Below are 102,546 nucleotides of genomic sequence, written 5' to 3'. Positions count from 1 at the left end.
AAGGTTATAACCAACAAGAGGGTATTGATTACGATGAAACCTATGCACCGGTAGCTAGACTTGAGGCCATACGATTGCTCATAGCTTTTGCGGCTCACAAAGGTATTAAACTCTTCCAAATGGATGTTAAAACCGCTTTCTTAAATGGATACTTGGAAGAAGATGTCTTTGTAGAGCAACCACCGGGTTTTGAGAACAATGACTTGCCTAACCATGTTTTCAAATTAGACAAAGCTCTTTATGGTTTAAAACAAGCACCTAGGTGTTGGTATGATAGATTGTCTAAGTTTCTTATTGAAAATGGTTTTAAAAGAGGCTTCGTTGACAAAACATTGTTCTTGAAGTCACAATGATCATTTAATCGTTGGTTGTACAAGTATATGTTGATGACATTATATTTGGTGCAACAAATGAACTCCTTTACTTATATTTTTCGGAACTAATGAAATCGGGGTTTGAAATGAGCATGATGGGTGAGCAAGGATTTTTCCTTGGGCTCCAAATTAAGCAATAAAAGGATGGAATCATGATCCATCAACAAAAGTATATTAAGGAAATGCTTAAGAAATTTGGGATGACTAATGGTAAGTCTCATGATACACCTATGGTAGCCGGGTCCAAATTGGACAAAGATGAACTCGGTAAGAATGTTAGCGATAAGGTGTATAGAGGTATGATAGGGTCATTTCTCTACTTGACCGCAAGTCGTCCCGACATTCTTTTTAGCGTTTGTTTATGTGCTAGGTTCCAAGCAAATCCGAAAGAATCACACTTTAAAGCCGTTAAACGAATTCTTCGGTATTTGATTGGAACACAAAATCTTTACTTATGGTATCCCTTACATTGTCCTTTTGATCTCATAGGCTTTTCGAATGCGGACTATGCGGGATGTACGGTTGATAGAAAGAGCACCTCCGGAATTGCAACATTCTTGGGTCCTTGTTTGATCTCTTGGGGCTCAAAGAAACAAAACACGGTAGCTCTTTCAACGGCCGAAAGTGAGTACGTTAGTGCCGCACATTGTTGTTCTCAATTACTTTGGGTAAGACAACAACTCTTGGATTTTGGCATTATTTTTGACTCTGTTCCCATAATGTGTGATAATACGAGTGCAATAAATATTTCCAAAAATCCTATTCAACACTCTAAAACCAAACATATTGATATTCGTCACCATTTTATTCGTGATCATGTGGAAAAAGGACATGTTAAACTTATCTTTTGCAAAACCGAAAATCAAATTGCCGATATTTTCACTAAGCCACTTGCAAGAGAACATTTTGAGAAATTTAGACTAGAAATTGGGTTAATTAATTGCTTGTGATTTTTAGTGTAAGTTTTACAAATTTCCTTAATTGATTAAATTAAAATTGGATATATGTTATTAAGTATTCTAAGTGCATTGACATCATTTTTAGACCAAAAATTGACACCGTATTCGTGAGTCGATAATCACTCAACCTCATATCTAAATTTACGTTTAAATTATATCACCCTGCGTTTTATTTCGAGTGATTGAAATTAATTGGTTGGGCCAACTACCTCACTTACCACATTTAATATTTGGGCCACCCTTCATCCATAATCAATCGTCCAAACTCCCTCAACCCACCGAAATCCCACAACCCACTTATCCCTTCATCTCCCAAATCCCTCCTTTTTCACCTACCCTTTAACCCACCATGGTGAAAACGTCATTCAATACACCTATACCCATCAAACCCGTGAAAATGACTTCTCCACCTGTCACATCTGACCCACTGACGACAACACAAACCATGCCCTCCCAAAAAGCTTCCCATGCCTTTCCTCCACAAAACACAACCACAACTCCAACCCCATCACCGAACCCAGAACCACCAAACCCTCATCCAACACCTCTCTCCACAGTCCCACCATCATCGGTCCCATCTGACGACATCCCCATCTCCACCATGGTCGGGCGTCGTACTCGAGGAGGTCGGAAGAAGAGTACTACTGTCCCAAGCTCCTCCTCTGAAACTATTACTGTGAATGTTGATGATATTGAAGAAACTCCAATTGATTTGAATGAGAAACCGACTAAGTCTGCCGAGTCAGATCCAATTCCGGCAAAGAAAAACAACAAAAGGAAAGATAAAGCCTATTCATCCCAATTACCCCCTATCTCTGAAAGTGTCGAGCAAAGTAACATTGAAAACCCCACTATCAATCCCCCTGTTGAAACACCCAGTGAACCACCCTTGAAAAAATCGAAACCATCAAAGAAGAAATTAGTGTACCTTTCACCCTCTGATTCGGTATCTCTAGTCTCTAAATGGGATGTGGCTCATGTTTGGGATCAACTAGAAAGTTTGGATCTTCCCACCTCCATCTACAAAAATTGTGAGAGGTTGATGAACCCCAAAGCCATCCATTCTCCTCGGGTATACAAACAAACTTGGTTCGAGTCTCCTGCCTTTCACACTGTCCGTGACATGATTTTGGCTCAAGGTTGGAAAAAGTTATTGGAATTGCGTGAACCGGTATTTGTTAGTGAAGTGATTCAATTCTTTGCATCCGTCCGAGTGGATAAATCGGGTGATTTCCTCACGGCTAAGGTGAATGGTAAGCCTCTTAAACTGACTCAATCTGATTTTGCTACCGCCCTTAATATCTCAACCGGAGGTTATGATAATCTCCCCTCTGAAACTTGGGTTGCCTTACCTTACGCCTCACCCCTCGGCGTTGCCCAAATTGTTTGTCCTAAAACAGTCACTTGTGGTCCAGTTAGCAACACCCAAATACCCCCACCTCTCCGGATTGTCTTTAACATGCTTTGCCGCTCCATTTACCCTTCGGGTGACCGGGGCAAATTATCCATAGCCCAACAATACCTAATTTATCACATTGCAACTCACAAAAAGGTGAATTTGATTGGGTTAATGTTTAAGCGATTTCATCTTATTTCGACCAAACTCCGTAAACCCTCTTCTAGCATGCTACACTTACCCTATGGAATGTGGTTGTCAATCGTGCTCAAGGCACATGGGGTGTTAGTGACTTCTAGTTTGGGTTCATTAGACATGTGTGACATCATGAGTGATGGTCAAATGGGGAAAATGCTTATCAAAGTGGATAATGATGAATTGATTTCTGTGAAGATTAAGTCTGACCCCGAGGCTGGGTCATCTAGTCAAGTGAATACGGGTAGTATGCGGGAAGTTCTTCAAGCTGTGGCTGAGTTGAGTGCTTGGATTAAGCACGATGCTAGTCAAAAGGATTTGGCCATCTCGGCTCTTGCCTCCACCGTGGACCTCATTCGTGGTGAAGTGGACATTATATCCACTCTTGTCTCAACAAAGGAACATGGTGATGATGCTCCATTGGATGATGATCCCTTGGGTAGTGACTCGGATGGTGACCAAGCTTCCTCTCCTTAGCCTATCCCATCTATTTCGGCCCCTTGACCTTATCCTTGACTTTTCATTTTGTCCCGCCTTGTTGTGCCCTTCTAAGACATTTCTTTTTACTCGTTGTTTTTCTGTTTGGTGGTGTATGATAAACTTTATTTAGCCATGGTGAACTATGGTTAGACTATGTTTAATCCGTATGTTTGTGTTGACTTTGTTATCTTGTCACGGTTATATGTGTCTTTTTGTGTTTTCTTGTGGTTATTTGCACTCTAATGCCGTTGACATCCCTATCCTTTTTGATGATGTCAAGAGGGGGAAAAGGTAAACTCATGCTCTTAATCTCTTTGCATATTGATTAACTAATGTCTAGGCCTAACCTTCTTAGCTTTGAATCTTGTTTTGGGGCAATGTAAAATTGTCATGGTTAGTTTGATTCTAGTTCTTGCTTTATATAAGGAAATATAGTCCCTTCTCTCATTTGATCTTGCTTGATTAAAATCTTGAATTAAGGTGTTTACATTGCTTATACATTCGTTTGGGGCTTGTCATCATCAAAGGGGGAATTTGTTGGGTTCCTTATGATTGATGATAACATGCCCATTTGATGTGTGCTATCTTAGTTTATCTTTTCAGGATTTATGATTAAATCAAGCTTGGATTAAGAAGTGTTGAAGTTGTTAATCATCCCATTGTATCGAGTCTTAAGTGTCATCTAATGTACAAGTGAGAAAGTAGAGTATCTTAGAGTAATAGAAACAGTCAAGACGACTGTTACTTTCACAAGTAACAGCTGCCTGGACTGTTGCCTCAATTCGTAACTTGAATTCTTTTTATCCTTTTATCTTTCAAAAGCCTTTTCGTGTCTCTTATTTTTGAAAGATAATCTTCAGATTTTATAAGGATTTGGCCTTCAATAAAGAGTGGTTTGAATAATTATCATTTTCAAAATGTTTCCTCTTTGTGCAAATTTGACCCTTTGGTCTTTTAGAAAACAAGAAATGCTTTTTGCCATATTTGTGTAAACTTGTCATCATGTGACTTGTTTTTCCCTCTTTGTTTTCTGAATTTGCATGAGCTTTTATGGTTAATTTTCAAACACTCTTTCTCTCTTTTTGCCCTTGCATAAGAACCTTCTTTGGTGCAAGTATTGGGTGGTTGTTGAAGCTCTTCACATGTGAGGTCTTTGACCCTTCAAAACCCTAACAACTCCCTTACTCATCCTCTCTATAAAAGGCGTGCCATCCCTTCATAAAAATCCCAAGACTTTTTCTGAAATTTATTTCAAAGTTTGCAAATTGTTTTCAAAGCTTAAAACCGTGTTTATTTTGCAAAACTTCTAAGAGTCTTCAAGTTGTTACAATCTTGGCTACTGTTACTTTAACATACTAAACTCTCTTGCTTATGAATTGTTGATCTTGTAAAAGTTGTCCACCTCAATTCTTTGTTAAGAATAAGATAGTGGAAACTTGATCCTTATAACATTCTAAGTGTGTTAGTAGAGTTTAGGACGGAGTAGTCTTCAACTCTTTGGCAACCGGAGTAGGTTGCGGGTTGGCGTGTCATAAGAACGGAGTAGTTCTTGGACTCGCTTTACAACCGGAGTAGGTTGGTGTTTTTATTGTACGGGTCTTTTAGTAGTCGGAGTAGATCACTAAAAGAAATCAATAAAAAGTAGATTGGACGTAGGCACTTGAGTATTTGCCGAACCAATTCAAAATCTCGTGTTTGAACTTTCTTTTATTTCCGCTGCAATTTTATTGTGTTTGTTTTGCTTTGCTTAACCTTAGAAGTAACAGTTCATCATACTGTCACATTTGGTCTGCAGTTCGTATTCCATAAACTGAGACAAATAGCTACAGTCCGAACAGTTGTTACTTTCATACTTCAGCAAACATTCATCTTAATACTCGTTTAGTCTTTCAATACTATTCGAAGTATTTACTTATTTCTTTTGTTCTTATAACTCACTTTAAATCAATAAAGTTGAAGTTAAATTTTTAATAGTACCTAATTCACCCCCTCCCCCTCTTAGGTACTTGAATCCATAAACTCAACAGTCTGCCTATGTGATCGACTAGTCATCCCATATGACTCTATGGCACTTGAACTTGCCATCAATCGCACCACACTCTAGTCACTTCGAGACGTCACCTCATACAAGTAACTAGGGGCAAATACCATGTTAATCCAGTTCACTTTAATGGGGTTCAATTTGTCTCCACAACCCATTTGGATAGAACAAGGTTATAAACAAACGAGTTTGTATAAATAAACTCAAATGACAAATGCGATTATCATATATGAACCAAAAACTCAGATTTTTCATTTGATATCTTATAATCTAATACAAATTTGGCATACGCCTTAGACCCATGGATACAACATGATGGTCATGCCTTGTTTGCGATAAAGGTTTGGTTAATGGATCCGCTATGTTGTCATCCGTTCCAACCTTACAAATCGCTACTTCCTTTCTTTCAACGTAATCCCTAATTACATGGAATTTTCTAAGTACGTGTCTAGACTTATTGCTAGACTTGGGTTCTTTAGCTTGAAAGATCGCCCCACTATTGTCACAGAAGATCGTGATAGGATCTTTGGCGGTGGGAACTACCTTTAGCCCTTCCATGAATTGCCTAATCCACACGGCTTCCTTGGCAGCTTCTGATGCTGCAACGTACTCAGCCTCCGTAGTAGAATCCGCAATCACATCTTCTTTGAAGCTTCTCCAGCTTATGGCACCACCATTGAGCATGTATATAAATCCAGCCTGGGATTTCATATCATCTCTATCTGTTTGAAAACTCGAGTCTGTGTAACCCTTAACACATAACTTGGAGTCACCTCCAAACACTAAGACAGAATCCTTAGTCTTTCGCAAGTACTTAAGGATATTCTTCACAGCTATCCAGTGACTCTCACCTGGATTCTCTTGATATCTTTTAGTCATGCTTAAAGCATACGAGACATCCGGACGAGTGCATATCATGGCATACATGATTGATCCAACAGCGGAAGCATAAGGAATCAACTTCATGCGTTCAACATCTTCGGGTTTGGAAGGAGATTGAGACTTGCTCAAAATGATTCCACTACCCATAGGAATTAAGCCTCTCTTGGACTTTTCCATGCTGAATCGTCGAAGAATCTTTTCAATGTAAGATTCTTGACTCAATGCCAATATCCTTTTGGGTCTATCTCTATAGATCCGGATACCTAGTATGCGTTGTGCTTCTCCTAAATCCTTCATTTGGAAACAATTTCCCAAATACTCCTTGACGGAGGATAACATTGGAATATTATTTCCAATAAGTAGTATGTCATCCACATACAATATTAGGAACACAACATCGCTCCCACTGAACTTCATGTATAAACATGGTTCCTCAACACTTCGAGTAAAACCATTTTCTCTTATAACATGATTGAATCGATGATTCCAGCTTCTAGATGCCTGCTTAAGACCATAAATGGATCTCTTAAGCTTGCATACTTGGTTAGGATTTTTCGGATCTACAAAACCTTCAGGTTGTAACATGTACACCTCCTCTTCTAAATGCCCATTTAGAAAAGCGGTCTTTACATCCATTTGCCATATTTCATAGTCATGAAATGCAGCAATCGCTAACAATATCCGAATGGATCTTAGCATGGCTACAGGAGCAAAGCTTTCATCATAGTGAAGACCCTGAACTTGGGTAAAACCGTTTGCAACAAGCCTGGCCTTGTAGACATCATCATGTCCTTCTATGCCATTCTTTATTTTCATGCATAGAACTAATTTCGGATTCCATGGCTTGAAGCCATAAAGCTGAATTAGGACTAGAGATTGCAGCTTTGTAGGTGGCGGGTTCGTCGCATTCTAGAAGCAACACATCAAGACTCCCATCCTCTTCAATACGTCCCGAGTATCAATCAGGATGGCGAATTTCTCGACCTGACCTCCTCAATTGAGGAACAACTTCCGAATTAGATGACGAAGGAACGTCTTCACGTGCTTCTCCATTTGTCACTACTTCGCTTTGTGTCTCTTGAACTTCATTAAGTTCAAAATTTTCCCACTCTGTCTCTTAGAAATAAACTCACTTTCTAAGAAGACAGCCTCATTAGACACAAACACTTTATTTTCTTGAGGTTTGTAGAAGTAGTAGCCTCGTGAGTTGGTAGGATAACCTACAAAGGTGCATTTTTCGGACCGGGGGGCTAGCTTGTTGTCGATCTTTACTTTGACATAAGCATCACATCCCCAAATCTTCATGTAGGAAATATTAGGAACCCTTCCTTTCCACATCTCATATGGAGTCTTTTCGGTTTCTTTTGATGGACTATAATTCAATGAGATAATTGTTGTTTGAATTGCAAAACCCCAAAACGAGTCAGGTAACTCAGTTTGACTCATCATAGATCAAACCATATCTAGTAGGGTTCGATTTCTCCTCTCGGCCACACCATTTAGTTGTGGTGTACCAGGTGGAGTAAGTTGTGACACAATGCCACAATCTTTCAAGTGTGAATCAAATTCATTACTGAGATATTCTCCACCACGATCAGATCGTAGTGTCTTTATCCTTTTGTTCAATTGGTTCTCTACTTCATTCTGAAATTGTTTAAATTTCTCAAAAGCTTCACTCTTATATTTCATTAAGTAGACATACCCATATCTACTTAAATCATCGGTGAAGGTAATGAAGTAATCATAATTACCCCTAGCGGTGACACTCATTGGTCCACACACATCGGTATGTATAAGGCCCAAAAGTTCACTAGCTCGTGTCCCTTTACCACTAAAAGGACTACGAGTCATTTTGCCTGGGAGGCATGATTCGCATATACCATAAGATTGGAAATCAAATGGTTTGATCACGTTAGTAGAAACTAATCTCTTAATGTGATTCTCATTGATATGACCCAATCGACAATGCCAAATGTACGACCCATTTGGATCACTTGATTTGAGTTTCTTGGTTTGTATATTATAGATGTCATTCCTTGGATTTGATGTTTCTAGAACATAAATGCCATTAATAGATGAACCTCGGCCTATGACCAAGTCATTTCTAGTAATAGTACAACAATTGTTCTTGATGGCAAAATTAAATCCTTCTATGTCTAACATAGCAACTGAAATAATGTTTTTAGATAGAGTAGGTACATAAAAACAATTATGCAAATACAATTCAAATCCATTCGCTAGAACAAGTACATAAGTACCCTTGGACGTGGCCGCTACCCTAGCTCCATTCCCAAGTCGGAGATCAACATCGCCCTTGCTCAGCTTTTCCACGTTTCTTAGCCCCTATAAATGATTACAAAGGTGAGAACCACAACCAATATCTAGTACCCATGTTGTGGTGGAAGTGAAATTTACATCAATAACATAAATCTCAGTAGGAATTTTATCAAGTGGAATGACAAGTCCATCCCTTATATTTCCCAAATATATGGGGCAATTTCTCATCCAATGTCCCATGCCATGACAATAATGGCATTCATCATCAACTTTGGCTCCTCTACTAGTCCCACTAGTCCTTTTGTTACCATTGTTGAATTTTCTCCCTTTTCTTCCCTTCCTCTTGAACCATTTCCCTTTTGTAGCAAGAACTTGCTTGCTAGAACTCCCACTTACTTCGGCATCCCTTTCTACCAAGGATAGGGATCTCATAGACTTAGTGACATGGTCTACCCGAGACGCATTCACATAAGGCCTAGTTATAGTAGGAGGTATTGAGGAAGTGATGAAATTGAGGTTTCCATCGGAACCGATCCCAAAATGAAGCTCTCTAGTAGTATCGAGTTGGTGGTTGGAGCAAATTTCGTCGAATAGGTTGTGACATGACTCAATGGTAATTGGTGTTGTTGCTTGTGATGGATCCATTGTGATATATATCAACTACAAATTTGGAGGTAAAGAAAATATTAACATTTGTCATTTTAATTAAACTTGTAAACATTTTTAAACAAGTTTTAACATTTATATAGTGACCTCCACCCAACTAATATAAATGATTTCGAGATCCAAATTCATATTAATACGGGTACGGTAGTTTTAGTCATCCCTTATTAATATAACTTGGTGGATTAACCTTTTAATCGATTCTACTTTTAGAACTCTCGGTCGATAAAAATTACTCTAACTTTCATCTTTAGCCCGGAACACATGCGACTACGGTCTCGAATACTTCCGTTGAGCTCAATCCAAATTTCAATGTAATAACATTTTACTACCCCACTTCGCCAATGTAACAAGTTTGTATTACGGTAAAGCCGGCTCAACTCCCTTGTGAAATTGGTACTTCATGGGTTTCTACTATTTGGCAAGGCTAATTCACAATTATTATATGTGAGAGGTCTTGTCAATTTATTATCTATCACGTTTTAAGTGAACTAAAGCGGTGAACTACGCTAATTATAATTGACACGGTCGATGGCTCGATATGATATGCATGTGTTGTTATGGCGATTTGGCAATGCATGCAACATATTAAAAGAAATGCAAAGCAATAAATAAAATTCCTAGTATGGCCTTCCTAAAATAGAAAATCAAATAAACTATTACATATTCGGAAACCAACTCCTTTGGTCCCTCGAATCTTCAATTGGCACGCCTCCCAAGACACCGTCTTCGTCGGATCACCTTTCCGAATGGCACCGTCTTTGAAGATGCTCCATAATTACAAGTAATAATAAAAATACAAAGCTATTCCTATTATACATTTGTAAAATGGAAAAACTAATAAAAATAAAAGTGATACGAGATCACATTAAATTACAACCGAATCAATATTCCCTTTCATTACGGGTAATATTGATTAAAACTAAGGCCATACTAAGATAAAATTACATAATTCGAAATTATATAAATAAAAGACATTCAACAATTGAAATATGCAGCATTATAATATGTACCTATCATGCCAAATCATGTGCCAAATCGCCCTGTTTAACTTATGTCGTATATATATAACCCGGTTTTATGGAAATGCGTGATAATAACCTTTTAAAATCACTAATTAACACTTAAATCACATCTAAGCTCAAGTTAATTATCCTAACACCTTTTAGGACTCAAAAATTAGTCATCACTAAATTTTTGACAATAATTAAACTTGATTTAATTTTATGCTTATTTTTGACCTTAAAATCATAATATTTATGAAATAAATCCAAATTAAATTATAAAAATTTCGAAATTTGAATTTTAAATTTTTGAACATTCTGGAATAATTCCATGACACTCATAATATCAAAAAAACATGATTAAAATTTTCGAATTAATTTTGAGAAAATATAGTTGCATTTATTCGGTTTTATCACATAAAATATTTAAAATATCCGAACATTAATCCAATAATTTTTACAACTTTAGATCTGATTAGTGGGATATTTATTCAAACTAAAATAATTTTCTCATGCCATGCGATATGTTTTAGCTATTTATGCCAAAATAGTCACTATTTATGCCATTTTTACTCTAAAAATTCATAAATCATGCTAATTGAGATCTTTTAATCTCGAAATTTACATACACTTTTTAAAATTTGCATGTGACAACATATTAAAATCTCATGGCTTAATTCGAAATATAACTATTTTTTTAACCATTTTATCTCTTTTAATCCATTTTTATCTCATAAAAATCATAAATCATGCAATATTAATCTAAATAATACGGGATTTTACACACAACTTGTAAAATATACATGTGAGTCCATATAAAATTTTCAAGGTCAGAAACTTAGTTTAACTATTTTTAGCATTTTGATTCCCATTTTAGTCATAAAAATGTAATAAAATGACCAAAAATCCTTAAAATGAGCAATAAATTTCCATAAATCATTAAAATGACCTAAAATCATTTTAGGACCAGAATATATAACATGCATGGTGATTTTGTGGCTTATACTTATAAATCACAAATTTTTAGTTTTATATGTTAACCTTTTAACTCGGAAAAACAATAACCGATTATGCATGCAACATCCTTATGCTCTGATACCACTTATTAGGTTCATATACCTATTATTAGACTCCTCTAATAATTAACTAATTAACTTGTTAATTATTTGTTCTTTAGATCTAGTGCATGCATAACAAAATAAGAGATTTATAAGGAAAAACAATGTCCCTTACATTGGTAGTTGGTTCGAAAATATGGGCACAAGTAAGGTCACCTCCCTTCACTTGTTCTTGAGCTTAATATGATGGATGATCCTCCTAAGTCTCCAAGTATAGAAGACACTCCAATAAGTTGCACCCAAGATTAATCCCAAAAATTCCTACTAATATTAACTAGATATGTAGTAGAAACTAGAAATGTAACCTTAATAATACTAATATTTTTAGTATTACTACTTCTAGTAATAGATTGAGTGTATTAGTATTTGTGAGAGTTTTTAGCAATTTGCATGTGAGGGAAAGTAAGTGGAAAAACAAGTAAAAACCAAGAGGGAAAAAATAAGCAACAAATGCTCATATTTAAGGGCCAAAAACCGGTGGCCTTAGAGCATTAGGGGGGAAAATTTTCCTTTTGTTTTTACTCATTTGTTTAGTCTAGGTAGAGTAGTGTAAGAATAGGTATATGATTAAAGCTTGTGTGTTGTGTCACAATCACACTTTAATCAAAACAAACAAAAGACAAAAGATCATCTTTTGCTCTTCCATATGACCGAAATAATGGAGCCATTTTGTTCCATTTTTACCTTTTTTCATTTGTCCCACAAATGCTTATAAGTCATATGTTTAACTATCTTACATAATTAATTATTAATGTAATCATTTAACACTTAAATATTACAACTAATAATATAATATACACTCCACTATATGAGTAGTATACTACCATTATATCAACATATAATGGGTCTTATAATTACTAGTTAGTTAAAATTACAACTTCTTGTAACCTTAAATAACTAATTACCTCTACCTCAAAACTTATAAAATACCTCAACTAATTTAGTAATTTAACACTTAATTACTAAATTAAATCTTATTTAATCACATTATAATAAGACGTAAAATTGCACTCCCATAATTAAGGAATTAATTAATCTGTATCGCATACAATTAATTAAATATCTATTTGGGCCTCATCCTATAGGTGTGACCTAAAGGGATCAACTGACCACCACCGTCACACGACAGTAATGTCAAACTCTAGTTAGCCAATCATTACCGATTAATGACGATCAGTCGACTATATAAAGAATCATCCCTCACGTATTCTTAGTATGAGATTTAATTATGATATTAAATCATGTGATCGCACTATTGTTGAGGACACATTTCCCAACAGCACCATCATCGGACTACCATCGAGCATGAATCCAGGTTTAACAATTAGAACTCCTCCATTGTTTGCAATGCAATCACAAAGCAGGTTGAAGAAATTTTTGTCATTGAACAAGTTTCTTCTCAGTCCACACTTCTTCCTTGGATTAAAAATCGTCAAATGCAATTCATTTTTGGGATCAAGATTACAAGATACACCTCTCTCACCCAACTTACGGAGGAACAACTCGGTATTACTCCCATCTCTTGGACGCAACTCATTCAACTCATGTGAAATATCAATCAGGCAGCGGAGCGAAATAAAAATCGGAGCTATACCTTGATATTTGGCAATAATATTGGCTTGGGTACTAAGCAGGTGATAAACTGCATGAGCAATGCAAGTGGGCTGATTTCCTTGGGAGCGAAGAAGAGGTAGTGGGTGGGTTCCTTTACGAGGCGGGTCCCCAAGTCGGTTACGTGGAATCAAAGAACGAGAACGACGGGGAGGGGCACAAGTGGAAGCCAGTTGGTTAGGTCGAGTCAAAGAACGAGAACGAGAACGAGAACCCGAACGAGAGTACGGATGAATCCAAGGGCGAGGGGCAGAGGTCGAAGGGTCTGACTCATCGTGTGGAGCCGAAGTACCTGAACCGTATTGGGAGGACTTCCAAAGATAAATCCCATGGTAATGAGGAAAACCCCAAGAGAACGTTTTTTTTTTTCAGGAAAGCCCGGGGGAATTATGTCTCTTATTATACCCGCCAAAAGACTCAGACTACATGCGTGACGGAACAAACCTAGAGTACCGACATTATGTTCCTCCGCCGCCCAATTCACCATTGTTTCGCAATCCATTGGCTTGTGTTTCTCTTCAAGTTGCTTGTCTTCCTCTTCAATCCTCCTCCTCCTCTCTTCTTCTTCTTCGAGTTGCTCTTGTGACATATGCGATTTACCTTTATCCCTCATTATCAATAACTACACACAACAATTAATTAATTAATTACATGTTACAAGTGATAATTAAACAAAAATTAACAAATATTAACATAATGTAAGAATTAACCTGAATTTTAGAATGAAGTGGTGGAGACGATGATAAATAATTAATTACATGTTACAAGTGACAATTAAACAAAAACTAGTTTTATTACCCGTGAAATTCATGGGACTAGATATGTTGTCGATAGTGTCATGTAAACCCGAATTTGCGATCACACTGGACCTTAAGGACAAAATAGACTCGTAAGAAAAAATATATTAATCAATACGCATATATTTATTGTTATGTATATGACCACAATTTACTAAACTTTTGCCCACGATTATTATTATTTTGCCACGGATATTGCTACATTTGCTAGTGTTTTTGCAACGATTATTGTTATTATTGTTTTCTATTTTTTTTTTTATCATAATTCATCCGGGTCGGTCATTTTTCTACCTTTTATTATCTGTAAAATACTATTAAAAGGCATCCTAAAAAATGTCAAGTAGACAAAGTCATGTAGGATGTGGAAAAGCCACATAGACATTCACATTGCCACCTTGAATAAGATTGACATACGCCTACCCAACCATTCTCCACGCAGACATTTATAATATATAGTTAAAAGACTACTTATACAATTTAAGTTTTATTCCACATGTCATTTTTAGATTGGTTAATATTAATTAATTTTAATTTATATTGTTTACTTGATTAATGACAATTGACAACATAACATTAACTTATAAAATTAACATTTTAATTGAATGTTTTGTAATACAAACACAAAAAAAAAATAACTAATAAAATTCTAATTAATTCAAAACATAATAAAAATAAAAAGTGAAACAATTAATTTAGTTCTCATTGTATAGTTCACCTACCAATTTTTTGAATAAAGTTGAAAATTCATTCTCCTGCAATATTAATATAAACACAAAAAAGAAACTAATAAGATTTTAATTAATTCAAAAAATAATAAAAATAAAAGGCAAAATAATTAATTTAGTTCTTTAGCTATACCTTACCTACCAAATTTTTGAATAAAGTTGGAAATTTATTTTCCTGCAATATTAATACAAACACAAAAAATAATAACAAACTAATACAAAACATAAGAAAAATAAAAAAAATGAAACAATTAGTTTACTTTTCTATGTATACTTTAGATGCTATTTTTTTGAATAAAATTGAAAATTAGGGTGAATATAATAGTTATATATATGAAAAATTCTATTACAATTCTCTCAAAATTTTATGAATGAAAGAAAAATAAAAAATATGGTACATAAATACGGAGTATATAGTAATGATGAAAGGAAAGTTCTGCTTATCTTGTAATTCTTCCCTCGTTATGATATATATACTACTCACATTTCACCAAAAAAAGAAAAGAAAAAAAAGGAAAGTTAAACGGTCATTTCATTAAATAAAGGAATAAATAAGGTAAATAAATAAAAAACAATTATGAGAAGAGATCAATGGTTTACAATTTTTTTTTTTTTTTCTTTTTTTGTGTGTCTTTATCCCTTATATTTTTTAAATTTTTTTACCGTATATTTTTTAATTTTCTTAAATTGGTAATCCATATCACTCTTTTTTTTTTACCATGTCATACTAAAAGTTGTCATGTCACAATTAAATTTGCAATGTCACATTTTTTAAGTTAGCCTTTTAATAAGATTTTATAGATAGAAACAATTATAGGTTTATAGCCATTATAAAACCATAAATTCCAATATTTTAATTTTATTTTGTCGTATTATTTAATTACATAATTGATTGTCGAGAAATTCAAGAGGTGAATTAAATAGGAAAAAATGTTAATGAAAATTATGGGTGTTAACTGTTAAGTAATATAAAGAGTTTTAATCAATTTATTAACATATTATATTATAAAAATTAATTAAATAAGGAAAAGTTTTAATTAATTTGATGGGTGTTAAGTATTATGAAGGGTTTTAATCAATTTATTTCCATGTTTAATTAAAAAAATGAATTAAATAGGAAAAAATGTTAATAAAAATGGTGGGTGGTAAGTAATATGAAGAATTTTAATTAATAAGTTTTACTTAATTTATTAACATATTTTATTATAAAAATTCAATTTTAATTATAAATTATAAATTTTATTAATATGTTTTATCACAAAAAGTTCAATTAAAATGTCAATATTAACTATAAATTATGAAATTTTGATGTAAATTTCTAGGGTTTACATAAATTTGAGAAAAAAAAAAATATTTAATATACAAAAATCATTTAAAAATATGATAATATCGTTTAATATTATAGATAAGTGAACTAAATTAATTTATAGATAAATGAATTAAATTAATGCCATGTAATAATAAATTAATGTCGGTTAACGAAATGAGCGGAAAAAGGGAGATTGTCGTTGTTGGTAGGAATAGTGATGATAAGAGACGGGGTTATTGGGTATGAATGTGTGTGTGGCATTTGGGGTATGCGGCTGACGTGAGCTTCAAATGTATGCGTGCCTTTTTTTATCCTACGTGGCATTATCTACGTGAACTTAATTGGACATTTTAAGTTAGCCTTTTAATAGTATTTATAAATTAACAAATATAAACATAATGTAAGAATTAAACCTTAATTTTACAATGAAGCAGGTGGAGACGATGAGAAATAATTAATTACATGTTACAAGTGATAATTAAACAAAAATTAACAAATATAAACATAATGTAAGAATTAACCTGAATTTTAGAATGAAGCAAGTGAAGACGACGAGAAGACGGCGTAGAGGGAATAAGGAGACAATGGTGGGAAGAGAGAGAGTGAGAGAGGGTTCTTGCCGTGTTTTTTCTCTTGAGGTTGTTCGCCTTGCTAGGTCATGCGTATTTAAATATCATTTTTCAAAAACACAAATTATCATTTTAGACGGGCATATATCCGTATAAGGTTATAAATGGGTCAAATATTCACTTACTTTAAGCATAAAACAAACAACAAGTCGTATGGTATGGTTAAAAAATGTCACCATTTTAAGCATATTTGACCGTCTACAGTGAGACTAATTGTTTCTAAAATTACTCCATTTGAAAAAAAAAAAAAAAATTTACTTCAATAAAATGTACTCAGGTAACAAATTGCACTCAATTGGACTTTAAGGTGAAAAGTCGTGTTTTAGGACCGTTATGCCCCTATGTTAATATTAAGCAACATTTACCCTTGTGACTCTTCACTTTCACTATTTACATCTCTCAGTCATCTTTCTTCTCCATTTTCATCGACATTAAAATTCAAATCTTTACTCTAAAAATTTCCCCCAAATTTGCGCCATGCTGAATCCTACCCTGATTTGTGACGATTCCATATTGATAGCTCTAAGTTTCCTCCTCCAACACATGTTTATAGTATTAATTTGTTTGTTTTAAACCCCAAATTTCTGGGTTTAATTGCGATTCTATTTATTTGTTCATAGCCATATTTTGTGTGTTGTAAACCATAGCTTATGGGTTAATTTTGACAAATTTATTTGTTCATTGCCCTAATTGATGTCGTTTTAATTCAAAATTTTGAGTTTCTAACCCTAATATATGTGTTCTTACGTATAATTTCTGGGTTTGAAACCCAAATTTGTGGGTTTAAAAACCTAATTTGTGGGTTCAAAACCCTAATTTGTGGGTTTAAAACAATAATTTCTGACTTTGAAACTCCTGAATCTGGATTCAAAACCCTAATTTATGTCTTTTAAACACTAAACTGTACTCTAATTTGTTTGCCTTAAACACTAGTTTATTGATTGACAACCCTAATTGGAGTGGTACTATTGTAGGAAGAAAATGAACATGTCTTAATTGGGGGAAAAATGGGAAAATTATAAGGAGAGGGTGAATGAATGAAGTGAGGTGAAGAGTATAAAGGGAAAAAAGGGAGTAGATGAAAGAATTTGGGAAAGATTATATTATTGAAGTATATCAAAATACAATACAATACATTGTTTATATAGCATCTAATTACTTGCACAATAAGACATACCCTACCTAGTCTAGGAAAAACCCGAGATAAGGAAACTAAAACCTACATACAATATATCATAATACAATATGGAATATCAACATATACGGAATATCTTCATACTCCCCCTCAAGTTGGCGGTGTTGCACTCAAACTGCCCAACTTGCCAAGGATATGTTCAAAATGTAGTCTTCCTAATGCTTTTGTAAAAATGTCTGCCAATTGCTCGTCTGTGCGAATAAAACTCGTTTTGATAGTTCCATCCAATAAACGTTGTCGTACAAAATGACAATCTATCTCAAGATGCTTCGTCTTTTCGTGAAAAATCGGATTCTTAGCAATATGCATTGCCGCATCGCAATACACAAGGATATGCCGATTATACTTAATGCCCAACGACCCCAGGAACGTTTTCAACCATATTAACTCGCTCGTCAAATGTGTCATCGCCCTATACTCTGCCTCTGCCGATGATTTAGACACCTTCACTTGCTTTTTCATTTTCCACGAAACAGGGGAACCTCATAAACTCACAAAATACCCGGTTAATGATCTTCTCGTCAAAGGACAACCTGCATAGTCTGAGTCTGCATAGCCTATTACCTCCAATTCCCTTCATTTCTCAAGAACAATTCCTCTACTAACCGACCCCTTCACGTACCTCACAACTCGCAAGGCTGCCTCCCAATGCTCTTTTCGTGGCTCTTGTTGAAATTGTGACAGTACATGAACGAAATAAGCAAGCTCGGGGCGCGTGATTGTTAAATATACTAATTTCCCGACAAACCTCCGATACTTCGTTTTATCACGTAGTACATACCCCTTTGCCAATCTTAACCCATGTTGTTGCTCCATAGGAAATAAGACGGGTTTTGCTCCTTCTAATCCCGTTTCCATTACTATTTCAAGGGCGTATTTTCGCTGACTCAAAAACAATCTTCTTCTACCATGCGCTACTTCAATTCCTAGGAAATACTTCAATTTTCCTAAGTCTTTGATTCCAAATTTGTCATTCAAAAATACCTTGAATGCTTTACATACTTCCACTGAATTGCCTACTAAAATCATGTCATCCACATACACTAAAACAACAAGAAAAAATGATCCCTCATTATATGTGAACAACGTATAGTCTGCAAGGGATTGCTTAAAACCATATCGCTTCAGCGACTCCGCTAATTTCGTGAACCACATACGTGAGGCTTGTTTCAACCCGTAGATTGACTTCAATAATCGACAAACTTTGCTCTTATCTCTTACCTCTACACCCGGCGGCATTCTCATGTACACTTCCTCAAAGACATTGTTAACATCGGGCTGCGATATTAACCAACTCTTATTAATAGTGATTGTCAACAAGCATCGTACACTTACCATCTTAGCCACGGGTACAAAAGTCTTGTGAAAGTCAATTCCCTCCACTTGTGTAAACCCTTGTGCGACTAGTCTCGCTTTATATCTTTCCACGCTACCACCGACCTTATATTTTACCTTGAAGACCCATTTGCATCCTATCTGTTTCTTCCCGACTGGTAGGTCCACAATTCTCCAAGTATCATTCTTTTCTAACGCGGTAATCTCATGTCGCATTGTGTGACGATCCGCACACTTGAGCCCTTAGATTTATTTTATGCTTATGTAATTTCATTTTCCTTGTACATTTGTAGTAAGTATTTTCTTAGTAGTTTTAGAATAGGTTTCCATAAATAGGTATATCGCTATTCTGAACTAAACTTGTAAAATCAATGTTTCTCACCAGGGATGTAAATATCAAATTTCCCTCTTTAGGGAGTACTAGTGAATGAAAATCTACTTCCTACCTTGTGCCTTCGTATTGCTTGTTGTTGCTTTGTTGTGAACGACTCTTAGCCTTCACTTTACTAACAAGCCGTGTTTGTGGGATCGACACTAGGATCCCGACTCACACCCAGAGACCCGAGTATCGTGCTAGTGGGCGATCCCTCACTAGTACGAAGAGCCTTGTCGCTTGCATCTTGCCTAGAGAAGGGGCAAAGGTGCGCACCACGGTCCGGCAAAAGTAGCGGACCGTGACATTTGGTATCAGAGCCCGGTCTTCGGACGGGCGTCTGCGATCCGCATTTGTTTATCGAGATCGAGAAAATGGGCGAAACAATCGAGGACCGAGTGGATGCCTTAGAGGACGCAATCGACGTCAAGCTTCCCAAACTCGAGGACATCGTTATGCGGATGGCTGCGAGCCTCGAGGAGTTGCAAAAGACGGTTTGTGACCTTGAGATGAAGGTAGACGGGATGGATACCCGCATCCAAGTGATCAGTGGTGCGATCCCCGACGATCGGGAGGAAGAGATCAATCATCTGCATCGGAAGGTTGAGATGTTAGAGAACACGTGTGCCACGCTCGTGAAAGCGGTGGCCAATGACGGGAAATCTGTGGGGAGCCATAAGGTGAAGGCCCCTCCACCTCGTGCCTACGATGGGGCGAGGGATTCGAAAGCGGTGGATAACTTTATCTTCGATATGGAGCAATACTTCCGAGTAAGTGGGCTCGATGAAGACGCGGAAGTTGTCACGGCAAGCATGTATCTAGTCGACGATGCCAAGATGTGGTGGAGGGCTAGGTACAAGGAAATCGATGCGGGCACGATTACGGTGACATCGTGGGCCGACTTTAAGAGGATCTTGAAGGATCACTTCTACCCCGAGAACACGGAGTTTGTTGCTCGGAAGAAGTTGAAGGAAATCAAGCACACCAAATCAATCCGAGAATATGTGAGGGAATTCTCAGCGTGCATGCTCGAGATTAGCGAAATGTCCGAGACGGATAGGACATTCGAGTTCATTGACGGGTTGAAGAGGTGGGCACAACAAGAGGTCATGAGGCAGAATCCCAAAACTCTGTCTTCGGCCATATCGGCTGCGGAGCGCCTACTCGACTTTCACGGAGAGCGAGAGGCACCAAGAGTTGTGGCACCAACGGGGAATATGGGTGCATCACAAAGTGGGTACAATGGACAAAGGCCACAAAACAGCGCCATTTCAGTTGGGAACAGTCGGTTCCGCACACAAGGAAGTCAAGCCCAATCGGCGAGCACTACAAACTCGCCCTCAAGCTCGTCTTCTAAGGTGGGAAACTCTACTACTTCCACAACGAAGAGACCGTTCGCGTGTTTTGTGTGCAAGGGTCCTCACAAGATGGCCGATTGTCCGAGCAAAGCGGAGTTCAATGCCATGTTCAAGGAGATGCCGAAAGGGGCTCAAGAACGTCTTGATGGGGCGTTGGCCGACTATCACCAAGAGTGTAACGAAGACTCGAGTGATGGTGAAGACCAACCACGGATGGGCTCACTTCAGAGGATCAGCGCGATGGGGAAGTACGAAGCTTCCTCCGCCAAGAAATCCGACGGGCTCATGTACGTGGACATGATGGTGAAGGGGAAGCACGCACGAGCTTTGATCGACTCGGGTGCCTCCCACAACTTTGTTACGAAAGAAGAAGCTGATCGGTTGGGGCTTGTTTTGCGGGATGCTAACAGTTTGCTGAAGCCGGTCAATGGGAAAATGAGACGCGCGTCCAAGGAGTGGCTAAGAAGGTCGCGGTCCAAGTGGGTGAGTGGGCGGGGGAGCTCGACTTCACCACCGTTCATTTGGATGACTTCAAGTTAGTACTCGGGATGCGGTTCTTTCGTAAAGCATTGGTGGTATTGAAACCGAGTGACGGATCGATGCTACTAATGGGGTCTATCGTAGTGAAGACGGTAGACAGCGACGAAGACAAGGGGCAGCATCGAATTTCGGCTATGAGGGTGATACCGACGCCGAAACAAGGGATGCGACCTTGGAGAATGCCTAAAGGTTCGGTGGAGCCGAGGGCGAACAAGACCCAGGCTAACTACGATGCTAAGTGGCCTGGGGACGAAAGAAGAGTCTACCCCCTCACCGAGGAGTAGACAATGAGGGCCGAGATGCCCAAAGAAGTAGGCCTCGTACCATCAGGGGGGCGCGTCGATGTCTTTGAGTCGACGTCCTGGTTTGCGGGCCGGTCGACCCAAGAGATAAGGCCTCGTACCATCAGGGGCGCGTCGATGTGTTGAATCGACGTCCTGGTTTGCGGGTCGATCGACCCGAGAGAGAAGGCCTCGTACCATCGGGGGCCGCGCCGAAATGCTGATTCGGCGTCCTGGAGATCTCACATTCCCTTGAATGCAGGTGCTGAAGTGACGAGAGACAAGACGAAGGTCCGTTGGGGCCAGTACTTGGAGAAAGCCCGAGAGAGCACTTTTCAAGCAGCGGCAAAGTGGGCGTTCCCGAGAGACAAGGAGCACGTGGTGAACTTGGAGAACATGACGTTCGGCAGCTTCTATGTCAAGGAACTCCAGCCTATCCTTGAAGGGACGAAGAGGCCAGTCATTGTTTGGGACGAAGCGCACATTCAAGCCGAGTTGTACAAGCCAATCCCCAACACTGCATGGACAGTCAGAGCTCACCGAGGATGTCTCACTGAAGCACCGTTCAAGATTTTTTGTGTTGCCGAGGGCGGCAACAGATTAGGTGGGGGAGAGTGTGACGATCCGCACACTTGAGCCCTTAGATTTATTTTATGCTTATGTAATTTCATTTTCCTTGTACATTTGTAGTAAGTATTTTCTTAGTAGTTTTAGAATAGGTTTCCATAAATAGGTATATCGCTATTCTGAACTAAACTTGTAAAATCAATGTTTCCTGCTACCAGGATGTAAATATCAAATTTCCCTCTTTAGGGAGTACTAGTGAATGAAAATCTACTTCCTACCTTGTGCCTTCGTATTGCTTGTTGTTGCTTTGTTGTGAACGACTCTTAGCCTTCACTTTACTAACAAGCCGTGTTTGTGGGATCGACACTAGGATCCCGACTCACACCCAGAGACCCGAGTATCGTGCTAGTGGGCGATCCCTCACTAGTACGAAGAGCCTTGTCGCTTGCATCTTGCCTAGAGAAGGGGCAAAGGTGCGCGCCACGGTCCGGCAAAAGTAGCGGACCGTGACACATTGCCTCTCGCCATCTAGGATCCTTTGAAGCATCATTATAATGCTTAGGCTCCTTGTGTTCTACAATTTTCTTTAGAAATTCCCTGTGCAAAACAGAATAAGCATTATATGTGACACTATCGAATAATGGGTAACGCGTACCTTTTTTCGATCAGGTAGATGGAGGCGAGTGTGCAGCGTCGACGGTGTTTATTACAGCAGAGGTACAATAATAGTCTTTCTGAAGCAAAAATGGCAACAACACCAAGCACCAACTTACCTGGTTTTGGTCCTTCACCAAAATCGAGGTCCAACTCCAATTCCGTCTAAGAACACATGCTGTTTTCCGGCTTAGGACTCTTATATGATGAGTTTAGGACGTTTTTGTCTAAGAACTTTTATCTCAGAGGGTTACCAATCAGAAATTAATTGAAGAATCTTGCAAAGGTGCCATGGGAACCCGGTTTTAGAGTATGTGCTAAACATCGCTTTCAACCTTTCCTATTCTGATCCAACAAAGCTCAAAGGACTTTTGGAAGCTATTTATAAGAGCCCCACACGGTTTTTAAGGTAGCCAAACCAGTGCACATTGCATAAATAAGGAGTTGAGCAAGCAAACAAAGGAGGGTTGGACTATTAGTTTACTTTATCATTTCTTTGCTTTACGTCCTTTTCATTTTCAGTTTTTATAAGGCCTTGTAAGGTCTTAGGCTGCCATAATGTTATCTTCGTTATCCGTCATCTGCATTAACGAGAACGAAACCTTAGATAAATAAAAAAAACAAGTTTTAGTACTAAAAAAATATAAATAAACGGATTAAATAAATATATATTTAACGGCAAAAAGAAGTTCTGTTGTCCGACCATGGGTGAGACGTTGAATTTCAACATTTGTGGCCAAACGAGACGCTGTAACCCAACGTCTTAACCAACACCAGACGCCTACATTTAAGGTCTTCCCCAAGCCCAGACGCGAACATTCAACGTCCTCCCCAAGCCCAGACGACTACATTCCGCGTCTCCCTCCCATCTAACGTTAATATTATTCAACGTCTTTCTCCTCGCCAAACGCGAACAATCAACATTTTCCTCCCTTCTTGACGTTGAGATTCAACGTCTCTCACCCTCCATGATTTTTAATTTCAACTTCCCTCACCCCCCCATCACCTTTTTCACATTCCACATAACCAAGTTAACCAACCAACAACAAACCCAACTACAACAACAACAACAAACACGACAACAACAATAACAACAAGATGAAACCGTACAACAACAACATCAAACCCGACAACAAGAAACACGACAACAATAGCAACAAGAAGAAACACGACAACAACAACAACACGAAATGCATCGACAAACCGAATACAACAATAATTTACAAATACAAAAGAAATAGCTTGTAATTTACAAATCTAATTAAACAAGAATAAAGAACGAAATTGTGAATGAAGGGAATTATAAACCAGATTAAATCAATTAAGATAAACAAAGAATTGTGTTACATACTTGAGAATGAAATTGAGAAAGAGAAAAGTGAAATGGTAGGTAGGGCTGTAGTGGTCGGTGGTGGGGTTGCGGTGGTGGTGCTATAGGGTGGTGGAGGAGAGAAAGTAAAGTGAAAGAGAGAGTAGAGTTTGAGAGAGGGTAATGGTAGGATGATTTTTTTTTTTTTTTTTTAAAACGTCGATGATTCGTTATAAAACGTCCATGACATCTCAAAAGTAGGTAAAATGATACTCGTAGTTTGAAGTAAACCTCACAAAGACGAGTTTGAACTCACTTGTTTTGATGATGGGCCTGCCCGCCCGGATGCCCAAGTCCTCCTAGACCCAAACTTTCAAACCTCGCAGGCGCGCACATCAGCAAATCCCCAAATTTTCACGGTGCATCAATTGTTCCCGCTAAAATGAATACAAGTCAGCAATCCAAACCCCATTACCTCTTTTCAATCACATCCATTGATTATCAATTCCCCTTTATCTTATCCAACGTCTTTTGTTAACTCCACCTCACCTATCCGTGTATCACCTTACCTACCAATCACATTCCCCTTTCCTTCTGTATATAAACACAACTCCCCACCCTCCATTTCCCAACCACACACTCATCAGTCATCCCCTCTCCTCCTCAAACACACATTTCTCTCAAACACCCAAAGAAAAAAATGGCACCCAAAGCCGATAAGAAACCAGCAGAGAAGAAGCCCGCCGAGAAAGCCGCCGCAGCAGAGAAAGCCCCAGCCGAGAAGAAGCCGAAAGCCGGAAAGAAACTCCCAAAGGAAGCCGGAGCAGCAGCAGGAGACAAGAAGAAGAAGAGAAACAAGAAGAGCGTCGAAACCTACAAGATCTACATCTTCAAGGTTCTCAAGCAAGTTCATCCCGATATCGGAATCTCCAGCAAGGCGATGAGTATCATGAACAGCTTCATCAATGATATCTTCGAGAAGCTTGCTCAGGAATCTTCCAAGCTTGCGAGGTACAACAAAAAGCCGACGATTACTTCAAGGGAGATCCAGACTGCTGTGAGACTTGTGCTTCCTGGTGAATTGGCTAAGCATGCTGTTTCTGAGGGTACTAAGGCCGTTACTAAGTTTACTAGCTCTTAGATTGTCTGATTTCTAGGGTTTCGGTTTAATTGAGTTGTTTTGAGGTCGATTGTTAGTGTTTGATGGTGTAAAGGTCGATTCAAAGGCTTTTGAATTAGGAATTAAGTATGTAATCGTAGGGTGTTATGTTAATTGTTAAGTAATCGGTTTGAAATGAAAAGTAATCTATTTCCAAATATCGTTTCTCAGTACTGATCATCTTTTAATTTGAATGGATATCGTAATTTGTTGATGTTAGCTGTTTGTGTGTGTTCTGCCCTCTTTTAAATTCTCTTGCAGAGAAGACCGTGAATTGTTAGAAGTTAATCTCTGTAAATTGAATGAAATTGTTAGTGGAACTGTCTTTTACTCGATTTATTGGTTATGTTTCAAATTGAATCAGTATTTTCATTTTTCATGGATAAATTGTACCATTGCTGAAGATGCCAGATCTAATTTGCTGTGAGCCTGTGACATCAATGAAAGTAATCAATTTCCAAATATCGTTTCTGTGGAGTGTGGACTGATAATTGTTATTCTGTTAAATTTAGCTTGCGACTTCCCTGAAATATTTACTGTTTAAAGCACAAACTGAGTTTGTGATGTTTTACGTGATGGTAAGAAGAAATGGACATGGAATAGATTTGCTAAACAGTAAATTTCGGTCATTCATTAGGTAATGAGGAGGATCGTGACTTGTTTTATGTAAATCAGTTACTGTATCTGGGTGAAATGTTGGAAGTTAATCTGTATAAATTAAATGAAGTTGTGAGTTGAGCAATCTCTTAGTACTTGACTCGGATTGATTATTTAAGTTTCGAATTGAAAATCTAATTTGTACAGTATTAATCATGCTTGTCAGTTGCGAATTTGAACTCCTGATGTTACCTCATGTATAATGAAAAGTGCTATAAAAAGGATGGACGGAGCACCATCCATAACTGAATCACTCTTAATAATTCTGTTAGCAACAATATTAGCTGCTTGTGATCGTCCTGACACGCTCCTGTCCTGCAGTATAAGTTGAGACAGAGATATCAATGTTGTTATAGTGAGTTTACGGAAGAAACCCAATTATTGCTTTGACATAAAGGATGCATTGTTCAACCCTGTAGTCTGTAGACGCGTAGACAGTATAAAGTTTCTTGATCTTCCCTGAAATTTGTCTTATATGGATGACCTCATACTCTCATAGTAATCAAAGTAGACACTAGCATTTACCTACGACTCTCAAGTAGGTGCTTCGCGCAATCCCACCAGCACTGTATTTAGGCCTAACAGCAACATACATATACCTCCTTCAGATTAAACACGGCGATGAGAAGCAGCTCCTTCACGTCTCTTTTGACCCTAGCCAGTGGATCTTCTTGTGCAGCAGGACACTAGCACTCTGCTATGAGTACCTGAAATAGCTGGGGTTCGAATCTTGGTTGGATTGTCACTTGTGGAGGCGAGTTAGAAATGAATCTGTTCAATCCTTTAACCAAGTCTCGTCTTCACCTTCCCCCGAGCAACACCATGATTCCCGAGCAAGCATACGTAGATTCCAAATACAATAATCGAAATTTGATGAGGGCCAGGCAAATATTGGGAGCACAGAAAACCAAGGGTGGTACTGAGGATGCTAGCGGGTTTCTAGTCGCAGTCATCCATATCCAAAAGTGTAGATGTCGTATGGACACTTATATGGATTCTACATACTTGTCCATTGCTAGGCCTGGAGACACAACATGGACTCTAATTACGACTCCTGAAGAAATGATCATCAAAGATGTCTTGTGTTGGAAAAACATGTTATGGTTTGTAACCAAAGATTATTATCTGTGGTATGCAGACCTCAGTGAAACAGGACCGTCTCTCAAAGCTGTGAAACTAATAGTCGAGTCTCGTCACATGCTTTTTAGTAATCTAGTAGTATCAACTTACCTAGTCGAGTCATTTACTCACGAACTTCTTCTAGGCCAGTGGAATTGCAGAGAGACTACAACGAAGAGAAGTCGAAAGGACACATTATGATATCAAAAGGCTATTTTTGTCCTGTTTATGATGAGCAAAATACTGAAAAGAAATCAGCCCCGGCATTGACCCCAATTTGTTTGATCTCCAAGTTTGATTTGAGCAGTAAAAAATGGGAACTTGTTGACAACGCCTCCACTTTGGGTGAAAGTAGCATGTTTTTGAGTAAAAATAATGCAGCCCTGATGGTTGGCCCTTTTAAGCGTAAATGTAAATCTAAATGCATTTACTTTGCTGGTGATGACGTTGTTGCGAAAAGTCGACAATCTCGACATCATATGAGCATATACTCTTTGGGTACTCTTAAGGGTCTAACCGTTTACAAAATTATAGTTTATTTTTTTATTAGTGTTGACCAAAGTATAGAGTTACGAATCGAACGGACAATTGTTTAAGAAATGGGAGCCCTTATCACTCAAATTAGCTAACTATGGTACAAGATTACAGTTTATTAATATTCCTTTATTCATACTCAACTGTGGCTCACATATTATGTTTGTTTGTATGTGTGTATTACTGTAATTCTTTTATAATTGTTGACTTGTTGTTATGCAATGGTCTATGCGATTTTTTCGTGCAAGGATCCTCTTCATTTTTTTTCTTTATTTTCTCTCACAAACTCATTTATCAATATTATCTCCTCTATACTATATTTTCTCTTTATTTTTATGCATAAATCGTAAATCGTTCGATATTGATCAGATATAATTTGGACCGTTGATAGTTAATGGTCTCTTTATTTCTTTTTACGAAATTGAGAGGATTTTTACTATTTCATGGTTATATTGAGAATAAGTGTTCCATATAGTGATATATGGACATGAGATAATTGCTTTTGGCTGGGGATTTCCTGTTTGGTCGAGGATGAGCGTGAGGCTGGATTATATTAGCGTTGTCACCCTTATTATCTGTGATTTGCCCATGGTAAATGGTGAGTAAAGATCATTTTCATTTCTTTCTCTTTATTTTTTATCCATTACCTCTAATAGATATATACTAGTGTTAAATCCGTGCATTTTTCATTACCTCTAATAGATGTATACTAGTGTTAAACCCGTGCAAAAAATGCACGAATCTTCATAACAATTGCTATAATTAGATACGGAAGCATATAAATGACATGTGGTGGTGGAAGTGAGTTGCGTGGTAGGTTGTACAATGCGGATGATCTATTTGCAACAGATACAGTGGATGTCACTCGTCTTGCTTGTCGTCTCGTAGAAGCTAGTATATACGAAATGGCTATTCGATTAGTATTTTTGTTTGAACGATTAAATAAATTTATTGCATATGACTGACAAATAAAAATAATGAAATGTTTTAGTATTTTAATAAAATTAAAGAAAATTAACATAAAAATAATGAAAAATTATTGGATGGAATTACATAAAGATTACAATAGGATTATTGAAGAAGCTTGGAAGATCCCTGTCTATGAAACTGACATGTTTAAATTGTTTTTAAGATTGAAAAAGGTTAGATATGCTCATATGCTTTGACTCAATTGCATAAGTCAAGTTTTGCTGGTTTAAGCAACATAGTTAAAATGATCAAATAAGAGTTGGATGATTGTCAAAAGGCTCTGCAAGTTGATCTTCTTTCTCAAAATCTCATTGATAAGGAAAAATGATTGATTATGGATTATGGGTTTTATAAGAAATTAGAGTTAAGTAATAGGAATATTTATAATAGTTGGGCCCCAACCATCACCTTAAAATTTTGGTTGAGATGTCATGGTATCAGAGCCAGTGTGACCGAAGGTCACGGGTTCAAATCCTGGCAACCTCAAAACTCCTCAAAAACTCGAAGTACCTCAAAACTCCTCAAAAACTCGAAGTGGAAACCCAACACACGGGCATTTGAGTGAGGGAGCGTAATAGGAATATTTATAATAGTTGGGCCTCAACCATCACCTTAAAGTTCATAATATTAAAATGGGAGATTGCTCTACTTCTTATTTCTTTTTTAAGATTGCAGCGCGAAAGCATCGCAGCACTTATAGAGCAATTATAAATAAAGATGGGAACATGAGGCATGATATTGAGGATGTCAATTTGGTTTTTGTTGAGTACTGTTCTGGATTGTTGGGCAAGCATATTAATGTTCTCGATATTGATCCTAGTATTATTCAAGATGGTCCTAGAATTTCTTCTGATGTAGCTAATGAGTTAATATTTCCTATAACAAGGCAAGAGATTAAGGGAGCTTTATTTAGCATTGGATCTACGAAGAGCCCTGGTCAAGATGGTTTCTCCTCTGCATTATTTTATAAAGGTGTTTCGAATTTAATAGAAGATGATTACTGTTTGGCTATTGAGGAACATTTCAGAAAAGGCCATGGAGAATGATGAGGAAAGTAAACACAACATTACTTGCTCTCATCCCTAAAAGGGAGATACCTGCTAAAACTGTTCTAAACTTCAGATCTTTAGCTTCTTGTACTATTGTGTACAAGACAATAAACAAAATTTTGGCATATACACTACTACAAATCCAGGCAACTACAACGCTCCTTTAACAACGAATATTCACGAAAATCACAATAAACGTTGTAGAATGCATGGCGCGAATTTTACTAAAATCAATTACAACGGGTATGGTTATAAAAACCGTTGTTATTAGTTTTAACAACGGGTCACACATGAACAACCGTTGTTAATAATTTGGCGCAAAATTGGCGCAAAGTTAGTGAAAAGTAATAACAACGGTTATTTTTGAAACCCGTTGTTAAACCTTATTTAACAACGGGTGTTTTCTACAACCGTTGTTAAAACATATTTCACAACGGTTGTTGTTTAATAACCGTTGTCAATACCTTCCATACTATAAACCACACAAACACAAGTCTGCTGCAGCCACAAAACACAAACCTTAATACACAAACACAAACCCAAAGAAGAAGACCAAACACAAACACAAAACACACACTTTCTCATCGTCTCTTTCTCTCTTTCTCATCGTCGCTTTATCTTCTCGCCGTCACCGTTGATTTCATCGTCTCTTTACGTACGTTCGTAATTATCGGGTTTGTTTCATCGTCATTATTTTATTGTTCTAATTATTTCATTTCAATGTATGTGTTTTTATCGACCATTAGGTTCCGTTCAAAGATCTGCTAATTATTTCATTTCCATGTATGTGTTTCTAATTATTTCATTTCCATCTTCTTTGGCGTCCTTGAGACGGATCGAGCATGTTTTAGCGGTTAGGGTTTGGAGAATATATTGAGATAATGGAAATGCATGTTAGTTGAGATAATGCAATGTATTTATACTAATGTGTGGGTTGAGTTGTTTTTTAATTAATATATATGTTAGGAAGTTGTGCCATATATGTTAGGAAGTTGTGCCATAATCAGATCTTGATGATGACTGATAGATCTATGGAGTTGAAAAAATGGAAGCAAATCAAACAAGCATAACTCAACACTTTCAAAATGATCATTTCATTTAATTTTAAACCAAATACATTACAAAGAATTATCGAAATCAAAAGATGTATAATAAGCGGAACAACCCGGTTAAGCGTAAAAACGCTTCTCAACCCGCCACCAATCACGCCACTGGTATACCGCTAACTTCTAGGGTCATTGGCTTCATATTTTGCAATAACAGATTGAATATATGCAAGGACACGACTTGCATGTGGAGATAAGGTTGGAAGAGTACAACTCAACATATCTCTGGTCATAAGACCAAGTTGCGAGTATCGGTCGACGAGGGTATGAAGATGATGATGATGATGAGGCTTTGTTGACAAGCCGGATTGCTTCACGCCTCTTAATCCAATAATTCCGTTGATGTTCAAGGGATGCTTTGATTAATGGGTGTTGATCGGAAGCTTGGCGAGAACCTTCCCATCATCTTCAATCGTTTGTGTAAGCCATTCTTCGTTGTTGATAAAATTAGGGTTCATTGCCATGTTGTTTCAATTAATAAATGTTAGTAAAGGATGCTTTAATATGTTAGTAAAGGATGCTTTAATATTTATAGCTAGTAATATTTAATTTTTTTTTTTTTTTTTTTTTAAGAACAAACAACAACGGTTATTTATAAATAACCCGTTGTTATAACTTTCCCCCCAAAATTGAGTCACACTTTCCACAACGGGTTTTTATACTTAAAACCGTTGTTAATATTTTTAACAACGGTTTCCTTAAAAAAACCAACCGTTGTTAAAACCTTTTACAACGGACGCTTTAACAACGTCCGCTTTTTTATATAACAACGGTTTTTGACCGTTGTTATAGGTTGTATCTGTAGTAGTGATAGGCTTCAAAAAGTTCTCCCTTAGTTAGTGGGTAATGAGCAAGGAGCGTTTATTAAAGAAAGAAACATCTTTGAAAACATAATGATGTCTCAAACTTTGATCAAATGGTATAGTCAGGGTTCAATTTCTCCAAGATGCCCCATAAAAGGTGATATTAGAAAGGCATTTGATTCTTTACAATGAGAATTCATTTCCAGTATGTTAAAGAAAATGAATTTTCCAAAAAATTCATGGGTTGGATCATGGACTGCATCTCTTTCACTTGGCTTTCACTTAAAATAATAAATGGTACTATTACTGGATTATTTCATAGGGATCGAGAGTAAGGCAGGGAGATCCTATCTCACCATACTTATTTGTACTAAGCATGGAAGTCTTATCAATATTTCTAAGGAGGATTCACCTGGCGAATCAGGTTACTCACCATCCAAAGTGTGGCAAACTGAACCTGAATCACCTTATTTTTGCTGACGATTTGATGGTTTTTGTGAGAGAAGATGTTCCCATAGTGAACGCTGTGGTAACAACACATACTTTTGATGCAATCTCTGGTCTGCTTGCTAATCCAGACAAAACCAACATTTATTCTGGTGGAGTTAAGAATGATATAAAGAATCATATAGTCATTGCTACAAGTTATGTAAAAGACCATTCCCCTTTTAGATATTTGGGAATCACTCTCAATCCGGGAAGGCTAAGTGGTATAATGTATAATCTTATGCTGGATAAGATTCAGAATGCTATTAATCATTGGACGACTAAGCTTCTCACTTATGTTGGGAAGTTACAATTGATCAATGCTGTAATTTTTGGATTAGAGAGTTATTGGTGTTCATCTCTTTTGTTGCCTAAGGGAGTTATTAAAATGATTAACAAACTTTGTAAAGACCTCTTTTGGGGAATAAGTGAAGGTAAGAGGAAAATGGTATATAAAAGTTGGAGGTCAATTTGTACTCCTTGGGTTAAAGGGGGGTTCAATGTTAAAGAAGTGCTAAGTTAGAACAAAGCTTTGTTTAGCAAGTGGATAAAGAAGCTTCAAATTGATCACGATGGGATATGGACTAGATGGAATATTCTATAAAACCTTCAGAATAAATCCATTTGGAAAGCCGATAGTAAGCCCTGTCATGCAGAAAGTTGGAGGAACATAATAGCTATTAAGGATGAATGGATCAATGTTGGAGGTTATGAGGCTAATGCTAAGGTCCAGTTTCACACTTGTGTTCAAAGGGACAAATTTATAACTGCCCAGCCGTACGATATTTTCAAACAGAAGTACCCACATGTGAGTTGGGCAGAAGCGTTAGAAAATGATGTAATAATACCAAAACATCGTATCATTGGCGCATTGGTTGCTCAAAAAAGATTGCCGACAGTGGATAATATAAATGCTAGAGGTATGTGCCGTGTGAATAGATGTTGTCTTTGTGAGAAGGCTATGGAAACCCATCGACATTTATTCCTTAGATGTCAGTTTTCACATGAGTTAAGGAGAGGGATTGTGAATTGGTTTGGATTCTTTGGAACCTATGGTTGTTGTTATATTGGGATTAATCTACAACACAACCTTTGCAAAATAAAAGGAAAGAGAAGTTGGCGTAGCAGGTGGGTTATTTGTTGCATTCTGACCAAGGTTTATATGATTTGGAAAGAAAAAAACTCGTGTTTTTTTAAAGGGAGTACAAAAAAAGTTGTTGAGTTGATAAAAACACATAGTTCATTGTCAGTGTCCGCATGTTTAGAAGTGCTAATGAAGGGAATTATGAACAGATATTGACAACGTTAAACAGTTGTTAGGTAATTTAATAGTGACTATGTCTTTTGTAAGATATTTTCTCATTGTAGTTCTCGGAATGGAGGAATAAAATGAATATACTTTCTTGCAAAAAAAAACAATTAGTTAAAACACCTAAGAACGGAAATAGATAACAGTCGATCGGAACGGAGGGACTAACTAGACTGGACCTCCGAAATCGGACTCAAAATTCAAACCGTGCACATTGACATGATCAAACTCCAAATTTCGGCGGTGCATCAATTATTCCCGCTAACCTGTACCCAAAATTCAAAACCGCACAGGCGCGCACATCACCAAAATTTCACGGTGCATCAATTGTTCATTCCCGCTAACATTCAATCCAGCTCAGCAATCCAAACCCCCATTACCTCTTTTCAATCACATCCATTCATCGTCATTTCCACTTTATCCTATCCAACGTCTCTCACATCTCCACCTCACCTATCCGCGTATCACCAAACCAACCAATCACATTCCCCTTCCCTCCTATATATAAACACAATTCCCCTCCCTCCATTTCCCAACCACCCACTCATCTCTCTTCTCAAACACACAAACACCCACATTTCTTTCAAAGCACCCAAAGAAAAAAAATGGCACCCAAAGCTGACAAGAAACCAGCAGAGAAGAAGCCCGCCGAGAAAGCCGCCGCAGCAGAGAAAGCACCAGCGGAGAAGAAGCCGAAAGCCGGAAAGAAACTGCCTAAGGAAGCCGGAGCAGCAGCAGGAGACAAGAAGAAGAAGAGAAACAAGAAGAGCGTCGAAACCTACAAGATCTACATCTTCAAGGTTCTCAAGCAAGTTCATCCCGATATCGGAATTTCCAGCAAGGCGATGAGCATCATGAACAGTTTCATCAATGATATCTTCGAGAAGCTTGCTCAGGAATCTTCAAAGCTTGCAAGGTACAACAAGAAGCCAACGATTACTTCAAGGGAAATTCAGACTGCTGTGAGACTTGTTCTTCCTGGTGAATTGGCTAAGCATGCTGTTTCTGAGGGTACCAAGGCTGTTACCAAGTTTACTAGCTCTTAGATTGTTTGATTTCTAGGGTTTCGGTTTAATTGTGATGGATTGTTACTTTGTTAGGGTTTGGTTATGTAAAGGGAGGTTTAATTGCTTATCTGTTGGTTTGAATTAGGAAGTAGTAAGTAATTGTAACCCTTTAGGTTGTTATATCAACTACTTTTATCATTTGAAATGAAAGTAATCAGTTTCTCAATATCGTTTCTGGTGACTGATAATTGATATTCTTTTTAATTTTGCTTGCGATTTTCCTGAAGTTCTATTATTTTATGAGGTATTTACTGTTTTAAGCACAAAAATGAGCGTATACCAGCTATTTTATTTGAGTGATATGGTTATTTTTGGTTAAATTGTCTCAGAAAGTATGGTGAAATGTTTGAAGTTAATCTGTATAAGTATGGTTATTGATTATTACTTGATTCGGATTGATTATTCTGTTTCAAATTGAATCACTATTTTGGTTTTTGAGGGATAATTGAAATGGTGCTGCAGATGAATTTCTTATTAATCATGTTGTGAACTTGAACTCTTGATTTTGCCGAAAGTGTAGTGATGCAACATCTAATTCTTCCTTGAATCTTCTCTGTGGCATGTTTTTCGATTTGTTTTGATTGTCCGTCAACTAACTGGATAAATCGTGATGTGTTTTCACTGTATTACGTGCTGTAGAATTCGAGTGTTATCCCTATTTGTGAAGAACTGCAGGTAATGTGAAGTACCTTCATTCTTTGCTTAATGAATACTACTCCGTAACATTTCTGTCTTGGCAGCTGTTATGCCAGAAGAGCGACATGATTACTTGTTTTATGACTGGTGAATTTTGATGAGCTAGCTAAAGCATTGTTCTGAACCGTTAGAGCTTGATAATGTGACGGTGGACATCACAGGTTTTATGCTACTGCAGTATAGCAATATACCTTCTATAGACAGACAGAAACATGTTGGCCTGCAGGGTAATATTTATTCGCGGGAGTAGCATCACGATCTGTGTTTCCAAAGTCGTCTCTGTTGTTAGCAATGTTACATTTGTTTCTGACCTTTGCGTTGCCATTGATGCTAGCATAATGATCTTTAAGCCACTGTTTTACATTTGTTTCTGACCGGAAGTTTGTTGCTAGGGTTTTAATGTCGTCGTTTTGAGATGGATTGTTAGGGTTTTGTTATGTAAGGTGAGGGGGTTAGTTTCTCGTGTTGGTCTGAATACGAAGTAAGTAATTGTAGGATGTTATATCAAGTAATCAGTTGAAATGAAATAATCAATTTCTGTGAACGTGTCATCTTCTAATTTTAATTCCATGGAATTTTTTCCCTGTTTATGAAGTATTTACTGTTGGAAGCGCAGACTGAGCTATGATGTTTATGTAATGGAAAAAGAGTAAAGTTTGGTCATTGATTAGGTAATGGAGAGGATCATGGCTCGTCTATGTATATCAGTTATTGTATTTGAGTGAAACGAGTGTTTTTGGTTAAAATGTCTCAGAAAGGATCGTGAAATGTTGGAAATTAATCTGTATATATTGAATGAAGTTGCGAGTTGAACAGTCTTTTAGTATTTAACTTGGATTGATTAGTTATGTTTCAGATGGAATCAGTATTTTAGTTTTTGGTGGATAAATTGTACCAGTGTTGAAGATGAATATCTAATTTTTGTTGATGATGCTTGTGTGTTGTGAATTTAAACTCCTGTTTTTGCCTCAAGTATAACGATGCAACAGCTGATACCCTTTGAATATGCTGTACGCGAATGTTTTTGGACTTGTTTTAAGATAATGGAACTTGATTGACTGTCAAGTTAATATTTTATGTGCTGCAGAAGAACAGTATCTTATCCGAGTCTTTTAAAGTCTGTTGAGCTAGCTAAGCATGCTATTTAGAGGCGAATGGAGGCTGCAATCAAGTTCACCATCCCTGAAATGGTCAGGTTACGCACGCAGGTATGTATGCTGTATGTGTCATTGTCGTGAACCTTTAGAGCTTGATAATGTGACTGTGTGTGAGGGTGACTCTGAATTAACGGAGGTGTAACTCTGAATTAAACATGTAGGCCTGCAGGGTAGTAATTACTAGCATGAGTAGAATCACGGTCTGTGTTCAGAAGGTGTCACCCTATTGTTAGCCAAGTTACATTTGTTTTTGACTGGAAGTTTGTTTGCATAACAAATTTTTAAGCCACTGTTTCACATTGTTGAAACACTCCATGTCTGTCATACCTTAAGCAACCTAACATGTAAAATAAAAAACTTCAGTTAAAGCAAGTACATCAGTTAATGCTTAGACCAAGATATCAATGTTCTTATAGCGAGTCTAAGGGAGGAAAATTGATTATTGCTTTTGACATAAAGTATGCATTGTTAGACCCGATAGAGTATAGACTGTATGAAGTTGGATCATCCCTGAAATTTGACTCGTATGGATGGCATCTTTGAGTAAGCATTAAAAGTTTTCCTTGCTTATAAAACAACCCCTTTCTGCTCCGTGAATAACAGGCTGGCATCTCTAATATGTCGTGACCTCTGAAAAAACCCGTCTTACCCCAGTTTCAGATAATCCACAGCTCATACTAATCAGAGTAGCTCACTGAAAGACACTAGCATTCATCTATGTATTGTCCCCCTGCATCCCACTAACACTGTATTTAGGCCAGACAGCAATATATACGCAAGTGTATTGTCCTTCAGATTAAACTTGATGATGGAAAGGAGCACTCTTTTTCTATTTTCACCCAGCCATTGAATCTTCTCATGGAGTAGGACGCTTGGGCTTTGCTATGGGTACCTGAAATAGTGTGGAACATTAGGACCCTTGTCCAACAACTACTTTACATGCTTTAACCCTTAATCATACCCCCAAACCAAACCGTTTCAGGATCACATCTTGAAGCATGATAGTCCCTGGAGGAGTTATGATCCTACTTCATCCTCAAAGTTGAAGTCTGTGAGTAATTGCACGTATATATAAGCGATCACATCCAAACAAATATATTTAAAATTGTTATTTTGAAATATTTAAAATTGTTAGGAAAAATATAAAATCAAAACCGTGTGCAAAATTTACAGCTGTATTAATTAAGTATTACAGTCGGCTTTCCTTATTTCTGTGGTCTTTTTTTTTTTTTTTTTTCTTTTATTTGATGAGTATAACATTATATTTTTATTAAGATCCAAGAATTTGGAAAGTAAACAAAATATAATTTGGTAAGTCGGTTATGTAGGATTTTAGGAAAGTTAAAATATGGCAGTATAAGTGTTACAGGTTGGCCTAGTTTGAGTTTAACTACTAAACAGAATCAAATTCGAAAAACTACAAAATTTGATATAAATATATGCAACACAATCATAAGAAACACATCAACATATTTTTTTTACTTTTCTACTTGGTAAGATAGAAACCCCTCAGTAATAATCTTTGTCTTCTTGGTGATCGAAATGGATAGTGGTCATCGTTTTCGTGACTGGTCGGGGATGCCTAATGAGTTATTACAAGACATATTCCTGAAAATTGACTGCCTAGACGATGCTATTCATTTCTCCTTTGTTTGTAAGGAATGGTTATCGGTTTTTAGGCAGGTTGGACCAAATTTGAGCTCCGCGAACCCATGGCTTTTGTTCCCGGAGAATACTGAAGATAACCCCGAGGGTATGAGGAAGGTATACAATCCTGGTAACAAGTATTACAACTTGAGGGTTCCTGAAATATTCGGAAAGAAATGCTGGGGTTCGAGTCTTGGTTGGATTGTCACTTATGATGGTGAGCTAGAAATTAGTCTGTTTAACCCTTTAACTAAATCTCGTCTTCAACTTCCCCCGAGCAACACCATGATGCCCGAGCAAGCATACGTAGATCCCAGTTGCGATTCCAAATACAATAATCGAAATTTGACGAGGGCCAGGCACATATTGAAAGCATGTGTATTGAAAACCAAGGGTGGTACTGAGGATGCTGGCGGGTTTCTAGTCGCAGTCATCCATGCCCAAAAGTGTAGACGCCGTAAGCACACTACTGTCGATTCTACATACTTGTCCATTGCTAGGCCTGGAGACAAGACATGGACTCTAATTCCGACTCCTGAAGAAATGATCGTCAGAGATGTATTGATTTGGAAAGAGATGTTATGGTTTGTAACTAAAGATTGTTCTATGTGGTATGCAGACCTCAGTGAAACAGGACCGTCTCTCAAAGCTGTGAAACTAATACTTGACCCTCATCGGAGGTTTCATATTTGTCCAAAAACTTACCTAGTCGAATCATCCAATCACGAACTTCTTCTGGTCGAGCGCTTTTCCAGTCGAAACAACCTTATGATATCAAAAAGCGCGTTTTATCCAGTTTCTGATGAACAAAGTAGTGACAAGAAATCACCTCGGGAATACACCCACACTTTTAGGATCTTCAAGCTTGATTTGAGCAGTAAAAAATGGGAACATGTTGACAACGCCTCGGTTTTGGGTGAAAGTAGCATGTATATGGATAAGAATACATCTCTGCTGGTTGGACCTTCTAAGCATGGTATATGTAAATCTAAATGCATTTACTTTTTGGACGATCACACCGCCAAAAGTGGAGGTGCTACAGGGGACACGCTCTTGTTTACACCTCTCCTTTGCTAGAATCTTGTTGTTACTACTGCTGAACAGAATGACCGAGTGTTTGAAAATCCGACTGTGGCGATGTACATCACGAAGACCAAGACGAAGATTGGGAGCTAAAGATGCTGGTGTGCAGTACAGCTAAAATCCGACAGTGAGGATTTACATCACGAAGACCAAAACTATTGTACTGTCACTCTGATGGCCTGAAGCCAAGAACAGGATATATGCAACACTTGATCTTACTGTAGAATCATCATGCGATACAATATACTGTAATTATCAGCCTATTATCAATTTTATCATTGTCATTAAATTAGATATTTTAGTTTGTTGACCGATAAGTATAGTTGTGTTCAATAGATAGAGAATCCCACTAGAATATTATAGCACAAAAATAATATAGATCCTTTATTTATGCACAATCATCTTCTCAAGCAAAGGTATTTTATTTGATTATTCTGCTTCATTTTTTTTGGGTAAATCGATTTTCTCTAAATCTACCCTTAATTGTGAATATAATCCGAGTTTGTAGAGTCATCTATTGTGATTCTTCTTTTTTTTCTTAGTAGACACTCGGTTGCTCTCTATTATAGTCAAGGAGAGCTATATCCACTATTGTGCCTACTCTAAAGAAGGTTTTTTTTTTTTTTTTTGACTTATCATTCAATGATTGGCTCCTCCGAAATGCCAGTAATGACGTTGAGGTTAGTATTCCTGATTGGCCCGTCTATTTTACAGTCACTTGTTGGTGGATTTGGCGGTGGCGCAATAATATCGTCTTTGGTCGTGAGAATGAAAATCCTCTTCATCCCCATATTTTCTTATATCAACAATTCGAAGTAACTAAAAAAGCTTTTGACAAATTCGACTTCCTAATTCCTACGCCCCGATCTCGCCATGTGGAGTTATTGATTCGGTGGTCTCCGCCGCCATACGTATGGGTATTGCTTAACACGGATGGTGCTGCTAAGGGGAATCCGGTGTAAAGTATGAATAAAGTTTGTATATTGAGTGAATGATAACAACGTACAAGTACATCAGTATATATAGCAAAGGAGACCTAATTAACCTAAATAACAAGATGCTAGATAAGAGGAACTACAAGCTAAAGACTAGGAACTAATATTGACTACTAACAATATTAACAATATGAGAAATAATAGGAGAGAATATATGCAGGAGGTTATGTATTCTTAACACACTCCCTCAAGACGGACGGACGGAGTGTAAGACCGATCTTGGATGCAAGCGAATCAAACCGTGGTCTAGACAAGGGTTTAGTTAAGGTGTCCGCGAGTTGATCATCTCCATTAATATGTTGTACTCGTAAATGCCCGAGATGCACTTGCTCACGAACGAAATGGAAGGCCAAGGCTAAGTGCTTCATGCGAGAGTGAAAAATAGGATTGGCAGAATAGTTCGTAGCACTTAGGTTATCACAAAATATAACAGGTAATTTTGGTAAAGAAATATGCAGCTCACTAAAGAGTGACTTTAGCCATAGAACTTCAGAAGTTGTATCGGCTATAGCACGGAATTCCGCCTCTGTTGACGAGCGAGATAGGGCACGCTGCTTCTTTGACGACCATGAGATAGGGTGTTTACCAATGAAAACAATAAAACCAGTAGTCGATAAGTAGTCATTGTGATCACCGGCCAAGTCCGCATCGCAATAGGCATGAAAATTGAATTGATTGCATTTGTCAAACGAGATGCCCTTATGAATTGTACCCTTTAAGAAACGGAGAAGACGCTTAAGCGCCCCCCAATGCGTGGCTGTCGGATGAGTGAGGAACTGAGCCAACTTATTTACCGGAAAAGCAATGTCAGGCCTCGTTAAAGAAAGATATTGCAAGCTACCAACGGCTGCTCGGTAGTTCGTAGCATCGAGAATTGGCAGATGGTCTTCTCGAATCAATTGAGGATGCGATAGCATGGGAGTTGTCGAGGGACTGCAGTCAAGCATATTAAACCGAACAAGAATGTCAGAAATATACTTGGACTGATTAATATGAATACCATTCTGTGTGGGAGTTACTTCCATGCCCAAAAAGTATGACAAAGGCCCTAAATCCTTCAAAGAAAAACGGGCTGAAATGGCTTGAATAAACCGATCAACTTCAGTAGAGTTAGGACCTGTAATAACAATATCATCAACATAGACAAGAGCGATTAATCGAACATTGTCGCGATCAAAAATAAACAGAGAGGTGTCCGAAATTGAATTTCGAAAACCGTATGAAAGTAAATAATTTTTCAGTTCCGTGTACCAAGCACGCGGTGCTTGTTTCAAACCGTAAATAGCTTTGCTTAGCTTGCAAACGTGATTCGGAGTATCAGTATTTGCGAACCCCGGAGGTTGGATCATATACACGGACTCAGTCAAAGTTCCTTGAAGAAAGGCATTATTAATGTCAATTTGACGCAAAGACCAACCACTGGAGACGGCAAGGGAGAGAATAAGACGGATTGTGACGGGTTTTATAACGGGGCTGAAGGTCTCGGTATAGTCAAGGCCAGGTCTCTGATGGAATCCTTTGGCAACAAGACGGGCTTTGTGTTGCTTAAGGGAACCATCGGGATTATATTTAATTCGGAAAACCCATTTACAGCCAATAATGTTTTGGGCTTGATCGGGAGGGACAAGAGTCCATGTGCTATTGCGGAGGAGGGCATCGTACTCAGTTTGCATAGCTGCTCGCCATCGAGGGTCAACGAGAGCCTGTTTCACGGTGGTTGGAGTAGCATATGCAGTGGGAGCAGACGACAATTTCGCGTATTTAGGGTTTGGTTTAATGATATTGTTGGAGAGACGAGTGTTGTGATGGGAGGTAGAGGATGAAGGTATTGACGAGGAGGAGTGAGGCGGATTGGTGTCGGGGTTAGGGGCAGGGATGGCAGGGGAGGTGGTAGCGTTTTGGGTGGGTTCAGTGGAGGTGGAAGAGGAGGTGGTAGGGTTTGGGGTGAGTTCGTTGGTAGTGGCAGTGGAGGGCGTGGCTGGTGAGGGTGCGGGTTGAAGGACGGGAACAGAGAAAGAGCACCAGTCAGTGGGATTGATCGAGGAGGGGTTTTCAGAAAGGTGGAGAAGGGTAGAGTAAGGGAATTCAGTATCGACAAAACGAACATGTCGAGATGTGTAGACCCGTGAGGTAATCGGGTCAAGACACAAATAGGCACTTTGGGTTTGGGAATACCCAAGAAAAATGCATTGAAGAGAGCGGGGTTCGAGTTTGTGTCGGGTATAGGGGCGAAGCCACGGAAAACAAAGACAACCGAAACTATGGAGCTTATTGATGTTTGGTTCGGATTTAAATAGGATAGAGTATGGGGAATTATTTTGAAGAGTCGGTGTAGGCAATCGATTGATTAAATAAACTGCCGTGGAAAACGCATAAGGCCAGAAGGAGGTGGGAAGTTGGGCGTGAGAGAGCAGTGAGAGACCCGTCTCAACAATGTGACGGTGCCGTCGTTCTGCAAAGCCATTGTGTTCGGGAGTGTGCGGAGGAGAAGTGAGAAAATTTATACCGTTAGTGAGAAGATGTTGTGTAAGTTTGATGAATTCTCCTCCGTTGTCGGAGTAAAATTGTCGGATGGATTTGTTGAAATATTTTTCGACAATGGCTCGAAATTTAATAAAAGTGGATGCGGTGTCGGATTTTTGTTTTAACGGATAAATCCAAATATAATGTGTAAAGTGATCAACGAAAATGACATAATATTTAAATGACTCGGGAGAAGTGACGGGAGATGTCCATAGGTCTGAGAATATTAAGTCAAGAGGGGCAGAAGATTGTAATGTAGAAACAGAGAAAGGCAACTTATGACTTTTATTAAGCTGACAGGAAATACAATGATCAAAGCTAGAAAGACGTAAATTAAACCTAGAATTAAAAAGCTGCATAATTTTATTGGAGGGATGTCCTAAGCGATGATGCCACGAGGAGGAGTCGGAAGCTTTAGCCGTGTGTGCGTGAGGCGAAGACGGAGTCCAATAGTACATGCCGTCAATGAGATTGCCGTGAAGTAGGATTGAGCCCGTCTGAATATCATGGAAAGAAAATGAGTCAGATAAGAATTTAGCATAGGCGTTGTTATCACGGCAGAATTGAGAGACGGAAAATAATTTATGAGATATTTGTGGGACAACTAAAACATTAGAAAAGGAAAGGGAGCGAGATGAGCAAGGAAGAGAAAAAGAACCAGTATGAGTTATGGAGAGAGGCGAGCCATCACCAATAAGAAGATCATCGGGTCCTTCATACGGATTATGAAGGGACAGAGTATTCAAGTCATCCGTGATATGGTGAGAGGCGCCACTGTCAACAACCCAAGAGCGAGGAGGCGCAGTGTTGGATTGGGTGGCTGTATTGGCTTGAGGACGCGGTCCTTTGTTTTGGCGGGTGGGAAAGACCACATTAGGGTACAGTTTCTGAAGGAGCGGGCACGCAGAGGCGACGTGACCAACCTCATCACAGAAGTGGCATCTGCCGCGGTAGGGTTTCGGGGTGTAGGAGGTGTTCGAATTGGGAGAGAAGGTACGGTTCGAATTTTGGTAGGTATTGTTGTTGTAGGCAGGTTTCGATGAGGAAGAATAGGAGCGATTTTGATTGTTGTTGGAGTATTGGTAGCGAGATTGAGTGGCAGCATGGGCGGATGGTTGAAACGGTGTGGGAACGGATGGGGTCGTGGTGTGTTTGACACGGAGTTCATGTTGGATGAGCTTCTCGTGTAGAGCTTCAAAGGAAATCGGGGTATCTCTAGCACGAACCGCTTCAATAACGGATCGATACTTCTCTTGATCAAGGCCATTGAGGATTTTGTTGGTAATATCATCAATGTCCATAGGATGTTCGAGCTGAGCAAGATCATCGGTACATGCTTTGACGGATGTCATGTACTCAGTAATGGACATAGTTTCGGTGTGAGATATGTTATCAAGGCGATCTTTAATTTGTAGTCGGTGACCACGGGATGAATTGGCGAAGGTCCGAGTAAGAGTAGACCAAGCTTCATGGGACGTATTGTCATTAACAATAAGTCCAGCGATAGGAGAAGACAAGGTGCCCGTGAGGGCACCAAGAATTAGTTGGTCCTGACGGTACCAAGTGGAATGAGCGGGATTAGGTTCGATGGTGGGTTCGGTGGCAGGAGGGGTTGCAGCTACCGTGATGGTTTTGGGTGGTTCAGGGTTCGTGCCATCAAGATAGGAAAAGAGTTGAAGGCCGTTCATAATGGCGCGGACTTGAAATCGCCATTGTCGAAAGGTCATAGTATCCTTAAGTTGAATACAGTTGGAGAGGGTGACAAGGGTGAGGGGCGAGTTTGGTTGTGCGGCATTGGCGAGTTGGAGATGATGATTGGCCATTGCAGGAGGAAGGGAACTTGGACTGAGTGACGAATATACGAGACAAGGAAAGTCGGGGATTCGGGTTTTATGATCGTGAGGATCGAAGGCTTCGTGATACCATGTAAAGTATGAATAAAGTTTGTATATTGAGTGAATGATAACAACGTACAAGTACATCAGTATATATAGCAAAGGAGACCTAATTAACCTAAATAACAAGATGCTAGATAAGAGGAACTACAAGCTAAAGACTAGGAACTAATATTGACTACTAACAATATTAACAATATGAGAAATAATAGGAGAGAATATATGCAGGAGGTTATGTATTCTTAACATCCGGGTCCAGCTGGTGGAGGTGGTATCTTCAGAGACCCGACTGGTAACTTTATTTCGGCTTATTTCTTGTCTTGTGGGAACTGCTCATCTATGAAGACGGAACTGCTAGCTCTTCTAACTGGATTGGAACGGGCTAGGGAGTTACGCATCCCAAAGCTCTTAGTACATATGGACAATTCACCATGTATGGAGATTATTAATGGAGATCAATTGGTTAGCAATAGCCTAAAGTTTATAATACAGCGATGCAAGAACCTTATCAATGATCCCACATGGTCCGTCAAGCTGGAGCATATATACAGAGAAGGAAATAAAGCCGCCGATATGCTTGCCAATCGAGGGATAGAGTCTAGTATTAATCCTACTCATCTAGATACCCCTTTCGACAATCTTCGTTCTATTCTTAGGGATGATGCATGTATTCGGTGTTACCACTCCTCGTATTGTAACAAATAATTAATCTTCGGCCCCTCATGAGCACCGAAAAAAAAATGAACGATTTATCTCAGTCAATAAGTTTTATCTTGTAAGAGTATATTTGCTGTATACTTTTTCAAGTCTAATTGCTCCATTTTCAGCCGTAATTTTTTCTACTTGTCTTGTTTAATGTCTTCTTCGGATGAGTATTTTGTCCCCATAAAAGAAATTTTGGCAAGCTCACTCCAAGTCATTAATTCCGATGCCATTACTTCGTCTATTAAGAGTGTTTTTTATAGTCTTGACATTGCGATGTCATTTTTCTATGCTATGAAATTCACTTTGCCACAAGGTATTGGCAAGATTTTTTATCTGCTTATATGCTATAGGTTGTAAGGAGAAAATCCCCTTTATTGTTGAGGTTAATTATTTTTATCTCATTGACAATCTGGTATTTTTCTATTGGCCAAATTTAGTGTGCTTGTTCAGTTTTGGTGAAATCTTAATTTGATCATCAATCATATCTTGCTTGGTGGTTTAGCTTTTATCTTCATAATTTGAGCAGTGAAGACTTTTAAATCCTTGCATTTTTCAAGTTTAATTGAAACCTGTTGTCTCAGTTAGAACCAATTTTGGTTTCCAAACTTGAATTTTTGCTACTACAATCAATATTTTTTTTTTTTTAGAAGGGTAAATAACTTACATTATCGTAATCAATACAAAGTAAGCTACTCGACTAGGTAGCACCAGACATTTGACGACTAAATCTAGCACTACAAAGCCATACAACGAAATTACATAACTTTTATTTAAATGAAAAGCTGCGATAGTAAAATAAGTAACATTAACGATGATAAAATGACAAAAGATGGCAGCTTGTGCACGAACGTTGATGTTATCTTCATTAACACGGAAGATCTCCAACTACTGTCGATACATACGAGCGCCGGAGTGACAATAGCAAGGTATACTTACGCTCTTACGAAAAAAACGTTTGCTACTACAATCAATAGTACATCTGTACATGTAACTGAATAGAAAAAAAACAATTCAGATTACTATGGACTAGCCATGTCATCGATCCGTGTGATGAAAAAAAAACGCAACGTGGAGTCGTTGAGCAAATAATCGTCGTCATTCCGCTAACAAATTTCAACCGTAGATTATCTCATTAAATCAACAGTCACAAACACACTCCCTTCCTCCACCTCATCAATCCGTGCCCCCCTCCATCAACCAATCAAATTAAAACCCCTCTTAACTATAAATAAACATCTCACACAATCCCCAATTCCTCACCGCTAACCCTCATTCCTCTATCTCTCTCCTAAAATCTAAAATCACAGATATTTCCCCTCTCTAAAAATCTCACCAAAAATGGCACCAAAAGGCGAGAAGAAACCAGCGGAGAAGAAGCCCGCCGAGAAAGCCGCCGCAGCAGAGAAAGCACCAGCGGAGAAGAAGCCGAAAGCCGGAAAGAAGCTCCCAAAGGAAGCCGGAGCAGCAGCAGGAGACAAGAAGAAGAAGAGAAACAAGAAGAGCGTTGAGACTTACAAGATCTACATCTTCAAGGTTCTTAAGCAAGTTCATCCCGATATTGGAATTTCCAGCAAGGCGATGAGTATCATGAACAGCTTCATCAATGATATCTTCGAGAAGCTTGCTCAGGAATCTTCAAAGCTTGCGAGGTACAACAAGAAGCCGACGATTACATCTCGCGAGATCCAGACTGCTGTGAGACTTGTTCTTCCTGGTGAATTGGCTAAGCATGCTGTTTCTGAGGGTACCAAGGCTGTTACTAAGTTCACTAGCTCTTAGATTGTCTGATTTCTAGGGTTTCGGTTTAATTGAGTTGTTTTGAGGTTGATTGTTAGGGTTCGATGATGTAAAGGTCGATTCAAAGGCTTTTTACTTAGGAAGTAAGTAGTAAGTAATGGTAGGGTGTTATATCTAGTATTCGGTTGAATGAAAGTAATCAACTTCCGAATATCGTTTCTATGTAATGATCATCTTTTAATTTTAATTGATATCGTATTTTGTTGATGTTATCTGTTGTTGGCCCGTTTCATACTTCGTATTTGCTTGCAATTATCCTGGAAATTGTGAGTTGGAACAGTCTAATTGATTTGGATTGATTGGTCATGTGATGTTTCAAATTGAACAAGTATATTATTGAATTTTTATTAATCATGCTTGTGAGTTGTGAATTCGAACTCCTAATTTTGCCTCCAGTACAGACGATGCATGTCGAATTTCTATTAATCATGCTTGTTAGTTGTGAATTCAGGCTCCTAATTCCGCCTCAAGTATTCGAGTGAAACGGGTGTTTTTGGTTAAAATGCGTTGGAAAGGATTGTGAAATGTTGGAAGTTAACCTGCATAAATTGAACAAAGTTGTGAGTTGAACAGTCTTTTACTACTTATTTCGTACTGATTGGTTACGTTTCAAATTGAACCAGTATTTTCATTTTTGGTGGATGAATAATTTGGAAAGGATCATGCTTGTGACTTGTGAGATGTTAGCCACAAGAATAATGATGCAGCAACATGTTTTTGGATTTGTTTTTATTGTCCGTCAACTAACAAGATGGATTGTGACGCTTTCACTGTTTTATGTGCTGTAGAATTCGAGTGTTAAGAAATACTCCCTCCATTCAACTCCACACTAACACTTTCTATTTTACACACTATTCATAATTAAGCATCCAGTTTCAATTTTCTCTCAATACATAAGTAGAAATATATTCATGTGGGATCTTGTTTGATTCGTCTTTACGAGTACATTAAAAATATGTAACTTTTATATTTTTTGCAAATACGTAGCTAACGATATTTAGCGCTTAAAAGACGCGTTGGCAAACGTGAAAAAAGAAAGTGGTAGTGTGGAGTTGAATGGAGGGAGTATAGGTAATGTGCAAGTATCTTCCTTCTTTGCTAAATGAATACTACTCTGTAACATTTTTGTCTTGGCAGTTGTTACGCCAGAGGAGCGACATGATAACTTCTTTTATGACTAGTGAAGTCGGATGAGTGGTCTAAAGCATGCTATTTCGATGTAAATCAAGGCTAACTAAGTTCACCATCCCTCGAAATCTTGAAATGGTCAGGTTACTGTTAGAATATAAAACGAATCAAGGAACTTCAACCATCAGCTTGAGCTTTTGGTTGAGATGGTTTCTTGACATGGTATCAGAGCCAGGTGACCAAAAGGTCACGGGTTCGAATCTCACCCCTCTATTCTAAAGTGGATAATCAGAACAGGCCAGGGAATCCCGCCTGCACCCACACTTCAAGCCCAAAAAGAAAAAAGGGCCTTCGTGTGAGGGGGAGTGTTAGAATATAAAACGAATCAAGGAACTTCAACCATCAGCTTGAGCTTTTGGTTGAGATGGTTTCTTGACAGTTACGCTGGTATGTCTGTTGTATGTGTCATTGTTGTGAATTGAGAGTGAACATCAAGGGGTTTTATGCTAGTTTAGTGTAGTAATTTACCTTCTATAAGCGGAGAGAATTATGGTCTGCGTAACCCTGAATAAAACATGAAGGCCTGCAGGGTACTATTTACTAGCATGAGTCACATTTGTTTCTGACCGGAAGTTTGTTGCTAGCATACATTCACAGCTGAAACACTCATAAGAAGTCTGTGTGCGCCGATGCTAGCTGCTTGTGATCGGTATGTATGACACGCTCCTGTCCAGTGTCCAGCAGTGTCCCATTGAAGCTCAGTTAAAGGAAGTACATCAGTTAATGCTTATAGACAGAGAAATCATTGTTCCTATGTGAGTCTAGGGAGGAAAACTGATTGTTGCTTTGACATAAAGGATGCATTGTTTAACCCTGTAGGACAGTAGTGGGTTTCTCGATCCTCCCTGAAATTTTTCTTATATGTGACATCTTTATAGTCCTGAGAGGAGTCATCATACCCGAACCCAAAGTTGGAACTTTATATTATCATAGTTGAAAGGGTCATTTATCGGCAAAGAACGGAGTGATTTATGGGTTTGTGTGGTCGGATTATGCAAGGGTTGAGAATGCAATCCATAATCCTAATGAAACGCAACCTGTGGAATGATTCAGCATCCCTATGCATATCATCCTTGACAGGTTAATCAAGCGAAATCCGCTATAAATGAACCCTTGCAGATCAAAGTATTTCAAAGTTATGGTCCGTGATTAGATGATATGAGGTCTCGCACTGTCGCACACATTGTATAAGCATAGCAAAGGCTTCCCCGGTAATTGCAACTGAATATAGCGATCACATCCAAGCAAGGATGGGTCATTCTTATTATTTTTAAAAAGTTCAAATTACGAGGAAAATGATAAATATTTGAGCTACGGAATCTCAAGAATTAAAACAGTGTACAAATTTTACAGTTGTTTTAAGCTCTATTACAGTTGGCTTTCAGTTCTACAGTAATTACCGTTTGCCTTTTACTTTTATTTCAAAGTAAACAAAATAAAATTTGGTAAGTCGGTTATGTAGGATTTTAGGAAAGTTAAAATATGGAAGTATACCTGGTTGGACTAGTAGTTTGACTACTAAACATAATCAAATTCCAAAACCTACATAATCTGATATACTCTATAAATATAAGCAACACACCATCATCAGAAACACATCAACATCTTTTTTAACTTCTCTACTCAGTAATAATAAAAACTCGTTGGTTAGCTAGCTAGTGATGGATATGGATCGTGGTCATCGCTTTCGTGACTGGTCGGCGATGCCTAATGAGTTATTACAAGACATATTCCTGAAAATCTACTGTCTGGAGGATGGTATACGTTTCTCCTGTGTTTGTAAGGAATGGTTATCGGTTTTTAGGCAAGTTGGACCAGAGTTGAGCTCCACGAACCCATGGCTTTTGTTGCCGGAGAATACACAAGATAACCCCGAGGGTATGAGGAAGGTATACAATCCTCGTAACAACAAGTATTACAACTTGAGGATTCCTGAAACATTTGGAAAGAATTGTTGGGGTTCGAGTCTTGGTTGGATTGTCACTTATGATGGCGACCAAGAAATTAGTCTGTTTAACCCTTTAACCAAATCTCGTCTTCAACTTCCCCCGAGCAACACCATGATGCCTGAGCAGTTAGTATTCGCAGATCCTAGTCGCGAACTTAATTGCAATAAAATTTTGATGAGAGGCAGTCATATATCAAAAGCATGTGTATTGAAAACCAAGGGTACTACTGAGGATGCTTGTGGGTTTCTTGTGGCAGTCATCCATGCCCATAAGCGTAGAAGTTGCCCGTCAAAAAGTTTTGTGGATTCTACCTACTTGTCCATTGCTAGGCCTGGAGACAAGACATGGACACTAATTCAGACTCCTGAAGAAATAATCATCAAAGATGTCGTGTTTTGGAACGAGATGTTATGGTTTGTCACTGAAAATTGTTCTCTGTGGTATGCAGACCTCAGTGAAACAGGACCGTCTCTGAAAGCTGTAAAACTAGTACTCGAGCCTCATGTTCTGTTTCATATACATTCAAAAACTTACCTAGTCGAGTCATCTAATCACGAACTTCTTCTAGTCCAGCACTGGTCAACACCAACAACGATGACTTTTACAATGAAAAGAAGTCGAAACGACCTAATGATATCAAAAGCCGCGTTTCGTCCAGTTTCTGATGAACAAAACTCTGACAAGAAATCACCTAGGGAATACACCCACAGTTTTTGGATCTTCAAGCTTGATTTGAGCAGTAAAAAATGGGAACTTGTTGACAACGCTTCAGCTTTGGGTGAAAGTAGCATGTTTTTGGGTAAGAATACGTCGCTGCTGGTTGATCCTACTAAGCATGGTACATGTAAATCTAAATGCATTTACTTTGTGGACGATCACACTGCCGAAAGTGGACGTGCTATGGGCATATACTCTTTGGATGGTAGTAAACTCCCCAAACCAGAAGTATTCTATGATCGTGGTGAGACTACAGCTGATTATTCTACCCCGTTCTGGTTTACACCTCTCCTTTGCTAGAACAGAATGACCGAATGTTTGAAAATCCGATTGTGACAATGTACATATATAACTAAGAGCAAGACGGAGAACTTGTGTGCTAAAGGTGCTTGTGTTTAGTAACTCTATGTCTCTATTACTTCATTATTTACTCTTGTACTGTCATTCTGATGGCCTGAAGCCAAGAACATAATATATGTAACACTTGATTTTTTTTTTGTAGAATCATCATGTGATGCAATATAATTATATTCCTAGTTATTATCAATCGGGCTTTTCTAGAATGTGTCCAATAGCCACATTTAATTTAATTTAATTCTCTTTTATTAGTTTTCCATTTCAATTTTTTGTTTCATATCAAAATACAAATGGGGTGAAATATTAAATTGGTGTAACGGAGGCGTCCTTTACCCAATAGTTAGTTGATTAGGGTGATAAGAACAAAATAATAGCGAATAACAAAAAAGATGACACACAGATATACATGGTTCACCAGTCAAATAACTAGCTACGTGACTACGTCCACCCTGAAGGAAAGCAAGATTCAAACAGACTCTTTAAATCTCCAAATTCAGACGAACGCCAATCTACTTGAGCCCGGAACAAACTGAAACTTCCTCCCCGGAGGGAACCTCACAAATCGACTCTCATAAGATGATGATCCTTGGTTTGAGGGAGGATATCATAAGTGTCTACAAAATATAATAGTACGAGACATTTTGGGAAGGAGTCCAAGAGTAAATCCGTGAGGTCTTGGCCCAAAGCGGACAATATCGTACTATAATAGACAGTGTACACCGGTGCAGCAGAGGCCCAACACGAGATATTTCACGCTATTGAAATTTAAAAAAACATCTTCACAACGGAGAAATAGAGAAAAGAGATATAGGTTATAACCCAAGAGCTACTCCTCCCATTGTCAATTGATTTTGGATAGAAACTACATGGACTTATAAAGTAAATACTCCCTCCTCTTTAACGGGCTCGGCCTATACCCATGTGCGATCTAACATTTTATCGTGAGTAATGGGTAATTGTACTCGAACGAATCAGCCCATAAACCAATCCAACAAAAAGCGATATTTCTTGACAACCCTTCCACGTCAACGATCCGTGTGAAACCGCAATAGCCAATCAGATTCATCCTAACCCCCCTATATAAACAAACCACTCCCACCATCTATTCTCATCACATTTCTCTCACCTTCGTTTCATAATTCACAGAAATCATCTTCCATCAATCTCAAAAAAAAATGGCACCCAAAGCCGATAAAAAACCCGCCGAGAAAGCCGCCGCAGCAGAGAAATCCCCGGCCGAAAAGAAGCCGAAAGCCGGAAAGAAGCTCCCGAAGGAAGCCGGAGCAGCAGCCGGAGACAAGAAGAAGAAGAGAAACAAGAAGAGCGTCGAGACCTACAAGATCTACATCTTCAAGGTTCTCAAGCAAGTTCATCCTGATATCGGAATCTCAAGCAAGGCGATGAGTATCATGAACAGTTTCATCAATGATATCTTCGAGAAGCTTGCTCAGGAATCTTCTAAGCTTGCGAGGTACAACAAGAAGCCGACGATTACTTCAAGGGAGATTCAGACTGCTGTGAGACTTGTTCTTCCTGGTGAATTGGCTAAGCATGCTGTTTCTGAGGGTACTAAGGCTGTTACTAAGTTTACCAGCTCTTAGATTAGATTAATTTTGGTTGAGATGTGAATTTGCAGTTTGTTAATTAGGGTTAGGGTTTGTGATTTTGTTCGTGTTGGTTTTAATCAAGGTTGTAATCTGTATTACCTCAATGCAGTCTTCAATATTATTAATCAAATGATGATTTTAATGTTCTACATTACTTTATAATGTTTTGAATTGGTTTATTTTCGCAGTTGTTGTTTACTCCTTCCGTCTCATTCATTTGTTTACTTTAAAACAAATGGATGGGTCGGAAGGAGTTTATGCACAAACAAATAAGAGACGGAATTTAATTTTGCAGTTCAGAATGACGAAGATGAATTATCTACAATTTGAACTCGGGTCACGACTCTAGCCGATATCTGCTGTGCCTGTTGTGCTAGGTACTCTGGTGAATTGTACTTCAACTGCTGCTAGTTGTAACCGTGCGTTACTGCATTAGTGCTTGGACAATGGTTCTCTGGTGTCGTCTGATTATCGCAGTTGGCATAGAAAAATTGAATGAACAATTTAACTGACCAGCATAACTCATTGCTTGTTTGCGTATTGGACTCTGATGTTTCTCTCATCCAGCAACTGTACAACAAAAGGTTATCAACTTAATGACAGGTTTTCGCTGCTGAACTAGATAATGTCTCCTGTTGATTGAACTGTAAAAATGAATTGATTGATTGATACAGGAAACTGACCTGATTATCCATGTCTTTCAAAGCTGATGCAGCAGCATCTTCGGAAGTGAACTTTACAAACCCGTAGCCTCTTGATTTTCCAGTTATATGGTCGCAAATAACTCTAACTAGACATCATAAAAAGTTTAATCAGCGAACATAATAAAAGAGAGAGGCAGCAGTTCAACAACCATGCGTGTCTAAGATTAACTCAATGGTACAGGTACTCCGAGGATACCTTCAATAATGTCACCATGCTGAGTAAAAGCATCTCTTAATGCAGTTTCATTTGTATCATAAGAAAGCCCTACATCACGACATAAAGCCATCATTATAACCTGACAGAGACAGAAATGATCCATCAATTGAAGAAGAAATGAGGATCAATTATAAGAGCTTTAGAGTTAATTGTACGAGTAAAATGGACAACTTCAAATAACAGATGATCAACTCATAAGAAGAAGCGCAAGGGAAAAGACTACCTCCAACAAACAAATTGGTGCTCACATTACGAAGTAGATTCAGCATCGCAGGCGGGCCGTTTACGCGCTTGTAGTGTTTCAGTCCCCTCAACATCCAATCAGCTAATGTTAAATGCAGAAACTAAGCTGCAGGCTTCAGTAGTTCAGTCAGCTGCAAAATTATAAGAAGACATACCTTAGTGGTGCACAGACGCAAAACTGGTCCAGTAGATAATAATTGTACCAAACTATAGTACAGAAAGACTTGATTCTTATGCTGCAAGCAATACTCATTGCTCTTATATTGATCAAGTTAGTTAACACACTTTCCATATTTCCAATGGAGCCAAAGACTCATTACTCTTTGGTTATGGATTATAATGGAATAAATCAAAATGGCTCACTAAAGTAACTGCGCTTCTTTCTTTTGTGAAGTAGCGGTCCTTCAATGCAGTTCTCGACGCAATTTTCATCTTGGGTCATTCAGAAACTGCCTCTTTGTGTTGCTAACACAAGGGTAAGGCTGCTTACATCCGACCCCCTTACCCCGCAATTTGTGGGAGGCATTGAGGCATTGGGGTATTGTTGTTGTTGAGTTAACAGACACAATAAGTCTCCCTTAAACGGAATGACGGATACACCCGAGAGAGAGAGAGAGAGAGAGAGAGAGAGAGAGAACACAGGAAGGTAACATTCAATCAAGCATCATGTCAACAAGATAAAACCCAAGTAGAGTACTAGTCTCAAATGAATGCCACGGGCCACGGCCGTAGGTTAATCAACAGGAGAATACAATCTGTATATCCAAGAGCTGAGTGCTGAGCCCAGTCAAGCAAGCTTAGTTACACAATTAGAGAAAAGGCGCTCACAAGAACATTTGGTTTTCAGGCAAACAGCAACCAATAGCATGTCTCAATCATTTGTTTATCTTTGATTTAAATACTTCTAACATAGAATAAAAGTGGGTAAACAAATGACTTGGGACGGAGGGAGTATTAGACTAAACAACTACGGGAGTATTCAAAAAACTAATATCATAAGGTCTGGTTTCTTTCATCAAACAGAATTAATGATAAAAATACATAAAACGCAGAAAAATTGAGGAAGGCTGTAGAAGAGTACCTGGATTGGAAATACGAGATATGCTTTGACAAAACGCAGAGCTGAATTATGAAATTACTAATTAGCGTGAAAAATGAAAAAGTGTAGCACCGTTGCTCATTTGCACCAAGTTTTCAAACGCAAGGTGGGCTTAGACCGGATATGGGCCGGGTTCAAGTTGGATTTTTGGCATAAGGATTGCTGGTTTGTCAAGTGTTACTGGATCGGGCCTTTGTAAATCTGTAAACTGATTTATCCACGCAGACTTATTTTACGACTGATGGGGTTCTTCAATAGGCGGAACTGCGGAACGAGGGAACGACCCCCTGAACAACTTAAAATGGTGGATTCAGGATTGATAAAGATTAGAAAGGACTGTTTATTGCTCAATGCATTATAACTAACTACATCTAAAGAATTTCAGTTGCTGCAAAACTCGCTCCCCCCAAAGTTGCTCAAGTAATCTCAATCAGTGGCATTCCAGGAAGCCATAAAGGCGAATTATATGCTTGAACAAAAGAGAAAAAATTATATTGCAGCTCAGCTGGAAAGATACAAACCTCCTTATTACAACAATACAGTTTTTTACAGTTAGTTCCTTGAAACCAGTAAATTTATTGTTACAGTTTGTCATCCAAACTGATTCACAATACTTCTCATCAAAAAACACACGCTCGACATTAGCATGTCAGTATATCAGTATAGCCTACTAAGAAATCGTTAGAATACTTATAACATAACACGATGATCCTTGTTCTGTAAACAAGGAAAATGGAAACTCGGGAGCTTGGAGTATAATTATAAAAACAACCTATACTTTGGAACAAATAGCATAGCTCCAAGCTTCCTATTAGGTCATGTACAACGGCGGAAATTGTGCACAAAAGGTATCCCCCGTCGACTGTTATCAATGCTTAGAACTCGAAACATCCTTGGTCCTGATCTTTGAGTGGCAGTCTGTTTTCAGCAATCAAATGCAAAAAAAAAAAAAAAAAAAAAAAAAACAGGATCAACTAGTGAAATATATCTGGACCAAGATCGGATGTTGCAAAATAACATTATCGATAATGTGAAAAGGAGTCACGAGAGAAAAGAATTGCAAATGAATGAGACAGAATTTACAGCTTAGAAGTGTATAATTAATGAACATTCAGAAATAAAGCTCTATTCCAATCGAACAGTCTCTTCATCATCTGTGTCTAATTCTTGCTCCACGCCCTTTACCTATAAAATATCAGGAATCCATCATTAGCTAAGCGATACTTCCAACAGGAGAACAGATATGCAAGAATTGGTAGCCGAATGGGAGAACAGATATGCAGCCGACACCTTGTAGCCCGAATGGGAGTACGTGGATTTCATTATTTATATACTACGCATATGCCACAAGTTTTTATTTTACTTTTATATAATTATATAGGTAGTTTGCCTATTAAGGAGATTGAGGATAACAACCTCACCTCAGGCACATAGTGCATCAGCATATTCTCAATACCAGATTTCAAAGTGACAGATGAACTAGGACAGCCACTGCATGCTCCTTGCAACTGTAATTTGACAATTCCATTTTCCCTGACACACAACATCCAAAAAGTATCACTCCCTCCATTATGTTGGAATCACTAAACTTCCATATGGGACTCTATATTTAAGATAGTGAAAAGTAGGAAGGGTAAAAATGGCAAGTTAACTTGTTCCGAGGCAACTGGATGAGTAAATAAAGGAAATGTAGTGAATTGGTTTGAATGAACCAAGATGCAAATTATGATTCAAATGAAAAAAATCACAGATAATTTTAAGGTGGGAAATAGAAAATTACGGATCAAATCCTTTATAAACAATATCACCACCATCATCCTGCACCGCTGGTCGTATCCGTGTTTCCAGAAGCTCTTTTATCATAGCAACAGTTTCTGAATCCTCCTGTAAAGATAACATTTGTCATATGGTTACTAAAAAAATTGAATTGAAAAGACGTATAAACATTTGTCAACGGTTAAGTCCAGAATATAGGAATTGAGGTGTTCAATCACATACTTCATGAATTGTTGTGTCCTTTGAAGCAGCAGTACTTTCGTCTAGAAACAACGGTTGGCTAGATGTATAGAAGTCCGTAATTGCAGCAAAAATCTCAGGCTTCAGAATATCCCAAGAAATGTCGTCAGACTTGGTAACCGTTACAAAATCAGATCCAAAGAAAACTCGTGTAACTCCTGCGGCAGACAAAGACGTGTTATCAACTATATGCTTCAATCAATGTGTAAACCATTAACTACTTACTAATTTGCAGAAATGAAGGATACAACAACAAAGCTTCATGAATAAACCAACTTGAACCCTCTGTCCAGCTGAAAGCATCATAGTTTATACAACATCGTGTAGGACTAAAAAATGACAGACCAGCTACTGAAATGTGCACACTGACCAGAAAATTCAAATGAAACCATTCTTTACTACGAAAGATCAGGATTGATATTATCGGAACTTATGATTGTACTTTGGGTAAAAAGAAGTGACTTACATATACATAAAAGAGGAGTTGACTTGTAAGGAATCTTATAGTTACCATTGTGGGATCTAGAACAGGTTATCTCCTACCAAACAGTGATGTATGCATACTGCATAGCTATCTCTTTATCCGCAATTTGGTACTCAAAAGAGTCTACAAAGCTTCTTTATCCAACAAGAAGTCTTACTAAGGTCATAGCCTAGTCCTTCAAAAGAACATGATATGCAAATTGACTCATGAGCATAGAATAGGCGTACCATCAATGGCAAAAAGTGATCTCGCTAAAGGTGAATTCATCGCAGTACGAGCATTCGGAAAGTCAAAGCTCCCAACTTCCATCACCGACTTACCAGGATGAAACATTAGTGACGCGGGATTAGGTGTAGGCTGTGTTTGAATAAACATTGTTCTCCTTTGCCCTGTTCACTTATTAGTGTCAATATAACAAGACAACCCCAGAAAAAATCTCAGTGTCACACTAAGTAACAAAATCTAAATAACAGTCAAACCCAAACAAACTTAATCGAATTCAAACGCCATACACATAACTTTGTCATAATCCCATATGAAAATAAAGGAGGGCAGTAAACTGTATAACAGAGATCAATGGTTTTACGTCTTCTTATTTACTACATTATTTTTGAGAAATTAAACCCTTAGCTGAATAATTTAAACCCAACAAATATTGATTTTATAAATTACAGTCTAGGAGGAAGGCTTGCAGGAAGTCAAATTTCAAGCATTACGTATGAATCAGAAGTCCTTTTTCTTTCTTCCGGTCATATGTATAAACTATATGGAAAAGAAAAAGAAAAAAAAAAAGAGAGAGAGAAACATACCTTTGAAAGATTTCCATGGATGTGAAGCAAAGTTAGTAGGACGACTGAAATCAAAAGCATAAGAGCGGAAAGTGCGAGATGACAAAGAAGAAGAAAGGAAGAAAGAAGAGCGTAGGTTGGTCGAATGATGTGATTTGAGAGAATTGAAAGCTTGACGGACAACCTTGAGCCTGCTTAAACCCTTCATCATGTCTTTAAATTTGTCGCTTTAGCTGCTGGTTTTGGCTTCCCTGTTACAAGGTAGAGAGTGGTCAGCGATACAAAACAGAAGAACGCAGAGGCAAATCTGTCAGCAGCTCTTTCTGAGACCTAGGGATGACAATTTGGCTTCCTGCCACTGAAGAACAGTACTAATCTGAAACAGTGCTACATCCCACAGCCGTAGGCCCATTAACAAGCATATAGTATCTCTAAAAATCATAGCATACAGTCATACACAGAGAACTAAGAGCAATATTATTAAGAGACAACATTGATGACCTGGATCAAACTAGCTTGGTTACCCGAGTAACTCATGAGACCATTTGGTTTTCTGGCAACCACCATAATCGCGTCATCTAAAAAATTACTCCCTCCGTCCCGGTCATTTGTTGTCCTTTGGTTTTGGCACAAAGACCAAGGAAAGAGGAGAGGGCCAATAACTAAATGACAAGTGGAACAAATTGAATGAGAATGATCAAATTACTCATCAAGTTCATTCTTAAAATAGAAAGGACAACAAATGACTGAGACACCCCAAAATGGAAAAGGACAACAAATGACCGGGACAGAGGGAGTACTACTGAAGAAACAACTAATCAAGCCAAAATCATTGCAGCTAAGTTTAAGTTCGACTCCACTCTAGCAAGGGAAATATCACTGGCTCACTGCAGTCCACCATTAATCCCTTTCCTAAAGCGGAGGAACAAATTTCATTGCAAGATTCTATGTTTGCAAAATTAATTTTATTGAAATCTTACTCAAATTTCTTTAATTTAAACTCCATGAAAATTGCTGGGTCAATTGTCAATACCTAACTAAAACCACAAGCCATATTTAACCAAAACCTGTGAAAATTGTAAAAACTTTAGAAAAACACATTAAAGTATGCAATTTCTCATTCAGGAAATACACACTTGTGTCATCAATCAAAGCATCCACTGACCACTATCATGTACTGCAATTTTGGAATCACATTTGATTATGCAGAAAATTCAGAGCTTTCCTAAATTTCTTTAAATTCCATTTAGAATATAATTCGGATGCAAATAAAGGCACTTCTTAAATTTGTAATTAATCGCAAACAGTAGTAAAATATGTGGAAAATATATGAAAAGGTACCTGGATTGAAGATGCGGGATGATGAGCTGAAATGAATGTGGAAGATGAACTCCTCCAATTGAACCTACTTCTCAAATTGGGCCTAACCCCTCTTTTGAATCAGCAACTGGGTTTTAGACAAGTAGGGAAAACTCCATCTAATCCAATCTTAATTCCTAATTCCAAACTAATCTAAATTAGGGGCTAACCAAAATCAAACTCAATGTTCAAAATAGATGGAGTAGAATCTTATTCATTTGATGGACGAACTCGAAAGAGGAAAATTGAGGAAGCAATGAAAGAAAATAGAGCAGCAACTCTGCAAATAATCGTTTGGTTACTAGTCTCGGAAGCATCTACTGATCCCGTCTGTTCTGTCCAAAACAATGATAGCTTTGCGTTTCATGGCCAAAACTTCAATAAACACAGCATGGTTTGATTCAAACCCACATTTAATCACATCTAATTGTCTTTAACATACGTCTTCTACAATTTGAGATACTATGACCATATGTTTGATCCTAACACGCATTTGATTACGTCTCTGCTTGGTTTGGGAAACGAGTCATCTACCCCCTTCATTTCATAATCCACAATTCCACATACCAAACTTTGACTCAAATTTAATTCATGGATCTAACTACAACAATTCAACATCCATCAAAATATCCAGAAATTCAACCAGAAACCAACCCAACACCAGATTGCATGCTAAACATTTGCTGATAAACAACTTTTCATTTCAATTCTCTGCTACAACTACAACATCCGATCACTACGAAACGCAAATTCACAAATCTAAACAAAGAAGAACAAATTAAGTACAAATGACATTACTCAAACAAACAACAGTTCATCTATCTCTTAATTAGATTAGCTTAGGCTTCAAGCTGCTGCTTTCTTAGGAGATTTGGTAGCCTTGGAAGGCGACTTAGGTTCCTTTGGTGACTTCTCAGCAGCCTTCTTTGGCAACAACACCGGGTTAATATTCGGCAACACACCTCCATGCGCAATTGTCACTCCGGCTAACAGCTTTCCAAGCTCATCATCGTTCCTCACAGCCAACAGCACGTGTCGCGGTATTATCCTGTTCTTCTTGTTGTCACGTGCCGCATTTCCGGCCAACTCCAACACCTGACAAACATCAACACCACATCATTCAACCGCGCAATACAAACTTCTTAGATACAGCAGATGTAGAGCTCAATCGATTAATCAATTAGAAGCGTTCATTAGCAATCGATCATATCAAACAAAAAACATGATCATAAATCCATGCAAATGTAAATAGATCATAAATCTTCAATTTATCCTCCCTTCATCTCAATCAAAGGTAAACAAATGATTGAAACGGAAGAAGTACTAGCATAAAATGACCTTACAGCATCTTAAACAAGCTGATTAAGGTAAATTAATCATGATCTCCAGCCGATTATATTCGGAAATGTCGGAATTAAAGTAAAACAGTCTTACAAGAGACTAATTACTTCAGCAGAGAGATATAAAAGGTAAAATTAGTTAAATCAGTAGTAAGAGTAATGGAAGCTTCGATCTACTCGTTTTATTCTTTGCGAAACGTATTTTAATGAAAATAAATGATTGAAACGCGGAATTAAAGTAAAACCGTCTAAGAAAAGACTAAAATAAGTACCTCAGCGGCGAGATATTCAAGAACAGCGGAGAGATAAACCGGAGCACCACTACCAACACGCTGAGCATACCTCCCTTTCTTCAAATACCTACCAATACGACCGACCGGAAACTGTAAACCGGCCTTGACCGATCGTGAAACCGGCTTCTTTTTAGGACCGGTACCCTTACGACCGGCTGCGCCTTTCTTGCCTTTACCACCGGTGGAGTCCATCTGTCGGTTATGTGACCGGGAAATGAAGGTAAAAAGAGAGAGAGAGAGAGAAAAGTAGATGAATTATTGATGGGGTGAAGTGTGGGAGAGAAGTAGGGAAAGAGTTATCTGTGTGAAATGATTTTATATTGGAGGTCGTTGTTCTTGGAGTGGGTGTGATAGAGAGTTTTAGCCGTTGGATTTGATATTTTATTGATTGGTTTGGACGGTGGAGATGATGGGTTTGGAGTGATCCGTGTGCTTGGGTGTGCACCAATAGGAAGAGAGTTTTGGTTTTTTGTGTTTTTTGGGTAGGTATGTGATGTGTGTGTTTAAAAGAACCAATTTTGTAGTCAAAACAAATAAAAAAATGAGTATTCTATATATTTAATCGAACTAATTGAAATTCACTTCGATATAAAAAATTGTATAAGACAGGTGTTTAATAATTTACGGAATTTATTTTCGCAGTACAATTTTTACTTATTGTAGTACTTTTTGCACCACATTTTCCATTTGTTTGCCCCTAGCTAAAAAACATGAAACCTAATTTTCTCTCTTTCTCTCTATTGTTGAATCCTTAACTTCCTTCAAAAACCCGCAAGTTCTTCAATGATGAATGATTATTTAAATATGGAGAAATTACGTAATTCGTTAATCAATTATTACTAATTTAATTTCTCAATTATCTCTATTATTATCACTCAAATGAAGGTCCAGACTCCAAATCCCCTAATTTCCACTTCTATTAAAATTAATTAAACATTTCACAGTCATTGAAATTTGATCTGTTTGTTCTGGATGTGAAACAAGGAGATAAGTATAATGCAAACTTTGCCCACTACTAATTGGAGATTGCCGCCATTTGTCAAGCTTCTTAGAATTACTACAACAATTAATAGTAAAACGGACGACTTTATCAATGACTGATTAGAACCAAGATCACCTAGCCGGCTAAATCTGAGCCACAGGTTAGATCAGTACCAGAGGGCTTGGCCTTCTTGGTCGGATGCCCTTTATCCTGCTTAGGCCTCGGCGGTAGCTAGCGAGCAGAGGCGGCGTCGATGGGGGTAGGCTCTTTCCTCTTACGAACATGAGGAGATCCTCCGCACGGAGTCCTCCCAAAGCAATAACATCAACGACTTCCACTGTCCCTTTTTTGATCGAAGGAATGGGAGGCGGGGATCGATGCGACGCCGTCACCGCCGATTTCTTTGTTTTCGCGTTCGGCGCGCAAGATATTACCAATAACCGTCGCTTGTGCCGCCTCAAAGCATTTAAGCCTTTCACCGCCGATCCATGAGATCATTCGGCGGCGTTCGCGGTCACGAGCCGAGCCTTAGGGTGCTTATCAACAATCGACTTGTCGCAGCAAGCCCCATTCTCCTAAGGATATCCTCCGACAGTCCGGCCAAAATGGTCTCGCAAAAGAAGCAAAGCAAATGATTAAGAGGAAGGAATGAAATCAAAGTTCAAGAAACATGAACATTTAAAAATGACAGAAAGGGGCCTCACACCCACCCCACTCACCCCGTGCTAGGGGTATGAGGCCGACGTGGCAGAGCGGCGCATCCCGGAGAATGATCTCGCGTCGGAGGAATCCATCCTTCGGCAACCCATCATCTCCCACCTCAAATGACTTCATCGCCCGCTCCTCATCGGCGTTAAGAGGGACCTTGCTGGCATCCATCTTAAGCTTATTTGGGGTGACCCATCTGTCACGCTCCGCCTTAGTCTCACACCGCAAATTGACTTGGTGCCGGGAAGGACCGGGGCAAGGGATATTCCTCCGAACCTCAACAAACACCCACCGATCCTTCCGGCCCTTGCAGAAGAAAGCTTTTCAACGGAGACGTAACCCGGCTCCGTCGCACGCCGTACCATCCGACGCGACCAGAAACGACGGTCGAAGGTGGTGAAGCCGACGAAATAAATTAACCGTCGGAACCTCCCCCCTAAAGAGACAGAGCCAGACAAAGCCGACTATGGTCCTAACAAAGCCAACGGGTGCGGTTGGGCCACGCAACGTTCATGGCTCTAATAATGGCCATAACGTATTCATTCAGAGGAAACCGGAGCCCATACTCCAGGTGTCTAATGTACACGCCGATGTAGCCCTTGGGAGGGCAACAGACCGCCTGGTCGACCCCGGGAATGACGATACTATACCCCCTGCCAAAGTAGAAGTGACGCACGAAAGCGTCGGGACGAGGTAATGGTGGCAAATTTATGGGTCCAAGCGCGGTTAGGGCAGCCTTACAGGCATCGCCGTGATCCTCGATATACGGCCTCCCCTCATTAGGATGAGCCCCTTCGGCATCATCATCTTCCTCATCCTCCAAATCCTCCAGAACTTCTGGATTAACTTCAGGAGAAAGAGGCCTAGGACCCCTAGACCTTATCGGGATAGCCTCTAGTATCTCCTCTTCATTAAGACGCGACGGAGAACCCCCCGGCGCACGATTACTAGGCCCTAAGCGTCGCAGAAGACATGGCAAAGCAACAATTATTTAACAAAGAAAAGATCGAGAATTTGATTGTTTACCTTGGAAAAAGGGTTACGCCGAGTAGAAGTTTGAAGGCTAGAGAGAAGTTCCGTCAATGAGAGTTTAAGCAAGAAGGAAATTTTAGAGAAAATGAAATTGAGGGCCAATTTCAGGGGCTAACTACCCTATTTATAGGAAAAAGCCCATGAAGAAAGACCAATCAGGGCACAGCCCATGAAACGTCAGCCAATCAGCGAACAGACACGTGTCAGACATGCGACCACGGAATGTCAATCGTTGCAACGATTGAACGTCAATCAATGCAAAGATGACCAAGCTTCTTCAACATGCCCCTTCATATCTCTCGCCTATTCATCTCCTCAAAGCAAATTCCTAAGTATCCGTTCTCCGCCGCCACATGATCAACCGAGCTTGGCAAAGACGGGGGCAATCAAAGCACACCAAGCACTCTCAACCTCGGGTCCACCGGCCACCGCCATCTTCTCTTCCACATTTGATGTCCATTACACATCCATGTGGAGGGGGATATGGTACTACCGCACGAAAGTAAGCCGAGGGAGAAGAAGCCGGGGATTTAAATTCGTTTCTTTACGCGAATATACGCTCAACATACATCGGAGTCCATACCACGGCATAGACTACGCTGGGGGCAAATTGATGGGGCATATTCTCGCACCCGCCGACCGAGTCAACACATTGAGCAAGGTCAAGGACATCCACAACAAGTCAACGACCTGACTACCCTAACCGACGCATCTGTCAGGTCCCTACGAGACAACTAGCCAGTCGGGGCACACATCAGCGTACTCACATCCGAGACCCCTCGGCAGTGAGTCAACAGGGCCCGCCGGCCTGCCATAGGTCCCTCGGCCGAGGGGTAGATCAGTCTTTCCACCTGCTAGCCACTTGGCCACTACGTGACAAAAGGTGAAAGTCTATAAATACTCCTCTACTCTCATTGAGTAGAGGATCCACAATTTAGCCTAAAAATCACTATTCATCTGGTAACATCTTCCTTATCTCTCTACAACACATACTTAGCCAAGTAACATACAACTTAGTCCCTTCGAGTTTACTGACTTGAGCGTCGGAGTGAGTACGCTTGGCACGAAGCCAAGCCCTCAGTTCGCTCATTGTTGCAGGAGAGGCCGAGGAAAACAATCAAGGCGAGGAAGATTCAACCAAAGACGTCATCTTACAAGCGCGGGTGGTAAACAAACTTGCTCTGGAATTACACCCGGAACACTATTAAACTAGTTGTATTATTTGTATTGTGAAATTCTTATATTGATTATACAGTTAACTAACCACGGTATTGTTTTCAAAACTGTGGTGATCCATTTGGGGATAGTGAGCAGTTGATTGAGCAGGTATAGCTGTGGATAGCACGCGTGTTGCATGGGGTATAATCGTCACCAGTTTTATCTAGCTTCTGTTGACAGTTTACGTTATAGTTCTTTTAACAGTTTTGGTTACAAACGTTTTGAGCTTAATTTCAGTTGTATTTACACTTTAAACAGTTTTGGCATTTTATAATTGTTCTTTGATGTTCAATTTGATATACTCTACCTCAGGCAACCGAGATGGTAGCACCTTGATATGCTAAGGTGGTCCTTGGTAAGACACCTTAATGTATGGAGGTGTTATAGTTTTTTGGCGAATTTTTTTGGGTATTATAAGATCATGTTTGGTAATCAACATACAACTTTTAGCGAAAACAACTTACATGTGCCATATTTTATTAGAAGTTTGACAAACATATTTTAATTAGCAAAATTAGATAAATTGTTTGATAATTAACTGATGAAAATTAATACTCCTTAATATTCTAAATAACCTTCTTTATTTTCTTTTTTCGTCTATTCATAACACCTTTCATATTTCCTTTTTTGATAAAGTTTTATACTTATTTTAATCACTTTATCCCACAACACCCATACTTTATACTTATTTTAATCACCGCCTCACCCACAACACTGCCCACAAGGCTACAATACCTTCTCTCTCTCTCCAATTACCCCATCCCATAACAATACTTTATGCTTGTTTTAATCAAACCCTTAAATTTTGTGTCAATGCCGAATAGGGAATATTATCCGGAATAGGATGAAGTATATTGTTATATATCCTTTATAAAACGATGAGTACTTTTTTTTAATAGCGTGCCAATTAATATCTGAGGTAAACAACTTGTTGTTAAACAACATATTGACCATGATAGTTATTTACCAAACACCAAAATTAACATATTAATTGGTCAAACACACAAAAAGTCTTGAATAAGATAAAAAATATTCGAGCATGTCATATGCCAAATCAACTCATAAACCACCACAACCTCGACCCCGCTACATTCCTTTATCGATGATTACCTTTTCTACCAACCCGACATTCAGCCCCACCGTCCAATAATGCAACCCTAAAAAAAAAAAAATTTGGGGAAAACATTTTAAATCATGACTGTTGTGTTTGGGCTATGTTTTTTTTTTTTTTTTGAATAGGTTGATGTTCTATATTTGTGTTTAAGCGAGTTTTTATTTGCATGGATGATTTTAGGGTCATTTGTCGACGGTAGCGGTAGACAGCAATGTAGTTTGTGTCAGCAATGGTAGTAGGAGTTTTATATATGTAATTTCCCGTGTTTTCTAGTAGTGCACTCGGTCAAGTACAACAGAGTACTCGACTGAGTGACACTATACTCGACCGAGTACAATGACCGAATGCCCTATGGGCAGTTGACGAGCTCTTGATTATAAGTCACTCGATCGAGTGGTTGGTGCACTCGACCGAGTATCACCAAGCACTCGACCGAGTGTACTGGCTCTGACGCAATTTTGGCGAATTGGGCTTCATGTGTTAGGCCTAGGTATAAATAGTTTCTTTTTCGGATTTCTTTCATTTCCACAACCATAAATATCTCTCATCTTATCCTAATCACCCTAAAAATCCCTCAAAATTCTCCAGAACCTTATCCTTGAAGACACCTCTTTAAAGATTTTGTGTTCAAGCCCTCACCTTTTTATTTCTTTACATTTGTAAGTCATTAACGATCCTTTTTTTCTTTATTTATTTTGTTACTAAACCCTAGATTTTGGGAGAGTTGTCCTATGGGAATTTAATTAATGTCCTAGTTAATTAAGTGGATTAATTCAAGGTTAATTAGTATTGTTAATATTGTAGGATGTATTTGTGATAGTTGTTACATTAATTTTTATAGGAGGAGACTTCGTAGAGGAGCCCTCTTAGTGTGCTTGCTTTGTTGATTGAAGATTTGTAAGAGATAGGATTTCCCTACTCAGTCTTAGTAATATCGTTGTTTACATTTGTGTTAATTGCCATAAATTCCATAATACATGTCACAATTGCATTATGTTATGATTAGTTGGGAATTTAATGTTGGTTGCATACTAGTATTGGAGATTTATCATGTTATGTTTGTGAGTAAGTGGTATTAACTTCATATTGTCATTTGAGGTTGCATTATAACATGTAAAGGGGAAATTGTTGATAGTAAGTTGGTTTAATGATGAACATGTGCATTCATGTCGTATTATGATTCATGATTGTGTGAAAAGGTATAATTAATATTTATTGTATGCATTGGTGACTTGTGGTGGTTGGAGGATATTGGTGGTGGAGTATTGTTATGTTGTGCTGGGTTGTTGAGGAGACGTAAGACGGATCGGGAGACCGTCTTACGCTAGGGTCGCCTTTTGGAGTATCCCACTCCAAGATGGACGTGCACGTTCATGACTCGAGTATGGAGGGGCTCGTGCAGTGTTACGACGTCTGGCTGGGGCCCGATTAGCACCCGGGATCGGCACTGTGGGCGTGCCCCTAGTGTGTTTTACGGACTGCGGTCCGGCTGTTGGTGGCGGCGTACGATATCGTCATCGGGTTTGTTTGGAGGTGTGGTGATTGGAGGACACTTATGTTATCATATTTCATTTGTGAATATCATATTTACCTTTCATATTGCATTCACTTGTTATGTCGTAAGCACTCATATTATTGAGACTGGCCGTAAATGTTTTCAAATATCTGTGGTGAAACGTATGATATTTCCGATCATATGAGGACCAATGGCTTGCAGGTAGTTTGAGCATGCTGATAAGTCGTGGCTTGGAGCGGTCTCCTTTTAGCGTGTCACTACTTTTCTTATCTTGGCTTTTATAACATTATATTAGACTCCACTTTATTTGATTTGGTTTTGTATAATTGAGATTGTTATTTAATCCCCGAATATATTATAACTTCTCAACTATATACTTATCTATTTAAATGCTTAAAATGGTTTGTTCGCACTATTACATTGGGAAACTAAGTTGTGTAGCACCCTCGTTGACTATGAATACTATGATGGGCTTGAGGAAGGTTTCCCAATTAATGAGGGTGTTACAATATATGTGATTTACATTCATTTACATAGAAGCCTTTATACTTTGTATGTAGCACTCATATATACCAAGGAGTCTTAACAAAACCTTCCCTAGCATATAAAGGCATTACCATCTCGGTTATCCGAGGAGTAGCAAATATCATAATGTCAACAAGAAAACAATTTAAAGTTTATTACAGGTTTAACTTAACAAAATAAAAGGTACAGCTGATCACAACAACTATCAACTACGGTGATACTATCCATGCCATGACTCAGTGATAGACTCGTCGTTCCAAAGCACCCAACTAAGCTCCACATATCAACACTTCCTAAGACTAACTGCTCACCATAATGGATCACGGCAGACACATAACAAGAAGAAAGACAAACAGCACCACACAAGGTCAGGAACCGAAGAACAACAGATAACACAAGATACAAGATACACAAAACATCTCCAACTCCAATCAACCATCAATATCTGACTAACCCGAAGGTAAAGTCATGCCAGAATATCTATCACAACAGATATTCCACACCGGCATTGGGGGACTGCAACCGTTCCCACCTAAGCTCCGCTCATCTCCATCGAGCGAATAACCAATGTCCATTAATGTGCACACCCCCCTTGTGGCGGGAACCACAAAGGGCGAATCAAGGGCGTGAAGCCATTCCCAGGATGACTCCACTCAGCAGAGACGCGCCCCGTATACAAACACAACATCACTATCACAAACAACAATACTATACATCACACAAGACAACAATCAACAATACTGAGTAGGAAAACTTACCTTTAGCAATCAGCATCAACACCGCATACAAGAGTACTAAGACAACGTAACCACCATAGACACCTATCAAAACAGTAGGGAAAACCCTATTATTAACAACCATAACCACAAACAAATCTAAGTATGATGATGATGACTTACCTATATTCGGCATTCCGGCGACAAGACCGCTCCCCCGACTCAAGTACCCATCCCCATAGTGTCTCCATGTGAAAAAGGAATCTCAAGGTTGAAGGTGCGTAAAGGAGCGAAGTGTCGTCGATTAGGTTTAGGAAGAAAGGAAATGAAAAACTAATTTGGGGTTCACGACTTCACGATATATATGTTACCGCTGAAGAGTATGTGACTTATTCTATCGAGTGGCCTCTACTCAATCGAGTCCCTAGACTACTCGATCGAGTAGCTTATGCTATATCGAGTTCTCCACGTCTAAAGGTCACCAAGTGCTAAGTCCGTCTGTATGAAAGGTTCTCAAGGGTCTACCATATGTTTAAGGTCAGTCAACTACTAGTCAACGGGTCTCTAAGGGGGCGGGTATTAGACTGTATCTTATAAAACCTAACTAAGGCAGTCACACACAACAAATAAGCCATAAGAGAAAGATTGAAAGACGATGACATAACACGTGCTCACCTAGATATGCATGAACATGCTATCCTACATCAAATTCCATATGGTTTGATAACGATCATATACGGGCATAATATAAACGTTGAGCAAACTCTCGGGTACTGACCATAACATACACCACAACTAATAAGGCAAACTCAATCTTCATAATCCTAAGACACAATCACTTATTGCCCTTATCATCGGTAACACCCTTTTTCACTATTACACTCGAAAATAACCTCATGCCCATCAGAATAATACCAACCCTACCCCGTACCCAGGATTGTCATTTTCGGTGGGTGATAACCGAGATTTAAGGGGTTGGTTGCCATTAAGGTCATGAGATAGTGAAGCATGCATTATCCATCTCGACGATGATCCGGCGATAAAGGTAACAGTGATAGGGTTGGTAAAGAGTAAAAGTTGGCAAGAGAAATGGTCATAGGTTAAGATTACCGATTAGCATATATTTTTCTCATTATCTTACAAAATCTTAGAAAGATTAACCTCTTCGTACTCCTTCTAAATTCATTTTATATACTATCCTTTTACGAACAAACCACCCATAAATCCTTCTAAATTCATTTTATGTAGTTACTATCCTTTTAGAAGGATTAATCTGTATTTGGTTTCTAATTATGAACCTTACAACACACGTGGTAGAGAATGAGTAGTAGATCCGTCTTTTCTCTATCTCACCGTTGTCAAGCATATGCAAACCATCATTCATTGATCGACATAAGTCTCTCTTTCAAGTTAAAGGGTAGCTTTAGTAAGGGCAAAACCGTAAATCCCTATTCACTGAGCCTCTCAAATTCTCAACCTTTGCTTTTAAAATGCCTTTCATATTCTTCCTTTCTCTTTACACTTTCCATTTTCCCAACCATTCTCTATTTACACTCTCTTATTAATAATCTTCTCATCTCTATTTTCTATTCATATTCTCATCTCTGTTCACTTCACCATGGTAAATTTAATCATCTCTTTTTCCATTTCTTGCTTGTCTTTTTATTGTTATGATTACTATGTTTTGACTGTGGATTTAATTTAGTTTTATGGTTTTTTTTGACGTTAATCTGGTGTAATTTAGCTGTAGATTTGTTCAGATCTAGCTAAGTTTGCTTGATTTTTTTTTTTTTTCATGATATTATGTTGTTAGTATCACTAGCTGGATCATGCAATTAGTACTCCCTCCGTCTCAATCATTTGTCTGTCTTTGATTAAAATACACTCGGAAATAATTAAAAAGGTAAACAAATAATTGGGACATAGGGTGTATATTTATAAGTATTTAACTAATGATTAAATCGATTGAAACTTGATCTGCTAGTATAAGCTAAGAAGCGTATAGTTTAAGATCTTAATTGTATATGAAGCCTAAGTAGAAAGGCTGGTGATCGTTTAGGACATTGTATGGTTTAAAAAATGAACGATTTGCGTATAATATTGCGAGTTTTGGAATGTAATCATGGTAAGCTGGATCATTACTCAGAAATTGTTAGAGGATTTGATGTAGCTAAGAGCGTTTACGATTGTATGTACCTTTATTGTTTCCAGATGATTAGTTACAATTTAGTCGCGTTATACTATGGGTAAGTGGTTAATCTATGGTGGGGAATTGCGGATTTTGAGTGTCAAATATGCTAAAGTGTGTTTGCCAATGCTTTGTGAGTCCTTGATGATGCATAATTCACTTTCAAACCCTCTACTGATACTGAATTAACTGAAACCTTTGGGCGCTAAAGTGAAATCAGGCCAAATCTCAGAGCACCAAAATTAAAATACTCGTGTTTTTTCCACTATTTTGTTTGTTTAAGGTTGATGGAGATGAGAAAATTTTACTTGCTTTCAAACAATTATCAGTGTCCAAATTTGCCATAATCAAGGTTTGAGTTAATGTCACATTGATGACTCGAGTTTAACATATTTTCCATTTCGGTGACCATCTAGTGAAACTAAACAATCACTAAAATTGTGACGTCTTACTACCTCTTACATTTAATCTTTATTCTCGATTTAAATTCTAAGTTTTTATAAAAGAAATCCGGACTTCGATTTTAAAACCTATAAGTTTACTTGGCTTTTGTATTATGTTTCACTCCCCTTTTGTTTTTCACTTTTTCTTTTTTTTTTTTTTTTTTTTTTTTTTTTTTGCATTTTTGAGGTGTGCGTTCAGCCATGGACGGTTCTAAAGGATGATTCATGTCAGTCGACCTCAAATCATTTTGGGATTAAGGCTCTGATGTTGTTGTTGTTGTTGTGTACTACCTCTTACATGACACAGCCCATGGGTGTATTAGTTAGTTACAGTATTCACTAGAATCACTGCCACTATACAGCGTTGCTGGTAGCATACTAGCATGTGTAGACAATTTTGCTATCCCTGTTTTGATCTTGGTTGTCTTTGTTTTGTGGAATCTACAGGCCAATGCGGCGTCTGGAATTGCTGTGCACGATGACTGCAAGCTGAACTTTTTGGATCTGAAAGCCAAGCGCACATACCGTTTCATTGTTTTTAAGGTTGAGATGGATAAGAAGCAGGTAGTTGTTGAGAAGTTGGGGAAGCCAAATGAAACCTATGGAGACTTCACTGCATCCCTTCCAGCTGATGAATGTCGCTATGCTGTTTTTGATTTTGATTTCGTGACAGAGGAGAACTGCCAGAAGAGCAAGATCTTTTTCGTTGCATGGTATACCTTGCCTTATTTACTTAAACTACCTGATTTGTCATACTTATCTTGGAGTTATCTTAATCATCAACACTGCTCTCTTGGGTGGTCCATCAATATATTAATGTCCCACTCGTCAACCCACGACGTTTAATTCACAACTCGTAATTTTTTACCTTGACTTTATCAGCAACCTAAATCACTGTACTCGATTACATTCTACCATACTTGAATCCAAGGACTAAAACTTAAAAGCAAATAGTGACAATTTTTTGCATGGCCAATAAGAGCCCGCCATTTGACAGGTTACTTTGCTACTTTTGACTCTGTCCGACTCTCAAGTCTCAACCATGGTTGGTTGAATGACGCTTGCATGAGTTGCCACACCCAGTTCTATTATTTTTTTTTCTCGCGCCTTGATTTCTGTCGCAATTGATAAATGTAGCCTAACTGTAGTTTGTGTGACCTATGAAGGTCTCCCGACACAGCAAAGGTGAAAAGCAAAATGATTTATGCAAGTTCAAAGGATCGATTCAAGAGGGAATTGGACGGGATTCAGGTGGAGCTGCAAGCAACCGATCCTTCTGAAATGGATCTCGATGTGTTCAATAGCCGAGTCCGTTGATTCAACAGGCTAGTTATGGACATACTTTTTTCTGTCTCGTGCCATCTTTATAACGGGAAAAGGAAGTGACGTCTATAGCTTGTCGATGGCAGATGCCGGATGTTATGTTGCTTAAGTTGTGTGAGTTTGACCTTGAAATCTTGTGCCTATATTTAGATTAATATTCAGTCCTATTGTTGTCGACGTATTCAGTTTTCCAAATGACTTGCTAGTATGTATCACTTGTGGGGTGGACAGCACATTTTCACTGCCATTTTACAGGCCTGTGAATTCTTGCTGGTTTCCTTTAACTTCATGGTTAGTGTCTCTAGCAGTCTAGCACTATGGTAGATATGGTAAATCTGAATGAGTGGGTTTTGTATTTGTGAAACATATGTTTATTGGGATGTATTATTCTTCGGAAATTTGTCGAATATGGTGTTATTAAAGTTTGAATGTGGAGTAAAACTCAAACCTTGTTATTGGATCTTGTCGGGTTAGATTCTCGATTTTCATGTTCTATTCTGTATGTTACTCGTACATTTGATCGGTAGAGATTCTATGATGGATTACATCCCGATTTCTTGCCCACACGCCCGAGGGAAAATTCTGATAGATTTATCCCAAATAGAGGTGGTGTTATGGCGCTTGCTGCTGATACGGCTATGCTACTTTGAGACGTTTTTTTGATGGCCAAATCATGCAGGCTTACGTTTTTTGTCAATAAGACGATTTCCCAGTAATTTTTTCTTGGCCTTCAACTTAGTACACTTTGTTCGATAGTGTTGATCAAACTCACTATCCCCTAACCAATTGACTAAATTGAGATTATGTTTGAATTGCGCTCATTTGTGCATAATGTATCAAATACACTTGCTCATCATTCTCAATGTAGCAATATTATGTTGATGCAAGACAAGTATAAACACAATCGTGCTCTTGTAACAAGGATTGGACAAATTTCACCAATTAGGTTCAATTTGCTTGAAGATGAGGTGATTTTTAGCCTTAGAATTATGATGGCTATACTAAATAACTAATTGAAAGGAAAAAAAGCAAGTAATGAAACGAAAATGACTAAACGAGAATAATGATACGAGATATTCGTGTCGCGGAAAACCCTTGTAACACGGAGAAACCAAGAGGGTAATAGTGTCCCACCGAGTTGTGCTACAGGACGGCGACACGTTGAGTGCGAGATATAACAATGAAGAAAGTCGCGAAAGTGGTAAATGACTCCCTTAAGTTTGCTTTGATGTGAGTTTAACCCCCTTAAGTTTACTTTGGAGTAAACAACCCCCTTAACTTTGATCTAATGTGAAATCAAGCCCTTTTTATTTTTCCGATCAAAATATCATTGGATTATCAATTTCTTACCAATTTCTCATCAATATTTCTCACCGATCAAATTTCTCACCGATCACACAAGCTTTATAGTTTCGAAAAAGTTCTTAGTCAATTGAACTGAACATCAGAACATGAAAGTCACGGAAAGATCAGCATAGAGCACAGTGTATTGAAGAACAACATATCCAAAAATGATTGTAGTTTAAGGCTAATAATATGAATCATGTTTTGTTAATATTCATCATGAATAATAGCTCCCTACATAACTATATACCTTGCTGAACAACCTACTCCATAAGGACTGAATTCTCGTGAATAACACCCTTGAATATAGCTAACCGGGACCTCATACATCTCCGTTAACCTTCATCCTTTAATGACAATAAATTATCCATGACTTCTTCAAAGTAGGTAACATCTCGCGAGCGATCAAGCTAAGGGAGATAAAACAGGCACCATTATTGGAGGTCATCGGAATTGGTGAAAATTTAACAATCCGGTGAGATTTTGATCGGAAAAATAAAAGGGGTTTGATTTCACATTAGAGAAAAGTTAAGGGGTTATTTACTCCAAAGTAAACTTAAGGGGGTTAAACTCACATCAAAGCAAACTTAAGGGGGTCATTTACCACTTACGCGAAAGTGATGGAATGTAGATAACTATAGGTTGGTCTATGTGCTCAAGTGAGCTCACCACAGTAGTGTCCTTGTGTCTAGGGTCGTAACCAAACCGACCTAAACCCGAGCTCGGCTCTAAAGTTTGAGTTCGAGTTCGTGCTCGGCTCAAGTTTGAAAAGAGCTCGCCCACATCCTCATTCTCGTCCCTAGAAACAGCTCTGATACCCATTCCTTCTCCTTCCTTCAGTCACGCATCCACACTAATAATCACCCCGTTGGCCTGCGGTTTGTAACCTCGGCCATCAGCCACCCTATTCCTTCCCTTCTCGTGAGCACCTGAACTCATATTCTCATTTCACTTTTTTAATCTAACTTAATATGGATATATATTTTTTTTAAACATATAAAATTATAAAATACTAAGGTGTTGTTTGGCCTTGCTTATGGAAAATGACTTTTCCTTTTTAAAATGAGTTTATTCACAAGTTACTTTTCGGAAAAGTTTTAGTTGTTTGGCCATACTTTTGTAAAAGCGGTTTCTCACAAAATTTATATGTTTGGCCTAACTACTTTAATACAACTTTTGTTTGCTTATTTGGTTATTTATGTAAAAAGTAGATGTAGAAGTAGTAAATATCCAATGGGGATCCTCTGTCTCATTTGGTGTCCCATTATGTGTCCCACTCCATTTACCTTCTAACACATCAACAAATTAACACATTTATTGCAATATTTTATTTTACAACAAGTGATGTGTCAAAAGTTAAGTGGAGTGGCACATATAATGGGACACAAAAGTGGGACAGAGGATCCCTACTGGTAAATATCTACTTCTCCTTTTGGGGTGAATAATCAGTTTTTAACTTTTCAAAATCACTTTTAAAATTCTCTAATTTACCATGTTTGACCAAGCTACTACTTTTTCAATTACAAAAGCACTTTTAAAACTCTCTAATTTACCATGTTTGACCAAGCTACTACTTTTTCAATTACAAAAACACTTTTTAAGTTTGGCCAAACAACACCTAAAAGATCTCCATATTATATTATATATATTTATAAATGCCAAAATAACATATAATTCGAAAAATAATATTTATAATATATAAAAAAGTATACAATTTTTTTATAAACGAGCCCAAATAAGTTTCCGAGTCGAGCCTTGTTGAGTTAGAGTCGACTCAGATTTTAGCGAAGCTCGAGCTCAATTTGACCAATTAAATTTTAAGGGCTCGACGATCCGACTCAGACATTTAGAGCCCTAATCGCATCTACATGAGAACATATCTCTATTCAACTATTTGAGCTCGAGCTCCGTTTAACTGAGCCAATTCCAAGAACTCGACGAACCGGCTCAATTAATTACTGCTCCAATCGTATCTACAAATGTCAAAATGAATAAATGATATATAATTTGAAAGTTAATATTACAATATATAATAAGTAGGAAAAAAATTCCTATAAACAAGACCAAATAAATTTTCGAGTCGAGGCTTGTTAAGGTAGGGATCGGCTTAGATTTAACCAAGTTCGAGCTTGGTTTGACCGAGCCAGCTCAGTCATTACAAGTTTACAACCCTAATCGCATCCACATGATAGAACATATCTCTATTCAACTATTTGAGCTCAAATTCGGTTTAACTGAGCCAATTCGAAAGACTTGACGAACCGGCTCAATCAATTACAGCCTCAATCGTATCTACGTGATAGATCACATCTCTACTCAACTATTTTTATCCGTAATTTCGGTCACAATGAAAAACGGTTCTACCTAATAGGAAAAAAGCAAAAAACAATTCAGATTACTATGGACTAAGCCATGTCATCGATCCGTGTGAAAGAAAAAACGCAACGTGGAGCATTTGAAGAAAATAATCGTCGTCATTCCGCTAACAAATTCCAACCGTAGATCATCTCATTAAATCAACAGTCAGAAACACACTTCCTCCCACCACCTCATCAATCCGTGCCTCCCTCCATCAACCAATCAAATTAAAACCCTCTCACCTATAAATAAACATCTCAAACAATCCCCAATTCCTCACCGCTAACCCTCATTCCTCTATCTCTCTCCTAAAATCTAAAATCTAAAAATCTCACCAAAAATGGCACCCAAAGCTGACAAGAAACCAGCAGAGAAGAAGCCCGCCGAGAAAGCCGCCGCAGCAGAAAAAGCCCCAGCGGAGAAGAAGCCGAAAGCCGGAAAGAAACTGCCTAAGGAAGCCGGAGCAGCAGCAGGAGACAAGAAGAAGAAGAGAAGCAAGAAGAGCGTTGAAACCTACAAGATCTACATCTTCAAGGTTCTCAAGCAAGTTCATCCCGATATCGGAATCTCCAGCAAGGCCATGAGTATCATGAACAGCTTCATCAATGATATTTTCGAGAAGCTTGCTCAGGAATCTTCTAAGCTTGCAAGGTACAACAAGAAGCCGACGATTACTTCAAGGGAGATTCAGACTGCTGTGAGACTTGTTCTTCCTGGTGAATTGGCTAAGCATGCTGTTTCTGAGGGTACTAAGGCTGTTACTAAGTTTACTAGCTCTTAGATTGTAGAGGTTTTAGGTTAATCTATGGTTGTTTTCGGAATTAGGTATGTGTAGGTGGTGTCGTAGGTTAAGCTTTTGTTTGAATGAAATGTTTAGTAGTATGGAACTTTGGTTGGTTATGGTGATGATGTTGTAACTATGTCTCCGTTTCTATGTTTAGGAATTAATGAATGAATGAGTTTACTCTGAAATCTCTCTGTTTTTAATTAATCCTTTCTGCGGTACTGCCTCGGTTTCTTTAGAATTGTCGATTTATTTTCAACAAAGAGAGGACCTGATTTGTTTAGGACCTGGTGACTGTTAGTTCAGTGTTCATCCTGCAAACTTTCTGAGAAAGTACAGTAACTAATAGTGAAACAAGAGTAAATTCCGAATCGTTCTCAAATCATGGTAACCAGTGCCTGCTAGTTAGTATATGCATCATTTCGTAATCGTCCTGATAGGTAATTCTACTGTTTCATGTATGCAACTTAAAACTTGCTGTCTACTAGATAATGGTATTATGTGAGCTACCAGTAATATCAGTTAGGAGTTTGCAGAAGATACTCAGGAATTACAGTATCAGAAACTCTCAGAATGTCATTTATATATTTATCCCATGGTTTTTCCTGCAAAGTCTTGGTATCATCTGTAAGGTTATTCTGTGGTGTATCTTTGTCTCAGATGTTCCATCAAATTATGTTACTGCTCAACAGCTGTTTCCGAAGGTCATTTCTATATTTATCCCGTTATTCTTCCTGCAAATTCGTTGCATTCTGTTCTGTCCTGGAATCGTAGCACCTACAAAGTGAAACATGACCCCGACTTCACAATTTTTATCTGTTTACGAGGATAGATCACTCTGCATACTAGTAGCATGTTTTCGGCTCTGTAGATCTCGAGTTCATTCTTAATTACTGGCTTACTGCATCATTGTCCTCTGACAAACTTTATATCCATCATTACTTTATGTTTAATTTTTTTTGCAAGTATTCGACAAGGGCATATCCGTATTTTCATTGACAGTCTATACAAGTATGAATTGTGTGACTCTCCTCCTCTGCAGCTAAAAAAGCACTTTTATAACTGTAAGTTCAATAAAGACTGCACATTTGCTGGGCATTACATTACATTGTTGTGAAAACCCGGAACTTCTCTACCAAGATACATTGTTTATCATGTCTCTCATTTCTATTCTCAAATCAGCTTATGTCCAGCTCTCAGTTCATCGGCCGTCGTTTTACTACGCGCTGACATGGACGACATTACTGGTCGTGGTGGTGGCGGTGGCATCATTCTCTCCAGAACTGGCTTTTTTGTCGACAGTGTCTCTCTCATCAACGTACTCCCGGTCATGTGGGGTCCATGGACTCGTGAGGCTACCGTTGGACATCCCAGGAGAACGACTTTGCTTCCCTGCCTACATGATGAAGCGCTCTTCGCTTGATATTTTGATCCCTACAATGTTTGCTGCTCTAATTGTGACTTCTTCCGCCTTGTTGCTGAGATCGTTGGGTCTCTGGCATAATTGAAGCTTTGAGAAAACTGTGAGTTTGATATTAGTTTCGTTAGATAAGTCATGCCAAATGAAAGGGAAGTACTAACTTTATTGGGCGATTTAAATTTGTTAGACAATAATGCAAGAGAAATGTTGAACAATAACAGTGTTTTAGTATTCACAAATCATAATAGATCTTCAATTATGTAAATGAAAGATATTCCGGAATTGGTTCTTACATCGGCACACAGACTTTTGAAGACGGTTTTATGAAACTATTTATTACTAGTCTCTCCGTCCTATTTATTTGTTTACCTACCTCTGATTATAATACTCATCATAATGAATTGATATGGTAAACAAATGATTGAGACGGAGAATACATATTACAAGTCCTATATTATTTTGGTAAAACACAGCAAGTGAGATAGTTTTTGCAAGTAATAAGAATCGATCCATAGAAAATCTCGTTGTAGCTCTTCATGTAGTCAACCATAAGCTTTTTTCTTTAGTTGCCTCCAACATGTTTTGGAAGTAGTTTCTTGTCACCCTGGGCTGAAGTAGCCGCGGTAGTGACGGATGGATGTTGTAAGAGCGGTTTACACGGAGGTGGAAAACACGGTGGTGATACCGTTGGAGATGGTTTTAAAGTAATAGGAGGTTTCTTAACCTCAGGGTGAATGTTTCTGTTTACCTCATGTTTTGGTACAAAGATTTGAGCGTCTTTCGCTTGGATTATAGGAGAAAGTATGACAAGTATAACAAACAGCAAGTACAGGCGTTTGTTATTCCTGATCGAATCTGCCATTTCTCGAAAAATGAAACTATGCTTAAGAAATACTCTTTGATATGGATGAATGATCACTTCTACTTTGTTTATATTTATACTCACAAATCGTACTATATTAGCCACTCGACGTTACTATGTGTTCAATTGAGGATCATTCGTCTCATTTTATGTTTATCTCCTTGCAATATGTGGTAACTGGAATGCAAAATTAGATATTATTACAAGTATGATGTTTAACATATTGTCATGCTAGTGAACTAGTCAATCAGGGTAGGGTGTTCCGATAATGACCAAGGAGAAATTATTGAGCCGATTTAAATCACATATTAAAATTCGGATCACTTGGGACTTATCATCTCAAATGAATATGTGAAGCAGTGACATGCTTGATGCTCGGATTGTGTTAAACTTGATCGACAAATTACTTCGTACTTCCCACTTCTCCGACTTAGTCCCTAACTTCAGCAGGTGAGTTTCTCGCTCATTTTCCACGCTTTTGAGTAAAAAATACTCGTAACAAATTAAAATTCTATACGGAATTCAAGAGTAATAACTCGATAATTTAAATTACACGGAATACAAATACACTACACCAATCGAAAATGTCGGGACATTTCTATTTGTTTTTTATTCTCTTATTATGCCTTGATTTCTGTCACTAACTCACAATGGATAAATGTAGTCCAATTGTAGTTTGTGACTTTGTGTGACCTATGAAGGTCTCTCGACACAGCAAAGGTGAAAAGCAAAATGACCGTGGTAGATATGGTCATATGGACAGCAATTTTTCACTGCCATTTAATAGGCTGTTGAATTTGGCTTAATTATGAATCCTGCTGGTTTCCTTGAACTTCATGTTTAGAGTCTCTGGTATTCTAAATGAGTGGGTTTTGTATTTGTGGAACATATTTTTATGGAGATGTATTCTTCGGAAATTTATCGAGTATGGTGTTGTTAATGTTTGAATGTGAAGTAAAACTCGACAAGAAATTCTTCAGTTTCAAGTGCAATTGAATCTCTTTTCAGGTTTTAAGTGTCCCTCTCTTGGGTTTGACCCAAGAGAATATTACTACTTTGTTATTGGGTTAGATTCTTGGTTTTCTACCGTTCTATTCCGTATGTTGTTACATTTGAATCGGTAGAGAGCCATTTTTTCTATAACGGATTGCATCCCGAGGGAAAATCCTAATGGATTTATCCCAAACTAGTTTTTGAACCCGTGCTTGCGCGGGTGATCTTCAAATTTGCGTTATAAATAATATTTTTATAATCATTGTAATTTTCCTAACTTATAAATAAACCCTAAAAACTCATTTATGTGCTTTTAGTCGAGTATTCGAGTATAAAAGAAATAACTATTTGTATATCCAAACATCCCCCTTAAACTAAAAGAATAAGAAATCTCTAAAGTTTTCCCGCCTAAATGAATTAGGCTATAAATAAGCTTCATAACACCATATCTACAACTGGGCCATCTTGATTAATTTCGACTTAAGTTATAAATGGGCTTCATAATATCATATCTATAACTGGACAATGCTGTTTAATTTCATACAATAAATAATTTCTATATACCATTTAAAAAAGGGATAATATTCTTTTAATTTGCATAGACATATTAACGGATATTCTTATTTTGTTACATACATGAAATTGCACTAATTATATGTACAATGTGATATAAATATTTTTACTTATGATATATTTTTTTTACACTTTAACTTAATATCCATCTTTGCTCCATACTATATGAAAACTTAAATTTTGATTACTTTTTTTTTAATTGTTTATATAATGCCTTCAGGATATAGTGATATAATTAAAAACAACGTTTTATTAAAACAAAGTTAATAAAATAATTTTAGTAAAATCGACAATCTTATACGGAGTAAAAAGTGTTGAACAATTTCTTTTCTAGCTTAAATTTTATAATTAAATTTCAAATGGAGTTAAATACTGTTATGCGGAAGCGTGAATATCCCTGTATTGGGCCTCTGCTGTATCTGTGTCCACAATCCATAATAGTACGATATTGTCCGCTTTGGGCCAAGCCCTCACGAATTTACTCTTGGGCTTCTTCCCAAAAGGCCTCGTACTATTATATTTTGTAGACACTTATAAAGATGATCTTCCATCTTTATTCTACCGATATGGGACATGGGTTTGCACCCTAACAATCCTCCCCTCAAACCAAGGACCATCATCTTTTGACTCGGACCTTGACCTCCATGGAGGACTCTCCCACTCTACAGCCCCAATTTCTAGACACCCGAAACATCACAAGTCTTGATAACCTCCCCTTAGCCGACACACCATGCTACCACGAGCCATGTCTTGCACCACATGTCACCGTCTGGTCAAGTGAGTGCCCCCACATGCTCCTGAGTCTGCATGTCCAAGTGCCCTTCTTGGGGATTTGCTACACATGCATATCAAACATCCTCTGCATCCAATATACCCTGGATCGGGTCCGCCACTTCAGAAGTGCTAGAACACAAACGGTCTCTGGCATCCAACCTGGAAAGGACCCACCAGACCTGTGGCACCCAATCTGACAAGGGTCCACCTGATCAACAGTTCTAGTACACAAATGGTCTTTGTCCCACAAGACCTATGACGCCTTTCATCCATTTAGCCCTGGACCGGGCTTGCTCAAGGACTCACCCCGAGCTAAGAGTTCCATGCCTTACAGTGTACAACTTCAAGTCTTGGGCCTGCTGATGAATCCCCGTGTCTAGCCCAAGTCGAACCTTGGGCTCTGATACCACTTGTTATGCGGAAGCGTGAATATCCCTGTGTTGGGCCTCTGCTGCGTCTGTGTCCACAATCCATAATAGTACGATATTGTCCGCTTTGGGCCAAGCCCTCACGGATTTACTCTTGGGCTCCATCCCAAAAGGCCTCGTACTATTATATTTTGTAGACACTTATAAAGATGATCTTCCATCTTTATTCTACCGATATGGGACATGGGTTTGCACTCTAACAAATACCAATAATATAATTATTAATTCTCTAATATTTATCTAAAAAACCGCGTATTTGCGCGGGATCTATACTAGTTATATAATAACTATCATACTCTAAAAGCATACACAATATGCATCACGTTCATTTTATGCGCTCTTTGTATTTTTGCCAAAAACAAAACTACTTTACTCGACTTCTCCCTCTATTATTCAATTACGTAGTCAATTTTTACTTCTAAATTATTAAATTAACCTTTATAATTTTCATTCTTTAACCAAAAATCATTATGATTCAATCAATATATATTATCCATGGTCGATAACACTTCAACGATGGATGAAACATCAAATTTTTTAACATTAGTGAAAAATTCATTGAAGTTTGGCGCTTGTGGTAAATATTATAAATGTGATGTAAAACCCATTTTTGAGCTACCATTCACCACAGGACAATGTTTAAAACCCTTTCTCCAATCACTCTTTAAAAAACTTTCTTAAAAGATATTTAACAAATGATTGTTTTCCAATACATCAAAGCTCACCTAGCTGCTTGACTCAGCTCGAATTTTGTCTCAAATTGTAATGACCAATCTTTATTCTGACATGTCAACCCCGTGTTACAGATTTAGATAATTTTCTTATGGATATACATGCTTTATATTCTTTTTATGGGTTTTTATACACTTTTGTATTGAACGCTCAACTAATGTACTTGATAGCTTCACTTATCTATTTTTTTTTTTTGTGTTGACTAGGAGTATCCCCTACCGACAGTTGGGGCAATCTCCTTCGAGGCACTGAAGGCAATTTAATGGGTTGACCCCTCTCAAGTTTGGCTTTTTCATTCGCAAGAGTCAGGAATCGAGCCCCTGACCACTTGTTTAAGAGATGAGAGCCCTTACCACTCACACCAGCCAACTTTGGTATAACTTCACTTATCTATGAGAGTGACATATCCTCAACAAAATTATGAGCCGTTTTCATATGATTATTTGACGAATATAGTATGGTCATGAATGATGAAGATTGGATATAATCAAATGAACGTCAAATAGGAAATGAGATCGAGAAAGGTTGATTCATCTTTGCAAAAATAATTAGGTACTATATCATAACTACAACTGATCTCCTATTTTAAGTGTGATATTAGGAGATTTGTGAGATATTTGTGACCATACTTGAATTTCCGTAACAAAATTGAACCGTTACAATCATTGATATTTAATGTCATTTTATTTTTTAAGTATTTTAGTACGACAAATTAAAATTAGGATAGTATTATTTTGTAAATTTTAGAAATTATGTTGTCATTTTCTTAGGTGTGAGTGTATGACGGTGTTGTTTGGCCTTCTTGTATAAATTAGTTTTTCCTTTTTTGAAGGAGTTTATTCACAAGCTACTTTTGGGAAAAGTTTTGGTTGTTTGATCATACTTGTGTAAAAGTGATTTCTTAACTATATAATTACCCTTCAATTTATAATTTTACACACCATTGTCAAACTAAAATTATGCCAACAAATATTGTGAGAGGGTAGAAGCAAATCAAAATTATAATTTCACACATCCTGGTACTTTGACGGTGTATGTGAGAGGATAGAAGTAAATATTGTACATAAAAGAGAAAAAGTGTAGGAACAAAATATATAAAGAAGTAATGGTTTCATAAAAATAAAAAGTAATGATTTTTGACACTTTATGTGAAAAGTAGAAGTAGAAGTAGAAAATAACTACTTCTACTTTTGAGGTCAATAATCAGAATCTGACTTTTTAAAAGTAGTTTAAGAACTCCATAATTTAGGGTGTTTGGCCTAACTACTACATTTTCAGTTACAAAAACACTTCTAAAGCTTGGCTAAACAACACCGACATATGACAACAAAAAAGACAACCCGATTTTGTTTTAATATAATATAAATATGGTATGATATGATATGATGCACCCATCAACAATTAAAATTGACCAAACCTAGCTCACATTGGCCCAAACTTTGCTGATTCCATATTAATTGTAGTTATCAATATATAAAACCCATTATAAATTACATGAATAACAAAATGTGATATGAATCTAATTTAATTTATTCTCGACCTAAATTATTTATATGCTACAGACTTAAGCTTCGACTAAATTACTGGTTTATTAGGGGGAAAGTATTATCTTTAATCATTCTTTCACAATTACTAATAGTTAGAGGCGCCAATCAATGATACGACTCAAAAACACGACATGAACCCAACACGAAGTTAGCGGGTTAGGGTTAAAGATATTGTGACCCATTTAAGTAATTGGGTTGACGCCAACACGATATGAAACTTAAATAGGTTGGGTTAGGGTTGAACTCTTTTAACGCGAACCCGATACGAATAACCCATTTAGTAAAAGTGTTGTCGTATATCAAGCTCAAAATGTCTTTATTTTCTCATTTAGTATTGTCGAGCTCGACCTATGCTCTCGCTTATGCTTCTTGCCTTAGAATGACCGTCGTTTATGTGACTCCTCTTAGGACTTATTCTACAACCTTCAATCTTAATTGATATTTCTCCTTCAAAGACGTGTGAAGCATACAAAAATATATGTCCATGGAGGTTTTGTGAAACAAAAAAGAAAAAACACCACTTTAACCGCAATGTCCTATGCGCCTATGAAAATATAATTTATAACGATATTACCGGATGTTCGTACAATGACTCAATAATATTATTGGTATTGTATCTTGACAAATTTCCCTACTATTATGGAAAAGATATAAAGAATAATGATAAATACCAACTCTGCTTTTTGAATTAAAAAAAATGGAGACAATATCATACAAAAATGCAATGGTGAATTTGGATTTAATTTTGACGGAAGATGTGACAATAGAAGTATATTAAAAGTTTAAGTGTGTAACATCTTTCAGAAACAAAATTACTTCATCTGCTGAAAATTTTTCCGACCCCGAAAAACTTCTAAATAGTAAGGAAATTAATAAGTTCAACATGTATTAGTTCATGGAGAGGTTTGTCATCGGTAAGTAGATGTTTGTTTATTAAAGCCAAGCAAAATCTTTGAAGAATAGTATGGAGCAATTCATTTTTACTCTCACCGTCTAATACTCAACTAGTTTTTGTGCCCGTAAAATTCACGGGTGCGTTTTAGTTTAACTGTGTAAGTTCACACATAAATATAAATTTATTCATTTCGAACTTGTTGACAACTTGTTGGATACGATGACACGCAAAACTGTTGCACGTGAAATAGTTCATTTATTTTGGTGAGAAACAGAACAACATATTAAATTCCAATTGCACATGAATTAAGATATTAAACGGGTAAGTAATGTAATGGTGTGTCAATTTAACTTGAAACTACATACTTGAACATTGAGAATTGTAATACAAAATTAATCATGTCAATTGAATAATCGATACATGTGAAACTCATTTGCATGATTGACTTGTGTTCTCTTATATAGAATCATAGATACATACTTGTATATACGACATAAAAAAATATATAGAAGAGTACATACTTTGATGTTTAATTGTTATTTAATTTTTTAAGGGAAAAAAAAGAATCAAAATTTAATATTTATTGTGCTTTAATTAATGATATATTTCCAACCTTTTCTTTTTTAAATAATGCTTGATGAAGTGACTTTCTGAAATGAACATAAAAAGGGGAATGATGAAAGGTGATATTTGATCGTCTCTATTTTTTCATTTTGTTTTTCTCCCTCTTCAATACACTTTTTTTATGTTGTCTTTTTGTTACTTTTGTTTGTTTCACATAATTATTTTTGGCTTTAATTTGTTTTTTTCACATCACTATATATTTTATATATACAATGTTGAATAACATGGTTTTAGAAGAGTTTACATGGGGTACTCTATGTTATATTTGTAGAATGATATTCTAATTTTGTTACGATATTATAATATTTGAACATATTATATGAAAAAAAATGGTAAAGATATTTTTTTAAGTCCTCTTTATGTTTTCAATTAATTGAAATTGACGGGGTATATAGCAAAAGAAAGATAGCATTTATCAATGTCGTAAAATTTACGTGATGCAAGGTAATTTTTATTTCTCATATAACTTATTTTAAAACAAATCCCATAATTTAAGATTTAGTATTTACTTTGATGTATAATTATTATTTAATTTTCTTTAAAGAAAAAAAGAAGCAAAGTTTAATATTTATTGTGCTATAATTAATATAGTTTTTTCAACTTTTAACTTTTTAAATAATGCATGATGATGTGGCTTTTTAAAATGAACATACAAGGGGGAATGGTGAAAGTTTATGCTTTGTTGTTGCCTTTTTATTATATTTATAGATAGATGAGCTACGACTATACAATATTGAAATCACCACAAAATTTACAATCTTAATCCGTAATTTTCAATAAAAAAAAAATCCATAAAAAAACATGTATCGAATATTCTCCCTACTAAAAACACAACACAATCTACAACTAACATTCATAAATAAATTTCTTTTGTATACACATATATTATACAATATACTATACATCATGAAAACGAAAAAGATAAGATTGAATAATTACCAACATACATGTTCCAGGTTAGTTAAACCGTAAACCTAAAGTCAAAAACTTACAATTATTCGTTTAACAAATTTAAAATTTTAAACAATTCTCGATAATAAGCCGTAAAAACTCAATATAACTTTTTTAAAACGTAAATTATAAATCATCAATACCTCCAGCCTTAAGAAATGAAAATGATTATATCCACTTCGACATTAGATATCGAAGTGATTTCTTGGTTGCCCGCTCAACCTATGTACTTCACTATTACAGATACAGGCTATAACAACGGTTAAAAACCGTTGTTATATAAAAAAGCGGACGTTGTTAAAGCGTCTGTTGTAAAAGGTTTTAAAAACGGTTGATTTTCTTAAGGAACCCGTTGTTAAAACTATTAACAACGGTTTTAAGTACAAAAACCCGTTGTGGAAAATGTGACTCAATTTTGGGGGGAAAGTTATAACAACGGGTTGTAATATACAAAACCGTTGTTATAACTAAAGACAACGGGTTGTTTATAAATAACCGTTGTTGTTTGTTCTTAAAAAATAAAAAAAATTAAATTAAATATTACTAGATGCATGCATAATTACGGCCCGTTATAATTCCGATGCATGCATTATTACTGCCATCCCTGTGCATATGAACGGACAATATGGAATGAGAAGGGTTAGTAATAAGATTTGAAGCAACAGAGAGAGATATGATGATGATGATTATGGCACAACTTCCTAACATATATATTAATTAAAAAACAACTCAAACCACACATTGCTTAGTATAAATACATGCATTATCTCACTATACATCTCCAAACCCTAACTGCTAAAACAAACTCCAAATAAACCCTACTTAATCTTTCAAACAAACTCCAAACTCCATCAACAAAATGAATGATATCATTCTTAAGACTCTTACTATGATCGAGAACAACAACAGTTTCATCCGCCGGTTGCTCCACATTGAGGAAAGTTTCAGGAGCTACCTTGCGGATGCTCGATCCATACTGAAGGACGCCAAAAAAGATGGCTTGACAGAGCAGCAGCAGTTGCAGCTATATGACGATATAGCAACTGCTGAACGGAACCTCCAAATAGCCAAGGAGGAGAGGACGGATATCATAGAGGAGAATAAGACTCTCTATGAAAATATAAGAATTGCATTTTTATTAATGTAATTTTTTTTTAATTTATGTATTTTTAAATATATATATATATATATATATATATATATATATATATATATATATATATATATATATATTAATTATGTTTATCATGCATTCCTCTCTATCATCTTGCTTCTTCTTTGTTTTAGTTTATTTAATTTGTTTTACTAGCTAATTAAGCGAATAATACTTAAATAAATAACATAATGGTCGATAAAAACACATACACATGCAAATGAAATAATTAGAAAAAGAAAATAATGACGATGAAAGACGATGAAACCAACAGTGACGGCGAGATTTACCAGATAATTAGAGAAAGTAAGAGACGATGAAATCAACAGTGACGGCGAGAAGATAAAGCGACGATGAGAAAGAGAGAAAGAGACGATGAGAAAGAGAGAAAGAGACGATGAGAAAGTGTGTGTTTTGTGTTTGTGTTTATGTTTGTGTTTGTGTTTGTGTTTGTGTTTGTGTTTGTGTTTGTGTTTGTGTTTGTGTTTGTGTTTGTGTTTGTGTTTGTGTTTGTGTTTGTGTTTGTGTTTGTGTTTGTCTGCCGTGTTTGTGTTTGTGTTTGTGTATTAAGGTTTGTGTTTTGTGGCTGTAGCAGATTTGTGTTTGTGTGGTTTATAGTATGGAAGGTATTGACAACGGTTATTAAATAACAACCGTTGTCAAATAAGTTTTAACAACGGTTGTAAAACAACCACCGTTGTCAAATAAGTTTTAACAACGGTTGTAAAACAACTACCGTTGTCAAATAAGTTTTAACAACGGGTTTCAAAAGTAACCGTTGTGATTACTTTTCACTAACTTTGCGTCAATTTTGCGCCAAATTATTAACAACGGTTGTGCATGTGTTACCCGTTGTTAAAACTTATAACAACGGTTGTTATAACCATACCCGTTGTAATTAGTTTTAGTAAAATTTGCGCCATACATTCTTTAACGTCTATTGTGATTTTCGTGAATAATCGTTGTTAAATGGGCGTTGTAGTTGCCTGGATTTGTAGTAGTGCTTGTTCACATCGCTTTTGACGGCAGAGGTATAGTGTATGATTTTTCTTGGCAAAATGATAAATTATTCACTTATGATTACTTAATAAATTTATGAATGATGAACATGGAAAAGAATTGAATAGAAATTGGCAAATAGGAAAAGATAAAGTAAAAATGATAGAAAATCCTCCATTATTATAAAAAGGAATAACTGCCTAAGGAAATCATAGATTGATAGCCGAAATTTACGTATTTTGTCAACAAAATTGAATTTAATTGGCTAAAAGTAAATATTTTTTTTTTGTGGCTTAATAGGAAAAGATACGGGAGTGATCAAAAGTAAAATATTGTTTCCTTTTTGTGGCTGAATATTTGATGTGATTTTAAGTTAATTCATGGGTTTGACTGGACTTTATTAAGTGATTTTAAAAATAAAAACGGTTACTTTATGTAGCCCTTGATTGCAAATCTTATATTTTTTTTAAATAGAAAATGGCACGTGGCGGTTGAAAGAGTTGTGACACGTGGCGATCAACGAGGCTTGCGGTTGTTGCTTTAATATAATATATGATATATGATATATGATTGAGGTGGTGGTCTGAGTTTGTTGTGGCTTTGCTACTGAAGTACTGATCGACTTTTGAATGCGAATGCTTTTTTATGGCCAAATCATGCAGGGTTATCTTTTTTGCCGGTAAAATGATTTCCGGTAACTTGTTCTTGGGCTTCAACACAGTCGATTAGATATGGTTGATCAAACTCATTATCCCCCAACCCATTGTAATAATGTTTGAATCGCGCTCATTTGTGCATAATTTATCAAATTAAACACTTGCTAATCATATGCATTGCAGCAAAATAATCTCGATGTAAGATGATTTTAAACATAATCGAGCTTTTATAATAAGGAATAGACTTGAGATTTAACATCTTAACATCGTGAGATTTCGAGTGAAGACATTAATTTACATTTGTCACAAACAAAATCCAATGGTTAATCACACGCACGTTTTCTCATGACACACAAAGTGGCCTCACAAATTTTGAGAAGCAATGAATGACATTTTAGGCTGTCGGTGTGCGATAAATCAGTCTACTCGTTGAAATTGATTTAATACTTGTTATTTTTTTGCGGAAATTGAATTGGATAACTCTTAAAGCGACCCTCGACACATGATAGAAAATCTGATAGAAAAAAAAACATGCCCCGGTACAGCGTCCTAAACAGCTCAAATTGAACTGTATATTGAAGTGTAATACACCATATACACAGTTTTCAGGATTCCAGGATCCCAGAACAAAAACGTCTATAAATCGCACAAACGGTTTCTCGGGTCAGATTGTAATACTACGGTTTTCTATACTTTTAGGTACTCTATCGAGTGGGGCTTACTCTGTCGAGTAAGTGAGTTTGGTTTACGAAACAGTGTTCTGCTGATGGGTACTCGATCGAGTAAGTGTGGCACTCGATCGAGTAAGGGTCACTCGATCGAGTAAGTGACTTACTCGATCGAGTAAGTTGGTTTTATGGGTTGTTTTTGACGGGTTTTGATAGAAACATGAGAAAGATATATAAACTTAATCCGTCAGTTTCTTTTCATTTTTACAATTTTCTAAACTTCACAAAGATAAAACAAAGTTACGTTGCTTCTCTCACTCATTGCTATCAAATCATAAGGGCTAGAGTCGTCGGATCGTTGTGTTCTTTACGCCGTTGAGACCGTCGTATTGTGGGTAAGATCCTAGTATAGTTTTTATGTTGTTTCATTGATTTTGGTTGAAACCATAATTGGGTAATTTGGGGGTTTTGGGAGTATTGTGTTTATTAGATGGTGATTGTATGATTGTATGTCTGATAGGAGGTGTTTGCGTTGAAGAACGATTTTAATTAGCTGATTGTGACGATCTTGGTGATTGCTTTTCCAGGTAGAATTTCCTACTCAGTTATTGGTTACATACATGTTGGTTGGTTGATTGATTGTTGGTGGTTGTTGATTAATAACATTTGTCTATATCGTATTGGAATTGGTGATTGTTGATTTTGTAATTGGTTGTGATTGTTTGTCTGTAGTTCTCGAGGTGTGTCCTCGGCTGAGTGGAGTCACTTGCGTGAGTGGCTTCACGCCCTCGATTTGCTCTATGTGGAACCCGCCACAGAGGGGGTGTGCACATTAAGGAACTTGGGTTATCGCTCGGATGAGATGAGCGGGGCTTAGGTGTAGACCTGGCAAAAGTATACCGAACCCGAAAAACCGATCGAAAATACCTGAATCGACACCTGACCGTACACCTGAAAGGTATAACTGAATTTCACCCCGAAACCTGAATCGACCTGAATTGATTCGAAATTGAACCGAATTTGTAATATCCGAAATAGACCCAAGATCGAATGAACCTGAACTGTTTCAACCTGAATTGTTTTAATCTGAACCGATATATACCTGAACCGATTTCAACCCGTACATTGATAACATAAACTCAACATTGAAACCCGAAATAACCTGAATGTACCTAGACGTCACATTTAGGGTGTCTTTTTGTAAATGAGTGTCACTCATGAATTAATATTATATCGTAGTTGTACAAAAAAACATTATTTATTACTTTTTAAAAAAAATTATTCGTATTATATCCAACGTTTTGAATAAAGACCTAATCCCTTGACATCCGATCCGATTATGACCTGACTCGAATCTCATCTGCTCCGATAATGACCCGACTCGAACTTTGTTTGCACCGATATTGACCCAACTCGAACCTGAACCGACCCAAAATATCTACAACCGATTAAAAGTGAAAACTGAATCCAACCCGAGTTGAACCGAACTGAAATCGAAAAAAAAGATAAACCGAAATAACCCGATCCGAAATAACCCGAACCGAAATTGATCCGATTGACCCGTTTGCCACCTCTACTTAGGTGGGTACGGCTGCGGTCCCCCACTGGCGGCGAAGAATATCTGTTGCGATGAGTATTCTGGCAGGAATACACACTTTAGTGTGTAGTCAGGTGTGTGGAGTTGTGACGGAGTTTGGGTAATGTGTGTGTTGTATCTTATATATTGTGTTTTGTGTAATCAGTAACTGACCCCGTTTAAATGTTTTAAAAACTGTGGTGATCCATTCGGGGGTGATGAGCAGTTGTCTAGCAGGTATACTATGGATGCGCACGGGATCAGCGGGGGACGACTCCATGAGTCTGATAGTAGTCTTCCTCTATGTTATCATAATACCTTTGTACTTTAGAACGGTTGTACTTTACTTTACAGTTGGATATGTAATCAGTTAAACTTATTTATCTAAAATATGTTTCTTTATGGTCAATTTGATATACATTGCCTCGGGTAACCGAGATGGTAGCACTTCTATGCATTAGGTGGTCCTGGTAAGGCACCTTGGTGTATGGGGGTGTTACACAGATAAAGCGGCCTAAGAAATTTTGAGGGATAACGGATGACATTTGAGGTTGCCGGTGTGCGATAATTAAGTTTTAGACAACAATCAAATACTCGTTAAAAATGGTTTAATACTATTTATTTGAGCTGAAATTGAATACGGTAACTCCTAAAGCGACCCCGGACACGTGGTAGAAAAAATGGGAGAAATAGAAAAATGACTCGATACGGCCTCCCAAACGGCTCAAAATAGAGTGTATAATACACGGTTTTCGGGATTACAGGGTCCTTGGACAAAAATGTTCATAAATCACACGGATGGTTTTTCGGGTCAGACAAAGCGACCTCACAAAATTTGAGGAGCAACATAGGACATTTGAGGATAAAGGTGTGCGATAAACTAGTTGTGGGCAGAAATCGTATACTTGTTAAAAATGGATTACAACTTGTTATTTAGGGCTGAAATCGAATAAGATAACTCCTAAAGCGACTTTGGATACGTGGTAAAAGAAGCGAGAAAAAAAGAAGCGAGAGAAAAAGAAGCACGACTCGGTACGACCTCCGCAACGGCTCAAATTGAAGTGTGTGTAGTGTAAGACACAGTTTTCGGGATTACAGGGCCTCAGAACAAAAATATACGTAAATCACACATACGGTTTCTCTAGTTCAGACGAAGTGGTCTCACAAATTTTGAGGAGCAACGAATGACATTTTAGGCTGTCATTGTGCGATAAATAAGTCTCGGGCAAAAATCGGATACCCGTTGAAAATGGTTTAATACTTGTTATTTGGTGCTGAAATAGAATTGGGTAACTCCTAAAATGACCTCGGACACGTGGTAGAAAAAACGAGAGAAATAGAAACACGACCCGATACGGCCTCCCGAACGGCTCAAAATAGAGTATTACACGATTTTCGGGGTTACATGGTCTCGGGACAAAAATGTTCATAATCACACAGACCAACAAAATGACCCGACCCAAAATAACCCGACCCGCTTGACACGGAACAGACCCGACCAACAAACCCGAAATGACCCGACACAACCCCAATTGACCCGAAATTAATAAGAGACCCGAATTGACCTGACACGACCCGACTAACCCGTTGGCTAGGTCTAATATCACAAGTAGCCTCTCGTCAAGTTTAAGGGTGCTCTCACTATTCCCGAGGTTCCTTTAGAAGTCTCAAAAATTTGAGTATTACACAAGTAACATTGTTCTTTTTAGCCTTAGGCCCTATTTGTTATTACTAGATTACTATTAGTAAAAATAGATTAAAAAATGACGGATTTGATCAGTATATTTCAAAAAACAAATTTTGTTAAAGTGGACTGATTTAGTTTCATAGATTGTTTGATTTGTGTATAAAATGGTTGATTATTTCCGTTTTAACACAACTTACTAAAATAATAAGGTGAGCTTAATCTACTGTTTCGATATGCTATTTACTTAATATTTTAATTAATAGATTGTTCAATATGCTTTTCTATTTGTAACTAAGTTTTCGTTAAGATGTGTTGCTTATGGTTCCACAACTTGAACTCAACTCTTTTTTTCCTCCGCCACACTTGTCTGCAAGACTCCCTATCGGTTGATTTGTTTTTGTTGTAAACGGAGTTGTAAAAGCGATTTTAATGTAACTGAATTTATAGTCAAATTGGTAATTGAGTAGTTGCACAATTAGACTTTCATCAATTGATTTTCTCTCTCGGCCCTTAGATCATTGTTGTGTACGGCCGATCCGTCGATCATAACTTTTATAAGGCGAAAAAATAGTAGTATTGTGTTCATATAATCATATAGCAGTATGGCACGGCTTAACTCTATTGAATATATTTTCTCTGTAGTTTTGACACCGTAATGAAAAAGAGTTTTACTTACTCGTAGAGTCATAGGACCATGGTCCATGGTTGCTCGATAGAAATAGGAAAAAAAAACAATTTAGATTCAAATGACCATTACTATAGACTAGCCATGTCATCGATCCAGGCCAAACAAAATAAATAACAACAAAAAAAGCAACGTGGGCTAATCCATGTCATCGATCCGACTCACTCACCACAAAAAGAGCAACGTGGAGAATTGGCACTAACAAATTCCAACCGTAGATCATCTCATTAAATCAACCGTCAGAAACACACTTCTTCCCTCCACCTCATCAATCCGTGCCCCCCTCCATCAACCAATCAGATTAAAACCCTCTCTCCTATAAATTAACATCACAAACAATCCCTAATTCCTCATCACAAACCCTCATCCTTCTCTCTCCTAAAATATAAAATCACGCCGCTTTCTCTCTCTAAATATCTCACAAAAAATAGCACCAAAAGGCGAGAAGAAACCAGCAGAGAAGAAGCCCGCCGAGAAAGCCGCTGCAGCAGAGAAAACACAAGCGGAGAAGAAGCCGAAAGCTGGAAAGAAACTCCCAAAGGAAGCCGGAGCCGCAGCTGGAGACAAGAAGAAGAAGAGAAACAAGAAGAGCGTTAAGACTTACAAGATCTACATCTTCAAGGTTCTCAAGCAAGTTCATCCCAATATCGGAATTTCCAGCAAGGCAATGAGTATTATGAACAGCTTCATCAATTATATCTTCGAGAAGCTTGCTCAGGATCTTCTAAGCTTGCGAGGTACAACAATAAGCCGACGATTACTTCAAGGGAGATTCAGACTGCTGTGAGACTTGTTCTTCCTGGTGAATCTGCTAAGCATGCTGTTTCTGAGGGTACTAAGGCCATTACTAAGTTTACTAGCTCTTAATTGTAGAGAGGTTTTAGGTTAATCTCTGGTTTGTTAAGTATGGTGTTTTAGGTAATCGTTGTTTTTAATGAAATGTTGGATATTATGGAATATGGATGATGATGATGATGTAACTATGTTAGAGATTAATGATGAAATCCTTGGTTTTTGTTGCATTTGTTACCGGATTCTTTGAAATGTCGAGTTTATCGATATTGTGAATAGAATCAATATTGTGAATAGTAGTGAAACCCTCCATGTCTGTCACAACTTAATCAACTCAAGTATCCTATAAATTAAAAACTCACATTATAAGCTCAAATATCCTGGAAATTTGAGAAAAACTAATTGTTGCTTTCACATAAAGGATGCATTGTTAAACCCTAGACTGTATAAAGTTTCCATGCCTATAAAATAACTCCTTTCTGCTCCGCGAATAACATATTGGCCTCTCTAATATGTTCTGTAAAAAATTGTGGTACCCTAGGTTTAGATAACTCATACACTAGCATTCATCTATGACTCCCCCGCAAAGTACTGTATTTAGGCCTGACAGTGACATATACCTGAGTGTCTAGTCCTTCAGATTTCTATTTACTCCCTGCTAGCGGATCCTCTCATGGAGCACGACGCTAGTGCTCTGCTATTGGTACCTGAAATAGCGTGGAACATGAGCTCCTGATCCAACAACCCCTTGAAGTTTGCTGAGTGGCTATTGATCTTTACAGATCAAGTATTCAAAGTCTGGGTCCAACGATTAACCCTGATGTTAAGAAACCTCCCACTGATTTAAACCCATTTACTATGTCGCCATCATCACCACCATGTTTTCCACTTTCTTGTAAACCGCTCTTACAACATCCATCCGTCACTGCTGCAGCCACTTCAGTCCAGAGTGACAAGAAACTACTTAGAAAACACGTCCAAGGCAATTAAAGAAAAAGCTTATGGCGGACTATGTGATAAGCTACAACTTTCTATGGATCGATAATGTATCTTGGTAGAAAAAGTGATGGCTGATGAACTCAGAGCTGGATATAAACTTATTTGACAATAAAAATGAGACATGATATCAATGTATCTTGGTAGAGAAGTTCTGGCTTTTCACAACAATATAATGTAACGCCCAGCAAATGCGCAATCTTTATTGAACTTACAGTTATAGAAGTGCTTTTTTCGCTGCAGAGGAGAGTCACACAATTCGTTCTCTCTAGGCTGTCAATGAAAGAACAAAAATGCCCTTGTTGGATACATTAAATGTAAACTAATGATGCATATAAACTTTATGCAGTTACGGTCTATAAAACCGAAAACATGCTACAAAAAGGCAGTGGACTAATATATTCTCATTTACAGATTACAAGACGAAACTTTGAAGTCGGGCTCATGTTTAACTTTATAATTTATAACCTTTCTCAGTGGACAATGATGCAGTCATAATCTACAAAGCAGAAAACATGCAACAAACATGTAGTGAAATGATCTACCTTCACAGATTATAGTACAAACCTGTTTGAAGTCGAGCATGTTTTACTTTGGAAGAACAAATAATACAAAGAATTTGTAGGAAAAACAATGGGATAAATATACAAATGACAGTTTGACACACCCGTTGAATGATAAAATACTTCGATGGAAGACCTGAGACAAACATACGCCACTGAATAACCTTATACAGTAGCAATAGTTCACCATCCCAACAAGGATTAACTAATACTGTATTACCTGAGTATCTTTTGCAGAAAACTCCTAACTAATACAATATTACTCGTAGTTGACGTAATACCTTTATTGACAGTATAATTACCTATCAGGAAAGGGCGAAAAGATCAAACAAACAATTACAAAATGATGCGTATTTTAACTAGCAACACCGATTACCATGCTTTGAGAACGATTTAACTCGTGTTTCACTTCTAGTTACTGTATTTACTCAGAAGAATTGAGGGATGAACACTGAACAAACAGTCACCAAGTGCGACACAAAAATTATAATAGATTGATATATGAGTATCACAACGAATTTGCAATTGAATAAAAACCAAAATGTACCTCTCATATCAAACACCTAAACAAGACCAAGAGTAAATGAAGATAGACGAAACCACTTATAACATCCATTCGTAATATTAGGAATTGAAGCACCATTAATTACTCCCTCGAATTCTTAAGAATTGCCCCCATTTGTGGAAAATAAATGGACAATTCTAATGAATCAGAAGTAAAACTGCAAAAACAATTAATTAAAAATAGAAAGAGATAAACAGAGATTTTCGAGTAAACCCATTCATTAATTCCTGTACATATAACAGAAACACAGTTACATCATCATCATCTATACTATCCAACCTTTCACTAAAACAAAGATAATCCAAAATGATGTAGAACACTGGCCTTAAGGTTCGCTTTACTGGCCTACTTAGGGGAACGGACTGCCAATTGTTACTGTCTCCATTACACAACAAATAAAAGACAGATACATGAAGCAAGAGAAGATCTATATCTCCTGAAAGAAAATACAGTCAAAGCTTAAGAACAATAATTTCAGAAGAGTGCACCGTAAATTAGAGGTTCAGTCATGTTTGATTTCTTGTTACTCTAATTCCTAAGAACAATTAAGATGAACAAATTATCACCATGTTAAACAACAGCGCAATATTATTCGTAATACCGAGAAACTAGAGGATTCCAATTCTAACAAGAAAGAAACAACAACATTTTGAAGAATCCATTAACAAATGCAACAAAGACGAACTTAAAAACAAGATAAAACAAATAAGAGAGATATCATCAGAACAAAATCATTCATTAATTCCTAAACATAAACCAGAAACATAGTTACATCTTCATCATCCATATTCCATATCATCCAACATTTCATTAAAAACAAGATTACCTACAACACCATACGTTAACCTAATCCAGAACAACCAGAAACTAACCTAAAACCTCTCTACAATTAAGAGCTAGTAAACTTAGTAAGAGCCTTAGTACCCTCAGCATGTTTAGCCAATCTAGGAAGCACAAGTCTCACACCAATTTGGATCTCTCTTGAACGGCTGACATGGTGGAGTAACTTTGTTAGTCATTTACTCTTGTCACATGGCTCATCCCATGGATTCAACTGGATAACAACAAAGTCTAGTATGAGTTCCATGTTTTTTATTATAATTTTACCCTTAGACGAACACATACAGCGAAACGCCAACTTACCCTCCACTTGAAGAGACCAGTAACAATACACGACATGATAGACATGTTCCTCCTCGTAGTGTTTACGTCCAGGCGACATCCTTCGAACCATCCTTTGACTACCATCGGGCTTCAATGAAGGCTTAGTGAGCAGCACCCCTCCATAGCTAGCGATGCAGTCGCATAGCAAGGAGAAGAACTTTTCATGCACCTTTCTTAATTATGGTTTTGTAACGATTCTCGGGATCATACTCGATATCATCAGTACAATAGAGACTCATCTCGCCCAACACACTAAGGAACTTCACCACATTATCTCCTTCTCCAATTTGCTTCTCCAACTCTACCAAAATAGCTTCAAGGTAAACGAGGGAAATTAAAATAGGAGATTTACGCGGACATTTGGAAATGATGTTTGCTTGGGTCATAAGCAAGTGATAAACGGCATGAGCAATGCAACTGTTCTTACGGCCTTGGTAGACAAGAGTAGGTAAGGGATGGTATTGGGTTTTAGGCGGTGCCCCAAGAGGAATGGCGGGAGTGGAAGCCAATGGGTTAAGATAAGGATTGGGCGGATCTGAACCGGACTTCCAAAGATCAATACCGTAGGCGTGAGGTATAAGCCAAGAAAGTGATTTATTGAGAGGAAAGACCGATGGCATTATCTCGCTAATCAAACCCGACAAACGGCTCTGACTCCAGAGGTGCCGAAATAGACCAACCAAATCGTCATCATTTTCCTTCAACCACTTGACCCTTTGCGTTCCGTAGCTTTTTAAGTTGCTTCTTCTTCAATTCTTCTCTGAATATTGATTTGTTCTGCTCTTCAATTTATTTCTTCTTCTTCTTCTTTTTCTTCTTCTTCTTCTTCTTCAAGTTCCTCTTGCGACATCCTACATTTGCCTTTGTCTTCCATTAACTTCAAATTACTCAAAATTACGATTGAATGAGCAACTACGTTATTACTTTCTTAATAGTTTTATTACCCGTAAAATTCACGAGGCTAGCTATGTTATCACGATGGTGGTGTTATACAAGGCCGGATTTGCGATAACACTGGGCCCTACGGACAAAAGGAACTCGTAAGAAGAAAAAATTATTTACCAATATGTATATTGTCATAATATATTGTCATAATATATTTATTGTTATACATATTGCCACAAGTTACTAAACTTTTGCCACAGTTTATTATTATTTTGTCACGAATATTGTTACGTTTGTGTTTTTTTTTTTTTTTTTTTGGTTGTTGGATGCGTAGTGGGGTCTTATGTTATATTTTCTATATTTTACTTTGTTATTCTTTTTTTTGGCACATCATTTGTTAATTTCTTTAATCTTTTACATTTGCAATTATTTTTCTATTTTTATTTTTATAGGTCACATGATGTCTTTGATCTTTTATTTTCTTCGCTTATTTTTTTTATTCTTCTTGCACTACAGTGCATTTTTTTTGTTTGATATTTTTTCAGTAATTTTTCTCTATTTTTATTTGTCTTTATCTTATTTCAACAATAAACGTGGAACTATAAAATTTAGTATGTATTTTAATTTTTTATTATTGTTTAATTTATTTTAAAATTAAACAGGATAAAGTTTAATGTTTATTATGTTAATTATTTGCATTTAATGTTTATAAATTCATTTTTCTTTTCCTTTTTCTTTTTAAAATAAGAAATGATGACGTGGCTTAATAAATTGTTCTTAAATAATTGAATGGTGAAATGATATGCTTTTGATTGTCTTTTTATTATATTTATAGATTAGCCAATGTAATAGTTGAGTAATAAAGAAGATTCTAAATTTGAATTAAAAATTTCACTTGCAGTTGGTATAAATGATACAGTAGTGTTAATTGGTCGGATAATTATTACGGAAATTTTCCATGATACCCCTTAATTTTGTCAGATTTCTCATGGTACCCATATTTTTAAGAATCTGCCTATGGTATCATTGAGGTTTCATATTTATTAATAATTTTTAATTAATAATTTATTACCACATCATCAAAATTTAACGACCGTTATATTAGGGGTACCATGGGCACAAAAATGGAACCTCGAGGGTATCATAGACATATTCTTAAACGCATGGGTACCTTGGGAAATCTGACAAAATTAAGGGGTACCATAGGAAATTTCCGTAATTATTATAGTAAGATACGCCCTCTTGTCAGCTAAATTTGAGTTTTTACTCAACCTTGTTACATAGGCGGCCTAAAAAAAAGCTGACTTATATAGGTAAAATAAAATTATTCATACGAAAATTATCATAGAATTAGTGAAATTACAAATTGTTAACCCGCTTTTTCATTGAACTACACCCGTGCACAGGGCGAAATGAAAATTTTGACTCATACTGCGATAGTATCTTAAAATGCAAATTTTAACCAAATTTTTATTTAGTATAAATTGTTACTTAGTAGACGAAACAAAGTTAGAATTGACCCATGCACCTTTAAACCGTTTAATCAATTTATTAAACATTCAAGCACAGACAATTATCATATAAAGATATATTAAAAGGTGTTAGAAAAATACTTCATAAATCTCATTAAAAATGTACACCGTAAAAAACACCATCCGTTTTCATGTGTTAGAAAAATTACATGAATAATTATTGTTAAAAAGATTGTAAATAATAATTCATATTACCATACCTGAAAACAATTACTCCATAAAATAATTACCAAATCACTATCTCCGACCCATACTTGTACTCCGTAGAAAGTAATAACTGATAGGCTCTCGCACACCTATGCAAAGATAATATTTATACCCTAGCAAAACAAATGAATGTAGTACGTAGGGGTCGAACCACAGAGAGAAGTGAGTTGTTAATTAGTTGTTATGGATTGAATTTTACCTTGGTAGATTAACGTTTGCTTTGTTTGATTGGTATGATGTAATGTAAAAACAACAATAAAAAGAATGTCTAGGGAGGTCGGGTCACACACGCAAACTATGTAAATGCTCATGTCAATTTAGGAAGTTGATTACTCGATAAATGTTTAGGCTTAAAGACACCCACCTCTCGATCTTAGCGTCAACCATAGACCGGGTCCTAGAGAACTCTCGTTATGACTAGGTCGTCCTCCTAATACATGTTTAGTCTAATTCGAAACCGTGCCTCTTGACTTTTAGCACGAATTAACAAACTTAATCAATGAATAAGGCCTTTAAACATAGATTAAACGTGACGATGCAAACATGTGATAGAAACAATTTATCAATTTAACTTAGCCTCATTTTAACATTTACAATTTACTTAGTCATGCATGGTTTTCCTTACTCGTTAGACAAATGTAACTACTCAAACATGATGAAAATGTAAACTACACTAATGATAATTAAAATGATAAACATAATGGAAATATGAATAAGAAATTACCTTGCAATTGGAAATGGAAATGGAAATGGAAAAACAATACTTGTAATATAAATAACTTGTAAATGTAAATTGTTTTCTAACTTGAAATGTAAATACAAATGTAAATAACATAAAGTAAATCTAAACTAAACTAAACTAAGAACTAATCTAAATTAACTACTAAATTTAGAGAGAATTTCTATGTAAAAGTGTGTAGAAAAGATTGTGTGTCAAAGTGTTGAAGTCTACACTCTTTATATAAGAAATGAGGGGTGAAACTTAAAGCAAATACAAGGGGTCAACCCCAAATATTTTCTCTTAATTGCTTGAGTAATTGTTTAGAGAATCCCACGTGAGACATTAATCCCATCTTTAAGCCTTTGGTTAATCACACAATTTAGCATCCCATGAGCATCCAAAGTTGAGCATCCCATGTTGAGTTTGTGTGGACTTCTTAATTTGGGCCTCATTTGTGA

General features: G+C 37.5%; 9 protein-coding genes and 1 pseudogene across 13 annotated transcripts; 7 read left to right on the top strand and 3 right to left on the bottom strand.

Moving 5' to 3' along the window:
- Positions 1-24,687: 24,687 nt before the first annotated feature.
- On the top strand, positions 24,688-34,496 carry LOC141617339 (histone H2B.7-like). The gene is made up of 2 exons (XM_074434525.1): positions 24,688-25,205; positions 33,882-34,496. The coding sequence occupies exons 1-2, from the start codon at positions 24,773-24,775 to the stop codon at positions 34,307-34,309; spliced, it is 861 nt and encodes a 286-aa protein (XP_074290626.1). The 5' UTR covers positions 24,688-24,772; the 3' UTR covers positions 34,310-34,496.
- Positions 34,497-37,725: 3,229 nt separating this feature from the next.
- Positions 37,726-38,907, top strand: LOC141590756 (putative F-box protein At4g17565). Its single transcript, XM_074411321.1, has one exon. The coding sequence runs from the start codon at positions 37,726-37,728 to the stop codon at positions 38,905-38,907; it is 1,182 nt and encodes a 393-aa protein (XP_074267422.1).
- A 7,370-nt stretch (positions 38,908-46,277) lies between these two features.
- On the top strand, positions 46,278-52,795 carry LOC141617333 (histone H2B.7-like). Its single transcript, XM_074434518.1, has 2 exons — positions 46,278-46,802; positions 52,228-52,795. Exons 1-2 carry the CDS (start codon positions 46,370-46,372, stop codon positions 52,638-52,640), a joined length of 846 nt encoding a protein of 281 aa, XP_074290619.1. The 5' UTR covers positions 46,278-46,369; the 3' UTR covers positions 52,641-52,795.
- On the bottom strand, positions 52,324-55,179 carry LOC141617328 (glycine-rich RNA-binding protein 2, mitochondrial-like). Its single transcript, XM_074434512.1, has 5 exons — positions 54,892-55,179; positions 53,791-53,941; positions 53,547-53,615; positions 53,330-53,436; positions 52,324-53,216 (listed from the first exon to the last, which is right to left on the bottom strand). Exons 2-5 carry the CDS (start codon positions 53,882-53,884, stop codon positions 53,169-53,171), a joined length of 318 nt encoding a protein of 105 aa, XP_074290613.1. The 5' UTR covers positions 53,885-53,941; positions 54,892-55,179; the 3' UTR covers positions 52,324-53,168.
- A 557-nt stretch (positions 55,180-55,736) lies between these two features.
- LOC141617302 (nifU-like protein 4, mitochondrial) lies at positions 55,737-59,627 on the bottom strand. 5 transcript variants are annotated; one of them, XM_074434489.1, is made up of 8 exons: positions 59,539-59,627; positions 58,219-58,448; positions 57,637-57,798; positions 56,908-57,083; positions 56,690-56,793; positions 56,331-56,442; positions 55,993-56,094; positions 55,737-55,827 (listed from the first exon to the last, which is right to left on the bottom strand). In XM_074434489.1, exons 2-7 carry the CDS (start codon positions 58,406-58,408, stop codon positions 56,035-56,037), a joined length of 804 nt encoding a protein of 267 aa, XP_074290590.1. In that variant the 5' UTR covers positions 58,409-58,448; positions 59,539-59,627; the 3' UTR covers positions 55,737-55,827; positions 55,993-56,034. The 5 variants fall into 5 exon arrangements, with proteins under 5 accessions (XP_074290590.1, XP_074290598.1, XP_074290595.1 ...); XM_074434497.1 differs by having other exon boundaries at positions 57,730-57,798; XM_074434494.1 differs by lacking the exon at positions 55,737-55,827 and having other exon boundaries at positions 55,914-56,094; positions 56,326-56,442.
- A 593-nt stretch (positions 59,628-60,220) lies between these two features.
- LOC141617323 (histone H2A) lies at positions 60,221-61,495 on the bottom strand. The gene is made up of 2 exons (XM_074434509.1): positions 61,169-61,495; positions 60,221-60,651 (listed from the first exon to the last, which is right to left on the bottom strand). The coding sequence occupies exons 1-2, from the start codon at positions 61,379-61,381 to the stop codon at positions 60,403-60,405; spliced, it is 462 nt and encodes a 153-aa protein (XP_074290610.1). The 5' UTR covers positions 61,382-61,495; the 3' UTR covers positions 60,221-60,402.
- An 8,986-nt stretch (positions 61,496-70,481) lies between these two features.
- On the top strand, positions 70,482-73,414 carry LOC141617296 (actin-depolymerizing factor 4-like). Its single transcript, XM_074434479.1, has 3 exons — positions 70,482-70,621; positions 72,079-72,344; positions 72,798-73,414. The coding sequence occupies exons 1-3, from the start codon at positions 70,619-70,621 to the stop codon at positions 72,946-72,948; spliced, it is 420 nt and encodes a 139-aa protein (XP_074290580.1). The 5' UTR covers positions 70,482-70,618; the 3' UTR covers positions 72,949-73,414.
- A 3,503-nt stretch (positions 73,415-76,917) lies between these two features.
- LOC141617276 (histone H2B.7) lies at positions 76,918-77,628 on the top strand. Its single transcript, XM_074434460.1, has one exon. It carries the CDS (start codon positions 76,997-76,999, stop codon positions 77,435-77,437), a length of 441 nt encoding a protein of 146 aa, XP_074290561.1. The 5' UTR covers positions 76,918-76,996; the 3' UTR covers positions 77,438-77,628.
- Positions 77,629-78,447: 819 nt separating this feature from the next.
- On the top strand, positions 78,448-79,379 carry LOC141617281 (uncharacterized). The gene has a single exon (XM_074434466.1). The coding sequence runs from the start codon at positions 78,595-78,597 to the stop codon at positions 78,946-78,948; it is 354 nt and encodes a 117-aa protein (XP_074290567.1). The 5' UTR covers positions 78,448-78,594; the 3' UTR covers positions 78,949-79,379.
- Positions 79,380-95,057: 15,678 nt separating this feature from the next.
- On the top strand, positions 95,058-95,556 carry LOC141617288 (histone H2B.7-like; annotated as a pseudogene).
- The last annotated feature ends 6,990 nt before the right edge of the window (positions 95,557-102,546 follow it).

Source organism: Silene latifolia, chromosome 1 (genome assembly GCF_048544455.1).
Source record: "Silene latifolia isolate original U9 population chromosome 1, ASM4854445v1, whole genome shotgun sequence".
NCBI lineage: Eukaryota > Viridiplantae > Streptophyta > Magnoliopsida > Caryophyllales > Caryophyllaceae > Silene > Silene latifolia.
Note: the sequence above shows the minus strand (reverse complement) of the source record. Positions and strands in the feature narration are given on the sequence as shown.

Bases quoted from the DNA above. Each gene is read 5' to 3' on its own strand.
- LOC141617302 (XM_074434489.1), bottom strand. From the start codon at position 58,408: ATGATGAAGGGTTTAAGCAGGCTCAAGGTTGTCCGTCAAGCTTTCAAT. The intron at 57,799-58,218 runs GTATGTTTCTCT...ATAAGTGAACAG, and splicing joins TCCATGGAAATCTTTCAAAG to GGCAAAGGAGAACAATGTTT. The intron at 56,443-56,689 runs GTAATTTTCTAT...GTTGTGTGTCAG, and splicing joins GTTTATAAAGGATTTGATCC to GGAAAATGGAATTGTCAAAT.
- LOC141617328 (XM_074434512.1), bottom strand. From the start codon at position 53,884: ATGTTGAGGGGACTGAAACACTACAAGCGCGTAAACGGCCCGCCTGCG. The intron at 53,437-53,546 runs GTATCCTCGGAG...TATGATGTCTAG, and splicing joins GCATGGTGACATTATTGAAG to TTAGAGTTATTTGCGACCAT. The intron at 53,217-53,329 runs GTCAGTTTCCTG...TTTGTTGTACAG, and splicing joins TGAAAGACATGGATAATCAG to TTGCTGGATGAGAGAAACAT.
- LOC141590756 (XM_074411321.1), top strand. From the start codon at position 37,726: ATGGATAGTGGTCATCGTTTTCGTGACTGGTCGGGGATGCCTAATGAG.
- LOC141617296 (XM_074434479.1), top strand. The intron at 72,345-72,797 runs GTATACCTTGCC...TGACCTATGAAG, and splicing joins AAGATCTTTTTCGTTGCATG to GTCTCCCGACACAGCAAAGG.
- LOC141617333 (XM_074434518.1), top strand. From the start codon at position 46,370: ATGGCACCAAAAGGCGAGAAGAAACCAGCGGAGAAGAAGCCCGCCGAG. The intron at 46,803-52,227 runs GCTCTTAGATTG...TGGCACCCAAAG, and splicing joins GGCTGTTACTAAGTTCACTA to CCGATAAAAAACCCGCCGAG.
- LOC141617339 (XM_074434525.1), top strand. From the start codon at position 24,773: ATGGCACCCAAAGCCGATAAGAAACCAGCAGAGAAGAAGCCCGCCGAG. The intron at 25,206-33,881 runs GCTCTTAGATTG...TGGCACCCAAAG, and splicing joins GGCCGTTACTAAGTTTACTA to CTGACAAGAAACCAGCAGAG.
- LOC141617323 (XM_074434509.1), bottom strand. From the start codon at position 61,381: ATGGACTCCACCGGTGGTAAAGGCAAGAAAGGCGCAGCCGGTCGTAAG. The intron at 60,652-61,168 runs GTACTTATTTTA...GATGTTTGTCAG, and splicing joins TTGAATATCTCGCCGCTGAG to GTGTTGGAGTTGGCCGGAAA.
- LOC141617276 (XM_074434460.1), top strand. From the start codon at position 76,997: ATGGCACCCAAAGCTGACAAGAAACCAGCAGAGAAGAAGCCCGCCGAG.
- LOC141617281 (XM_074434466.1), top strand. From the start codon at position 78,595: ATGTCTCTCATTTCTATTCTCAAATCAGCTTATGTCCAGCTCTCAGTT.